The sequence below is a fragment of the Oryctolagus cuniculus genome, chromosome 17 (assembly GCF_964237555.1).
Source record: "Oryctolagus cuniculus chromosome 17, mOryCun1.1, whole genome shotgun sequence".
In the NCBI taxonomy this organism is placed as follows: domain Eukaryota; kingdom Metazoa; phylum Chordata; class Mammalia; order Lagomorpha; family Leporidae; genus Oryctolagus; species Oryctolagus cuniculus.
This window is the reverse complement of record NC_091448.1, coordinates 62,890,427-62,999,493: the sequence shown is the minus strand read 5'-3', so window position 1 is coordinate 62,999,493 and position 109,067 is coordinate 62,890,427. Positions and strand designations below refer to the sequence as shown.

Below are 109,067 nucleotides of genomic sequence, written 5' to 3'. Positions count from 1 at the left end.
CTCTCACTGTCCTACTCTGTCTGCCAAAACACACACATACACACACACACAGTCAACATAAGGTGGGGACTTGAGGAGGGCTCAGAAGATCTTGGGTAAAAGCTGCTGAGACAGGCAGGCTGTAGGGAACCATGAGGAAGGGAGATTCTTACAATATGCTGAAGGTGCCATTGTAGCTGTTGGGCTCTGGTACAGGAACTCTGTGAAGCTTCTGCACTGGGCTGAGGCCAGTGCACGAAAGTGTCTCATCTTTGCAGGTGCAGAGCTCACAGACATTTATGGTGGCAGCCGCATTCAGGGGTTGATCTGTGACTTCAGTTAGGGTTGAGTGCTGAGTCTGAACCTGGCCTGGATGTAGATCTGTAGTCTTCTTCAGGGATGGAGAATGGCCAGCTTTTGCAGTGGGTACCAGAGTTATGGTTAGCTCCATCTTGGAAGGCTGAGCTATGACACTGGGTGATGTTGGGTGCTGAGCTTGATGCTGACCTGCTGTTGGAACTGTCATCTCATTGTCCCCTGGGGACTGAGTTATGAGCTCCTTTAGTGGCTCTGTAGACTGAGTTAGGGTCATTTGCATGGTAGTAGAAGGTGTAGCCTCTGTAGTACGTTGTGGAGTTTGGGTAATTTCCAGGTCCAGAGGCTTGACTGTGACTTGAGGCAGGTTTGTATACTGAGTCTGAATCTGGACTGGAGGTGAAAATGTCACCTCAGGGTACATTGGATAAGGAGGAGGAGATATAGACTTGAAGGCTGTAGAATGTTCATCCTGTGTAGTGGGTACCTGAGTTATGGTTGACTCTAACTTCGAAGGTTCAGCTGTGCCACTGGGTGACATTGGATGCGGAGTTTGATCTTGACTTGGTTTTGGAACTACCATCTCATAATAAACTGGAGGCTGATAGACCACTTCATTATGTGGCCCTGGAGGCTGCCCTGAAGTCTCCTGCATGGTTGGGAGTGGTTCACCCTCCACAATGGATTCTGGAGTTAGGGTAAGTTCTACATCAAAAGGTTGAACTGTGACTTCTGTCAGGGTTGGATGCTGAGCCTGAACCTGGTCTGGTTGTGAAAGTACCTCCTCATGGAGCACGGGAGGTACTTTAGTCTTCTTCAGGGCTGTAGAATGTTCAGCCTTCCTGGTACGCTTTGCATTTATGGTAAGCACTGTGTCCAAAGGCTGAACTGTGATGTGAGGCAATGTTGGATATTGAGCTTGATTATGACCCAGTGTTGGAACTGTCACCTCTTGATGTATTGGAGATTGGGTTACACCCTCCATGGGAGGTTGACTGGAGGTCTCCTGCATGTCTGTAGAGGGTTCAGTCACCATACTGCTGGTTTCTGGAGTTATGGTAAGTCCCAGGTCCAGATGTTGAGTTGTGACTGGAGTCAGGTTTGGAGATGGAGCTGTAGTCTTGCTCAGGTCTGCAGGATGCTCAGCCTCTGTAGTAGGTTCTGTAGTAATGGTAAGTGCCAGGTCTAAAGGTTGATTTGTGACACTGGGTGATAGTGGAGGTTGATTTTGACCCTCATGATGCACTGGTGGCTGAGCTACAGTTTCTTTAGGTGGAGTCTCCTGCACATTTGTGGCAAGTTCAGCCTCTGTAATGGGCTGTGGAGTTATTGTAAGTGCCAGATCAAAAGGTTGAAATGTGATGCGGGGTGATTTTGGAAACGGAGCTTGATCCTGAGCTGGTGTTGGAACTGTCACCCCCTGATATCCTGGGGGTTGAGCTATACCTTCCTTAGATGGCCCTGGAAGCTGAACTGGGGCCTCCTGCATGATTGGAGAAAGTCCGCCTTCCATTCCAGGTTGTGTAGTTATGGTGAGTTCCACATCCAAAGGTTGACCTGTGACTTTGGTCAGGTTTGGTTGCTGAGTTTGAAGCTCCTGCTGGGTTACAGATGATTGAGTGTCAGGGAAGTCTTGTGGCTTGGCTGGGGCTACATTTTGCACTGGAGCTTGTTCTGCATTCTTGAGGGGCTCTAGAGGCTCAGCTGGAGAAAGTTCCATCTTTTCAGGCAGTGCTGGAGGCTTGGCAAGAGGAGGCCCAAGCTGGGTTGGAGAAAATTCAACTTGCTTGGTGGGAACTGTAGGCTGGGCAGGTCCTTCCTGCTGACTCCAGTAAGGATAAACTTCTGGAGTGGGCTTTAGGGTTCTGGTAAGGTCAATATCCACATGTTTTGGTTTGGTTTTAGACATCCTTAAATGCTGAGTTCTGAGTATTTCTTCTGGAATATGAGGTGAAAATGTCATATTCATTGGAATAGCATCACTCATCTCTGGGAAGATATCTGAAGGCTGGTTTGTGTTTCCCTGTTGGAGTGGTAATTGGTAAGCACTCACGGGGCGCTCTAGAGGTGGAACGGAAATCCCCTGCTGGCTTGGTGAAGGTTCCTTCAGTTGTTCAGGCTGAGCTGGGACCCCTGGAAGTGGGGAGTGCTCATCCTCTTCTGGGGGCTTTGGCTGCTGAGCTGTGTCTGCCTCCTGGTCTTTCAAAGGCTCATGCTCCGTAGGGAACACTGAGGCGTGAGCTTGGGCTTCCTGATGGATTGGAGAAGGTGCAGCCTCTTCGGGGGCCTGTAAAATTTCAGCTGTTTCCTCCTGCTGGGTCATAGAGGGTTTCTCATCCTGCATAACTTCTGGAGATTGAATTGGCAGTGGTTCAACCTCTTCAAGAGGCGTTGGAGGCAGAGCTGGGACTGAGGCCTGAGTTGTTGTGACCTCGTGGCTGACTGGAAATGTTTCCACTTCTGCAGGGTTTTTTTTTTTTTTTGACAGGCAGAGTGGACAGTGAGAGAGAGAGACAGAGAGAAAGGTCTTCCTTTGCCGTTGGTTCACCCTCCAATGGCCGCCGCGGCCGGCGCGCTGCGGCCGGCACACCACACTGATCCGATGGCAGGAGCCAGGAGCCAGGTGCTTTTCCTGGTCTCCCATGGGGTGCAGGGCCCAAGCACCTGGGCCATCCTCCACTGCACTCCCTGGCCACAGCAGAGAGCTGGCCTGGAAGAGGGGCAACCGGGACAGAATCCGGTGCCCCAACCGGGACTAGAACCCGGTGTGCCGGTGCTGCAAGGCGGAGGATTAGCCTAGTGAGCCGCGGTGCCGGCCGTGCTGCAGGTTTTGGTGTTAGGGTCAGCTGCAGGTCTGGAGGTTTAGTAGTCACATTGGGCAAGTCGTACTGCTGAACTTGATGGTGACCTGGAGGTAAAATGGTCACTGTGTGAGGACTTGGAAGCTGGGCTGGGACTTCTGTCTTCTTTCCAGAAGATTCAACCCCCTCAGAAGACTCAGAGGGCCGCATTGGTTGCTCCTGCTCACTGATATAGGGTTCTGTCTCCACAGGAGGGCCCGGAGTCTGAGCAGAGCCCTCCTGCTGCGCTGGAGAAGAGTCCCGCTCCATGGTAGGCTCCGGAGTTATGGTCAGCGCCACATCTGCAGGCTTGATGGTCACGTTGGGCAGGTTATAACGGTGAACTTGATTCTGATCTGGAGACCAGTCCGTCCCCTTCTGAATCTGTGGAGTCTGAGCTATGATAGTCTCTTCAGGAGATTCTAGCGCTTGAGCTCAGGGATCTTGCTGTACTGGAGATTTGACTTCCACAGGGAGTGCCGAAGGCTTCTCCGGGGCTTCCAGTTGGCTTCTAGAAGGTTCGATCTCAGGAGACTCAGAAGGCTGAGCAGGCTGCTCCTGATTGCTGGAGGAATATTCAGTGTTCACAGGCAGGCCTGGAGGCTGAGCTGGGGCCCCCTGCTGGGCTACAGATGGGCTGACTTCCTCAGCATACTCTGAGGGCTGAGCTGTGGCATCGTTTTGGGTAGAGAAAGGTCCAGTCTCCTCAGGGAGATCTGAGGTCTGAGCTAGACCCTCTTGAGTCCAAGATTCCACCCTCCCAGGGAAGTCCGGAGTCTGCACTGGGGCCTCTTGTTGGGCTGAGGGGAGTCCCGCTCCCTCAGCATGCCCCAGAGGCTGAGCTGGAGCCTGCTCCGTGCTTGGAGTAGACTGAACTTCCTCACCTGCCCCTGAGGCTTCTGTCAGCTCCGTGTCTGCAGGTTTCAGTGTGACGCTGGGGAAGTTTGCTTGGAGAGCTACAATCTGAGGTGAGGATGGAGTGTTAGGATCATGATACACTGATGCCTGACCTACTACTTCTGCAGTAGCAAATGGATTCTGAGCGGGGGCCTCCTGCTGCAACGGAGATGCTTCTTCCTCGGGCTGCTGCAGGTCTGCACCTGGGCCCTCTTGCTGGGGTGAAGAAAGTTCATCTGGTTCAACGGGCTGTGGAGGCGGAGCTTGTTCTTCTTGCTGTGCAGAGGAGGATTGGATGGGCTCCTGAGTCTCTGGATTTTGAGTCTGGCCTTCCATCAGGAATTGAGATGGTTCAGCCTGCTCAGAGGGCTGTGCAGGTTCTCCTGGGTTCTCCTGGGATTCTGTAGGAAAACCACCAGGATAGACCCCATAGTCAGCCAGCAAAACTTGATTTTGACCCTGAAGCTTGGCCGCTTTGTCTGGAGTTCCAACAACAACCTTAGGAAGCCGTTGACGCCGAGCTAGATCTTTCTTGGGGGTCAGGGGTGAAACAATCAACTTGTTTCCTTGTGAAGACTGTCTAGAGGCGGAACGAGTGCTTCCAATGACTGGTGAGCATTTCCTTCCAGTCGAGGAGGCAGAGCCGGAGGCTGATCCTGATCCCCGTCTAGCACGGGAATCGCCTCTGGTAGCCTCTGTTGTCGAGTCAGCCTATTGAAATACTGCTTTGGAACAGCAAGCTGTTCTGGCTCTGGGGGCAGTTCCAGAAAAAGGAAGCAAACTCACAGTGGACTCTTGAGGCGAGGTCAGCACCCGGGAGGGAGCAGAAGACCCCAGGTCATCAAAGCCGCCAGGGTCTGCCATGGGTGTGAGCGAGTCAGGCGATTCAGGTGGGACATTCAAGGAGTGGGAAGACCAGGGCTCAGAGAGCCAAGGGATCTGGACTGGGAGCCCCTGGTCTTCCCGCGTGGGGTCTCCTAAGTGATGGGAAAGTGCAGGTCTCCTGTCCTCACCTTACTCGACTCCTGCTCTTTCTGTCCACTCGGGGCTTCTGTACTCTCATTGATATAGGTCTCGGTCCTCCACTGCTCTGCGTCCCATTCTTCCTTGGCTATCTTTTCTTCCTGCTGCTCACTGAGGAGCTTCATCAGGATGCCTGTTTTGGAGGTGAGCTTGGCACAGGGCAGTTGCACCTGGGCCTCAGAGCAGTCCATTTTCAGAGTGCGGATGACGTGAGAAATGAGCTTTTTCATGTCCGTGTTGGGGATGAGGGACTGTAGCTGCGGATTCAGCTGAATTTCAAACTGTTGCCCCTGGGACAGCATCACGGGGTAGGTGAAGCCTGCGGGCGTGGTGGGGGCTTCAGTGCCCTCGCTGGGGTATTCCCACTGTGTTTCCTTGGTTTGGTCCACAGTCGGCATTAGGTCGAACTCGGTCCCAGCAGAATCTGTAGCTGAAGGATCTGTGTGCATTTTGTCGCCAGGGAGCGTTTCTTCATGTGCAGTGGTGTTTTCTGGCAAAACGTTTTCTTCAAAAACACGACCTCCGGAATGGTTTTCCTCCCTAGTGTCTTCTATAGAAGGTTCTCTCAGAGGAGGACTCCCCTGAGAATGCAGGCCTCCAGGGGATGAGAAAGCCTCTCCGGAGGGGGAGTTTATGAGACTCCGCAGTGCAGGGAACGGAGGCCTCTTCCCAGCCGTCAGCCTGTTGAGGGAATTTTTCCTTCTGAACTTCCGACTCAGTTTGGCCTTGGGGGTTCGGAGGACCAGGTGAGAGCGAGTTTTGTGAAAGCGGTAATTTTGTCTGGAATGCCAGATTGGTTTCCCTGCCGCCTTATTTTTAGCTTTAGCATTGGCATCTTCTAAGACAAAAATGGTGTAGGTTAAGTCTTTTCCTTTGTTGTTGATCTCAGAGAGAGATTTTGCAGGGGAGGTAGAAGGCCTGCCCAGGATGTGTTTCTTCAGGAAAGAGGAGGCTGCAGCCTCACGTTCCTTTGTGAGCAAGGGCTCCGTGTGCAAGGAGTTTCCGGCCACCTGCCTGGGCCTCTGAGCCACTTGAAGCTCCTTCAGCTCCCTGGAGCCTGCTCTCCCAAGCCTTCTTCCCCCAATGCTCTCCGCAAAGGGCCAGGTGCCCCGTCTCCTCCCGAGGCTCTTCCTCATCTCCTGGAGGTGCCTTTCCCGTAAGCCCTTTGGCCCCTTGATGACTTTTTTCACTCTCTGCAGCCTGTACCCCACACTTGGCATGGTTGCCAGGCTGTTCTCCTGTGACGGGGCAGTTTCTGATTTCTTTTGGAGGATTTGAGGGTTAAATTGAGGACCTAACAGGATAGGCTGCATAAGCATGGCCTTTTCTTCCTTCTTAACCTCATCGATTTTTTCTTGAATTTCTTCATCTAACAAATTCTCCAGAAAATAGAGCTTTCTCAACTTATTTCTGTAAGGATGAGAGGGCCTCCTTATGTGGGTTTTCACGTAGCTCAGGGACTTATCTCTATCTTGCACATTTGAAAAAAGCAGTGTAATGAATGGTAATAATGTTGATTCTACATTTTGTAGAATTTCCTCTGAGAAATAAGGCAATATGTAATTCAGTGCACTAATAATGTCACTTTCATTGTTGAAGTCCCGCTGTTCACTCATACGGCCTGGGAAGTCCACGCTGTTTCTCTCTGATACTGGGTTCCCTGGCTCAATAGTCAGCTGCTTGCTGGTGTTGTTCTTCCGGGCTTGCAATATCTTCATGAATGCCCCCTTTGGGTTCCCTATAGATGCTTCTTCAACTGTCAAAAAAAGAAGAGACTGCTTTTTGGTACGGAAGACTGATGGGACAGCTTTATGTCAGTCCACAGCCCTACACTCTGATCAATTAAATTAGGAGTCAAATCCAATATTTGGGGTACCATTGAGACTTTAGAGAGAAAAGTAAAACCAAACTCAAACCTATGAAATGGCAACAATAAAGGAGAAAAAGATATTTTTGAGAGTGGCATTCAGAAGAGTTCGCAGTGTTAAAAAGCAGTAACTATGATCAGTATTATTTCATTGGTTTCCAATGACCAACCACTCCAGGCTTAGAATAAGGCTGGAGGACAAATGGCCCCACCCAGCTGCCCCTTCTGTGGCTCTGCCCCTGCTTCTCAGCCACATCATTCCACAGTCCTGCCTCATGCTGAGGGAGCCCAAGGCTTCCTCCCTCCCTCCCTCCCTCCCTGTGGCCCTATGTTCTTGCTGCCATCACAGGTGTCCATGGCAAAAGATAGGCATGTAAGGGGAGCGAGGGCAGAGATGGTCAAGCCAAGGGGCCTTGCTCCTCACCTCAGTGTGTTCTTTCCCACCCTTGTAAAGGGAGATTAACAATGCTTGTCCTTCTCACCTCTTGAGACAAAGGGAATAATATAATTGGTAGGAAACTGGTCTGGAAGGTGAGCAACACTGTGTAGATGGGTATACAGTTATCACTGTGCTAATGCCTCAGATCCCTGACTGAGATCCGAATTCAAGCTGTCTAAGGAAGAAAGCGGTCACATTTTGGAAGTCACGACATCAGTGGTAATAACCCTCATCTACAGAAGGATACTTAAAATTACCCGAGTGTTCTGTGGATAGAAAAGCGTGAGACTCAGAGCAGGTTCAGAGTTGGACAGTCTACAAGTGCATGGAGGAGCCTTCCGACTCCATCAGAGGAGCCAGGCAGCCATTTCTGGTTATGGAACCAGAAACTCCCCGGCTCCAAATAAAACAGCATCACTTGTACTCTTTTATACAAGTGCAAAAACAAACAACCGCGGTGAGCAGTGTAGACCTGTTCTATAAGACAGAGGGCCCTTGAGGCCCAACACGTAGAAAACCAGTTTATAGACTGTGTGCAAATGAGTTATCATTGAAAAGCAAAGCACCCAAGAGCACAGAACACCACGTGTGTGGTTCCCAACATTGCTTCCTTCCCCTTCCACCTCTTTTCCATGATCCTTTGTGCATATGTAAATTACATAGCGGTAACTATGTTATTAAATTACATAGCGGTGATTGCGAACCTGACTTTCAGCAAGGGAGCAGTGTAGCAATTTAGGGAGTTTAAATCTGAATGAATGAATAAAAATTCAGCAATTAATTACATTGTTACTTTAAACTTGACCCTAAAATTTTAAAATAAGAAATTTAAAACAAATAAATATTAAAAAAAGATCCTCAGGAAGTTCCGACTCACGGCAATGTGTCGTATTTGGCAGGCATTCATTGTCACAGTGAAGCTTGACGGTGTTGCAGACAACCTCGATAGTATGTTTAAATTGGCAGAGGCAGCAGGCCATATGGCTGGGTAAGATCCTATGAATAGAGACAGAGAATTAAGTTACCTGTAAAGGGGTTCCTTGGGTGGGTCAAACAGGTGAGCCAAGGTGCCAGCAAAGGCGTTCTTGAGGTATGTGTGTGGCCAGGGCATTTGGGTAGGAGCCTGGTGCCCAATTGTTGGTCTTGAATATGAGAATAAAGGAAGGAGGGAGAGGTGGCCCAAGGAGGCATAGGCATGGAAGTGGGTGTGGTGTATCCAAAATAAAGTCAACAGGGTGAGCATTGGGCACCATGGATCTGTCGTTTGACTCAGGGGTGTCTCCTTCCAGTTCACAAGTCTCATTGTGGGTTGGGAGTGCACAGGAGGACTTCCCCCAACCTCTGGAGTACTCTTCTCCATCCCTGTTGGAAGTGTTCACTATTAGAAACTACTCTGGTCCCAGAAAAATGACTGACTGCAGTAATTGTTGGAAAAGATGTGGAGAAAAAGGAACACTTGCTCACTGATGGGTGAGTGAAAGTAATTTGACCAGGCAGGTGTTTAGCCCAGCCATGAAGATGCTGCTTGGGACAAGCACATCCCCTTCTGGAGTGCCTGGCTCCATTTCTGATCCCTGTTTCCTGCCAGGGAGTGCCCTGGGATGTGTCAGGTGGTGCTTCCCTAAATACCCAGAAATGGAAAGGCTGCAACTTATGGTAGGTGTGTGTTTTTAAGAAACTGTCAGTCTATTTTCATTATATTTTTTTTTCAAATTTATCATTTCGAAAGTTTCTGTGGAAGGAAGAGAGAGAAACACACACAAACACATCTTTTCTTTTTTTTTTCTTTTTGACAGGCAGAGTGGACAGTGAGAGACAGAAACAGAGAGAAAGGTCTTCCTTTTGCCATTGGTTCACCCTCCAATGGCCGCCGTGGCCGGCGCATCGCGCTGATCCAAAGCCAGAAGCCAGGTGCTTTTCCTGGTCTCCCATGCGGGTGCAGGGCCCAAGGACTTGGGCCATCCTCCACTGCACTCCCGGGCCATACCAGAGAGCTGGCCTGGAAGAGGGGCAACCGGGACAGAATCTGGCGCCCCGACCGGGACTAGAACCCAGTGTGCCAGCGCCGCAAGGCGGAAGATTAGCCTATTGAGCCACGGTGCCGACCACATGTTTTCATTAGGTAGTTTACTCCCCAAATGTCTGCGACATGCAGGGCTGGGCCAGGCCAAAGCCAGGAGCTCAGAAACTAGTTTGGTTTTCCATGTGAGGAGCAAGAACTCAAGTCCTTGGGGCATCACCCACTGCCTTCCAGGGTACATGTTAGCAGGAAGCTAGGGTGGAGCAGAGCCGGGACTTGGATCCAGGCATTCTGATGTGGGATTGGAGTATCCCAGGTAGTGGCTTAACGGCTGCACCAAATGCCTGCCATCGTAAACAGTTTAATTTTTATTTGTTTTATTTTTTAAAGCTTTTATGTAATGAATGCCAATTTCATAGGTACAACTTTAGGAATATAGTGTTTTTTCCTCCATACCTGCCCTCCCACCCCCACTCCCGTCCTACCTCCTACTCCCTCTCCCATCCCATTCTTCATTAAGATTCACTTTTGATTGACTTTATATACAAAAGAGCAACTCTATACTAAGTAAAGATTTCAACACTTTGCACCAACCCCCCACCCCACAACATAAAAAGTACTGTTTGAGAACAAGTTTTGCAGTTAATTCTCATAGTACAGCTCATTAAGGACAGAGTTCCTACAGGGGGGGTAAGTGCAAACAGCTTCATTTCTAATACCCCCAAATTGGAACAACCTAAGTGTTCACAAATAGGTGAATAGATAAACTATGGTAGGTTACACGTAGTGGGCCAGGCTCTTTCTAACCAATAGAATAACCAATGGTTGAGTTGTTACAGATGACTAATGTTACTTCTTTGGGTCCAGGGAAAGCTTCATATAGAAAGAAAAAAAAAGAAATTATCAACTCCCAACTTGACTCTCACTGGGATTAAACATGACAATAGGTCTGATCTGATTTCATCATCATTTAAAAAAATCATCTATTATTTTTCACTTTATGTTTCTGTGTGGGAGCAAACTGCTGAAATCCTTACTTAATGTATACTAAGCTGATCTTCTGTATATTAAGATATTCGAAAATGAATCTTGATGTGAATGGAAGGGGAGAGGGAGTGGGAAAGGGGAGGGTTGTGGGTGGGAGGGACGGTATGGGGGGGAAGCCATTGTAATCCATAAATCGTACTTTGGAAATTTATATTCATTACATAAAAGTTAAAAACAAAACAAAACAAAAAAAAAAGAAAGAATGCACTCAGAATGCTAAGCTAGTGTTTTACTAGACTTCAATTCTAACAGGAAATTTTCGTTAAGTCCTTTCTACCCCTAACTTCGTATTTTGAAAATTTTCAAGCCTACAAAAATATCCGAAAGATTGGTGTCATGAGTTTACATGTTCTCTCACTTAGATTCAACTGTTGCTAACATTTTGCCACATTCACTTTCCACGTGTGTGTCTCTATGCACTTCTTGGACAAACCATTTGAGAATGAGCTGTAGATATGATGACCTTTTCTTGCTAAACCTGAAGTCTGCGTCTCCTAAGAACAAAGGCATTCTCCTGCATATCCACAACACTATTATCACCCAGTCAGCTTTAACATTAACATCACCGTCTATTGTGGTCCACATGCAGGTGCTCTCAGTTGTCCCAAACATGTCTTGGCTACTTTTAAATCAGGCATTGCATTTTATTTTCATGGCTCTTTAATTTTCTTCAGTTTAGAACTGTTCCTTTTTTGCAGTGTTTCATGGCATTGGGATTTTTGAGGCATTCAAATCAGTTGTTTTACAGCATGCACCTCAATTTATCCTTCTAAGACCAATACTGAATATAATCACCAGGGAACATTTATTTTTTTGAGTGGCTAAGATTTTTTTTAAAAAGTTTTATTTATTTGAAAGGCAGAGTGATGGTTGGGTGCAGGAGAGAGAGAGAATGAGTGGAGGGAGAGGGAGAGGGAGGGAGAGAGAGAGAAAGAATGAACGTGAATAAGTCTTCCAGCCACTGGTTCATGCCCCAAATGGCCACCGCAGCTGGGGTTGGGCTGGGTTGAAGTCAGGAGCCAGGAGCCAGGAGCCAGGAACTATATTCAGGTCTCTCCTGGGTGGCAGGGGGTCAAGCACTTTGGTCATCCTGTGCTGCTTTCCCAGGTTCATTAGCAAGGAGCTGGATGGGAAGTGGAGCAGCTGGGACTTGAACTGGCACTCCCATATGGGATGCCAGCATCACAGACAACTTCACCTTATGCCACAACACCAGCCCCACTAGGGACCATTTCTGGCAGGAACACTGCATCTTGCATAGAGAATGTTGTAGTTTTGCTGCTTACTAAAATGGATGCACTAGGGATGATGTCAGTGATAAAATATTTATTTTTTAGAAGATTTTTATTTATTTGAGAGGTAGAGTTACAAACACAGAAAGGGAGAGACAGAGACAAAGATCTTCCATCTTAAGCTGGTTCACGTCCCAAATGGCCTCAATGGCCAGAGCTGGGCCAATCTGAAGCCAGGAGCCAGGAGCTTCTTCCGGGTCTCCCATGCAGGTGCAGAAGCTCAAGCACTTAGGTCATCTACTGCTTTCCCAGGCCATAGCAGAGAGATGGATCAGAAAAGGAGAAGCCAGGACTGGATCTGGTGCCCATATGGGATGCTGGCACCGCAGGTGGAGACAGCCCACTATACCACAGCGCTGGGCCCCAAATCATTATTTTCAAAAATATTGGCAAATCTGGGGCCGGCACCATGGTGCAGTAGGTTAATCCTTCACCTGCAGCACCGGCATCTCATATGGGCGCTGGTTCTAGTGCCAGCTGCTCTGCTTTTGATCCAGCTCTCTGCTATGGCCTGGGAAAGCAGTGGAAGATGGCCCAAGTCCTTGGGCCCTGCACCCGCATGGGAGACTGGAAAGAAGCACCTGGCTCCTGGCTTCGATCAGTGCAGCTCCAGCCATTTGGGGAGTGAACCATCGGAAGGCTTTTTTCTCTGTGTCTCTCTCTCACTGTCTATAACTCTTATCTGTCAAATAAATAAATAAAATTTTAAAAAATATTGGAAAATCTTTTGAAATTGCTAATGACCTGAGGTATAACTTATTCTTACTAGATAATATTTAAGTATTAAAGACCATTGCACATTAATATGCAATAAAGGGGCCAGCGCTGTGCTGTAGCAGGTTAAGCCTTCACCTGCAGTGTCAGCATCCCTTATAGGCACTGGTTCAAGTCCCAGCTGCTCCGCTTCTGGTCCAGCTCCCTGCTAATGCACTTGGGAAAGCAGCAGAGGATGGTCCAAGTGCTTGGGCTCCTGCTCCCACATGATTCAGAATAAGCTCCGACTCCTGACTTTGGCCTGGCCAAGCCCTGGCTGTTGTGGTCTTTTGAGCTAGGAACCAGCAGATGGAAGATCTTTCTCTCTCTCTGTATTTCTGCATTTCTTTTTTCTTCTTTTTTTTAACTTTTATTTAATGAATATAAATTTCCAAAGTACAGCTTATGGATTACAATGGCTCCCCCCCCCATAACTTCCCTCCCACCCGCAACCCTCCCCTTTCCCTCTCCCTCCCCCTTCCATTCACATCAAGATTCATTTTCAATTCTCTTTATATACAGAAGATCAGTTTAGCATATATTAAGTAAAGATTTCAACAGTTTGCACCCACATAGAAACATACCAGGGGATTCCAATTCAATCCCATCAAGGTGGCATGTACCAATGCCATCTCACTAGTTCCGGTGATCAATTTCTGTTCAAATTGATCATAATGATAGGACTAAGAGCCAAAGGGAGCACATAAACAAGACTAGTGTCTGCAAATACTAGCTGATAGAATAAAAAAGGGAGAGAACGATCCAGCATGGGAAGTGAGATACACAGCAGACCCATAGAATGGCAGATGTCCTAAACAGCACTCTGGCCTCAGAATCAGCCCTTAAGGCACACGGATCTAGCTGAAAAGCCCATGAGAGTATTACAGGCATGGAAAGCCAAAACACTCTGGCAAAAAAAAAAAAAAAAAAAAAAAAACCCTACATGTATTTCTGCCTTTCGAATAAATAAGTAAGTCTTTAAGAATGCATTAAGGACCATCGCTTATGAGTCACGACACAAGTGAGCTGGCCTGCTTTGTCTAAACTCCTGAGGACTTCCAATAATGAACTCCAGTGTAACAATTGCTTTCAGGTTTTTATAGCCTTGGTTGCACATGGCTCCAGAAAATGCTAGCACTTTTCCTGTCCACTGATGGTCAAGTATGAAAAAAAGCAGCTAGAACACCACAGCCTTGGCTAACTGAGAAAGCTTGTTGATGATGAGAGCTTTGACTCTTTGGAGAGGAAGGCCTCTCACTGACCTGGGAGGATCCACTGTGGCAGATGCTGCCCAAGGTTGAGGAAGAGGAGGCTAGAGCAGAAACCAGTGGACTTGATGATGTGGGAACGTTAGTCAAGGAGGTGATCTGACAGAAGTGATTAGGGCAGGGTATGCTGTGAGAGGCCTTTCCCCATTCTTATCTTGTGGAGTCCGCTCAACTAGCCTTATCATAGTTTCTGTTTAGCTTGTCCAATTGGCAGGGGGGAGGTCACAATGGAAGTTGCAGTGAGTTTATGGTAAAATGTCAGAATAGGGCTCTAAGGAAATCCTTTTTAAAACTTCAAAACTTGAGATACTTCAAACTCTGCATGAAAATTAACTAGAAAGGATCATGGACCTAAATGTAACTCTACAGTTCAAGAAAACAGGAGAAAATCTCTGTAACTTTAGATTAGACAATGGGTTATTTGAAAGATTTTTTTCAGGAAAGGCACAATAAAAGGACAAACCATACAAGATAAAAGTTGCTATAGGCTCATCAACATTAAAAAAAAATTAACTTCTACTCTTCAGAAGGTACACTTAGTAGAGTGAAATGATAACTCACAACCAGAGAGAAGATATTTACTAAACATACATCTGAGAGAAAGTACTCATACCCAGAGCATATAAAACACTCTTAAAACTCCCTAAGATTACCATCAAATTACTACATGGGAACAGATTTGAATAGACACTTGGTAAAGATATTTGCACAACAGTATCGTCAGTTATTAGAGAAGTCTAAGTTTAAACTGCAGTGAGTGTACCCAAGGTGCCAGCGTTAGGATGACTGAGTCCCGCATTTGAGCACTTGCATTTGATTCTTCTCTCTGGTTCCTGATTCCAGCTTCCTGCTAATATAGTTCTTCTGCCTTTCTTTGGTTGAGTAACTGGGGTTCCTGCCACCTACATGGGAGATCTGGGTTGAATTCCCAGCTGTCAATTCCAGCTTCAGCCCAATGCTGGTCTTGGTGGCATTTGGTGAGAGAACTGATTGACTCTCTAGTAACTATTTTTAAATACTAAAAAAACATATAGAGATTCCACTATTTATCTACTGGCAGAAGAGCTACATTAAAAAAAGTTTTATTTTTTAACTTATTTGAAAGAACGAGAGAGAGAGAGAGAGAGAGAGAGAGAAAGAAAGAGATTGATTGATTGACCTTCCATCTGCTGGTTCACTTCCCCAAATGCTGATAACAGCCAGGGTTGGGCCAGGACTATGCCAAGGACATAGGTCTCAATGTGTGGGTCTCCTACATGGGTGGCAGAGACCAGAATACTCGAGTTACCATCGGCTACCTCCCAGGGTGCACATTAGCTGGAAGCAGAGTAGCTGGGACTCAAACTTGGCACTCTGATACGGGATGTAGGCATCCCAAGTGGTATCTTATTTATTTATTTATTTATTTATTTATTTATTTGACATGTAGAGTTAGACAGTGAGAGGGAGAGACATAGAGAAAGGTCTTCCTTCCATTGGTTCACCTCCCAATCACCCCCCAAATGGCCGCTACCGCCGGAGCTGCGCCGAACTGAAGCCAGGAGCCAGGTGCTTCCTCCTGGTCTCCCATGCGGGTGCAGGGTCCAAGCACTTGGGCCATCCTCCACTGCCTTCCCGGGCCACAGCAGAGAGCTAGATTGGAAGAGCAGCAGCTGGGACTAGAACCTGGTGCCCATATGGGATGCCGGTGCCACAGGTGGAGGATTAGCCAAGTAAGCCATGGTGCTGGCCCCCCAAGTGGTATCTTAATGCTGTGCCACAATGTCCAGTTTCTAAATGTTTGTTAAAAAAGTTGAAATCTGAGGACTGGGACAACACATGTTGCAACTGCCACTCTCGAACATTGTTGGTGAGAGTGCAGACTGCAGCAGCTACTTGGCAAACAGTTTAGCTGTGTGTTAAACAGTTCAATATACACTTAGTAGGTAATGAACTGTCCTACCCCTAGATCTTTACACCAAAGAAATGAAGACACATATCCACTCACAGACCTCCATGTGAGTGCTGTTAGTGGCTTTATTTATAATTGCAAAAAGTTGGAAAACACAGTTCTATAAGCTGATGAAATGGATAAACTGGTGTAACTACACAATTGGAATATTACTTAGCAATAGGTAGAGGCAGCAACATGAATAGTAGTTTAATCTCTAAAGGATTATGCTGAGTAAAGGAGCCAGACACAAGAGGCTACACTTACTACATGATTTTGCTTATAAGACACTGTGGAAGGAAAAACTACAAGAATAGAAACAGGATGAGTGGTTTGCAGGGCCTGGGTCTGGGGATGGGAGGAGACGATTGATTGGAAAGGACCATGAGGGATCTTTTTGGGTTGATAGAAATGTTCTACATCAGGAATTTGGTGGTGGTTACATAACCACGTGTTTGCCAAAACTCAGCAAACTTTACAGTGTGAATTGAAATACATAAAAATTATACCTCCATAAGCCTGACTTAAGAAAACAAGTCTACAGACTTACATGGAAATAAACCTAAGAAAAAGATAACTTACAGGTTTTCCAATTGAAGAGTCATCATGAGGATGTTCTCAACTGTGGTAAGTGGTACTTGTGTTGTTCCCAAGTCTCTGAAGGAGAAAGCCCAAACATTCATGGTATGGACCTCAATAAAAAGATCTGTCTTTAAAAAGGTTGTTTCAGGAAGATGTGGTTACATCAGTTTTGGCTTCTCTATAAAGCAAGACAGCTCAAGAGTTTGTCATGGAGACAGTTCCAGAAAGCCCTGGTTGAAATGACTTTACTATTTGCATCATCAGATTAATGACCTTGGCATTGAAGAGTGGAACCTACACCTTTTTCTGCCATTGTCTTATTTTTCATTTTATACTACATTGACCTCTTTTAATTCTTATTTTTTTCTTTAAAAAATTTACATCTATACCTCTTTGCTTGGGATAGATGGTATTCCTAACATGTATTTGCATGTAACACTGTCTCCCTCTGCCAGCTGTCTTTCCCATGATAAATTCTTTCTCAGTTCTTGCCTCAGTCAATAACTTTTTTTCAGTAACCTATTTTTTTTTTCAGTAACCTAATTTAAAATCATGACTTTTTAGCCTCAATCTCAAATATTTAATGTTTGATGAAAATAAAAAAGGATTAGTTTAATACTTACAGATATTTTAATGCTGGCAGTTTAAAAAGATACGAATCTTCAACGTTTTTCAGAGGATTACGATTGAGATTTCTGAAAAATGCAATGGAATTAAAGTTATTGGCCTTTCAATAAGCACAAGATTGTATGAGAAATTATATTCTTTTTTGTGTAGACATTTTAGGCTTAAAATTACTTTCTGTGTACTTATAAATCACCCTTAGAATTCAAAAAGCACTTGTTCTTTGGGAACTACCTATGTCTCTTAGAGGATGAATGGAGAAGAGAAAGAGAAAAGATACAAAAAAATGCATAATAAACAAAAAGTATGCAAAAGAACTTTTTAGGTGAAAAGCCCTAATTAGAAGTGGAGCCAGTGTTTTGCCTAGCAATTAACACCCAGATTGGGATACCTACGTCTCAAATCAGATGCCTGGGTTTGATTCCCAGTTCCAGCTTCTAATTGCAACTTCCTGTTAATGCAGACCCTGGGAGGCAGTGGTGATGGCTCAATTGGTTGATTCTTTGCTGCCTACTTGGAGACGTGGACTGGTTTCTGGTTTCCAGCTTCAGCCTGGGCCTGGCCTAGCCTCGCCCGAGCCATTGCAGGTATTTGGGAAGTGAACTAGTGGACGGGAGCTGTCTGTGTCTTAAAAAAGAAAGATGTATAGAAGTGACCACACTGATAGGGAAGCCCTTTTTTGTGTAGGAAACACTAATCCTGTGTTCTCCATAATTCAAGGTGCTTGCCTTTCATCTTTAGAAATTTTAAACAAGCCATGACTTAATTCATTTAGTTGATGGAAAAAGAACCCACGTCAAAGCCATACTCTTGTCACGTTCTTCCACTGGTGTTCTCATTTCGCATCACACATCATCACATCACATCACATCACACCACATCATCACGTCACATCACATCACATCACATCACATCACATCACATCATCACGTCACATCACATCACACTGATCATCACATCACATCACGTCACATTGCATCACATCACATCACAGTCTTTGTTACGTTGCTTGTTGGCCTGTCAGTCTCCTGGCCTGTTAGCCCCTTGAGGGCAGGGAACATATGTTATTGTCTTTGTTATGCCTGTGTGTGGCATAGTGCCTGAAATTTACTGCATGGTTAATAAATATTTGTTGAGTAAAGAAATCACATTTTGTTTCCATACCAATACAATGAATAAATTCGTGTTGTGGGAAATTTCATTCCTAAATGCTGTAATAGATTTTTAAAGTTTTTAAAGCAAGCAAACAAAAACAAAAACAGGTAAAAAAAACTGCCTTTAGTTTAACTCTACTCAAAAACGTACTGTACTGTTACAGACTGTGAAAATAATAATTCTTACAGATGATATTGATTGGGCTGCCAAGCATCTGTGTTCAGCATTCAACACTGGATGTTCCCAGTAACCTCTGTGATAGGTATTGTACCCCAGTAGCCTATTGTGATATATATTGTGCTGAGTCACAGAGGCTGTGTAACTTGTTGTAGGTCACTGCACTTGTAAGAAGCAAAGCTGGAGCTGGAGCTCAGTCCTGCCCCAGACTGTGTCTAATATGTGTGCAGAAAAGGGTCCAAATATTTGTCACTTTAATCTGAAGCTTGAGATGACTAAATATAGAAGTACTTTGAAAATTTCATCAACCTTCTCAGGATAGCGCTCATGAAAATTAGTTTCTCTTTTTATTCCTTTTCCCTAATCTTATCCCACGATTAGATATTTAGCTCAGAGTCATTGAGACTAGAGATTTAAAAGCATGTTGTAGGTGACATCAGTGGAAACCTATGTAAACAGTGGAGTGAGAACATTTGAAAATGTATCCCTTCATAAAGGGAACAACAAAATGGTAAAAGTGGTCAGAATCAAGTTTTTGATAATTCTGGAAATTTAACCAAAGGCTTGCAGCCACCTGTGGGGCATTTACTCAAGAAAATTGGCTGACTTTCTCTAAGAATAGTGAGATTTGTGTGGGTTTTGTGTATTTAACTTGCCCTAGACAGTTCCTCCCTGGCAAGCTCAGTGGTAGCCTTAAAAATAGGCTTGGCAGCTTATGACAAGAGCCTCGGGTGATAACTGACGTCATAAATAAGAGTGTCAATTGTTAAATCAACAACAGGAGTCACTGTGCACTTACTCCCCATGTAGGATCTCTGTCCTTAATGTGTGGTACTATGTGAATTAATGGTATAACTAGTACTCAAACAATACTTTATACTTTGTGTTTCTGTGTGGGTGCGAACTGCTGAAATCTTTACTTAGTATATACTAAGTTGATCTTCTGTATATAAAGAGAATTGAGAATGAATCTTGATGAAGAATGGGATGAGAAAGGGAATGGGAGATGGGATGACTGCAGGTGGGAGGGAGGTTATGGGGGGAAAAAGCCACTATAATCCAGAAGTTGTACATTGGAAATGTATATTTATTAAATAAAAGTTAAAAAAAAGAAACATCTGCTTTAGGAATAGACTGATGTCTTAGCAACATTTGGGTTTAGGTTTTTGGATTGTGGATTAATTTTATTTTTGATTTGTTGCTTCTCAAAATTTTTTAAAATTATGAGATGTATTACTTGCATACTCAAAGTCATATGTAACCATGTGAATGTTGGATAATGTTTGAACTTTGTCTAAGTTATTTTGTCTACATTTGAACCAAATCAGGAATTATAATAAGAAAAGAGAAGTATGTGTAAAATGAGCAACAACAACAAAAAAACCTCAAACTCTCCAAAAAAAAAAATAGCCTGTATGCCCAGTATCAGAGAGAGTGAGGGAGAGGGATAGAGGGATAGAGGGACAGAGGGACAGAGGGAGGGAAGGAGGGAGGGAGGGGGAGAGAGAGAGAGAGAGAGAGAGAGAGAGAGAGAATGAAAATGAATGGAGATGAGGGCCGGCGCCGTGGCTCACTAGGCTAATCCTCCGCCTAGCGGCGCCGGCACACCGGGTTCTAGTCCCGGTCGGGGCGCCAGATTCTGTCCAGGTTGCCCCTCTTCCAGGCCAGCTCTCTGCTGTGGCCAGGGAGTGCAGTGGAGGATGGCCCAGGTGCTTGGGCCCTGCACCCCATGAGAGACCAGGAAAAGCACCTGGCTCCTGGCTCCTGCCACCGGATCAGCGCGGTGCGCCGGCCGCAGTGCGCTGGCCGCGGCGGCCATTGGAGGGTGAACCAACGGCAAAGGAAGACCTTTCTCTCTGTCTCTCTCTCTCACTGTCCACTCTGCCTGCAAAAAAAAAAAGAAAGAAAAAAAAAGAAAATGAATGGAGATGAGCATGCAGAATGAAGCTGAGCCTCTCCAAAGTGCATCCCAGTGAGCTGTCAGAATCTTGGGCCATCTTCCACTGCTTTCCCAGGCCATAGCAGAGAGCTGGATTGGAAGTGGAGCATCCAGGTCTCAAACCGGCACCTATATGGGATGCTGGCGCTTCAGGCCAGGGCTTTAATCTGCTGTGCCACAGCACCAGCCGTGTCTCTGACTTTCAAATAAATGAATAAATCTTAAAGAAAAAAGTAAAAGAACAAAAAAACCCTAAAGCCAATGAAGAGAATACTTTAAGAGAAGCATACGGTGCAGAGGAAGAATTACCTTAAGAGAAAAGAAGACCTCTTGCCACACAGATGAGAATATGGTGCAGATGAAAAGATTATGAGAAGAAAAGTGTAATAGTTGCAGGAAGTGACAATGTGAAAACTTGTGAACCCTTACAAAACACCCCCAAAGGGCAGACCTGAGTTGTTCTCTTCATCTGTAAGGTTTATGCCTCTCTCTGAGTTTGGGGAGATGCTGTTTGGATTCCAGGACACACCACAGAGGGAGGACTGTGCCAGCAGTGTGCAAATGCAGGTGTATCCACAGCTTGCCTGAAGGAGGCTATGCCCATGGCTGACCTTCAGTGTACGACCACACCCAGCTCACCTACAGTGTCAACAGTGGGGCGAATATCTGAGGAGGGAGAAAGCCTGGACTCTCCTCCTAGTCACCCACAGTGCTTGTGAGTAACAGACGAGTGAGCATGTGGATGTGCTCTGTCTGGATAAGGGAGCCCCTCTCTACACTCTAGAGTCCTTCCACTACTAAACTATGAAACTTGTTTTGTGAGGACCAATGAAGTGACTAAAACAATTTTTAGAAAGAAGCCAATGAGTTAAGACTTAATGTACATGTGTGGGGAGCAACTCGGACTAGACTAAGTTACTGGAATTAAGACTTATTCTATGCATCTGCTCTCCCACAATATGGCGCTGGGAGAGGAGCAAACAGCTTCTACCCAGCTGCCTTTCACCAACTTGACAAGCTGCAGGAGCTGCTCCTGATTGGAGGAGAGCAGCGTACTCGGCGTGTGGGTAGCAGAGTTGGGATTGGTGGAAGAGGACTATAAAGGAGGAGAGAGACAACATGCACCAGGAACATCTATCTGAAGGAACACCTGTGCAGCCCCCGAGAGAGCCGGCCGGCGGTGTGCCGCTCCCCCGCAGAAGTGGGGAAAGCGGCAGGGGGAACCGCCCTTCCACGGAGGTGGAAGGGACGGTAGCCAACCCGGGAAGAACCAGCAGCAAACCTGGGGAGGGCCGAGCAGACGAAAGAACAATGCAGGGTCCTGTGTCGTTCCTCCACGAAGAGGGGGAGCGACATAATGGTGCCGTGACTCGGATAGGAAACCTAGGAGGGAAGAAGAGGGAAGAAACGGGAAGAAGTGGGAAAATACCGGAGAGAGAGACTAGCAAAGAACCTAGGGAAAAGCCGGATGGAAAAGGTGCCGGAAGAAGCTATTGAAAGCCTAGGCATAGACTCGGATACGGACTGTGGGAAAGAAGTTAGGATTTAAAGTGAAAGCAAGAAGAAACTTAGACTCAGATACGGACTGCAGGTTGAAAGCGAAAGTGAAACCTGGAAGAAACTTAGACTCGGATACGGACTGTGGGGAAAAGCCAGGAGAAATGAGAGGGGATTGTTGTTGGAAGAAAAGTTAGGAAACATACCGGGTAGAGAAAAATGTTAGGGAGGATGAAGCCGCGGGGGGGCAGGCTGAAGCGGAGACGTAAGCTAGCTTGGAATTCTTCAAGTCAGCCCGGGGAGCAAAAGGCGAAAATCTGGAACCAGAGGCAGAGACGTGGGCCGCCAGGTTGGAATCCGTCAGATTAGCCCGGGGAGCAAAAGACGGGAAGCCAAACTGGGGGGCGCAGACGTGAGCTAGGTTGAATTCACCAGGTTAGCCCGGGGAACTTGGACTGAATGCCGGTGGCGGAAACGTGAGCTGGGCTGTGTGACTCGCGGAAGCCGCCACGCGCAGAGAGAGCGCGCGGGGCACAAACGGGGAGAGCGCACGGGGTGCGAATAGAAGCCGGTAAGCTGCGCAGAGCCGGGAAGCCACCGCAGGGCGGGCCCCGGGAAGCCGCGCAGAGCCGGGAAGCCGCCGCGGGGGAGGCGCCGAGAAGCAGCCTCGGGGCGGGCGCCGGGAAACCGCGGGGATAAGAGAAACAAGTTTAGAAGTAAAATGAGAGAAATAGGAATGCTGGCAGATAGAAGTAAAATAGGAGAAATAGGAATGCCCGGAGGTAGAGAAATAGAGAAAAATAAGGCCTCCCCACAACACGGCAATGAGAGAGCTTGGATTCGGTCTGCCTGATTAGTAAGACGATAAGCACCTGCAGGCAGCTAGCAGCTTATGCGCTGCAGGTCACCGAAGACAGGCACGAATTAACATCAATAAGTCTCCCCACAATACGGCAATGAGAAGGCTTGGATTCGGTTTGCCTGATTGGTAGGGCTTGTAAGCACCTGCAGGCAGTTCTAGCAGAGCAGAGCATGCGCTGCAGGGCACCGAACACAGGCACGCATCAGCGCCTAAAAACCTCCTCACAACATGGCGAAGAGAGGACCCGGATTCAGTTTGCCTGATTGGTAGGGCTTGTAAGCACCTGTGGGCAACTCTAGCAAGCAGAGCAGTGTGTGTGCTGCGGGGCACCAAAGACAGGCGCGTATCAACGCCAAAAATAAAAAGAAAGGGGGATCTGTGGGGAGCAACTGGGAGCAACTCGGACTAGACTAAGTTACTGGAATTAAGACTTATTCTATGCATCTGCTCTCCCACAATATGGCGCTGGGAGAGGAGCAAACAGCTTCTACCCAGCTGCCTTTCACCAACTTGACAAGCTGCAGGAGCTGCTCCTGATTGGAGGAGAGCAGCGTACTCGGCGTGTGGGTAGCAGAGTTGGGATTGGTGGAAGAGGACTATAAAGGAGGAGAGAGACAACATGCACCAGGAACATCTATCTGAAGGAACACCTGTGCAGCCCCCGAGAGAGCCGGCCGGCGGTGTGCCGCTCCCCCGCAGAAGTGGGGAAAGCGGCAGGGGGAACCGCCCTTCCACGGAGGTGGAAGGGACGGTAGCCAACCCGGGAAGAACCAGCAGCAAACCTGGGGAGGGCCGAGCAGACGAAAGAACAATGCAGGGTCCTGTGTCGTTCCTCCACGAAGAGGGGGAGCGACATAATGGTGCCGTGACTCGGATAGGAAACCTAGGAGGGAAGAAGAGGGAAGAAACGGGAAGAAGTGGGAAAATACCGGAGAGAGAGACTAGCAAAGAACCTAGGGAAAAGCCGGATGGAAAAGGTGCCGGAAGAAGCTATTGAAAGCCTAGGCATAGACTCGGATACGGACTGTGGGAAAGAAGTTAGGATTTAAAGTGAAAGCAAGAAGAAACTTAGACTCAGATACGGACTGCAGGTTGAAAGCGAAAGTGAAACCTAGAAGAAACTTAGACTCGGATACGGACTGTGGGGAAAAGCCAGGAGAAATGAGAGGGGATTGTTGTTGGAAGAAAAGTTAGGAAACATACCGGGTAGAGAAAAATGTTAGGGAGGATGAAGCCGCGGGGGGGCAGGCTGAAGCGGAGACGTAAGCTAGCTTGGAATTCTTCAAGTCAGCCCGGGGAGCAAAAGGCGAAAATCTGGAACCAGAGGCAGAGACGTGGGCCGCCAGGTTGGAATCCGTCAGATTAGCCCGGGGAGCAAAAGACGGGAAGCCAAACTGGGGGGCGCAGACGTGAGCTAGGTTGAATTCACCAGGTTAGCCCGGGGAACTTGGACTGAATGCCGGTGGCGGAAACGTGAGCTGGGCTGTGTGACTCGCGGAAGCCGCCACGCGCAGAGAGAGCGCGCGGGGCACAAACGGGGAGAGCGCACGGGGTGCGAATAGAAGCCGGTAAGCTGCGCAGAGCCGGGAAGCCACCGCAGGGCGGGCCCCGGGAAGCCGCGCAGAGCCGGGAAGCCGCCGCGGGGGAGGCGCCAAGAAGCAGCCTCGGGGCGGGCGCCGGGAAACCGCGGGGATAAGAGAAACAAGTTTAGAAGTAAAATGAGAGAAATAGGAATGCTGGCAGATAGAAGTAAAATAGGAGAAATAGGAATGCCCGGAGGTAGAGAAATAGAGAAAAATAAGGCCTCCCCACAACACGGCAATGAGAGAGCTTGGATTCGGTCTGCCTGATTAGTAAGACGATAAGCACCTGCAGGCAGCTAGCAGCTTATGCGCTGCAGGTCACCGAAGACAGGCACGAATTAACATCAATAAGTCTCCCCACAATACGGCAATGAGAAGGCTTGGATTCGGTTTGCCTGATTGGTAGGGCTTGTAAGCACCTGCAGGCAGTTCTAGCAGAGCAGAGCATGCGCTGCAGGGCACCGAACACAGGCACGCATCAGCGCCTAAAAACCTCCTCACAACATGGCGAAGAGAGGACCCGGATTCAGTTTGCCTGATTGGTAGGGCTTGTAAGCACCTGTGGGCAACTCTAGCAAGCAGAGCAGTGTGTGTGCTGCGGGGCACCAAAGACAGGCGCGTATCAACGCCAAAAATAAAAAGAAAGGGGGATCTGTGGGGAGCAACTGGGAGCAACTCGGACTAGACTAAGTTACTGGAATTAAGACTTATTCTATGCATCTGCTCTCCCACAATATGGCGCTGGGAGAGGAGCAAACAGCTTCTACCCAGCTGCCTTTCACCAACTTGACAAGCTGCAGGAGCTGCTCCTGATTGGAGGAGAGCAGCGTACTCGGCGTGTGGGTAGCAGAGTTGGGATTGGTGGAAGAGGACTATAAAGGAGGAGAGAGACAACATGCACCAGGAACATCTATCTGAAGGAACACCTGTGCAGCCCCCGAGAGAGCCAGCCGGCGGTGTGCCGCTCCCCCGCAGAAGTGGGGAAAGCGGCAGGGGGAACCGCCCTTCCACGGAGGTGGAAGGGACGGTAGCCAACCTGGGAAGAACCAGCAGCAAACCTGGGGAGGGCCGAGCAGACGAAAGAACAACGCAGGGTCCTGTGTCGTTCCTCCACGAAGAGGGGGAGCGACATAAATGAATGAAGCAGAAGAAATAAAGTATACTTAATGTTTAGAATTATCAATTACTGCTGATTTTCCATAATATATTTCATTTCTGATTTCACTGAAAGATTTGATGAGTATTACTATTCAAAGAATGTTATGTCACTGGTAAGCTCTTGGCATGTCTTTGAGGTAGATTTCATATTCACAATAGATTGATCCTACCACACTGCTGTTTTACACAGAGACTTCATTCAGAAGAATGTTTACTGGGCTGCATGTAGTACATGCAAAGTAAGGGTGAATGCAGATTTTGCTGAGCATGAGCCTAACCTAATTTGGGGAATCCCTTATAATGAAACATGCAGAATTATGAATATAAAAATTGCTCCAGCCCCTCCCAGGACCTTGGAAGGGGCACGTGCAAGCGTAAAGCCTTGAAGCTTAGGCTCCAGTTCATGATGAATCCAGCTCAGCTGGCACTCTTTTCTGGACTCTGTAATGCAGTGAACAGCATTGTTTTCACTTTAAAAACCCTCATCTTTGGTCATAAGATCACTGGTGTCTTCCTGGGGCAACGGGGATAGCAAAAGTTTCCTTGAAGCAGATTTGTCTAATAAAAGAATATGTCCCCAAATAAAGGAGACCCGCTCCCAACACACACTTGGTGTATTACAGCCATTGTGCCAATTTTTGAAGCAACCATGAGTTAGATATGTTCAGATCGCATGATAAGAGGATTAGTTTCCAATACCAGCTAGCTCTGGTTTTTGCATCACCATGAAGCAAATGCTTTTTTTCTTTGGCTTAAGATGGACACAGAAACTTGAGATAAATGAACTGGTGCCTCATGCACTGTACGCCATCCCTAGCTCTGCTCCTACTTTTTCAGCTCAACTCTCTGGCCTTGCTGCACAGATGCTAGCATGGCTGTCACTCATTTTCCCATCAATGTCCAACTTCCCCCTGCTGGCATGAAAGTCTCTGGAGACAAAGCTTCTGTCCTGTTCCAGTTTGTACCCCCAGCACTTAATACAGCACCTGGCACTCGGTGGGCCTGGCACTCAGTGAATGTTCTTAAATGAATTCATTACTTTTCATCCACTGTGATTCCACAGATTTTCTCCCTGTGTTGTCTACAGAAAGCTGTACTGGAACTCGGCCCCTTAGGAGGGAATCTAATGGAATGATATATGTTGAGGCCATTTTTACTGATGCTACCAAAACCACTTGGTGTTGGGGCTCCAGGAACCAGCTCCCGGTGTGTGGGTGAAGTAAAAACAGACTCTCAGTGTTCTTCCTCAAGATCTGCAGGCACTGTTGGTCCATCCCCAACACATCCTAAAACCTTCCCTCATAACCAGAATGAATTGTGTTTGGCTGGGATTCTGAACCACAGAACAGGTGGATAGTCTTTCAACATCAGGTTTAGTGGAGAATCTGTATCTTGAATCTAATATTCCCTTGGGCCATTGAACATCACAGAATTGTTGAGTTGAAAGTGAATAAAACTCACTTTCTGTTGCAGTTTAGTCAGGACAAAATATGTGGGATTAGGCTAGAGCAGTGTATTTTCTTATTTTTTTAACACTACAGTTTAACATATATGCCACTTCTTCCTATTTCAAAAGTTATTAGTATCCACAGATAATTTATAAATTGAGAGCTAAATACATTTTGGAAAAAGCTTATGATCTGGGTGGGTGATGGGGAGAGATGTGCCCTTTGGCTGGGTCCCAGGAATTATTTTTGCATTAGGATTTAAAAGCAGGTAACCCTGAGAAAGCACCAGAACCTTTTTCTCCCAGAGTACTTTGTGTTAGATTTTTGGAAAAAAAAAATGGAAATGAAGACCTTCTTTGCAGAGTTTATATACAGGGCTTAATACCCAGATAAGCATAACTATATACCATTTTTATACACAAATGGTTTTTAAATATGTATTCATCATCTATTGCACTTACACATTGTGCAAAAACTGCATTCCATGCCACGCCTGAAATGTCCCAAAGCTCAGTTCTGTCAGTAAATTGCAACCAAGATTTCTACAAAAAAAGACACGAGTGAAAGAGAATGAAGAAGAAAAAAAGAAATATTTTCAGAATACTCTTCTTTCAGGAGTGATTCTAATTTTTATAGATGAAACAATACTTCCACATTTTATCTACACACTAAAGAATTTACTGGTACTGGAAGATTTGGTTTCTGAATTATACTTGCACATTTACATTAAATTTCATCATATTATTTTCATATTACATGACATACTTGTACTGTGTGATCTTTACTTCTCTGGAACAGAGTTTCACAACTTGAATGCTATTGACATTTTGGACTCGATAATGCTTTTCTTGTGGAGGTTTGTCCTGTACATAGTAAGTGGCTTAACAGCAGGCTGGGCTTAGCTCACGCAGTGTCAGCAGCACGTGCAGGGCTGCAAGCTGTTACCTGAATGCAAAATCATGTTGGCTGAGAAGCCCTGCTCTGTGGGATTCACTCTGACTTTTGTACCTGATAGTATTTTTGCTAGAGAGGAAAAGGACCTGTTACAGAATTTTAGCAACCTTCTACTACAAATGTAAAGTAGAATCTTAACCCTATTTCAAGGTGAACAGTGAAGATTTATTAAAATTCCAAATGTGATGAAATTGTAACTTACATAGACTGCAAAAAAGGGAGTGACTCAAATGCACGTCTTTCGATAAACTCTATTTTATTGCAGGATAAATCTCTAGGAAAAGGAAAACATTGCCTTGGTTAGCTATTACCTATATAGTCAGTGGGGATAATAAAATTTGCATTTGATAATGTTGGATATGCAGTTTTTACCTAAACTGTAAAGCTTTGGACTTGTATTTGACCCTCTGGAGATACTACCCCTTCTTACAACCTCTCCTAATAGTCTCACTGTTAGAACCTTCATCAATGACATACACAACTATAGATCTTGATAGATTGTGGTGGTAAACTTTCCTGAGTGCAGAATTGATTAGATGAACTTTCATAGTCTTCATCCATTTGAAACAAGGAGCAAAGCTGTCATCTCCATTTTTAATGTCTAATATTCCAAAGAATTCTCACATTTTCACATCTTTCCTGGTTTAGTCCTAGTTTTCTAACTTCATTCAATACCAGAAAAAAAGATGCCCTTTTGAATCATTTGAAATGAAATTGGTTCTCTAATTAATTCATTATTTTGAACTGATTCAGAATTACACTTTCTGTCATACTAAAGGAAATTTATTTGTTGCTTGTTGCTTGATAGTCCATGAAAGCCATGATAGAACCGTCAGAAAACAGCATGACACTGGATTCCCACTTGAAAACACTCTTGGTGGTAGAGGACTCTTACTTCCACTGATTACAATTTGACCCTCACTTTTCACCTGCAACTCATCTGTTGGTGGCTCCATCTCTAGAATCTCCTTCTCTCACCTGTCCCACGCGCAGTCACCAGTGGGACTTGCCCTAAGTGACTCTCCGAGGCCAATATCACTAGCTGCTTACAGAAGAGGCAGATTCTCAGCCCTGTTCTAGACCGACTCAGGCAGTTACTGTGGGGGTAGGGTTCAGAGCCCCAGGTAACTGTGGTGCAAGCTCAAGTCTGTTTTAGAGCACTGCTGTGACAGCATGGTTCCCCGTGGTGACTCTTGCTCAGCATTCAAAGGCCTGGAAGACCTGGCTTCACCCTCCAGCTTTCCCTGCATCTCTGTGCCTCAGAAGCTTCCATGTTTTCCCTTTCTCCCACGATATTCTCTCCAAGACGTCTGATGATGCCCACTGCCCCCTTGGAAGTCCTGTTCAACTGGCATTGCTCCCTGGTTCCATCGTCCCTGACCCAGCCCAAAGTCTTCTCCCTCGTCTGGACTCTATATCCATTTCTTTTGATATCGTTACTTGTGCCTTCCATTTCCCCAGAGCATAAACTTCTTGAAAGCATGGATTCGGCCTTGCTCATCTACATTGCCCACTATGTTTAAAACTGACTCATGGAAATAGACTCAGGTGTTTATTAAATGAAGGAATGGTTGAGTAGGTAGAAGAAGGAAAAGTGAATTTTTAAAAAGCAGTGTGGTTTTATTATTCCCTGGTCCCTCTGCAGCACTCTGTCAGCTACATAGTGCTTATTGGGTATTGGTTTGAGCTTGTGTATTTGTTTCCCCTGCAAGATTGTGAGCTCTTGGGAAGGTGGGATCCTGTCTTACTCATTTATGTGTCTCCAGTACTAGGCAAAGTGTTTGGCTTTCTCTTTCAGCTTTAGACAATTGATTGGCATTTTGAAAATGAAGTGAATACATATGCTAGCATAAACTAATTAGGCTACAAAGGATTTTCCAGCAGAAACAATGAAGGGCCTATTCTACCAGCAGTAGTCTCATTTGTTTTTCTCCAAACCATGTTTGCAAGGTTCCGGAGCCCAGATGGGAAAGGTGCTCAAGAGGAACCATGCAGATGTGGTTGTCCCCGTATGGCCTAGAAGTTCTGATCATCATTCAAAGGAGTGTTGTATCACATGCTATGTTCCTTAAGCCTTGTACTTTTGAGACAAGAATCTATTTGCTGAAGAGGCCCAGTAATTAGCCTAATAAGGATTAATGATGTACACTTCCCAATACTATGTAGCTATTGTTTTAATTATCTATTTCCAACATGGGTATAATAGTTCCTTAATGGAAATCATTAATGCCAAATCTGTTCTCTTGGTAGCTTAGTATTCTTGATAATATTGTTTATATAATTTACCTGTTTAGCAAGTCACTTAATGGCTAAAGGTTAACTTATTCAAGATTAGATCATCTAACAACTTTCAGTTGATGGCATTCAAATTAATGTTGTTGGTTTATGTTTTCTTCCCTTTGTTGTATTAAACCAACTTGTTCAAACCTTGTTTGTAAAGGCCAGATGATAAATGTTTGAGACTTGGTCGGCCACATATTGTCTCTGTTGTATTTTCTTGTTTCTTTGTTTCTCTTTACAGTCCTTTATAAATATAAAACTCATTCTTAACTTAGGACCTGTATGAAGACAGACCTTGGATCCAATTTCATCCATTGCTTGTAAATTAAATACAAATATAATCCGCGGCTCACTAGGCTAATCCTCCGCCTTGCGGCGCCGGCACACCAGGTTCTAGTCCTGGCCTGGGCGCCGGATTCTGTCCTGGTTGCCCCTCCTCCAGGCCATCTCTGCTGTGGCCAGGGAGTGCAGTGGAGGATGGCCCAGGTACTTGAGCCCTGCACCCCATGGGAGACCAGGAGAAGCACCTGGCTCCTGCCATCGGATCAGCGCGGTGCTCCGGCCGCAGCGCACTGGCTGCGGCGGCCATTGGAGGGTGAACCAATGGCAAAGGAAGACCTTGCTCTCTGTCTCTCTCTCTCTCTCTCACTGTCCACTCTGCCTGTCAAAAAAAAAAAAAAAACCACAAAGCACATAGTAGGTATTCCATGTTAGAGATATGAGACCCTACAGTGTAGACTTCCAGAAGAAACCTTGGAGATTATCCAGCTGGGACCCATATTTGTTTTCTAGATAATGTAACTAAAATCTCATAAATAAGTATGATTAACTGACTTACAAGTGTTGGAGGGACAGCAGGCCTTCAAATGAGTCCTTATGTAATTCAGTCAAGTCATTTTCACTGAGGATTCTGGAAAATGAAAGAGGTACTTCTGAATCAAAATGACAACTGCAGCTGTTTGCTTCATAGGACTAACTCTGTATGTAGAGGAAACTTTGGTAATGGTGCTGTTTAAATACCCAGATTCTAATTTACTTCTAGGGTGGCAATGTCTGTTGTATTTTAATTTAAACCATTTTTCCCACTCTCCCTTTTTTGTCCATCTCTATACACCTATCCGTCCTTCCCACCAAATCATAAATGTAATGTCTGCTCTGTAGGTCACAATGTCCCTGTTAGAACCTAACACTGGGAGGCACCAAGATTGGCAGAACTGCCATTTCCTTCTGTTTTTTCCCCAAGCCCTACTACCGAAGCCCCATGTTTGAGGCATGCCGGGGCTACAAGTTAAGGTTGACCAGGGAGGCAGTAATGATGGCTGAGTATTTAAATCCCTGCCATCTATGTAGGAGAACAAGACTGAGTTTGAGGTTCCTGAGTTTGACTGACCCAGTCTCACCACTACAGGCATCTGGGGAGTGAACAGTGTATGATAGCATGCTGCCTTTGCCTCTCAAATAAGAAAAAATTAAATTTTCTTCCCCTTCCCTTTATCCCTTAGCCTTTCCAACTCCCGTCTTCACTCTTCAGAGGAAACTAGTGTTATTTACTTTTGTGTCAGATGACTCTGATTTTTCCTTTTTCCAAAGATTTATTTATTTATTTGAAAGTCAGAGTTACACACAGAGAGAAGGAGAGGGGAGAAGGGAGAGGGGAGAGGGGAGAGGAAGGTCTTCCATCTGCTGGTTCACTCCCCAATTGGCCACAAAGGCTGGAGCTGTGCTAATGAGGAGCCAGGAGCTTCCTCCAGGTCTTCCCATGTGGGTGCAGGGGCCCAAGGACTTGGGCCATCTTCCACTGCTTTCCCAGGCCATAGCAAAGAGCTGGATCGGAAGTGGAGCAGCTGAGACTCGAACCGGCACCCATATGGGATGCTGGCACTGTGGGTGGTGGCTTTACCTGCTATGCCACAGTGCCAGCCCTGACTTTGATTTTTCTTACAAGTTTGGGACATCTTTAAATGAAGCATAACCAAAATATATACAAACTGTGTGTATTGCATTTAAGAAACATCATAAATTAAAAGTCACAACTGCCTGATTCTAGCATTTTCCCATCAGAAATGAGATAGTAGGCTAAGGGGAAACTTTTATCTTTTTTAAAAAAGATTTTATTTATTTGTTTCAGAGTTATAATTACAGATGGAGAGAAGGAGAGACAGAAAGGTCTTCTCTCCACTGGTTCACTCCCCAAATGGCTGCAATGGCTGTAGCTGGGCCAATTGGAAGCCAGGAGCCAGGATCCATGAGCCTCTTTGGGGTCTCCTACATGGGTGCACAGACCTAAGTGCTTGGGCCATCCTCTACTGCATTCTCAGGCCATAGCAGAGAGTTGGATTTAAAGTGGAGCAGCTGGGACTAGAACTGGTGCCCGTACAGGATACCAGCGCCGCAAGTAGCAGCTTAGCCCACTGCACTACTGCAGCACTGCACAGGCCCTGGGAAAATTTATCTTAAAGTGATCATAACCCTTCTCCTTTGTCTGTTATATGTCTTTTTGTATTCAGAAATAATTTATGATGTCTGTACAAGTTGTCCCAGTGATATAACACGCAAACTGTCGTGAAAAATGTCAATTAATTCCTTTTTTTTATTATGTTACACTCAGCACTTCAAAATTTCTAGTTCACTGGCCTAGGTGACATGATAGATTTTTATTTTTAGTTAATTACTTTGAATGTTAAGTATTTTCCCCCAAAATTGGGAGTCTAAACTGATTCCTTTCAAAAATCAGTAAGGAAAAGATAATTCAACAAATGGACAGTGGACAAAACCTCAACGAAACATAGATGTTCAATAAGTATATAAAGACATTTAAATTTATGAGTAATCAGAGAAATCCAGATTCAGCTGGGAACCCTTTTATTTGCCAGTCACATTAGCAAAAAGACAAAGAGCATCCCGAGGTGAAAAGGTGAAGGGAAGAGTCAGTGTTGGGGCATAGCAGGCTAAGCCGTCACTTGAGAAGCGTAAATTCCATATTGGAGAGCCTGGTTAAAGTCTTGGGCCCTCTGCTTCTGAGCCAGATGCCTGCTAGTGCACCTAGGAGGCAGCAGATGATGGCCCAAGTGCTTGATTCCTCGTCATCCCTGTGGGAGACCCAGAATCAAGTATTAGATCTTAGCTTTGGCCTGGCCCAGCCATGGCTGTTTTGGGCATTTGGGGAATAAAGCAGTGGATGGAAGATTCTCTCTTTCTCTCACTCTCTCATTTGCTCTCGCTCCATCTCCCCCTCCCCCCACTCCCATAGTTCAAGTAAACAAATACATCTTTTTAAAAAGGATGAAGGGAAATGAATGTTCTTATATTCTGTTAGCTGGAGTGTAAGTAAGTGTGCACAGCTTTTCTGAGGGCAATTAAAATTTCCTATTTCCGTAGTCTTCATCCATTTTCATTCTTTTTTTTTTTTTGAGATTTATTTATTTATTTGAAAGTCAAGTTACACACAGAGAGAAGGAGAGGCAGAGAGAGAGAGAGAGAGGCAGAGAGAGAGAGAGAGGTCTTCAATCCACTGGCTCACTCCCCAGTTGGCCACAATGGCCAGAGCTGTGCTGATCCGAAGCCAGGAGCCAGGAGCCAGGAGCTTCTTCAAGGTCTCCCACATGGGTGCGGGGTCCCAAGCACTTGGGCCATCTTCCACTGCTTTCCCAGGCCATATCAGAGATCTGGATCAGAAGTGGAGCAGCCAGGACTCAAACCAGCGCCCATATGGGATGCTGGCATGGCTGGTGGAGGCTTTTCCCACTATGCCACAATGCTAGCTGCCCCATTTTCTTTCTAGACTTCTATTTTGCAAAATGCTTGTCCATGTTCACAAGTGTGCACAAGGATTTTCCTTGCAGCAATACATGAGAAGTGGACATAATCGAAAATCCATCAATAGAGGGATTATTAAGTAAACTGTGAAATGGCCATCCATACTATAGAATATCATGCAGGAGTTAAATGAATAGGGTAACTGACTGAGTACTAGGAGGGAAAGAAATCCAGAAGAAACCATGAAGTGAAAGAACCAAGTTGCAGGATGTTACTATTTAGGTTAAAAAAAGAAAGAAACCACACAACACAACTATTATGCTCTATGTAAATATGTTTGTAGGTAATTTTTTGGAAGGATATATGCCAAACTCAGAGCAGTAATTATTACCTCATAGGTAGGGAGTTAGGACACAATGAAGGTCTTCACTATCCCTATCACTTTTTATCTACTAAGAATGTAATGGTATTACTGATAAAATGCAAATAAATAGAAGTAGTTTCTTATTTCAAATTCTGTGCCTTGTTAAAACAACCATAGAATTATAATCAACAGATGTTGATTGTGACATGGAGAGGGAATACTTTTTCTGACATACTGACCTCAAAATAGTAGAACAAGAAAGCTCTTACAATGCAGTTAGTTTTGTGTATTCATGTTTGGGAGCGTGTACTCACAGTGTCTCAGCCCAGCGGTATGCTTTCCATACATTTTCATCAATGAAAGAAATCGAGTTTCCTTGGAAATTTCTGTAAAGGAACACAGTTCACATCCTTGAATGGGTTGGAAAAGAATGAACAGAATGAGGAAAAAAATCATGGCACCCTCATGGGGGAGTATTGAAATACAGAAATATTATCAGCTTTCTAATAAATACCAGTGCTTTTATGTTCCGTAGCTCTCTGCTTCCCAGTTTGCTCACTCAATAAATAATGAGGGGCCACTGACATAAACAATGAAGCATCCTCTCAGAAGCTTAACTTCGTCTCTGTCCAGTCTCTTTGACAGTAAAGACAGTCAATCACTTTGAATATTAAGTATTTTCACCAAAATAACTCAGGTGTCTACACTGACTTCTATAAATCAGTGAGAAAAGGATAAATTATTCAAGAAAAAATGGGCAAAATGTATTGTCACCAATAAGAATAATGAAAACCTATGCAGGTATACTAGTGCTTTGGCCAAGCGCCCTCTGCTGAAATCTTTCCAAGTACTGAATGGATACAGACAATTTAAAATCAGAGGGACTAATGTGCTGATGTGGAAAGCCTTTTGGAATACAGCATAGGGTAAAAGTGCCGATCACTGAGCCAGGAGCCAAGCATTACCTCCATAGGAAAAAAAAAAAAAGAGAGGAGGTTGGAAGGAAAGACGCACACCTGGGTTACAGGTAATAGAGTGAGGACCAGGGGATGATGAGGGTGTGTGGGGGTTCATACTTTCACATTTTATCCTACATTCTGTGCACTTTTTAAAAAGTGGAAAGGTGCTCATAATCGATACTTGTTTACAAGAAGCTGTTAAATGACTTATATTTAGCTTCAACTTTGAATTGCTGTGAGTGCTTAGCTTTAACTCTGTCCTCACTCCTCAGCAACAATGAACCTATTTGTTTTAGGTACACATTTTCCTGGAAGCAGGAGCAGCAATAAAACAGATACCTGTATGCTCACCTGCCTGGTGGATATGTCCTCTCGGGTTACTTTATGCTCATCAATAAAAAGTGCCTAACACTGAACACATCTCCCACTAACGGGCTCTTCTTTCTGACTGCTGTGCTTCTGCCTTATAGACCACCATCATTCTCGCTGTCATCCAGGGAAAGACTGTGGAGTCACGCATTTTTATTTTCTGTTACAATCCATCACACAATTCTTTAAGCCAGCTTTACAGATGAGGATATTGAATCCAAGCTAAATAACTTGTCCAAAGTCACAAAGCTAATCACTGGGAGACCTGTGTTCAAAGCCAGGCAACCTGGCTCCAGAATCTATCCTTAAATCTGTTGTATCATCTCTAATAAGTCGGGATGAGGGCTGTGTTGAAGAGTGGGATTAAAGCAATGAGGTAATAACATGGTGAATGTCAATAAATAATGAATCAGGAAAAGCAGTAAGGGCAATCACATGAGACTGTAGAAGAGACAGAAGAGAATAAGAGAAGGAGGATCAGGAAAGCTCACAAGCAAAGTGGCCACTTGGGGGTGAACCAACGGAAAAAGGAAGACCTTTCTCTCTGTCTCTCACTGTCCTACTCTGTCTGCCAAAACACACACATACACACACACACAGTCAACATAAGGTGGGGACTTGAGGAGGGCTCAGAAGATCTTGGGTAAAAGCTGCTGAGACAGGCAGGCTGTAGGGAACCATGAGGAAGGGAGATTCTTACAATATGCTGAAGGTGCCATTGTAGCTGTTGGGCTCTGGTACAGGAACTCTGTGAAGCTTCTGCACTGGGCTGAGGCCAGTGCATGAAAGTGTCTCATCTTTGCAGGTGCAGAGCTCACAGACATTTATGGTGGCAGCCGCATTCAGGGGTTGATCTGTGACTTCAGTTAGGGTTGAGTGCTGAGTCTGAACCTGGCCTGGATGTAGATCTGTAGTCTTCTTCAGGGATGGAGAATGGCCAGCTTTTGCAGTGGGTACCAGAGTTATGGTTAGCTCCATCTTGGAAGGCTGAGCTATGACACTGGGTGATGTTGGGTGCTGAGCTTGATGCTGACCTGCTGTTGGAACTGTCATCTCATTGTCCCCTGGGGACTGAGTTATGAGCTCCTTTAGTGGCTCTGTAGACTGAGTTAGGGTCATTTGCATGGTAGTAGAAGGTGTAGCCTCTGTAGTACGTTGTGGAGTTTGGGTAATTTCCAGGTCCAGAGGCTTGACTGTGACTTGAGGCAGGTTTGTATACTGAGTCTGAATCTGGACTGGAGGTGAAAATGTCACCTCAGGGTACATTGGATAAGGAGGAGGAGATATAGACTTGAAGGCTGTAGAATGTTCATCCTGTGTAGTGGGTACCTGAGTTATGGTTGACTCTAACTTCGAAGGTTCAGCTGTGCCACTGGGTGACATTGGATGCGGAGTTTGATCTTGACTTGGTTTTGGAACTACCATCTCATAATAAACTGGAGGCTGATAGACCACTTCATTATGTGGCCCTGGAGGCTGCCCTGAAGTCTCCTGCATGGTTGGGAGTGGTTCACCCTCCACAATGGATTCTGGAGTTAGGGTAAGTTCTACATCAAAAGGTTGAACTGTGACTTCTGTCAGGGTTGGATGCTGAGCCTGAACCTGGTCTGGTTGTGAAAGTACCTCCTCATGGAGCACGGGAGGTACTTTAGTCTTCTTCAGGGCTGTAGAATGTTCAGCCTTCCTGGTACGCTTTGCATTTATGGTAAGCACTGTGTCCAAAGGCTGAACTGTGATGTGAGGCAATGTTGGATATTGAGCTTGATTATGACCCAGTGTTGGAACTGTCACCTCTTGATGTATTGGAGATTGGGTTACACCCTCCATGGGAGGTTGACTGGAGGTCTCCTGCATGTCTGTAGAGGGTTCAGTCACCATACTGCTGGTTTCTGGAGTTATGGTAAGTCCCAGGTCCAGATGTTGAGTTGTGACTGGAGTCAGGTTTGGAGATGGAGCTGTAGTCTTGCTCAGGTCTGCAGGATGCTCAGCCTCTGTAGTAGGTTCTGTAGTAATGGTAAGTGCCAGGTCTAAAGGTTGATTTGTGACACTGGGTGATAGTGGAGGTTGATTTTGACCCTCATGATGCACTGGTGGCTGAGCTACAGTTTCTTTAGGTGGAGTCTCCTGCACATTTGTGGCAAGTTCAGCCTCTGTAATGGGCTGTGGAGTTATTGTAAGTGCCAGATCAAAAGGTTGAAATGTGATGCGGGGTGATTTTGGAAACGGAGCTTGATCCTGAGCTGGTGTTGGAACTGTCACCCCCTGATATCCTGGGGGTTGAGCTATACCTTCCTTAGATGGCCCTGGAAGCTGAACTGGGGCCTCCTGCATGATTGGAGAAAGTCCGCCTTCCATTCCAGGTTGTGTAGTTATGGTGAGTTCCACATCCAAAGGTTGACCTGTGACTTTGGTCAGGTTTGGTTGCTGAGTTTGAAGCTCCTGCTGGGTTACAGATGATTGAGTGTCAGGGAAGTCTTGTGGCTTGGCTGGGGCTACATTTTGCACTGGAGCTTGTTCTGCATTCTTGAGGGGCTCTAGAGGCTCAGCTGGAGAAAGTTCCATCTTTTCAGGCAGTGCTGGAGGCTTGGCAAGAGGAGGCCCAAGCTGGGTTGGAGAAAATTCAACTTGCTTGGTGGGAACTGTAGGCTGGGCAGGTCCTTCCTGCTGACTCCAGTAAGGATAAACTTCTGGAGTGGGCTTTAGGGTTCTGGTAAGGTCAATATCCACATGTTTTGGTTTGGTTTTAGACATCCTTAAATGCTGAGTTCTGAGTATTTCTTCTGGAATATGAGGTGAAAATGTCATATTCATTGGAATAGCATCACTCATCTCTGGGAAGATATCTGAAGGCTGGTTTGTGTTTCCCTGTTGGAGTGGTAATTGGTAAGCACTCACGGGGCGCTCTAGAGGTGGAACGGAAATCCCCTGCTGGCTTGGTGAAGGTTCCTTCAGTTGTTCAGGCTGAGCTGGGACCCCTGGAAGTGGGGAGTGCTCATCCTCTTCTGGGGGCTTTGGCTGCTGAGCTGTGTCTGCCTCCTGGTCTTTCAAAGGCTCATGCTCCGTAGGGAACACTGAGGCGTGAGCTTGGGCTTCCTGATGGATTGGAGAAGGTGCAGCCTCTTCGGGGGCCTGTAAAATTTCAGCTGTTTCCTCCTGCTGGGTCATAGAGGGTTTCTCATCCTGCATAACTTCTGGAGATTGAATTGGCAGTGGTTCAACCTCTTCAAGAGGCGTTGGAGGCAGAGCTGGGACTGAGGCCTGAGTTGTTGTGACCTCGTGGCTGACTGGAAATGTTTCCACTTCTGCAGGGTTTTTTTTTTTTTTTTTTGACAGGCAGAGTGGACAGTGAGAGCGAGAGACAGAGAGAAAGGTCTTCCTTTGCCGTTGGTTCACCCTCCAATGGCCGCCACGGCCGGCGCGCTGCGGCCGGCGCACCACACTGATCCGATGGCAGGAGCCAGGAGCCAGGTGCTTTTCCTGGTCTCCCATGGGGTGCAGGGCCCAAGCACCTGGGCCATCCTCCACTGCACTCCCTGGCCACAGCAGAGAGCTGGCCTGGAAGAGGGGCAACCGGGACAGAATCCGGTGCCCCAACCGGGACTAGAACCCGGTGTGCCGGTGCTGCAAGGCGGAGGATTAGCCTAGTGAGCCGCGGTGCCGGCCGTGCTGCAGGTTTTGGTGTTAGGGTCAGCTGCAGGTCTGGAGGTTTAGTAGTCACATTGGGCAAGTCGTACTGCTGAACTTGATGGTGACCTGGAGGTAAAATGGTCACTGTGTGAGAACTTGGAAGCTGGGCTGGGACTTCTGTCTTCTTTCCAGAAGATTCAACCCCCTCAGAAGACTCAGAGGGCCGCATTGGTTGCTCCTGCTCACTGATATAGGGTTCTGTCTCCACAGGAGGGCCCGGAGTCTGAGCAGAGCCCTCCTGCTGCGCTGGAGAAGAGTCCCGCTCCATGGTAGGCTCCGGAGTTATGGTCAGCGCCACATCTGCAGGCTTGATGGTCACGTTGGGCAGGTTATAACGGTGAACTTGATTCTGATCTGGAGACCAGTCCATCCCCTTCTGAATCTGTGGAGTCTGAGCTATGATATTCTCTTCAGGAGATTCTAGCGCTTGAGCTCGGGGATCTTGCTGTACTGGAGATTTGACTTCCACAGGGAGTGCCGAAGGCTTCTCCGGGGCTTCCAGTTGGCTTCTAGAAGGTTCGATCTCAGGAGACTCAGAAGGCTGAGCAGGCTGCTCCTGATTGCTGGAGGAATATTCAGTGTTCACAGGCAGGCCTGGAGGCTGAGCTGGGGCCCCCTGCTGGGCTACAGATGGGCTGACTTCCTCAGCATACTCTGAGGGCTGAGCTGTGGCATCGTTTTGGGTAGAGAAAGGTCCAGTCTCCTCAGGGAGATCTGAGGTCTGAGCTAGACCCTCTTGAGTCCAAGATTCCACCCTCCCAGGGAAGTCCGGAGTCTGCACTGGGGCCTCTTGTTGGGCTGAGGGGAGTCCCACTCCCTCAGGATGCCCCAGAGGCTGAGCTGGAGCCTGCTCCGTGCTTGGAGTAGACTGAACTTCCTCACCTGCCCCTGAGGCTTCTGTCAGCTCCGTGTCTGCAGGTTTCAGTGTGACGCTGGGGAAGTTTGCTTGGAGAGCTACAATCTGAGGTGAGGATGGAGTGTTAGGATCATGATACACTGATGCCTGACCTACTACTTCTGCAGTAGCAAATGGATTCTGAGCGGGGGCCTCCTGCTGCAACGGAGATGCTTCTTCCTCGGGCTGCTGCAGGTCTGCACCTGGGCCCTCTTGCTGGGGTGAAGAAAGTTCATCTGGTTCAACGGGCTGTGGAGGCGGAGCTTGTTCTTCTTGCTGTGCAGAGGAGGATTGGATGGGCTCCTGAGTCTCTGGATTTTGAGTCTGGCCTTCCATCAGGAATTGAGATGGTTCAGCCTGCTCAGAGGGCTGTGCAGGTTCTCCTGGGTTCTCCTGGGATTCTGTAGGAAAACCACCAGGATAGACCCCATAGTCAGCCAGCAAAACTTGATTTTGACCCTGAAGCTTGGCCGCTTTGTCTGGAGTTCCAACAACAACCTTAGGAAGCCGTTGACGCCGAGCTAGATCTTTCTTGGGGGTCAGGGGTGAAACAATCAACTTGTTTCCTTGTGAAGACTGTCTAGAGGCGGAACGAGTGCTTCCAATGACTGGTGAGCATTTCCTTCCAGTTGAGGAGGCAGAGCCGGAGGCTGATCCTGATCCCCGTCTAGCACGGGAATCGCCTCTGGTAGCCTCTGTTGTCGAGTCAGCCTATTGAAATACTGCTTTGGAACAGCAAGCTGTTCTGGCTCTGGGGGCAGTTCCAGAAAAAGGAAGCAAACTCACAGTGGACTCTTGAGGCGAGGTCAGCACCCGGGAGGGAGCAGAAGACCCCAGGTCATCAAAGCCGCCAGGGTCTGCCATGGGTGTGAGCGAGTCAGGCGATTCAGGTGGGACATTCAAGGAGTGGGAAGACCAGGGCTCAGAGAGCCAAGGGATCTGGACTGGGAGCCCCTGGTCTTCCCGCGTGGGGTCTCCTAAGTGATGGGAAAGTGCAGGTCTCCTGTCCTCACCTTACTCGACTCCTGCTCTTTCTGTCCACTCGGGGCTTCTGTACTCTCATTGATATAGGTCTCGGTCCTCCACTGCTCTGCGTCCCATTCTTCCTTGGCTATCTTTTCTTCCTGCTGCTCACTGAGGAGCTTCATCAGGATGCCTGTTTTGGAGGTGAGCTTGGCACAGGGCAGTTGCACCTGGGCCTCAGAGCAGTCCATTTTCAGAGTGCGGATGACGTGAGAAATGAGCTTTTTCATGTCCGTGTTGGGGATGAGGGACTGTAGCTGCGGATTCAGCTGAATTTCAAACTGTTGCCCCTGGGACAGCATCACGGGGTAGGTGAAGCCTGCGGGCGTGGTGGGGGCTTCAGTGCCCTCGCTGGGGTATTCCCACTGTGTTTCCTTGGTTTGGTCCACAGTCGGCATTAGGTCGAACTCGGTCCCAGCAGAATCTGTAGCTGAAGGATCTGTGTGCATTTTGTCGCCAGGGAGCGTTTCTTCATGTGCAGTGGTGTTTTCTGGCAAAACGTTTTCTTCAAAAACACGACCTCCGGAATGGTTTTCCTCCCTAGTGTCTTCTATAGAAGGTTCTCTCAGAGGAGGACTCCCCTGAGAATGCAGGCCTCCAGGGGATGAGAAAGCCTCTCCGGAGGGGGAGTTTATGAGACTCCGCAGTGCAGGGAACGGAGGCCTCTTCCCAGCCGTCAGCCTGTTGAGGGAATTTTTCCTTCTGAACTTCCGACTCAGTTTGGCCTTGGGGGTTCGGAGGACCAGGTGAGAGCGAGTTTTGTGAAAGCGGTAATTTTGTCTGGAATGCCAGATTGGTTTCCCTGCCGCCTTATTTTTAGCTCTAGCATTGGCATCTTCTAAGACAAAAATGGTGTAGGTTAAGTCTTTTCCTTTGTTGTTGATCTCAGAGAGAGATTTTGCAGGGGAGGTAGAAGGCCTGCCCAGGATGTGTTTCTTCAGGAAAGAGGAGGCTGCAGCCTCACGTTCCTTTGTGAGCAAGGGCTCCGTGTGCAAGGAGTTTCCGGCCACCTGCCTGGGCCTCTGAGCCACTTGAAGCTCCTTCAGCTCCCTGGAGCCTGCTCTCCCAAGCCTTCTTCCCCCAATGCTCTCCGCAAAGGGCCAGGTGCCCCGTCTCCTCCCGAGGCTCTTCCTCATCTCCTGGAGGTGCCTTTCCCGTAAGCCCTTTGGCCCCTTGATGACTTTTTTCACTCTCTGCAGCCTGTACCCCACACTTGGCATGGTTGCCAGGCTGTTCTCCTGTGACGGGGCAGTTTCTGATTTCTTTTGGAGGATTTGAGGGTTAAATTGAGGACCTAACAGGATAGGCTGCATAAGCATGGCCTTTTCTTCCTTCTTAACCTCATCGATTTTTTCTTGAATTTCTTCATCTAACAAATTCTGTAGAAAATAGAGCTTTCTCAACTTATTTCTGTAAGGATGAGAGGGCCTCCTTATGTGGGTTTTCACGTAGCTCAGGGACTTATCTCTATCTTGCACATTTGAAAAAAGCAGTGTAATGAATGGTAATAATGTTGATTCTACATTTTGTAGAATTTCCTCTGAGAAATAAGGCAATATGTAATTCAGTGCACTAATAATGTCACTTTCATTGTTGAAGTCCCGCTGTTCACTCATATGGCCTGGGAAGTCCACACTGTTTCTCTCTGATACTGGGTTCCCTGGCTCAATAGTCAGCTGCTTGCTGGTGTTGTTCTTCCGGGCTTGCAATATCTTCATGAATGCCCCCTTTGGGTTCCCTATAGATGCTTCTTCAACTGTCAAAAAAAGAAGAGACTGCTTTTTGGTACGGAAGACTGATGGGACAGCTTTATGTCAGTCCACAGCCCTACACTCTGATCAATTAAATTAGGAGTCAAATCCAATATTTGGGGTACCATTGAGACTTTAGAGAGAAAAGTAAAACCAAACTCAAACCTATGAAATGGCAACAATAAAGGAGAAAAAGATATTTTTGAGAGTGGCATTCAGAAGAGTTCGCAGTGTTAAAAAGCAGTAACTATGATCAGTATTATTTCATTGGTTTCCAATGACCAACCACTCCAGGCTTAGAATAAGGCTGGAGGACAAATGGCCCCACCCAGCTGCCCCTTCTGTGGCTCTGCCCCTGCTTCTCAGCCACATCATTCCACAGTCCTGCCTCATGCTGAGGGAGCCCAAGGCTTCCTCCCTCCCTCCCTCCCTCCCTGTGGCCCTATGTTCTTGCTGCCATCACAGGTGTCCATGGCAAAAGATAGGCATGTAAGGGGAGCGAGGGCAGAGATGGTCAAGCCAAGGGGCCTTGCTCCTCACCTCAGTGTGTTCTTTCCCACCCTTGTAAAGGGAGATTAACAATGCTTGTCCTTCTCACCTCTTGAGACGAAGGGAATAATATAATTGGTAGGAAACTGGTCTGGAAGGTGAGCAACACTGTGTAGATGGGTATACAGTTATCACTGTGCTAATGCCTCAGATCCCTGACTGAGATCCGAATTCAAGCTGTCTAAGGAAGAAAGCGGTCACATTTTGGAAGTCACGACATCAGTGGTAATAACCCTCATCTACAGAAGGATACTTAAAATTACCCGAGTGTTCTGTGGATAGAAAAGCGTGAGACTCAGAGCAGGTTCAGAGTTGGACAGTCTACAAGTGCATGGAGGAGCCTTCCGACTCCATCAGAGGAGCCAGGCAGCCATTTCTGGTTATGGAACCAGAAACTCCCCGGCTCCAAATAAAACAGCATCACTTGTACTCTTTTATACAAGTGCAAAAACAAACAACCGCGGTGAGCAGTGTAGACCTGTTCTATAAGACAGAGGGCCCTTGAGGCCCAACACGTAGAAAACCAGTTTATAGACTGTGTGCAAATGAGTTATCATTGAAAAGCAAAGCACCCAAGAGCACAGAACACCACGTGTGTGGTTCCCAACATTGCTTCCTTCCCCTTCCACCTCTTTTCCATGATCCTTTGTGCATATGTAAATTACATAGCGGTAACTATGTTATTAAATTACATAGCGGTGATTGCAAACCTGACTTTCAGCAAGGGAGCAGTGTAGCAATTTAGGGAGTTTAAATCTGAATGAATGAATAAAAATTCAGCAATTAATTACATTGTTACTTTAAACTTGACCCTAAAATTTTAAAATAAGAAATTTAAAACAAATAAATATTAAAAAAAGATCCTCAGGAAGTTCCGACTCACGGCAATGTGTCGTATTTGGCAGGCATTCATTGTCACAGTGAAGCTTGACGGTGTTGCAGACAACCTCGATAGTATGTTTAAATTGGCAGAGGCAGCAGGCCATATGGCTGGGTAAGATCCTATGAATAGAGACAGAGAATTAAGTTACCTGTAAAGGGGTTCCTTGGGTGGGTCAAACAGGTGAGCCAAGGTGCCAGCAAAGGCGTTCTTGAGGTATGTGTGTGGCCAGGGCATTTGGGTAGGAGCCTGGTGGCCAATTGTTGGTCTTGAATATGAGAATAAAGGAAGGAGGGAGAGGTGGCCCAAGGAGGCATAGGCATGGAAGTGGGTGTGGTGTATCCAAAATAAAGTCAACAGGGTGAGCATTGGGCACCATGGATCTGTCGTTTGACTCAGGGGTGTCTCCTTCCAGTTCACAAGTCTCATTGTGGGTTGGGAGTGCACAGGAGGACTTCCCCCAACCTCTGGAGTACTCTTCTCCATCCCTGTTGGAAGTGTTCACTATTAGAAACTACTCTGGTCCCAGAAAAATGACTGACTGCAGTAATTGTTGGAAAAGATGTGGAGAAAAAGGAACACTTGCTCACTGATGGGTGAGTGAAAGTAATTTGACCAGGCAGGTGTTTAGCCCAGCCATGAAGATGCTGCTTGGGACAAGCACATCCCCTTCTGGAGTGCCTGGCTCCATTTCTGATCCCTGTTTCCTGCCAGGGAGTGCCCTGGGATGTGTCAGGTGGTGCTTCCCTAAATACCCAGAAATGGAAAGGCTGCAACTTATGGTAGGTGTGTGTTTTTAAGAAACTGTCAGTCTATTTTCATTATATTTTTTTTTTCAAATTTATCATTTCGAAAGTTTCTGTGGAAGGAAGAGAGAGAAACACACACAAACACATCTTTTCTTTTTTTTTTCTTTTTGACAGGCAGAGTGGACAGTGAGAGACAGAAACAGAGAGAAAGGTCTTCCTTTTGCCATTGGTTCACCCTCCAATGGCCGCCGTGGCCGGCGCATCGCGCTGATCCAAAGCCAGAAGCCAGGTGCTTTTCCTGGTCTCCCATGCGGGTGCAGGGCCCAAGGACTTGGGCCATCCTCCACTGCACTCCCGGGCCATACCAGAGAGCTGGCCTGGAAGAGGGGCAACCGGGACAGAATCTGGCGCCCCGACCGGGACTAGAACCCAGTGTGCCAGCGCCGCAAGGCGGAAGATTAGCCTATTGAGCCACGGTGCCGACCACATGTTTTCATTAGGTAGTTTACTCCCCAAATGTCTGCGACATGCAGGGCTGGGCCAGGCCAAAGCCAGGAGCTCAGAAACTAGTTTGGTTTTCCATGTGAGGAGCAAGAACTCAAGTCCTTGGGGCATCACCCACTGCCTTCCAGGGTACATGTTAGCAGGAAGCTAGGGTGGAGCAGAGCCGGGACTTGGATCCAGGCATTCTGATGTGGGATTGGAGTATCCCAGGTAGTGGCTTAACGGCTGCACCAAATGCCTGCCATCGTAAACAGTTTAATTTTTATTTGTTTTATTTTTTAAAGCTTTTATGTAATGAATGCCAATTTCATAGGTACAACTTTAGGAATATAGTGTTTTTTCCTCCATACCTGCCCTCCCACCCCCACTCCCGTCCTACCTCCTACTCCCTCTCCCATCCCATTCTTCATTAAGATTCACTTTTGATTGACTTTATATACAAAAGAGCAACTCTATACTAAGTAAAGATTTCAACACTTTGCACCAACCCCCCACCCCACAACATAAAAAGTACTGTTTGAGAACAAGTTTTGCAGTTAATTCTCATAGTACAGCTCATTAAGGACAGAGTTCCTACAGGGGGGGTAAGTGCAAACAGCTTCATTTCTAATACCCCCAAATTGGAACAACCTAAGTGTTCACAAATAGGTGAATAGATAAACTATGGTAGGTTACACGTAGTGGGCCAGGCTCTTTCTAACCAATAGAATAACCAATGGTTGAGTTGTTACAGATGACTAATGTTACTTCTTTGGGTCCAGGGAAAGCTTCATATAGAAAGAAAAAAAAAAGAAATTATCAACTCCCAACTTGACTCTCACTGGGATTAAACATGACAATAGGTCTGATCTGATTTCATCATCATTTAAAAAAATCATCTATTATTTTTCACTTTATGTTTCTGTGTGGGAGCAAACTGCTGAAATCCTTACTTAATGTATACTAAGCTGATCTTCTGTATATTAAGATATTCGAAAATGAATCTTGATGTGAATGGAAGGGGAGAGGGAGTGGGAAAGGGGAGGGTTGTGGGTGGGAGGGACGGTATGGGGGGGAAGCCATTGTAATCCATAAATCGTACTTTGGAAATTTATATTCATTACATAAAAGTTAAAAACAAAACAAAACAAAAAAAAAAGAAAGAATGCACTCAGAATGCTAAGCTAGTGTTTTACTAGACTTCAATTCTAACAGGAAATTTTCGTTAAGTCCTTTCTACCCCTAACTTCGTATTTTGAAAATTTTCAAGCCTACAAAAATATCCGAAAGATTGGTGTCATGAGTTTACATGTTCTCTCACTTAGATTCAACTGTTGCTAACATTTTGCCACATTCACTTTCCACGTGTGTGTCTCTATGCACTTCTTGGACAAACCATTTGAGAATGAGCTGTAGATATGATGACCTTTTCTTGCTAAACCTGAAGTCTGCGTCTCCTAAGAACAAAGGCATTCTCCTGCATATCCACAACACTATTATCACCCAGTCAGCTTTAACATTAACATCACCGTCTATTGTGGTCCACATGCAGGTGCTCTCAGTTGTCCCAAACATGTCTTGGCTACTTTTAAATCAGGCATTGCATTTTATTTTCATGGCTCTTTAATTTTCTTCAGTTTAGAACTGTTCCTTTTTTGCAGTGTTTCATGGCATTGGGATTTTTGAGGCATTCAAATCAGTTGTTTTACAGCATGCACCTCAATTTATCCTTCTAAGACCAATACTGAATATAATCACCAGGGAACATTTATTTTTTTGAGTGGCTAAGATTTTTTTTAAAAAGTTTTATTTATTTGAAAGGCAGAGTGATGGTTGGGTGCAGGAGAGAGAGAGAATGAGTGGAGGGAGAGGGAGAGGGAGGGAGAGAGAGAGAAAGAATGAACGTGAATAAATCTTCCAGCCACTGGTTCATGCCCCAAATGGCCACCGCAGCTGGGGTTGGGCTGGGTTGAAGTCAGGAGCCAGGAGCCAGGAGCCAGGAACTATATTCAGGTCTCTCCTGGGTGGCAGGGGGTCAAGCACTTTGGTCATCCTGTGCTGCTTTCCCAGGTTCATTAGCAAGGAGCTGGATGGGAAGTGGAGCAGCTGGGACTTGAACTGGCACTCCCATATGGGATGCCAGCATCACAGACAACTTCACCTTATGCCACAACACCAGCCCCACTAGGGACCATTTCTGGCAGGAACACTGCATCTTGCATAGAGAATGTTGTAGTTTTGCTGCTTACTAAAATGGATGCACTAGGGATGATGTCAGTGATAAAATATTTATTTTTTAGAAGATTTTTATTTATTTGAGAGGTAGAGTTACAAACACAGAAAGGGAGAGACAGAGACAAAGATCTTCCATCTTAAGCTGGTTCACGTCCCAAATGGCCTCAATGGCCAGAGCTGGGCCAATCTGAAGCCAGGAGCCAGGAGCTTCTTCCGGGTCTCCCATGCAGGTGCAGAAGCTCAAGCACTTAGGTCATCTACTGCTTTCCCAGGCCATAGCAGAGAGATGGATCAGAAAAGGAGAAGCCAGGACTGGATCTGGTGCCCATATGGGATGCTGGCACCGCAGGTGGAGACAGCCCACTATACCACAGCGCTGGGCCCCAAATCATTATTTTCAAAAATATTGGCAAATCTGGGGCCGGCACCATGGTGCAGTAGGTTAATCCTTCACCTGCAGCACCGGCATCTCATATGGGCGCTGGTTCTAGTGCCAGCTGCTCTGCTTTTGATCCAGCTCTCTGCTATGGCCTGGGAAAGCAGTGGAAGATGGCCCAAGTCCTTGGGCCCTGCACCCGCATGGGAGACTGGAAAGAAGCACCTGGCTCCTGGCTTCGATCAGTGCAGCTCCAGCCATTGTGGCCATTTGGGGAGTGAACCATCGGAAGGCTTTTTTCTCTGTGTCTCTCTCTCACTGTCTATAACTCTTATCTGTCAAATAAATAAATAAAATTTTAAAAAATATTGGAAAATCTTTTGAAATTGCTAATGACCTGAGGTATAACTTATTCTTACTAGATAATATTTAAGTATTAAAGACCATTGCACATTAATATGCAATAAAGGGGCCAGCGCTGTGCTGTAGCAGGTTAAGCCTTCACCTGCAGTGTCAGCATCCCTTATAGGCACTGGTTCAAGTCCCAGCTGCTCCGCTTCTGGTCCAGCTCCCTGCTAATGCACTTGGGAAAGCAGCAGAGGATGGTCCAAGTGCTTGGGCTCCTGCTCCCACATGATTCAGAATAAGCTCCGACTCCTGACTTTGGCCTGGCCAAGCCCTGGCTGTTGTGGTCTTTTGAGCTAGGAACCAGCAGATGGAAGATCTTTCTCTCTCTCTGTATTTCTGCATTTCTTTTTTCTTCTTTTTTTTAACTTTTATTTAATGAATATAAATTTCCAAAGTACAGCTTATGGATTACAATGGCTCCCCCCCCCCATAACTTCCCTCCCACCCGCAACCCTCCCCTTTCCCTCTCCCTCCCCCTTCCATTCACATCAAGATTCATTTTCAATTCTCTTTATATACAGAAGATCAGTTTAGCATATATTAAGTAAAGATTTCAACAGTTTGCACCCACATAGAAACATACCAGGGGATTCCAATTCAATCCCATCAAGGTGGCATGTACCAATGCCATCTCACTAGTTCCGGTGATCAATTTCTGTTCAAATTGATCATAATGATAGGACTAAGAGCCAAAGGGAGCACATAAACAAGACTAGTGTCTGCAAATACTAGCTGATAGAATAAAAAAGGGAGAGAACGATCCAGCATGGGAAGTGAGATACACAGCAGACCCATAGAATGGCAGATGTCCTAAACAGCACTCTGGCCTCAGAATCAGCCCTTAAGGCACACGGATCTAGCTGAAAAGCCCATGAGAGTATTACAGGCATGGAAAGCCAAAACACTCTGGCAAAAAAAAAAAAAAAAAAAAAAAAAAACCCTACATGTATTTCTGCCTTTCGAATAAATAAGTAAGTCTTTAAGAATGCATTAAGGACCATCGCTTATGAGTCACGACACAAGTGAGCTGGCCTGCTTTGTCTAAACTCCTGAGGACTTCCAATAATGAACTCCAGTGTAACAATTGCTTTCAGGTTTTTATAGCCTTGGTTGCACATGGCTCCAGAAAATGCTAGCACTTTTCCTGTCCACTGATGGTCAAGTATGAAAAAAAGCAGCTAGAACACCACAGCCTTGGCTAACTGAGAAAGCTTGTTGATGATGAGAGCTTTGACTCTTTGGAGAGGAAGGCCTCTCACTGACCTGGGAGGATCCACTGTGGCAGATGCTGCCCAAGGTTGAGGAAGAGGAGGCTAGAGCAGAAACCAGTGGACTTGATGATGTGGGAACGTTAGTCAAGGAGGTGATCTGACAGAAGTGATTAGGGCAGGGTATGCTGTGAGAGGCCTTTCCCCATTCTTATCTTGTGGAGTCCGCTCAACTAGCCTTATCATAGTTTCTGTTTAGCTTGTCCAATTGGCAGGGGGGAGGTCACAATGGAAGTTGCAGTGAGTTTATGGTAAAATGTCAGAATAGGGCTCTAAGGAAATCCTTTTTAAAACTTCAAAACTTGAGATACTTCAAACTCTGCATGAAAATTAACTAGAAAGGATCATGGACCTAAATGTAACTCTACAGTTTCTACAAGAAAACAGGAGAAAATCTCTGTAACTTTAGATTAGACAATGGGTTATTTGAAAGATTTTTTTCAGGAAAGGCACAATAAAAGGACAAACCATACAAGATAAAAGTTGCTATAGGCTCATCAACATTAAAAAAAAATTAACTTCTACTCTTCAGAAGGTACACTTAGTAGAGTGAAATGATAACTCACAACCAGAGAGAAGATATTTACTAAACATACATCTGAGAGAAAGTACTCATACCCAGAGCATATAAAACACTCTTAAAACTCCCTAAGATTACCATCAAATTACTACATGGGAACAGATTTGAATAGACACTTGGTAAAGATATTTGCACAACAGTATCGTCAGTTATTAGAGAAGTCTAAGTTTAAACTGCAGTGAGTGTACCCAAGGTGCCAGCGTTAGGATGACTGAGTCCCGCATTTGAGCACTTGCATTTGATTCTTCTCTCTGGTTCCTGATTCCAGCTTCCTGCTAATATAGTTCTTCTGCCTTTCTTTGGTTGAGTAACTGGGGTTCCTGCCACCTACATGGGAGATCTGGGTTGAATTCCCAGCTGTCAATTCCAGCTTCAGCCCAATGCTGGTCTTGGTGGCATTTGGTGAGAGAACTGATTGACTCTCTAGTAACTATTTTTAAATACTAAAAAAACATATAGAGATTCCACTATTTATCTACTGGCAGAAGAGCTACATTAAAAAAAGTTTTATTTTTTAACTTATTTGAAAGAACGAGAGAGAGAGAGAGAGAGAGAGAGAGAGAGAGAGAGAGAGAGAGAAAGAAAGAGATTGATTGATTGACCTTCCATCTGCTGGTTCACTTCCCCAAATGCTGATAACAGCCAGGGTTGGGCCAGGACTATGCCAAGGACATAGGTCTCAATGTGTGGGTCTCCTACATGGGTGGCAGAGACCAGAATACTTGAGTTACCATCGGCTACCTCCCAGGGTGCACATTAGCTGGAAGCAGAGTAGCTGGGACTCAAACTTGGCACTCTGATACGGGATGTAGGCATCCCAAGTGGTATCTTATTTATCTATTTATTTATTTATTTATTTATTTGACATGTAGAGTTAGACAGTGAGAGGGAGAGACATAGAGAAAGGTCTTCCTTCCATTGGTTCACCTCCCAATCACCCCCCAAATGGCCGCTACCGCCGGAGCTGCGCCGAACTGAAGCCAGGAGCCAGGTGCTTCCTCCTGGTCTCCCATGCGGGTGCAGGGTCCAAGCACTTGGGCCATCCTCCACTGCCTTCCCGGGCCACAGCAGAGAGCTAGATTGGAAGAGCAGCAGCTGGGACTAGAACCTGGTGCCCATATGGGATGCCGGTGCCACAGGTGGAGGATTAGCCAAGTAAGCCATGGTGCTGGCCCCCCAAGTGGTATCTTAATGCTGTGCCACAATGTCCAGTTTCTAAATGTTTGTTAAAAAAGTTGAAATCTGAGGACTGGGACAACACATGTTGCAAGTGCCACTCTCGAACATTGTTGGTGAGAGTGCAGACTGCAGCAGCTACTTGGCAAACAGTTTAGCTGTGTGTTAAACAGTTCAATATACACTTAGTAGGTAATGAACTGTCCTACCCCTAGATCTTTACACCAAAGAAATGAAGACACATATCCACTCACAGACCTCCATGTGAGTGCTGTTAGTGGCTTTATTTATAATTGCAAAAAGTTGGAAAACACAGTTCTATAAGCTGATGAAATGGATAAACTGGTGTAACTACACAATTGGAATATTACTTAGCAATAGGTAGAGGCAGCAACATGAATAGTAGTTTAATCTCTAAAGGATTATGCTGAGTAAAGGAGCCAGACACAAGAGGCTACACTTACTACATGATTTTGCTTATAAGACACTGTGGAAGGAAAAACTACAAGAATAGAAACAGGATGAGTGGTTTGCAGGGCCTGGGTCTGGGGATGGGAGGAGACGATTGATTGGAAAGGACCATGAGGGACCTTTTTGGGTTGATAGAAATGTTCTACATCAGGAATTTGGTGGTGGTTACATAACCACGTGTTTGCCAAAACTCAGCAAACTTTACAGTGTGAATTGAAATACATAAAAATTATACCTCCATAAGCCTGACTTAAGAAAACAAGTCTACAGACTTACATGGAAATAAACCTAAGAAAAAGATAACTTACAGGTTTTCCAATTGAAGAGTCATCATGAGGATGTTCTCAACTGTGGTAAGTGGTACTTGTGTTGTTCCCAAGTCTCTGAAGGAGAAAGCCCAAACATTCATGGTATGGACCTCAATAAAAAGATCTGTCTTTAAAAAGGTTGTTTCAGGAAGATGTGGTTACATCAGTTTTGGCTTCTCTATAAAGCAAGACAGCTCAAGAGTTTGTCATGGAGACAGTTCCAGAAAGCCCTGGTTGAAATGACTTTACTATTTGCATCATCAGATTAATGACCTTGGCATTGAAGAGTGGAACCTACACCTTTTTCTGCCATTGTCTTATTTTTCATTTTATACTACATTGACCTCTTTTAATTCTTATTTTTTTCTTTAAAAAATTTACATCTATACCTCTTTGCTTGGGATAGATGGTATTCCTAACATGTATTTGCATGTAACACTGTCTCCCTCTGCCAGCTGTCTTTCCCATGATAAATTCTTTCTCAGTTCTTGCCTCAGTCAATAACTTTTTTTCAGTAACCTATTTTTTTTTCAGTAACCTAATTTAAAATCATGACTTTTTAGCCTCAATCTCAAATATTTAATGTTTGATGAAAATAAAAAAGGATTAGTTTAATACTTACAGATATTTTAATGCTGGCAGTTTAAAAAGATACGAATCTTCAACGTTTTTCAGAGGATTACGATTGAGATTTCTGAAAAATGCAATGGAATTAAAGTTATTGGCCTTTCAATAAGCACAAGATTGTATGAGAAATTATATTCTTTTTTGTGTAGACATTTTAGGCTTAAAATTACTTTCTGTGTACTTATAAATCACCCTTAGAATTCAAAAAGCACTTGTTCTTTGGGAACTACCTATGTCTCTTAGAGGATGAATGGAGAAGAGAAAGAGAAAAGATACAAAAAAATGCATAATAAACAAAAAGTATGCAAAAGAACTTTTTAGGTGAAAAGCCCTAATTAGAAGTGGAGCCAGTGTTTTGCCTAGCAATTAACACCCAGATTGGGATACCTACGTCTCAAATCAGATGCCTGGGTTTGATTCCCAGTTCCAGCTTCTAATTGCAACTTCCTGTTAATGCAGACCCTGGGAGGCAGTGGTGATGGCTCAATTGGTTGATTCTTTGCTGCCTACTTGGAGACGTGGACTGGTTTCTGGTTTCCAGCTTCAGCCTGGGCCTGGCCTAGCCTCGCCCGAGCCATTGCAGGTATTTGGGAAGTGAACTAGTGGACGGGAGCTGTCTGTGTCTTAAAAAAGAAAGATGTATAGAAGTGACCACACTGATAGGGAAGCCCTTTTTTGTGTAGGAAACACTAATCCTGTGTTCTCCATAATTCAAGGTGCTTGCCTTTCATCTTTAGAAATTTTAAACAAGCCATGACTTAATTCATTTAGTTGATGGAAAAAGAACCCACGTCAAAGCCATACTCTTGTCACGTTCTTCCACTGGTGTTCTCATTTCGCATCACACATCATCACATCACATCACATCACACCACATCATCACGTCACATCACATCACATCACATCACATCACATCACATCATCACGTCACATCACATCACACTGATCATCACATCACATCACGTCACATTGCATCACATCACATCACAGTCTTTGTTACGTTGCGTGTTGGCCTGTCAGTCTCCTGGCCTGTTAGCCCCTTGAGGGCAGGGAACATATGTTATTGTCTTTGTTATGCCTGTGTGTGGCATAGTGCCTGAAATTTACTGCATGGTTAATAAATATTTGTTGAGTAAAGAAATCACATTTTGTTTCCATACCAATACAATGAATAAATTCGTGTTGTGGGAAATTTCATTCCTAAATGCTGTAATAGATTTTTAAAGTTTTTAAAGCAAGCAAACAAAAACAAAAACAGGTAAAAAAAACTGCCTTTAGTTTAACTCTACTCAAAAACGTACTGTACTGTTACAGACTGTGAAAATAATAATTCTTACAGATGATATTGATTGGGCTGCCAAGCATCTGTGTTCAGCATTCAACACTGGATGTTCCCAGTAACCTCTGTGATAGGTATTGTACCCCAGTAGCCTATTGTGATATATATTGTGCTGAGTCACAGAGGCTGTGTAACTTGTTGTAGGTCACTGCACTTGTAAGAAGCAAAGCTGGAGCTGGAGCTCAGTCCTGCCCCAGACTGTGTCTAATATGTGTGCAGAAAAGGGTCCAAATATTTGTCACTTTAATCTGAAGCTTGAGATGACTAAATATAGAAGTACTTTGAAAATTTCATCAACCTTCTCAGGATAGCGCTCATGAAAATTAGTTTCTCTTTTTATTCCTTTTCCCTAATCTTATCCCACGATTAGATATTTAGCTCAGAGTCATTGAGACTAGAGATTTAAAAGCATGTTGTAGGTGACATCAGTGGAAACCTATGTAAACAGTGGAGTGAGAACATTTGAAAATGTATCCCTTCATAAAGGGAACAACAAAATGGTAAAAGTGGTCAGAATCAAGTTTTTGATAATTCTGGAAATTTAACCAAAGGCTTGCAGCCACCTGTGGGGCATTTACTCAAGAAAATTGGCTGACTTTCTCTAAGAATAGTGAGATTTGTGTGGGTTTTGTGTATTTAACTTGCCCTAGACAGTTCCTCCCTGGCAAGCTCAGTGGTAGCCTTAAAAATAGGCTTGGCAGCTTATGACAAGAGCCTCGGGTGATAACTGACGTCATAAATAAGAGTGTCAATTGTTAAATCAACAACAGGAGTCACTGTGCACTTACTCCCCATGTAGGATCTCTGTCCTTAATGTGTGGTACTATGTGAATTAATGGTATAACTAGTACTCAAACAATACTTTATACTTTGTGTTTCTGTGTGGGTGCGAACTGCTGAAATCTTTACTTAGTATATACTAAGTTGATCTTCTGTATATAAAGAGAATTGAGAATGAATCTTGATGAAGAATGGGATGAGAAAGGGAATGGGAGATGGGATGACTGCAGGTGGGAGGGAGGTTATGGGGGGAAAAAGCCACTATAATCCAGAAGTTGTACATTGGAAATGTATATTTATTAAATAAAAGTTAAAAAAAAGAAACATCTGCTTTAGGAATAGACTGATGTCTTAGCAACATTTGGGTTTAGGTTTTTGGATTGTGGATTAATTTTATTTTTGATTTGTTGCTTCTCAAAATTTTTTAAAATTATGAGATGTATTACTTGCATACTCAAAGTCATATGTAACCATGTGAATGTTGGATAATGTTTGAACTTTGTCTAAGTTATTTTGTCTACATTTGAACCAAATCAGGAATTATAATAAGAAAAGAGAAGTATGTGTAAAATGAGCAACAACAACAAAAAAACCTCAAACTCTCCAAAAAAAAATAGCCTGTATGCCCAGTATCAGAGAGAGTGAGGGAGAGGGATAGAGGGATAGAGGGACAGAGGGACAGAGGGAGGGAAGGAGGGAGGGAGGGGGAGAGAGAGAGAGAGAGAGAGAGAGAGAGAGAGAGAGAGAGAGAGAATGAAAATGAATGGAGATGAGGGCCGGCGCCGTGGCTCACTAGGCTAATCCTCCGCCTAGCGGCGCCGGCACACCGGGTTCTAGTCCCGGTCGGGGCGCCAGATTCTGTCCAGGTTGCCCCTCTTCCAGGCCAGCTCTCTGCTGTGGCCAGGGAGTGCAGTGGAGGATGGCCCAGGTGCTTGGGCCCTGCACCCCATGAGAGACCAGGAAAAGCACCTGGCTCCTGGCTCCTGCCACCGGATCAGCGCGGTGCGCCGGCCGCAGTGCGCTGGCCGCGGCGGCCATTGGAGGGTGAACCAACGGCAAAGGAAGACCTTTCTCTCTGTCTCTCTCTCTCACTGTCCACTCTGCCTGTAAAAAAAAAAAGAAAGAAAAAAAAAGAAAATGAATGGAGATGAGCATGCAGAATGAAGCTGAGCCTCTCCAAAGTGCATCCCAGTGAGCTGTCAGAATCTTGGGCCATCTTCCACTGCTTTCCCAGGCCATAGCAGAGAGCTGGATTGGAAGTGGAGCATCCAGGTCTCAAACCGGCACCTATATGGGATGCTGGCGCTTCAGGCCAGGGCTTTAATCTGCTGTGCCACAGCACCAGCCGTGTCTCTGACTTTCAAATAAATGAATAAATCTTAAAGAAAAAAGTAAAAGAACAAAAAAACCCTAAAGCCAATGAAGAGAATACTTTAAGAGAAGCATACGGTGCAGAGGAAGAATTACCTTAAGAGAAAAGAAGACCTCTTGCCACACAGATGAGAATATGGTGCAGATGAAAAGATTATGAGAAGAAAAGTGTAATAGTTGCAGGAAGTGACAATGTGAAAACTTGTGAACCCTTACAAAACACCCCCAAAGGGCAGACCTGAGTTGTTCTCTTCATCTGTAAGGTTTATGCCTCTCTCTGAGTTTGGGGAGATGCTGTTTGGATTCCAGGACACACCACAGAGGGAGGACTGTGCCAGCAGTGTGCAAATGCAGGTGTATCCACAGCTTGCCTGAAGGAGGCTATGCCCATGGCTGACCTTCAGTGTACGACCACACCCAGCTCACCTACAGTGTCAACAGTGGGGCAAATATCTGAGGAGGGAGAAAGCCTGGACTCTCCTCCTAGTCACCCACAGTGCTTGTGAGTAACAGACGAGTGAGCATGTGGATGTGCTCTGTCTGGATAAGGGAGCCCCTCTCTACACTCTAGAGTCCTTCCACTACTAAACTATGAAACTTGTTTTGTGAGGACCAATGAAGTGACTAAAACAATTTTTAGAAAGAAGCCAATGAGTTAAGACTTAATGTACATGTGTGGGGAGCAACTCGGACTAGACTAAGTTACTGGAATTAAGACTTATTCTATGCATCTGCTCTCCCACAATATGGCGCTGGGAGAGGAGCAAACAGCTTCTACCCAGCTGCCTTTCACCAACTTGACAAGCTGCAGGAGCTGCTCCTGATTGGAGGAGAGCAGCGTACTCGGCGTGTGGGTAGCAGAGTTGGGATTGGTGGAAGAGGACTATAAAGGAGGAGAGAGACAACATGCACCAGGAACATCTATCTGAAGGAACACCTGTGCAGCCCCCGAGAGAGCCGGCCGGTGGTGTGCCGCTCCCCCGCAGAAGTGGGGAAAGCGGCAGGGGGAACCGCCCTTCCACGGAGGTGGAAGGGACGGTAGCCAACCCGGGAAGAACCAGCAGCAAACCTGGGGAGGGCCGAGCAGACGAAAGAACAATGCAGGGTCCTGTGTCGTTCCTCCACGAAGAGGGGGAGCGACATAATGGTGCCGTGACTCGGATAGGAAACCTAGGAGGGAAGAAGAGGGAAGAAACGGGAAGAAGTGGGAAAATACCGGAGAGAGAGACTAGCAAAGAACCTAGGGAAAAGCCGGATGGAAAAGGTGCCGGAAGAAGCTATTGAAAGCCTAGGCATAGACTCGGATACGGACTGTGGGAAAGAAGTTAGGATTTAAAGTGAAAGCAAGAAGAAACTTAGACTCAGATACGGACTGCAGGTTGAAAGCGAAAGTGAAACCTAGAAGAAACTTAGACTCGGATACGGACTGTGGGGAAAAGCCAGGAGAAATGAGAGGGGATTGTTGTTGGAAGAAAAGTTAGGAAACATACCGGGTAGAGAAAAATGTTAGGGAGGATGAAGCCGCGGGGGGGCAGGCTGAAGCGGAGACGTAAGCTAGCTTGGAATTCTTCAAGTCAGCCCGGGGAGCAAAAGGCGAAAATCTGGAACCAGAGGCAGAGACGTGGGCCGCCAGGTTGGAATCCGTCAGATTAGCCCGGGGAGCAAAAGACGGGAAGCCAAACTGGGGGGCGCAGACGTGAGCTAGGTTGAATTCACCAGGTTAGCCCGGGGAACTTGGACTGAATGCCAGTGGCGGAAACGTGAGCTGGGCTGTGTGACTCGCGGAAGCCGCCACGCGCAGAGAGAGCGCGCGGGGCACAAACGGGGAGAGCGCACGGGGTGCGAATAGAAGCCGGTAAGCTGCGCAGAGCCGGGAAGCCACCGCAGGGCGGGCCCCGGGAAGCCGCGCAGAGCCGGGAAGCCGCCGCGGGGGAGGCGCCAAGAAGCAGCCTCGGGGCGGGCGCCGGGAAACCGCGGGGATAAGAGAAACAAGTTTAGAAGTAAAATGAGAGAAATAGGAATGCTGGCAGATAGAAGTAAAATAGGAGAAATAGGAATGCCCGGAGGTAGAGAAATAGAGAAAAATAAGGCCTCCCCACAACACGGCAATGAGAGAGCTTGGATTCGGTCTGCCTGATTAGTAAGACGATAAGCACCTGCAGGCAGCTAGCAGCTTATGCGCTGCAGGTCACCGAAGACAGGCACGAATTAACATCAATAAGTCTCCCCACAATACGGCAATGAGAAGGCTTGGATTCGGTTTGCCTGATTGGTAGGGCTTGTAAGCACCTGCAGGCAGTTCTAGCAGAGCAGAGCATGCGCTGCAGGGCACCGAACACAGGCACGCATCAGCGCCTAAAAACCTCCTCACAACATGGCGAAGAGAGGACCCAGATTCAGTTTGCCTGATTGGTAGGGCTTGTAAGCACCTGTGGGCAACTCTAGCAAGCAGAGCAGTGTGTGTGCTGCGGGGCACCAAAGACAGGCGCGTATCAACGCCAAAAATAAAAAGAAAGGGGGATCTGTGGGGAGCAACTGGGAGCAACTCGGACTAGACTAAGTTACTGGAATTAAGACTTATTCTATGCATCTGCTCTCCCACAATATGGTGCTGGGAGAGGAGCAAACAGCTTCTACCCAGCTGCCTTTCACCAACTTGACAAGCTGCAGGAGCTGCTCCTGATTGGAGGAGAGCAGCGTACTCGGCGTGTGGGTAGCAGAGTTGGGATTGGTGGAAGAGGACTATAAAGGAGGAGAGAGACAACATGCACCAGGAACATCTATCTGAAGGAACACCTGTGCAGCCCCCGAGAGAGCCAGCCGGCGGTGTGCCGCTCCCCCGCAGAAGTGGGGAAAGCGGCAGGGGGAACCGCCCTTCCACGGAGGTGGAAGGGACGGTAGCCAACCTGGGAAGAACCAGCAGCAAACCTGGGGAGGGCCGAGCAGACGAAAGAACAGCGCAGGGTCCTGTGTCGTTCCTCCACGAAGAGGGGGAGCGACATAAATGAATGAAGCAGAAGAAATAAAGTATACTTAATGTTTAGAATTATCAATTACTGCTGATTTTCCATAATATATTTCATTTCTGATTTCACTGAAAGATTTGATGAGTATTACTATTCAAAGAATGTTATGTCACTGGTAAGCTCTTGGCATGTCTTTGAGGTAGATTTCATATTCACAATAGATTGATCCTACCACACTGCTGTTTTACACAGAGACTTCATTCAGAAGAATGTTTACTGGGCTGCATGTAGTACATGCAAAGTAAGGGTGAATGCAGATTTTGCTGAGCATGAGCCTAACCTAATTTGGGGAATCCCTTATAATGAAACATGCAGAATTATGAATATAAAAATTGCTCCAGCCCCTCCCAGGACCTTGGAAGGGGCACGTGCAAGCGTAAAGCCTTGAAGCTTAGGCTCCAGTTCATGATGAATCCAGCTCAGCTGGCACTCTTTTCTGGACTCTGTAATGCAGTGAACAGCATTGTTTTCACTTTAAAAACCCTCATCTTTGGTCATAAGATCACTGGTGTCTTCCTGGGGCAACGGGGATAGCAAAAGTTTCCTTGAAGCAGATTTGTCTAATAAAAGAATATGTCCCCAAATAAAGGAGACCCGCTCCCAACACACACTTGGTGTATTACAGCCATTGTGCCAATTTTTGAAGCAACCATGAGTTAGATATGTTCAGATCGCATGATAAGAGGATTAGTTTCCAATACCAGCTAGCTCTGGTTTTTGCATCACCATGAAGCAAATGCTTTTTTTCTTTGGCTTAAGATGGACACAGAAACTTGAGATAAATGAACTGGTGCCTCATGCACTGTACGCCATCCCTAGCTCTGCTCCTACTTTTTCAGCTCAACTCTCTGGCCTTGCTGCACAGATGCTAGCATGGCTGTCACTCATTTTCCCATCAATGTCCAACTTCCCCCTGCTGGCATGAAAGTCTCTGGAGACAAAGCTTCTGTCCTGTTCCAGTTTGTACCCCCAGCACTTAATACAGCACCTGGCACTCGGTGGGCCTGGCACTCAGTGAATGTTCTTAAATGAATTCATTACTTTTCATCCACTGTGATTCCACAGATTTTCTCCCTGTGTTGTCTACAGAAAGCTGTACTGGAACTCGGCCCCTTAGGAGGGAATCTAATGGAATGATATATGTTGAGGCCATTTTTACTGATGCTACCAAAACCACTTGGTGTTGGGGCTCCAGGAACCAGCTCCCGGTGTGTGGGTGAAGTAAAAACAGACTCTCAGTGTTCTTCCTCAAGATCTGCAGGCACTGTTGGTCCATCCCCAACACATCCTAAAACCTTCCCTCATAACCAGAATGAATTGTGTTTGGCTGGGATTCTGAACCACAGAACAGGTGGATAGTCTTTCAACATCAGGTTTAGTGGAGAATCTGTATCTTGAATCTAAAATTCCCTTGGGCCATTGAACATCACAGAATTGTTGAGTTGAAAGTGAATAAAACTCACTTTCTGTTGCAGTTTAGTCAGGACAAAATATGTGGGATTAGGCTAGAGCAGTGTATTTTCTTATTTTTTTAACACTACAGTTTAACATATATGCCACTTCTTCCTATTTCAAAAGTTATTAGTATCCACAGATAATTTATAAATTGAGAGCTAAATACATTTTGGAAAAAGCTTATGATCTGGGTGGGTGATGGGGAGAGATGTGACCTTTGGCTGGGTCCCAGGAATTATTTTTGCATTAGGATTTAAAAGCAGGTAACCCTGAGAAAGCACCAGAACCTTTTTCTCCCAGAGTACTTTGTGTTAGATTTTTGGAAAAAAAATGGAAATGAAGACCTTCTTTGCAGAGTTTATATACAGGGCTTAATACCTAGATAAGCATAACTATATACCATTTTTATACACAAATGGTTTTTAAATATGTATTCATCATCTATTGCACTTACACATTGTGCAAAAACTGCATTCCATGCCACGCCTGAAATGTCCCAAAGCTCAGTTCTGTCAGTAAATTGCAACCAAGATTTCTACAAAAAAAGACACGAGTGAAAGAGAATGAAGAAGAAAAAAAGAAATATTTTCAGAATACTCTTCTTTCAGGAGTGATTCTAATTTTTATAGATGAAACAATACTTCCACATTTTATCTACACACTAAAGAATTTACTGGTACTGGAAGATTTGGTTTCTGAATTATACTTGCACATTTACATTAAATTTCATCATATTATTTTCATATTACATGACATACTTGTACTGTGTGATCTTTACTTCTCTGGAACAGAGTTTCACAACTTGAATGCTATTGACATTTTGGACTCGATAATGCTTTTCTTGTGGAGGTTTGTCCTGTACATAGTAAGTGGCTTAACAGCAGGCTGGGCTTAGCTCACACAGTGTCAGCAGCACGTGCAGGGCTGCAAGCTGTTACCTGAATGCAAAATCATGTTGGCTGAGAAGCCCTGCTCTGTGGGATTCACTCTGACTTTTGTACCTGATAGTATTTTTGCTAGAGAGGAAAAGGACCTGTTACAGAATTTTAGCAACCTTCTACTACAAATGTAAAGTAGAATCTTAACCCTATTTCAAGGTGAACAGTGAAGATTTATTAAAATTCCAAATGTGATGAAATTGTAACTTACATAGACTGCAAAAAAGGGAGTGACTCAAATGCACGTCTTTCGATAAACTCTATTTTATTGCAGGATAAATCTCTAGGAAAAGGAAAACATTGCCTTGGTTAGCTATTACCTATATAGTCAGTGGGGATAATAAAATTTGCATTTGATAATGTTGGATATGCAGTTTTTACCTAAACTGTAAAGCTTTGGACTTGTATTTGACCCTCTGGAGATACTACCCCTTCTTACAACCTCTCCTAATAGTCTCACTGTTAGAACCTTCATCAATGACATACACAACTATAGATCTTGATAGATTGTGGTGGTAAACTTTCCTGAGTGCAGAATTGATTAGATGAACTTTCATAGTCTTCATCCATTTGAAACAAGGAGCAAAGCTGTCATCTCCATTTTTAATGTCTAATATTCCAAAGAATTCTCACATTTTCACATCTTTCCTGGTTTAGTCCTAGTTTTCTAACTTCATTCAATACCAGAAAAAAAGATGCCCTTTTGAATCATTTGAAATGAAATTGGTTCTCTAATTAATTCATTATTTTGAACTGATTCAGAATTACACTTTCTGTCATACTAAAGGAAATTTATTTGTTGCTTGTTGCTTGATAGTCCATGAAAGCCATGATAGAACCGTCAGAAAACAGCATGACACTGGATTCCCACTTGAAAACACTCTTGGTGGTAGAGGACTCTTACTTCCACTGATTACAATTTGACCCTCACTTTTCACCTGCAACTCATCTGTTGGTGGCTCCATCTCTAGAATCTCCTTCTCTCACCTGTCCCACGCGCAGTCACCAGTGGGACTTGCCCTAAGTGACTCTCCGAGGCCAATATCACTAGCTGCTTACAGAAGAGGCAGATTCTCAGCCCTGTTCTAGACCGACTCAGGCAGTTACTGTGGGGGTAGGGTTCAGAGCCCCAGGTAACTGTGGTGCAAGCTCAAGTCTGTTTTAGAGCACTGCTGTGACAGCATGGTTCCCCGTGGTGACTCTTGCTCAGCATTCAAAGGCCTGGAAGACCTGGCTTCACCCTCCAGCTTTCCCTGCATCTCTGTGCCTCAGAAGCTTCCATGTTTTCCCTTTCTCCCACGATATTCTCTCCAAGACGTCTGATGATGCCCACTGCCCCCTTGGAAGTCCTGTTCAACTGGCATTGCTCCCTGGTTCCATCGTCCCTGACCCAGCCCAAAGTCTTCTCCCTCGTCTGGACTCTATATCCATTTCTTTTGATATCGTTACTTGTGCCTTCCATTTCCCCAGAGCATAAACTTCTTGAAAGCATGGATTCGGCCTTGCTCATCTACATTGCCCACTATGTTTAAAACTGACTCATGGAAATAGACTCAGGTGTTTATTAAATGAAGGAATGGTTGAGTAGGTAGAAGAAGGAAAAGTGAATTTTTAAAAAGCAGTGTGGTTTTATTATTCCCTGGTCCCTCTGCAGCACTCTGTCAGCTACATAGTGCTTATTGGGTATTGGTTTGAGCTTGTGTATTTGTTTCCCCTGCAAGATTGTGAGCTCTTGGGAAGGTGGGATCCTGTCTTACTCATTTATGTGTCTCCAGTACTAGGCAAAGTGTTTGGCTTTCTCTTTCAGCTTTAGACAATTGATTGGCATTTTGAAAATGAAGTGAATACATATGCTAGCATAAACTAATTAGGCTACAAAGGATTTTCCAGCAGAAACAATGAAGGGCCTATTCTACCAGCAGTAGTCTCATTTGTTTTTCTCCAAACCATGTTTGCAAGGTTCCGGAGCCCAGATGGGAAAGGTGCTCAAGAGGAACCATGCAGATGTGGTTGTCCCCGTATGGCCTAGAAGTTCTGATCATCATTCAAAGGAGTGTTGTGAGTATCACATGCTATGTTCCTTAAGCCTTGTACTTTTGAGACAAGAATCTATTTGCTGAAGAGGCCCAGTAATTAGCCTAATAAGGATTAATGATGTACACTTCCCAATACTATGTAGCTATTGTTTTAATTATCTATTTCCAACATGGGTATAATAGTTCCTTAATGGAAATCATTAATGCCAAATCTGTTCTCTTGGTAGCTTAGTATTCTTGATAATATTGTTTATATAATTTACCTGTTTAGCAAGTCACTTAATGGCTAAAGGTTAACTTATTCAAGATTAGATCATCTAACAACTTTCAGTTGATGGCATTCAAATTAATGTTGTTGGTTTATGTTTTCTTCCCTTTGTTGTATTAAACCAACTTGTTCAAACCTTGTTTGTAAAGGCCAGATGATAAATGTTTGAGACTTGGTCGGCCACATATTGTCTCTGTTGTATTTTCTTGTTTCTTTGTTTCTCTTTACAGTCCTTTATAAATATAAAACTCATTCTTAACTTAGGACCTGTATGAAGACAGACCTTGGATCCAATTTCATCCATTGCTTGTAAATTAAATACAAATATAATCCGCGGCTCACTAGGCTAATCCTCCGCCTTGCGGCGCCGGCACACCGGGTTCTAGTCCTGGCCTGGGCGCCGGATTCTGTCCTGGTTGCCCCTCCTCCAGGCCATCTCTGCTGTGGCCAGGGAGTGCAGTGGAGGATGGCCCAGGTACTTGAGCCCTGCACCCCATGGGAGACCAGGAGAAGCACCTGGCTCCTGCCATCGGATCAGCGCGGTGCTCCGGCCGCAGCGCACTGGCCGCGGCGGCCATTGGAGGGTGAACCAATGGCAAAGGAAGACCTTGCTCTCTGTCTCTCTCTCTCTCTCTCACTGTCCACTCTGCCTGTCAAAAAAAAAAAAAAAACCACAAAGCACATAGTAGGTATTCCATGTTAGAGATATGAGACCCTACAGTGTAGACTTCCAGAAGAAACCTTGGAGATTATCCAGCTGGGACCCATATTTGTTTTCTAGATAATGTAACTAAAATCTCATAAATAAGTATGATTAACTGACTTACAAGTGTTGGAGGGACAGCAGGCCTTCAAATGAGTCCTTATGTAATTCAGTCAAGTCATTTTCACTGAGGATTCTGGAAAATGAAAGAGGTACTTCTGAATCAAAATGACAACTGCAGCTGTTTGCTTCATAGGACTAACTCTGTATGTAGAGGAAACTTTGGTAATGGTGCTGTTTAAATACCCAGATTCTAATTTACTTCTAGGGTGGCAATGTCTGTTGTATTTTAATTTAAACCATTTTTCCCACTCTCCCTTTTTTGTCCATCTCTATACACCTATCCGTCCTTCCCACCAAATCATAAATGTAATGTCTGCTCTGTAGGTCACAATGTCCCTGTTAGAACCTAACACTGGGAGGCACCAAGATTGGCAGAACTGCCATTTCCTTCTGTTTTTTCCCCAAGCCCTACTACCGAAGCCCCATGTTTGAGGCATGCCGGGGCTACAAGTTAAGGTTGACCAGGGAGGCAGTAATGATGGCTGAGTATTTAAATCCCTGCCATCTATGTAGGAGAACAAGACTGAGTTTGAGGTTCCTGAGTTTGACTGACCCAGTCTCACCACTACAGGCATCTGGGGAGTGAACAGTGTATGATAGCATGCTGCCTTTGCCTCTCAAATAAGAAAAAATTAAATTTTCTTCCCCTTCCCTTTATCCCTTAGCCTTTCCAACTCCCGTCTTCACTCTTCAGAGGAAACTAGTGTTATTTACTTTTGTGTCAGATGACTCTGATTTTTCCTTTTTCCAAAGATTTATTTATTTATTTGAAAGTCAGAGTTACACACAGAGAGAAGGAGAGGGGAGAAGGGAGAGGGGAGAGGGGAGAGGAAGGTCTTCCATCCGCTGGTTCACTCCCCAATTGGCCACAAAGGCTGGAGCTGTGCTAATGAGGAGCCAGGAGCTTCCTCCAGGTCTTCCCATGTGGGTGCAGGGGCCCAAGGACTTGGGCCATCTTCCACTGCTTTCCCAGGCCATAGCAAAGAGCTGGATCGGAAGTGGAGCAGCTGAGACTCGAACCGGCACCCATATGGGATGCTGGCACTGTGGGTGGTGGCTTTACCTGCTATGCCACAGTGCCAGCCCTGACTTTGATTTTTCTTACAAGTTTGGGACATCTTTAAATGAAGCATAACCAAAATATATACAAACTGTGTGTATTGCATTTAAGAAACATCATAAATTAAAAGTCACAACTGCCTGATTCTAGCATTTTCCCATCAGAAATGAGATAGTAGGCTAAGGGGAAACTTTTATCTTTTTTAAAAAAGATTTTATTTATTTGTTTCAGAGTTATAATTACAGATGGAGAGAAGGAGAGACAGAAAGGTCTTCTCTCCACTGGTTCACTCCCCAAATGGCTGCAATGGCTGTAGCTGGGCCAATTGGAAGCCAGGAGCCAGGATCCATGAGCCTCTTTGGGGTCTCCTACATGGGTGCACAGACCTAAGTGCTTGGGCCATCCTCTACTGCATTCTCAGGCCATAGCAGAGAGTTGGATTTAAAGTGGAGCAGCTGGGACTAGAACTGGTGCCCGTACAGGATACCAGCGCCGCAAGTAGCAGCTTAGCCCACTGCACTACTGCAGCACTGCACAGGCCCTGGGAAAATTTATCTTAAAGTGATCATAACCCTTCTCCTTTGTCTGTTATATGTCTTGTTTGTATTCAGAAATAATTTATGATGTCTGTACAAGTTGTCCCAGTGATATAACACGCAAACTGTCGTGAAAAATGTCAATTAATTCCTTTTTTTTATTATGTTACACTCAGCACTTCAAAATTTCTAGTTCACTGGCCTAGGTGACATGATAGATTTTTATTTTTAGTTAATTACTTTGAATGTTAAGTATTTTCCCCCAAAATTGGGAGTCTAAACTGATTCCTTTCAAAAATCAGTAAGGAAAAGATAATTCAACAAATGGACAGTGGACAAAACCTCAACGAAACATAGATGTTCAATAAGTATATAAAGACATTTAAATTTATGAGTAATCAGAGAAATCCAGATTCAGCTGGGAACCCTTTTATTTGCCAGTCACATTAGCAAAAAGACAAAGAGCATCCCGAGGTGAAAAGGTGAAGGGAAGAGTCAGTGTTGGGGCATAGCAGGCTAAGCCGTCACTTGAGAAGCGTAAATTCCATATTGGAGAGCCTGGTTAAAGTCTTGGGCCCTCTGCTTCTGAGCCAGATGCCTGCTAGTGCACCTAGGAGGCAGCAGATGATGGCCCAAGTGCTTGATTCCTCGTCATCCCTGTGGGAGACCCAGAATCAAGTATTAGATCTTAGCTTTGGCCTGGCCCAGCCATGGCTGTTTTGGGCATTTGGGGAATAAAGCAGTGGATGGAAGATTCTCTCTTTCTCTCACTCTCTCATTTGCTCTCGCTCCATCTCCCCCTCCCCCCACTCCCATAGTTCAAGTAAACAAATACATCTTTTTAAAAAGGATGAAGGGAAATGAATGTTCTTATATTCTGTTAGCTGGAGTGTAAGTAAGTGTGCACAGCTTTTCTGAGGGCAATTAAAATTTCCTATTTCCGTAGTCTTCATCCATTTTCATTCTTTTTTTTTTTTTGAGATTTATTTATTTATTTGAAAGTCAAGTTACACACAGAGAGAAGGAGAGGCAGAGAGAGAGAGAGGCAGAGAGAGAGAGAGAGGTCTTCAATCCACTGGCTCACTCCCCAGTTGGCCACAATGGCCAGAGCTGTGCTGATCCGAAGCCAGGAGCCAGGAGCCAGGAGCTTCTTCAAGGTCTCCCACATGGGTGCGGGGTCCCAAGCACTTGGGCCATCTTCCACTGCTTTCCCAGGCCATATCAGAGATCTGGATCAGAAGTGGAGCAGCCAGGACTCAAACCAGCGCCCATATGGGATGCTGGCATGGCTGGTGGAGGCTTTTCCCACTATGCCACAATGCTAGCTGCCCCATTTTCTTTCTAGACTTCTATTTTGCAAAATGCTTGTCCATGTTCACAAGTGTGCACAAGGATTTTCCTTGCAGCAATACATGAGAAGTGGACATAATCGAAAATCCATCAATAGAGGGATTATTAAGTAAACTGTGAAATGGCCATCCATACTATAGAATATCATGCAGGAGTTAAATGAATAGGGTAACTGACTGAGTACTAGGAGGGAAAGAAATCCAGAAGAAACCATGAAGTGAAAGAACCAAGTTGCAGGATGTTACTATTTAGGTTAAAAAAAGAAAGAAACCACACAACACAACTATTATGCTCTATGTAAATATGTTTGTAGGTAATTTTTTGGAAGGATATATGCCAAACTCAGAGCAGTAATTATTACCTCATAGGTAGGGAGTTAGGACACAATGAAGGTCTTCACTATCCCTATCACTTTTTATCTACTAAGAATGTAATGGTATTACTGATAAAATGCAAATAAATAGAAGTAGTTTCTTATTTCAAATTCTGTGCCTTGTTAAAACAACCATAGAATTATAATCAACAGATGTTGATTGTGACATGGAGAGGGAATACTTTTTCTGACATACTGACCTCAAAATAGTAGAACAAGAAAGCTCTTACAATGCAGTTAGTTTTGTGTATTCATGTTTGGGAGCGTGTACTCACAGTGTCTCAGCCCAGCGGTATGCTTTCCATACATTTTCATCAATGAAAGAAATCGAGTTTCCTTGGAAATTTCTGTAAAGGAACACAGTTCACATCCTTGAATGGGTTGGAAAAGAATGAACAGAATGAGGAAAAAAATCATGGCACCCTCATGGGGGAGTATTGAAATACAGAAATATTATCAGCTTTCTAATAAATACCAGTGCTTTTATGTTCCGTAGCTCTCTGCTTCCCAGTTTGCTCACTCAATAAATAATGAGGGGCCACTGACATAAACAATGAAGCATCCTCTCAGAAGCTTAACTTCGTCTCTGTCCAGTCTCTTTGACAGTAAAGACAGTCAATCACTTTGAATATTAAGTATTTTCACCAAAATAACTCAGGTGTCTACACTGACTTCTATAAATCAGTGAGAAAAGGATAAATTATTCAAGAAAAAATGGGCAAAATGTATTGTCACCAATAAGAATAATGAAAACCTATGCAGGTATACTAGTGCTTTGGCCAAGCGCCCTCTGCTGAAATCTTTCCAAGTACTGAATGGATACAGACAATTTAAAATCAGAGGGACTAATGTGCTGATGTGGAAAGCCTTTTGGAATACAGCATAGGGTAAAAGTGCCGATCACTGAGCCAGGAGCCAAGCATTACCTCCATAGGAAAAAAAAAAAAGAGAGGAGGTTGGAAGGAAAGACGCACACCTGGGTTACAGGTAATAGAGTGAGGACCAGGGGATGATGAGGGTGTGTGGGGGTTCATACTTTCACATTTTATCCTACATTCTGTGCACTTTTTAAAAAGTGGAAAGGTGCTCATAATCGATACTTGTTTACAAGAAGCTGTTAAATGACTTATATTTAGCTTCAACTTTGAATTGCTGTGAGTGCTTAGCTTTAACTCTGTCCTCACTCCTCAGCAACAATGAACCTATTTGTTTTAGGTACACATTTTCCTGGAAGCAGGAGCAGCAATAAAACAGATACCTGTATGCTCACCTGCCTGGTGGATATGTCCTCTCGGGTTACTTTATGCTCATCAATAAAAAGTGCCTAACACTGAACACATCTCCCACTAACGGGCTCTTCTTTCTGACTGCTGTGCTTCTGCCTTATAGACCACCATCATTCTCGCTGTCATCCAGGGAAAGACTGTGGAGTCACGCATTTTTATTTTCTGTTACAATCCATCACACAATTCTTTAAGCCAGCTTTACAGATGAGGATATTGAATCCAAGCTAAATAACTTGTCCAAAGTCACAAAGCTAATCACTGGGAGACCTGTGTTCAAAGCCAGGCAACCTGGCTCCAGAATCTATCCTTAAATCTGTTGTATCATCTCTAATAAGTCGGGATGAGGGCTGTGTTGAAGAGTGGGATTAAAGCAATGAGGTAATAACATGGTGAATGTCAATAAATAATGAATCAGGAAAAGCAGTAAGGGCAATCACATGAGACTGTAGAAGAGACAGAAGAGAATAAGAGAAGGAGGATCAGGAAAGCTCACAAGCAAAGTGGCCACTTGGGGGTGAACCAACGGAAAAAGGAAGACCTTTCTCTCTGTCTCTCACTGTCCTACTCTGTCTGCCAAAACACACACATACACACACACACAGTCAACATAAGGTGGGGACTTGAGGAGGGCTCAGAAGATCTTGGGTAAAAGCTGCTGAGACAGGCAGGCTGTAGGGAACCATGAGGAAGGGAGATTCTTACAATATGCTGAAGGTGCCATTGTAGCTGTTGGGCTCTGGTACAGGAACTCTGTGAAGCTTCTGCACTGGGCTGAGGCCAGTGCATGAAAGTGTCTCATCTTTGCAGGTGCAGAGCTCACAGACATTTATGGTGGCAGCCGCATTCAGGGGTTGATCTGTGACTTCAGTTAGGGTTGAGTGCTGAGTCTGAACCTGGCCTGGATGTAGATCTGTAGTCTTCTTCAGGGATGGAGAATGGCCAGCTTTTGCAGTGGGTACCAGAGTTATGGTTAGCTCCATCTTGGAAGGCTGAGCTATGACACTGGTGATGTTGGGTGCTGAGCTTGATGCTGACCTGCTGTTGGAACTGTCATCTCATTGTCCCCTGGGGACTGAGTTATGAGCTCCTTTAGTGGCTCTGTAGACTGAGTTAGGGTCATTTGCATGGTAGTAGAAGGTGTAGCCTCTGTAGTACGTTGTGGAGTTTGGGTAATTTCCAGGTCCAGAGGCTTGACTGTGACTTGAGGCAGGTTTGTATACTGAGTCTGAATCTGGACTGGAGGTGAAAATGTCACCTCAGGGTACATTGGATAAGGAGGAGGAGATATAGACTTGAAGGCTGTAGAATGTTCATCCTGTGTAGTGGGTACCTGAGTTATGGTTGACTCTAACTTCGAAGGTTCAGCTGTGCCACTGGGTGACATTGGATGCGGAGTTTGATCTTGACTTGGTTTTGGAACTACCATCTCATAATAAACTGGAGGCTGATAGACCACTTCATTATGTGGCCCTGGAGGCTGCCCTGAAGTCTCCTGCATGGTTGGGAGTGGTTCACCCTCCACAATGGATTCTGGAGTTAGGGTAAGTTCTACATCAAAAGGTTGAACTGTGACTTCTGTCAGGGTTGGATGCTGAGCCTGAACCTGGTCTGGTTGTGAAAGTACCTCCTCATGGAGCACGGGAGGTACTTTAGTCTTCTTCAGGGCTGTAGAATGTTCAGCCTTCCTGGTACGCTTTGCATTTATGGTAAGCACTGTGTCCAAAGGCTGAACTGTGATGTGAGGCAATGTTGGATATTGAGCTTGATTATGACCCAGTGTTGGAACTGTCACCTCTTGATGTATTGGAGATTGGGTTACACCCTCCATGGGAGGTTGACTGGAGGTCTCCTGCATGTCTGTAGAGGGTTCAGTCACCATACTGCTGGTTTCTGGAGTTATGGTAAGTCCCAGGTCCAGATGTTGAGTTGTGACTGGAGTCAGGTTTGGAGATGGAGCTGTAGTCTTGCTCAGGTCTGCAGGATGCTCAGCCTCTGTAGTAGGTTCTGTAGTAATGGTAAGTGCCAGGTCTAAAGGTTGATTTGTGACACTGGGTGATAGTGGAGGTTGATTTTGACCCTCATGATGCACTGGTGGCTGAGCTACAGATTCTTTAGGTGGAGTCTCCTGCACATTTGTGGCAAGTTCAGCCTCTGTAATGGGCTGTGGAGTTATTGTAAGTGCCAGATCAAAAGGTTGAAATGTGATGCGGGGTGATTTTGGAAACGGAGCTTGATCCTGAGCTGGTGTTGGAACTGTCACCCCCTGATATCCTGGGGGTTGAGCTATACCTTCCTTAGATGGCCCTGGAAGCTGAACTGGGGCCTCCTGCATGATTGGAGAAAGTCCGCCTTCCATTCCAGGTTGTGTAGTTATGGTGAGTTCCACATCCAAAGGTTGACCTGTGACTTTGGTCAGGTTTGGTTGCTGAGTTTGAAGCTCCTGCTGGGTTACAGATGATTGAGTGTCAGGGAAGTCTTGTGGCTTGGCTGGGGCTACATTTTGCACTGGAGCTTGTTCTGCATTCTTGAGGGGCTCTAGAGGCTCAGCTGGAGAAAGTTCCATCTTTTCAGGCAGTGCTGGAGGCTTGGCAAGAGGAGGCCCAAGCTGGGTTGGAGAAAATTCAACTTGCTTGGTGGGAACTGTAGGCTGGGCAGGTCCTTCCTGCTGACTCCAGTAAGGATAAACTTCTGGAGTGGGCTTTAGGGTTCTGGTAAGGTCAATATCCACATGTTTTGGTTTGGTTTTAGACATCCTTAAATGCTGAGTTCTGAGTATTTCTTCTGGAATATGAGGTGAAAATGTCATATTCATTGGAATAGCATCACTCATCTCTGGGAAGATATCTGAAGGCTGGTTTGTGTTTCCCTGTTGGAGTGGTAATTGGTAAGCACTCACGGGGCGCTCTAGAGGTGGAACGGAAATCCCCTGCTGGCTTGGTGAAGGTTCCTTCAGTTGTTCAGGCTGAGCTGGGACCCCTGGAAGTGGGGAGTGCTCATCCTCTTCTGGGGGCTTTGGCTGCTGAGCTGTGTCTGCCTCCTGGTCTTTCAAAGGCTCATGCTCCGTAGGGAACACTGAGGCGTGAGCTTGGGCTTCCTGATGGATTGGAGAAGGTGCAGCCTCTTCGGGGGCCTGTAAAATTTCAGCTGTTTCCTCCTGCTGGGTCATAGAGGGTTTCTCATCCTGCATAACTTCTGGAGATTGAATTGGCAGTGGTTCAACCTCTTCAAGAGGCGTTGGAGGCAGAGCTGGGACTGAGGCCTGAGTTGTTGTGACCTCATGGCTGACTGGAAATGTTTCCACTTCTGCAGGGTTTTTTTTTTTTTTTGACAGGCAGAGTGGACAGTGAGAGAGAGAGACAGAGAGAAAGGTCTTCCTTTGCCGTTGGTTCACCCTCCAATGGCCGCCGCGGCCGGCGCGCTGCGGCCGGCGCACCACACTGATCCGATGGCAGGAGCCAGGAGCCAGGTGCTTTTCCTGGTCTCCCATGGGGTGCAGGGCCCAAGCACCTGGGCCATCCTCCACTGCACTCCCTGGCCACAGCAGAGAGCTGGCCTGGAAGAGGGGCAACCGGGACAGAATCCGGTGCCCCAACCGGGACTAGAACCCGGTGTGCCGGTGCTGCAAGGCGGAGGATTAGCCTAGTGAGCCGCGGTGCCGGCCGTGCTGCAGGTTTTGGTGTTAGGGTCAGCTGCAGGTCTGGAGGTTTAGTAGTCACATTGGGCAAGTCGTACTGCTGAACTTGATGGTGACCTGGAGGTAAAATGGTCACTGTGTGAGAACTTGGAAGCTGGGCTGGGACTTCTGTCTTCTTTCCAGAAGATTCAACCCCCTCAGAAGACTCAGAGGGCCGCATTGGTTGCTGCTGCTCACTGATATAGGGTTCTGTCTCCACAGGAGGGCCCGGAGTCTGAGCAGAGCCCTCCTGCTGCGCTGGAGAAGAGTCCCGCTCCATGGTAGGCTCCGGAGTTATGGTCAGCGCCACATCTGCAGGCTTGATGGTCACGTTGGGCAGGTTATAACGGTGAACTTGATTCTGATCTGGAGACCAGTCCATCCCCTTCTGAATCTGTGGAGTCTGAGCTATGATAGTCTCTTCAGGAGATTCTAGCGCTTGAGCTCGGGGATCTTGCTGTACTGGAGATTTGACTTCCACAGGGAGTGCCGAAGGCTTCTCCGGGGCTTCCAGTTGGCTTCTAGAAGGTTCGATCTCAGGAGACTCAGAAGGCTGAGCAGGCTGCTCCTGATTGCTGGAGGAATATTCAGTGTTCACAGGCAGGCCTGGAGGCTGAGCTGGGGCCCCCTGCTGGGCTACAGATGGGCTGACTTCCTCAGCATACTCTGAGGGCTGAGCTGTGGCATCGTTTTGGGTAGAGAAAGGTCCAGTCTCCTCAGGGAGATCTGAGGTCTGAGCTAGACCCTCTTGAGTCCAAGATTCCACCCTCCCAGGGAAGTCCGGAGTCTGCACTGGGGCCTCTTGTTGGGCTGAGGGGAGTCCCACTCCCTCAGGATGCCCCAGAGGCTGAGCTGGAGCCTGCTCCGTGCTTGGAGTAGACTGAACTTCCTCACCTGCCCCTGAGGCTTCTGTCAGCTCCGTGTCTGCAGGTTTCAGTGTGACGCTGGGGAAGTTTGCTTGGAGAGCTACAATCTGAGGTGAGGATGGAGTGTTAGGATCATGATACACTGATGCCTGACCTACTACTTCTGCAGTAGCAAATGGATTCTGAGCGGGGGCCTCCTGCTGCAACGGAGATGCTTCTTCCTCGGGCTGCTGCAGGTCTGCACCTGGGCCCTCTTGCTGGGGTGAAGAAAGTTCATCTGGTTCAACGGGCTGTGGAGGTGGAGCTTGTTCTTCTTGCTGTGCAGAGGAGGATTGGATGGGCTCCTGAGTCTCTGGATTTTGAGTCTGGCCTTCCATCAGGAATTGAGATGGTTCAGCCTGCTCAGAGGGCTGTGCAGGTTCTCCTGGGTTCTCCTGGGATTCTGTAGGAAAACCACCAGGATAGACCCCATAGTCAGCCAGCAAAACTTGATTTTGACCCTGAAGCTTGGCCGCTTTGTCTGGAGTTCCAACAACAACCTTAGGAAGCCGTTGACGCCGAGCTAGATCTTTCTTGGGGGTCAGGGGTGAAACAATCAACTTGTTTCCTTGTGAAGACTGTCTAGAGGCGGAACGAGTGCTTCCAATGACTGGTGAGCATTTCCTTCCAGTCGAGGAGGCAGAGCCGGAGGCTGATCCTGATCCCCGTCTAGCATGGGAATCGCCTCTGGTAGCCTCTGTTGTCGAGTCAGCCTATTGAAATACTGCTTTGGAACAGCAAGCTGTTCTGGCTCTGGGGGCAGTTCCAGAAAAAGGAAGCAAACTCACAGTGGACTCTTGAGGCGAGGTCAGCACCCGGGAGGGAGCAGAAGACCCCAGGTCATCAAAGCCGCCAGGGTCTGCCATGGGTGTGAGCGAGTCAGGCGATTCAGGTGGGACATTCAAGGAGTGGGAAGACCAGGGCTCAGAGAGCCAAGGGATCTGGACTGGGAGCCCCTGGTCTTCCCGCGTGGGGTCTCCTAAGTGATGGGAAAGTGCAGGTCTCCTGTCCTCACCTTACTCGACTCCTGCTCTTTCTGTCCACTCGGGGCTTCTGTACTCTCATTGATATAGGTCTCGGTCCTCCACTGCTCTGCGTCCCATTCTTCCTTGGCTATCTTTTCTTCCTGCTGCTCACTGAGGAGCTTCATCAGGATGCCTGTTTTGGAGGTGAGCTTGGCACAGGGCAGTTGCACCTGGGCCTCAGAGCAGTCCATTTTCAGAGTGCGGATGACGTGAGAAATGAGCTTTTTCATGTCCGTGTTGGGGATGAGGGACTGTAGCTGCTGATTCAGCTGAATTTCAAACTGTTGCCCCTGGGACAGCATCACGGGGTAGGTGAAGCCTGCGGGCGTGGTGGGGGCTTCAGTGCCCTCGCTGGGGTATTCCCACTGTGTTTCCTTGGTTTGGTCCACAGTCGGCATTAGGTCGAACTCGGTCCCAGCAGAATCTGTAGCTGAAGGATCTGTGTGCATTTTGTCGCCAGGGAGCGTTTCTTCATGTGCAGTGGTGTTTTCTGGCAAAACGTTTTCTTCAAAAACACGACCTCCGGAATGGTTTTCCTCCCTAGTGTCTTCTATAGAAGGTTCTCTCAGAGGAGGACTCCCCTGAGAATGCAGGCCTCCAGGGGATGAGAAAGCCTCTCCGGAGGGGGAGTTTATGAGACTCCGCAGTGCAGGGAACGGAGGCCTCTTCCCAGCCGTCAGCCTGTTGAGGGAATTTTTCCTTCTGAACTTCCGACTCAGTTTGGCCTTGGGGGTTCGGAGGACCAGGTGAGAGCGAGTTTTGTGAAAGCGGTAATTTTGTCTGGAATGCCAGATTGGTTTCCCTGCCGCCTTATTTTTAACTCTAGCATTGGCATCTTCTAAGACAAAAATGGTGTAGGTTAAGTCTTTTCCTTTGTTGTTGATCTCAGAGAGAGATTTTGCAGGGGAGGTAGAAGGCCTGCCCAGGATGTGTTTCTTCAGGAAAGAGGAGGCTGCAGCCTCACGTTCCTTTGTGAGCAAGGGCTCCGTGTGCAAGGAGTTTCCGGCCACCTGCCTGGGCCTCTGAGCCACTTGAAGCTCCTTCAGCTCCCTGGAGCCTGCTCTCCCAAGCCTTCTTCCCCCAATGCTCTCCGCAAAGGGCCAGGTGCCCCGTCTCCTCCCGAGGCTCTTCCTCATCTCCTGGAGGTGCCTTTCCCGTAAGCCCTTTGGCCCCTTGATGACTTTTTTCACTCTCTGCAGCCTGTACCCCACACTTGGCATGGTTGCCAGGCTGTTCTCCTGTGACGGGGCAGTTTCTGATTTCTTTTGGAGGATTTGAGGGTTAAATTGAGGACCTAACAGGATAGGCTGCATAAGCATGGCCTTTTCTTCCTTCTTAACCTCATCGATTTTTTCTTGAATTTCTTCATCTAACAAATTCTCCAGAAAATAGAGCTTTCTCAACTTATTTCTGTAAGGATGAGAGGGCCTCCTTATGTGGGTTTTCACGTAGCTCAGGGACTTATCTCTATCTTGCACATTTGAAAAAAGCAGTGTAATGAATGGTAATAATGTTGATTCTACATTTTGTAGAATTTCCTCTGAGAAATAAGGCAATATGTAATTCAGTGCACTAATAATGTCACTTTCATTGTTGAAGTCCCGCTGTTCACTCATATGGCCTGGGAAGTCCACACTGTTTCTCTCTGATACTGGGTTCCCTGGCTCAATAGTCAGCTGCTTGCTGGTGTTGTTCTTCCGGGCTTGCAATATCTTCATGAATGCCCCCTTTGGGTTCCCTATAGATGCTTCTTCAACTGTCAAAAAAAGAAGAGACTGCTTTTTGGTACGGAAGACTGATGGGACAGCTTTATGTCAGTCCACAGCCCTACACTCTGATCAATTAAATTAGGAGTCAAATCCAATATTTGGGGTACCATTGAGACTTTAGAGAGAAAAGTAAAACCAAACTCAAACCTATGAAATGGCAACAATAAAGGAGAAAAAGATATTTTTGAGAGTGGCATTCAGAAGAGTTCGCAGTGTTAAAAAGCAGTAACTATGATCAGTATTATTTCATTGGTTTCCAATGACCAACCACTCCAGGCTTAGAATAAGGCTGGAGGACAAATGGCCCCACCCAGCTGCCCCTTCTGTGGCTCTGCCCCTGCTTCTCAGCCACATCATTCCACAGTCCTGCCTCATGCTGAGGGAGCCCAAGGCTTCCTCCCTCCCTCCCTCCCTCCCTGTGGCCCTATGTTCTTGCTGCCATCACAGGTGTCCATGGCAAAAGATAGGCATGTAAGGGGAGCGAGGGCAGAGATGGTCAAGCCAAGGGGCCTTGCTCCTCACCTCAGTGTGTTCTTTCCCACCCTTGTAAAGGGAGATTAACAATGCTTGTCCTTCTCACCTCTTGAGACAAAGGGAATAATATAATTGGTAGGAAACTGGTCTGGAAGGTGAGCAACACTGTGTAGATGGGTATACAGTTATCACTGTGCTAATGCCTCAGATCCCTGACTGAGATCCGAATTCAAGCTGTCTAAGGAAGAAAGCGGTCACATTTTGGAAGTCACGACATCAGTGGTAATAACCCTCATCTACAGAAGGATACTTAAAATTACCCGAGTGTTCTGTGGATAGAAAAGCGTGAGACTCAGAGCAGGTTCAGAGTTGGACAGTCTACAAGTGCATGGAGGAGCCTTCCGACTCCATCAGAGGAGCCAGGCAGCCATTTCTGGTTATGGAACCAGAAACTCCCCGGCTCCAAATAAAACAGCATCACTTGTACTCTTTTATACAAGTGCAAAAACAAACAACCGCGGTGAGCAGTGTAGACCTGTTCTATAAGACAGAGGGCCCTTGAGGCCCAACACGTAGAAAACCAGTTTATAGACTGTGTGCAAATGAGTTATCATTGAAAAGCAAAGCACCCAAGAGCACAGAACACCACGTGTGTGGTTCCCAACATTGCTTCCTTCCCCTTCCACCTCTTTTCCATGATCCTTTGTGCATATGTAAATTACATAGCGGTAACTATGTTATTAAATTACATAGCGGTGATTGCGAACCTGACTTTCAGCAAGGGAGCAGTGTAGCAATTTAGGGAGTTTAAATCTGAATGAATGAATAAAAATTCAGCAATTAATTACATTGTTACTTTAAACTTGACCCTAAAATTTTAAAATAAGAAATTTAAAACAAATAAATATTAAAAAAAGATCCTCAGGAAGTTCCGACTCACGGCAATGTGTCGTATTTGGCAGGCATTCATTGTCACAGTGAAGCTTGACGGTGTTGCAGACAACCTCGATAGTATGTTTAAATTGGCAGAGGCAGCAGGCCATATGGCTGGGTAAGATCCTATGAATAGAGACAGAGAATTAAGTTACCTGTAAAGGGGTTCCTTGGGTGGGTCAAACAGGTGAGCCAAGGTGCCAGCAAAGGCGTTCTTGAGGTATGTGTGTGGCCAGGGCATTTGGGTAGGAGCCTGGTGGCCAATTGTTGGTCTTGAATATGAGAATAAAGGAAGGAGGGAGAGGTGGCCCAAGGAGGCATAGGCATGGAAGTGGGTGTGGTGTATCCAAAATAAAGTCAACAGGGTGAGCATTGGGCACCATGGATCTGTCGTTTGACTCAGGGGTGTCTCCTTCCAGTTCACAAGTCTCATTGTGGGTTGGGAGTGCACAGGAGGACTTCCCCCAACCTCTGGAGTACTCTTCTCCATCCCTGTTGGAAGTGTTCACTATTAGAAACTACTCTGGTCCCAGAAAAATGACTGACTGCAGTAATTGTTGGAAAAGATGTGGAGAAAAAGGAACACTCGCTCACTGATGGGTGAGTGAAAGTAATTTGACCAGGCAGGTGTTTAGCCCAGCCATGAAGATGCTGCTTGGGACAAGCACATCCCCTTCTGGAGTGCCTGGCTCCATTTCTGATCCCTGTTTCCTGCCAGGGAGTGCCCTGGGATGTGTCAGGTGGTGCTTCCCTAAATACCCAGAAATGGAAAGGCTGCAACTTATGGTAGGTGTGTGTTTTTAAGAAACTGTCAGTCTATTTTCATTATATTTTTTTTTTCAAATTTATCATTTCGAAAGTTTCTGTGGAAGGAAGAGAGAGAAACACACACAAACACATCTTTTCTTTTTTTTTTCTTTTTGACAGGCAGAGTGGACAGTGAGAGACAGAAACAGAGAGAAAGGTCTTCCTTTTGCCATTGGTTCACCCTCCAATGGCCGCCGTGGCCGGCGCATCGCGCTGATCCAAAGCCAGAAGCCAGGTGCTTTTCCTGGTCTCCCATGCGGGTGCAGGGCCCAAGGACTTGGGCCATCCTCCACTGCACTCCCGGGCCATACCAGAGAGCTGGCCTGGAAGAGGGGCAACCGGGACAGAATCTGGCGCCCCGACCGGGACTAGAACCCAGTGTGCCAGCGCCGCAAGGCGGAAGATTAGCCTATTGAGCCACGGTGCCGACCACATGTTTTCATTAGGTAGTTTACTCCCCAAATGTCTGCGACATGCAGGGCTGGGCCAGGCCAAAGCCAGGAGCTCAGAAACTAGTTTGGTTTTCCATGTGAGGAGCAAGAACTCAAGTCCTTGGGGCATCACCCACTGCCTTCCAGGGTACATGTTAGCAGGAAGCTAGGGTGGAGCAGAGCCGGGACTTGGATCCAGGCATTCTGATGTGGGATTGGAGTATCCCAGGTAGTGGCTTAACGGCTGCACCAAATGCCTGCCATCGTAAACAGTTTAATTTTTATTTGTTTTATTTTTTAAAGCTTTTATGTAATGAATGCCAATTTCATAGGTACAACTTTAGGAATATAGTGTTTTTTCCTCCATACCTGCCCTCCCACCCCCACTCCCGTCCTACCTCCTACTCCCTCTCCCATCCCATTCTTCATTAAGATTCACTTTTGATTGACTTTATATACAAAAGAGCAACTCTATACTAAGTAAAGATTTCAACACTTTGCACCAACCCCCCACCCCACAACATAAAAAGTACTGTTTGAGAACAAGTTTTGCAGTTAATTCTCATAGTACAGCTCATTAAGGACAGAGTTCCTACAGGGGGGGTAAGTGCAAACAGCTTCATTTCTAATACCCCCAAATTGGAACAACCTAAGTGTTCACAAATAGGTGAATAGATAAACTATGGTAGGTTACACGTAGTGGGCCAGGCTCTTTCTAACCAATAGAATAACCAATGGTTGAGTTGTTACAGATGACTAATGTTACTTCTTTGGGTCCAGGGAAAGCTTCATATAGAAAGAAAAAAAAAAGAAATTATCAACTCCCAACTTGACTCTCACTGGGATTAAACATGACAATAGGTCTGATCTGATTTCATCATCATTTAAAAAAATCATCTATTATTTTTCACTTTATGTTTCTGTGTGGGAGCAAACTGCTGAAATCCTTACTTAATGTATACTCTGCTACTACTGCTTTCCCAGGCCATAGCAGAGAGCTGGATCAGAAGTGGAGCAGCTGGGACTTGAACCAGCTCCCATATGGGAGGCTGGCACTGCAGGTGCCAGCTTGACCCACTACGCCACAGCGCTGGCCTCTGCTCATTGTTATTAGTACCATTTCATCTTATATTTTAGACTCAGGAATACTGGTAGCTTGCTGAAGTGCTTCTCACTCCCAGTGACAAACTTTGGACAGTGACTTGGGAGGTATTAAGATCCAAATATTCTGACCACCCCAAGGCCCTCCGAGACCGACCAGAGGAAGCGGGTCCTCTGTGAGCTGGAGGTCTAATCCCCCTCTGTTGATTGGTTCTCAGTGATCCAGGGGAAAGAAAGCACCAGAACACCCGGTATTTGATTTAAAAGTCTACACCTTGGGGATGTGTTTTCGGGTTCTTGGAGACTGACTTAATGGAAGAAGAGAGGTGAGAGTTCTTGCTGGTGCTGTGCCCCTGGGGAGGGCTTGACTCCCTCGGAGGCTTCTAGAAGCAGTCCTGCTTTTCTTGCCTGTGGCCCCTGTTACTGCATACAATAAATATTTGACAACATTTTAATTTCTCGCCACCTGGCTAGAATTGCTTACGAATATCACACCCATGAATGTAAGCAATTAAGTATTTTATAAGCACCGCTGAGATGCCAATATCAGAAAACAGGACTTGCAGGTGACAGAGGCGGGACGGTCACTCCGTGTTTTCCTCGGGGGCTTCGCTCTCTTCACCTTCTGCCGAGGACTCTGGAGGGGGCGTTTTCTTGGCGGGGGCCTCGCTGAGCTCCCTGTGGGAAGAGAGCAGAGCAAGGCTTCCACTCCTGCCACTCTCCCCGCCTCCCCAAACTCAGTACGGTGAAGTGGCCCTGTCAAGGACCCTGCGTCCTTGTCAGGAAACTCTTCCTTTACGGAAGGCTCCTTGTCTGGGGGCAAGTCCTTGGCTTTCTTGCGTGTGCCACCGAAAGGGCTGAGCAGACGCCTCAGCCAGAGTGGCCACCTCAGCCGGAAGAAGCCCTAGGAAAGACAAAAAGACATGTGAATTGAGCATTTTCCCTGCTGTCTCCAGCCACACGCTGCAGCCTCCTCCCATTTACCTGAGTCTCATCTTCCGAACACTTTCTAGGCACTGATTGGTGAAAGCTCCTTGGGGAAAAACACACACAAGACCATTAGAGACGAGTGCCATTGTTCACTTCTCACAGTGTGCATCTCCGGTCTTCCTGGGACGACACATGCACCTCAGCCATCACTGCAGTGAGTGCTCACTACAAGCCTGGGGTCTCAGATGCAGTACCCAGGGCGCTGGGCTTCCAGGAGCCCTCTGTCCCTACAGACCTGCAGTGTCTCTGGGGAGACTTTTGTCTGTTGTCAGTCCCAGTGCCTTTCTCAGCCAAGTGTGCTTGCGCAGTGGGACACACTGCACCACCACACGGGGCAGAAGTATTTTCTCTCTCCAGAGGCATTTGACACCTGCCCCTTTAGGATTTAGCCTCACAAGCATCATTCACTGGGGTGTAGGGAGAAAATGCTTGTGTTTCCATAGCTGCTCTAGTCCCCTATAAATTGAATCCTATGAAGCAATGTCCGAGTCCAATAGCAACGTTACCCAGCTCAAAGATTTTTCTCACTGCAGGGTGTCTGTCACTGATGGAAGATTGAGTTGTGAAACCAGTTTAAAGGGCAAAACCAGTGTGGAAATACAAGGTACCCTTTTTGAATATGATTAAAACAGAAAAAGAGTGCATTGTTTCAGCAACTGCTTGTGTCTACAGAGCGTGTGGGTATTGATTTGCAATAGAAATTGTAGCACACAGCCCAAGCTCACTATGACCAAGGGAGAAGTCCCTGGCTGGGGAGGAACCTTCCTCTCTGTAATACTCACTGGCAGTGTGACTATGGGACCAGTATTGTCCCTTTCTCCTTGTATCCTTACCATAACAGGGAGAGACAAACGGTCTGAGAAGGTGTGAATAAAAGGCATAGGCAGCGGGGGTCTGGAAACCAGTAAGTTTTCCAGCCACCTCATACGTTTTACTCTCCAGCAGCCTTGAGGGCGACTGTCCCCCTTCCCCCAGTGTCATGTGTCTTTCCATAGCCCTTCTCCGAGCCTCTGGAAAGGCCTCTGAACTGGCCAGATGCCACCAGCAGCAGGAACAGCACAAACAAAGCCCCTCCCTAGCTGCTGTGTCTCGGAAGGACCACTGACAGCACATGTGTCCGTGCTGGTGCCGTCTCCCCAGCCATGGCTGGGGACCAGATTTGCTGGAATCAGGCAAAACACTCAGATGGATAGTCTTCTGCCTCTGGCAATGTCCTCATTCTAAAATGAGCAGGTTTAAATAGATGAGTTCTCAGTACTCCTCTACTTCTAAAATTCTAATGTAACAATTGTCAGACTGATACTTACGTTGAAGATTTTTCTAACAATTGTCAGACTGATACTTACGTTGAAGATTTTTCTATGTCTTCTCTTCCTCTTCCTCTATGAGAGTAAATCTTTTTTGTAAGGAAAAGCAATCATTATTCACCATAATGATTCTATCTCCAAATCATTTACCTTCCCTTTCTTTCTCTAAAAGCCTTGCCTGCCCAATAAGATAACTTTTTTGAGGACAGGAATTCTGTCTTGTTAATAGTTCTCACTCTTCCACAGTCCTTGGTCTTGAATGCCTCTGGGACTTAATACATTCTATTGACAGCCAGTCATCAGTGAGTCCTCTTAAAAGTGGAATGGGAGTGCAGCGTCATGCATTTAATCTATACTAATTTGGGAACATGGAAGTTGTAGTCCTTAAACAAAATTTAAAAAATCTGGAAGAAAAAAAAGTGGAGTAGTAGGAAACACCCTTAACCTGCTGAAAGTATGGACCAGAAACCTAAACAATGGTGTTTTAAAGGCAAGAACAGGAGTAGGATACTTATTAGACTGCTACTAGTCATCATTGTTGAAAAGGCTGAAATTAGTGCAATAAGAAAAATAAATGGGGTATAATTACTGCAAAGGAAGAGACAAAACTGTCATCATTTGCATAGGAGATGGTGGACAACCTAAAAAAAAAAGCCCAAGATAATCAGCTGACATTTTGTTGGACGTAACGTGTGGGTCCGGGGAGGTGACTAGGTGCTGAGTCAGGAGAGTAGTACAGTGAATCTCCTGTTTGTTGTGCAACACCAGTGACTAGAGGGAAAATGGAGTACAGAGCCCTTCTTTAATAGCAATAGAAAGGAATAAACTATCTTGGAATAAACTCAACGAAAGTTGTGTAAGATTTATGTGATTAGGATGCTCTTCTGAAGTCCATAAAATGTCATGTTTCTAGGGTATCATAAAGACGTCAGTTCTCAAATTAATCTACAAATTCAAGGCAACTTAACTCAAACCCCAAGAAAACTTTTTACAAAATCTGACCAGCTGCCATCTTTTAGGAAAAAATAGATGATAAAAACTACTAAATTTATGAAGCAGGAGCTGCCCTACACTGAAACTGTGTAGTGTTAGGGTGGGCACTGCCCATGCTGGTCTCTTTCTCATCTCTATGCTGTGATCACTTACTTCTTGTGGCTAGACATGTCTTTTAAAAAACTTTCATTGAAGATAGACAGATTTCATGTATACAGATTCAGGAACATAGTGATACTTTCCACCTTACCCTCCCTCCTGCCCACACTCCCATCCCTTATTCTTCCCCCCTCTCCTATTTCCATTCTTATTTTTTATGAAGATCTATTTTCAGTTAACATTATACTCATAAGATTAACCCTACACTAAGTAAAATGTTCAACAACTAGTATGAAGAAAAAAATTCACTGTTCTTCAACAGTTCACACAAGGGCTATTTAAAATCATCACATCTCAGGGATTTTTCAAGATGGTGGCATAGGGAGGCAGCTTGCTGCTCTAGTCTGGGGGTGGATAGTTTAAAAAAAGTGGAAGGAGTGCAATCTCAGGGAAGGTTTAGGGAGAAAATGGTAGAGGAAACTCCATGCAAATTGGATGGACGCTGTGGACCTATGTGGAGGGTGTGGACTTGCACAGTTTGAGACCCCAGCAGCTGAGAGCCTCAGCACCAGCTTTGGAATGAGGCAAGACCATACTGCAACAGCTCAAGCCACTGGCAATAAAGCTGTGGGAAAAGCCTGGCATGGGTCTGGCTTGGAGCTCTGTGGGGGATGATGTACCTGCCAACCTAGAGCAAAAAAAAGTGGGGGAGTTCACGTTTCTCTCTGCCCGACCTCAGGCACTGGCATGCTGTAACTAGCCAAGAGAGGGCAGGCACCATTTTGGAGATATGTAACAGCTGCTCCAGCTAGTGACCGTGAACCCAGAAACCAACCTAGAGGAGATGCCAGACTCTGGGAGAATTGACAGGGGGCTGGGTGCTTGTGGCTGTGGGAGCCTTGTGTGGTGGGACTGTGAAAACACTGGGCTGTGTGGGAGGGTGCAGGCAAGCTCCAGGGAGGGAACACATCTTAGAGCAGCTTGATGCAGGAATCAGCTGCAGTGCATCAGCTGAACTCATTTAGACAAAGTCTTAGACATTGGAGCAGTGGGATGCTACGTAGATCTAATGACTCTGTAAGACAATACTTTTGTCTTTCGGCTGCATCCTTTCTCCCAAGGGCAGAGACAGTTCCTCGAGGGTGGAGAGTATATAATCTCATCGTTTCAGCAATGAGGAAAGAAATCAGTGGTAGAAGAGAGTACATCAAATCCCTGACACAATTTTGGAGAACTTCTGCCACTTTACTCTGGCCTTCTTACACTTAACCTCTCCAAATGTCCAGTCCCTTGTTATCTCGGTTCCAGTTGCACAGAGATTTCCCACAAGTGGGGTTCCTTTAAAAATCTGTGGAATGTGCTTTTCAAGGGAAAGAGTAAAGCGCATCTCGGTCTTGGTGACTAAAGAGGAAGGTCAGCTCATGGTACGTGGAAAGTGGCATTGATGTACAGTCTGTGGATTCCGAATCTATTACAAAGGAAGGATGCACTCTGGCAACCTGAATGAGTCGTCCCTACCTCAATGAGACAGAAGATGATAACCAGCATTGTGACCACTGCCGTCACAGATATTGCCACGATGAGCTTGTGATGGCCGTGTTCTTGAGCTCCTTTTGCGAGCTAAGAAAGAGCACAGTTTAAAAAGACAGAATAAAGAGCTGGAAAATATGGATGCTAAATATTCAGAACCCCGTTCTTCAGGTGAGTGGCGTAAAAGATCTTAAAAGACCATACAAAATCTGCTGTATTATATATAATCTTGGTATTACTCATTTTCTCTACAGTGTGTTAGGTCTGCCTCCTAACAAAGTGTCACCGTCTTGGCAAAAGTTACATTACTGAGACAAGATCTGGACTGGGAGCCCCTGGTCTTCCCGCGTGGGGTCTCCTAAGTGATGGGAAAGTGCAGATCTCCTGTCCTCACCTTACTCGACTCCTGCTCTTTCTGTCCACTCGGGGCTTCTGTACTCTCATTGATATAGGTCTCAGTCCTCCACTGCTCTGCGTCCCATTCTTTCTTGGCTATCTTTTCTTCCTGCTGCTCACTGAGGAGCTTCATCAGGATGCCTGTTTTGGAGGTGAGCTTGGCACAGGGCAGTTGCACCTGGGCCTCAGAGCAGTCCATTTTCAGAGTGCGGATGACGTGAGAAATGAGCCTTCTCACGTCCGTGTTGGGGATGAGGGACTGTAGCTGCTGGTTCAGCTGAATTTCAAACTGTTGCCCCTGGGACAGCATCACGGGGTAGGTGAAGCCTGCGGGCGTGGTGGGGGCTTCAGTGCCCTCGCTGGTGTATTCCCACTGTGTTTCCTTGGTTTGGTCCACAGTCGGCATTAGGTCGAACTCGGTCCCAGCAGAATCTGTAGCTGAAGGATCTGTGTGCATTTTGTCGCCAGGGAGCGTTTCTTCATGTGCAGTGGTGTTTTCTGGCAAAACATTTTCTTCGAAAACACGCCCTCCGGAATGGTTTTCCTCCCTAGTGTCTTCTATAGAAGGTTCTCTCAGAGGAGGACTCCCCTGAGAATGCAGGCCTCCAGGGGATGAGAAAGCCTCTCCGGAGGGGGAGTTTATGAGACTCCGCAGTGCAGGGAATGGAGGCCTCTTCCCAGCCGTCAGCCTGTTGAGGGAATTTTTCCTTCTGAACTTCCGACTCAGTTTGGCCTTGGGGGTTCGGAGGACCAGGTGAGAGCGAGTTTTGTGAAAGCGGTAATTTTGTCTGGAATGCCAGATTGGTTTCCCTGCCGCCTTATTTTTAGCTCTAGCATTGGCATCTTCTAAGACAAAAATGGTGTAGGTTAAGTCTTTTCCTTTGTTGTTGATCTCAGAGAGAGATTTTGCAGGGGAGGTAGAAGGCCTGCCCAGGATGTGTTTCTTCAGGAAAGAGGAGGCTGCAGCCTCACGTTCCTTTGTGAGCAAGGGCTCCATGTGCAAGGAGTTTCCGGCCACCTGCCTGGGCCTCTGAGCCACTTGAAGCTCCTTCAGCTCCCTGGAGCCTGCTCTCCCAAGCCTTCTTCCCCCAATGCTCTCCGCAAAGGGCCAGGTGCCCCGTCTCCTCCCGAGGCTCTTCCTCATCTCCTGGAGGTGCCTTTTCCGTAAGCCCTTTGGCCCCTTGATGACTTTTTTCACTCTCTGCAGCCTGTACCCCACACTTGGCATGGTTGCCAGGCTGTTCTCCTGTGACGGGGCAGTTTCTGATTTCTTTTGGAGGATTTGAGGGTTAAATTGAGGACCTAACAGGATAGGCTGCGTAAGCATGGCCTTTTCTTCCTTCTTAACCTCATCGATTTTTTCTTGAATTTCTTCATCTAACAAATTCTCCAGAAAATAGAGCTTTCTCAACTTATTTCTGTAAGGATGAGAGGGCCTCCTTATGTGGGTTTTCACGTAGCTCAGGGACTTATCTCTATCTTGCACATTTGAAAAAAGCAGTGTAATGAATGGTAATAATGTTGATTCTACATTTTGTAGATTTTCCTCTGAGAAATAAGGCAATATGTAATTCAGTGCACTAATAATGTCACTTTCATTGTTGAAGTCCCGCTGTTCACTCATACGGCCTGGGAAGTCCACGCTGTTTCTCTCTGATACTGGGTTCCCTGGCTCAATAGTCAGCTGCTTGCTGGTGTTGTTCTTCCGGGCTTGCAATATCTTCATGAATGCCCCCTTTGGGTTCCCTATAGATGCTTCTTCAACTGTCAAAAAAAGAAGAGACTGCTTTTTGGTACGGAAGACTGATGGGACAGCTTTATGTCAGTCCACAGCCCTACACTCTGATCAATTAAATTAGGAGTCAAATCCAATATTTGGGGTACCATTGAGACTTTAGAGAGAAAAGTAAAACCAAACTCAAACCTATGAAATGGCAACAATAAAGGAGAAAAAGATATTTTTGAGAGTGGCATTCAGAAGAGTTCGCAGTGTTAAAAAGCAGTAACTATGATCAGTATTATTTCATTGGTTTCCAATGACCAACCACTCCAGGCTTAGAATAAGGCTGGAGGACAAATGGCCCCACCCAGCTGCCCCTTCTGTGGCTCTGCCCCTGCTTCTCAGCCACATCATTCCACAGTCCTGCCTCATGCTGAGGGAGCCCAAGGCTTCCTCCCTCCCTCCCTCCCTCCCTGTGGCCCTATGTTCTTGCTGCCATCACAGGTGTCCATGGCAAAAGATAGGCATGTAAGGGGAGCGAGGGCAGAGATGGTCAAGCCAAGGGGCCTTGCTCCTCACCTCAGTGTGTTCTTTCCCACCCTTGTAAAGGGAGATTAACAATGCTTGTCCTTCTCACCTCTTGAGATGAAGGGAATAATATAATTGGTAGGAAACTGGTCTGGAAGGTGAGCAACACTGTGTAGATGGGTATACAGTTATCACTGTGCTAATGCCTCAGATCCCTGACTGAGATCCGAATTCAAGCTGTCTAAGGAAGAAAGCGGTCACATTTTGGAAGTCACGACATCAGTGGTAATAACCCTCATCTACAGAAGGATACTTAAAATTACCCGAGTGTTCTGTGGATAGAAAAGCGTGAGACTCAGAGCAGGTTCAGAGTTGGACAGTCTACAAGTGCATGGAGGAGCCTTCCGACTCCATCAGAGGAGCCAGGCAGCCATTTCTGGTTATGGAACCAGAAACTCCCCGGCTCCAAATAAAACAGCATCACTTGTACTCTTTTATACAAGTGCAAAAACAAACAACCGCGGTGAGCAGTGTAGACCTGTTCTATAAGACAGAGGGCCCTTGAGGCCCAACACGTAGAAAACCAGTTTATAGACTGTGTGCAAATGAGTTATCATTGAAAAGCAAAGCACCCAAGAGCACAGAACACCACGTGTGTGGTTCCCAACATTGCTTCCTTCCCCTTCCACCTCTTTTCCATGATCCTTTGTGCATATGTAAATTACATAGCGGTAACTATGTTATTAAATTACATAGCGGTGATTGCAAACCTGACTTTCAGCAAGGGAGCAGTGTAGCAATTTAGGGAGTTTAAATCTGAATGAATGAATAAAAATTCAGCAATTAATTACATTGTTACTTTAAACTTGACCCTAAAATTTTAAAATAAGAAATTTAAAACAAATAAATATTAAAAAAAGATCCTCAGGAAGTTCCGACTCACGGCAATGTGTCGTATTTGGCAGGCATTCATTGTCACAGTGAAGCTTGACGGTGTTGCAGACAACCTCGATAGTATGTTTAAATTGGCAGAGGCAGCAGGCCATATGGCTGGGTAAGATCCTATGAATAGAGACAGAGAATTAAGTTACCTGTAAAGGGGTTCCTTGGGTGGGTCAAACAGGTGAGCCAAGGTGCCAGCAAAGGCGTTCTTGAGGTATGTGTGTGGCCAGGGCATTTGGGTAGGAGCCTGGTGGCCAATTGTTGGTCTTGAATATGAGAATAAAGGAAGGAGGGAGAGGTGGCCCAAGGAGGCATAGGCATGGAAGTGGGTGTGGTGTATCCAAAATAAAGTCAACAGGGTGAGCATTGGGCACCATGGATCTGTCGTTTGACTCAGGGGTGTCTCCTTCCAGTTCACAAGTCTCATTGTGGGTTGGGAGTGCACAGGAGGACTTCCCCCAACCTCTGGAGTACTCTTCTCCATCCCTGTTGGAAGTGTTCACTATTAGAAACTACTCTGGTCCCAGAAAAATGACTGACTGCAGTAATTGTTGGAAAAGATGTGGAGAAAAAGGAACACTTGCTCACTGATGGGTGAGTGAAAGTAATTTGACCAGGCAGGTGTTTAGCCCAGCCATGAAGATGCTGCTTGGGACAAGCACATCCCCTTCTGGAGTGCCTGGCTCCATTTCTGATCCCTGTTTCCTGCCAGGGAGTGCCCTGGGATGTGTCAGGTGGTGCTTCCCTAAATACCCAGAAATGGAAAGGCTGCAACTTATGGTAGGTGTGTGTTTTTAAGAAACTGTCAGTCTATTTTCATTACATTTTTTTTTCAAATTTATCATTTCGAAAGTTTCTGTGGAAGGAAGAGAGAGAAACACACACAAACACATCTTTTCTTTTTTTTTTCTTTTTGACAGGCAGAGTGGACAGTGAGAGACAGAAACAGAGAGAAAGGTCTTCCTTTTGCCATTGGTTCACCCTCCAATGGCCGCCGTGGCCGGCGCATCGCGCTGATCCAAAGCCAGAAGCCAGGTGCTTTTCCTGGTCTCCCATGCGGGTGCAGGGCCCAAGGACTTGGGCCATCCTCCACTGCACTCCCGGGCCATACCAGAGAGCTGGCCTGGAAGAGGGGCAACCGGGACAGAATCTGGCGCCCCGACCGGGACTAGAACCCAGTGTGCCAGCGCCGCAAGGCGGAAGATTAGCCTATTGAGCCACGGTGCCGACCACATGTTTTCATTAGGTAGTTTACTCCCCAAATGTCTGCGACATGCAGGGCTGGGCCAGGCCAAAGCCAGGAGCTCAGAAACTAGTTTGGTTTTCCATGTGAGGAGCAAGAACTCAAGTCCTTGGGGCATCACCCACTGCCTTCCAGGGTACATGTTAGCAGGAAGCTAGGGTGGAGCAGAGCCGGGACTTGGATCCAGGCATTCTGATGTGGGATTGGAGTATCCCAGGTAGTGGCTTAACGGCTGCACCAAATGCCTGCCATCGTAAACAGTTTAATTTTTATTTGTTTTATTTTTTAAAGCTTTTATGTAATGAATGCCAATTTCATAGGTACAACTTTAGGAATATAGTGTTTTTTCCTCCATACCTGCCCTCCCACCCCCACTCCCGTCCTACCTCCTACTCCCTCTCCCATCCCATTCTTCATTAAGATTCACTTTTGATTGACTTTATATACAAAAGAGCAACTCTATACTAAGTAAAGATTTCAACACTTTGCACCAACCCCCCACCCCACAACATAAAAAGTACTGTTTGAGAACAAGTTTTGCAGTTAATTCTCATAGTACAGCTCATTAAGGACAGAGTTCCTACAGGGGGGGTAAGTGCAAACAGCTTCATTTCTAATACCCCCAAATTGGAACAACCTAAGTGTTCACAAATAGGTGAATAGATAAACTATGGTAGGTTACACGTAGTGGGCCAGGCTCTTTCTAACCAATAGAATAACCAATGGTTGAGTTGTTACAGATGACTAATGTTACTTCTTTGGGTCCAGGGAAAGCTTCATATAGAAAGAAAAAAAAAAGAAATTATCAACTCCCAACTTGACTCTCACTGGGATTAAACATGACAATAGGTCTGATCTGATTTCATCATCATTTAAAAAAATCATCTATTATTTTTCACTTTATGTTTCTGTGTGGGAGCAAACTGCTGAAATCCTTACTTAATGTATACTAAGCTGATCTTCTGTATATTAAGATATTCGAAAATGAATCTTGATGTGAATGGAAGGGGAGAGGGAGTGGGAAAGGGGAGGGTTGTGGGTGGGAGGGACGGTATGGGGGGGAAGCCATTGTAATCCATAAATCGTACTTTGGAAATTTATATTCATTAAATAAAAGTTAAAAACAAAACAAAACAAAAAAAAAAGAAAGAATGCACTCAGAATGCTAAGCTAGTGTTTTACTAGACTTCAATTCTAACAGGAAATTTTCGTTAAGTCCTTTCTACCCCTAACTTCGTATTTTGAAAATTTTCAAGCCTACAAAAATATCCGAAAGATTGGTGTCATGAGTTTACATGTTCTCTCACTTAGATTCAACTGTTGCTAACATTTTGCCACATTCACTTTCCACGTGTGTGTCTCTATGCACTTCTTGGACAAACCATTTGAGAATGAGCTGTAGATATGATGACCTTTTCTTGCTAAACCTGAAGTCTGCGTCTCCTAAGAACAAAGGCATTCTCCTGCATATCCACAACACTATTATCACCCAGTCAGCTTTAACATTAACATCACCGTCTATTGTGGTCCACATGCAGGTGCTCTCAGTTGTCCCAAACATGTCTTGGCTACTTTTAAATCAGGCATTGCATTTTATTTTCATGGCTCTTTAATTTTCTTCAGTTTAGAACTGTTCCTTTTTTGCAGTGTTTCATGGCATTGGGATTTTTGAGGCATTCAAATCAGTTGTTTTACAGCATGCACCTCAATTTATCCTTCTAAGACCAATACTGAATATAATCACCAGGGAACATTTATTTTTTTGAGTGGCTAAGATTTTTTTTAAAAAGTTTTATTTATTTGAAAGGCAGAGTGATGGTTGGGTGCAGGAGAGAGAGAGAATGAGTGGAGGGAGAGGGAGAGGGAGGGAGAGAGAGAGAAAGAATGAACGTGAATAAGTCTTCCAGCCACTGGTTCATGCCCCAAATGGCCACCGCAGCTGGGGTTGGGCTGGGTTGAAGTCAGGAGCCAGGAGCCAGGAGCCAGGAACTATATTCAGGTCTCTCCTGGGTGGCAGGGGGTCAAGCACTTTGGTCATCCTGTGCTGCTTTCCCAGGTTCATTAGCAAGGAGCTGGATGGGAAGTGGAGCAGCTGGGACTTGAACTGGCACTCCCATATGGGATGCCAGCATCACAGACAACTTCACCTTATGCCACAACACCAGCCCCACTAGGGACCATTTCTGGCAGGAACACTGCATCTTGCATAGAGAATGTTGTAGTTTTGCTGCTTACTAAAATGGATGCACTAGGGATGATGTCAGTGATAAAATATTTATTTTTTAGAAGATTTTTATTTATTTGAGAGGTAGAGTTACAAACACAGAAAGGGAGAGACAGAGACAAAGATCTTCCATCTTAAGCTGGTTCACGTCCCAAATGGCCTCAATGGCCAGAGCTGGGCCAATCTGAAGCCAGGAGCCAGGAGCTTCTTCCGGGTCTCCCATGCAGGTGCAGAAGCTCAAGCACTTAGGTCATCTACTGCTTTCCCAGGCCATAGCAGAGAGATGGATCAGAAAAGGAGAAGCCAGGACTGGATCTGGTGCCCATATGGGATGCTGGCACCGCAGGTGGAGACAGCCCACTATACCACAGCGCTGGGCCCCAAATCATTATTTTCAAAAATATTGGCAAATCTGGGGCCGGCACCATGGTGCAGTAGGTTAATCCTTCACCTGCAGCACCGGCATCTCATATGGGCGCTGGTTCTAGTGCCAGCTGCTCTGCTTTTGATCCAGCTCTCTGCTATGGCCTGGGAAAGCAGTGGAAGATGGCCCAAGTCCTTGGGCCCTGCACCCGCATGGGAGACTGGAAAGAAGCACCTGGCTCCTGGCTTCGATCAGTGCAGCTCCAGCCATTGTGGCCATTTGGGGAGTGAACCATCGGAAGGCTTTTTTCTCTGTGTCTCTCTCTCACTGTCTATAACTCTTATCTGTCAAATAAATAAATAAAATTTTAAAAAATATTGGAAAATCTTTTGAAATTGCTAATGACCTGAGGTATAACTTATTCTTACTAGATAATATTTAAGTATTAAAGACCATTGCACATTAATATGCAATAAAGGGGCCAGCGCTGTGCTGTAGCAGGTTAAGCCTTCACCTGCAGTGTCAGCATCCCTTATAGGCACTGGTTCAAGTCCCAGCTGCTCCGCTTCTGGTCCAGCTCCCTGCTAACGCACTTGGGAAAGCAGCAGAGGATGGTCCAAGTGCTTGGGCTCCTGCTCCCACATGATTCAGAATAAGCTCCGACTCCTGACTTTGGCCTGGCCAAGCCCTGGCTGTTGTGGTCTTTTGAGCTAGGAACCAGCAGATGGAAGATCTTTCTCTCTCTCTGTATTTCTGCATTTCTTTTTTCTTCTTTTTTTTAACTTTTATTTAATGAATATAAATTTCCAAAGTACAGCTTATGGATTACAATGGCTCCCCCCCCCATAACTTCCCTCCCACCCGCAACCCTCCCCTTTCCCTCTCCCTCCCCCTTCCATTCACATCAAGATTCATTTTCAATTCTCTTTATATACAGAAGATCAGTTTAGCATATATTAAGTAAAGATTTCAACAGTTTGCACCCACATAGAAACATACCAGGGGATTCCAATTCAATCCCATCAAGGTGGCATGTACCAATGCCATCTCACTAGTTCCGGTGATCAATTTCTGTTCAAATTGATCATAATGATAGGACTAAGAGCCAAAGGGAGCACATAAACAAGACTAGTGTCTGCAAATACTAGCTGATAGAATAAAAAAGGGAGAGAACGATCCAGCATGGGAAGTGAGATACACAGCAGACCCATAGAATGGCAGATGTCCTAAACAGCACTCTGGCCTCAGAATCAGCCCTTAAGGCACACGGATCTAGCTGAAAAGCCCATGAGAGTATTACAGGCATGGAAAGCCAAAACACTCTGGCAAAAAAAAAAAAAAACCCTACATGTATTTCTGCCTTTCGAATAAATAAGTAAGTCTTTAAGAATGCATTAAGGACCATCGCTTATGAGTCACGACACAAGTGAGCTGGCCTGCTTTGTCTAAACTCCTGAGGACTTCCAATAATGAACTCCAGTGTAACAATTGCTTTCAGGTTTTTATAGCCTTGGTTGCACATGGCTCCAGAAAATGCTAGCACTTTTCCTGTCCACTGATGGTCAAGTATGAAAAAAAGCAGCTAGAACACCACAGCCTTGGCTAACTGAGAAAGCTTGTTGATGATGAGAGCTTTGACTCTTTGGAGAGGAAGGCCTCTCACTGACCTGGGAGGATCCACTGTGGCAGATGCTGCCCAAGGTTGAGGAAGAGGAGGCTAGAGCAGAAACCAGTGGACTTGATGATGTGGGAACGTTAGTCAAGGAGGTGATCTGACAGAAGTGATTAGGGCAGGGTATGCTGTGAGAGGCCTTTCCCCATTCTTATCTTGTGGAGTCCGCTCAACTAGCCTTATCATAGTTTCTGTTTAGCTTGTCCAATTGGCAGGGGGGAGGTCACAATGGAAGTTGCAGTGAGTTTATGGTAAAATGTCAGAATAGGGCTCTAAGGAAATCCTTTTTAAAACTTCAAAACTTGAGATACTTCAAACTCTGCATGAAAATTAACTAGAAAGGATCATGGACCTAAATGTAACTCTACAGTTTCTACAAGAAAACAGGAGAAAATCTCTGTAACTTTAGATTAGACAATGGGTTATTTGAAAGATTTTTTTCAGGAAAGGCACAATAAAAGGACAAACCATACAAGATAAAAGTTGCTATAGGCTCATCAACATTAAAAAAAAATTAACTTCTACTCTTCAGAAGGTACACTTAGTAGAGTGAAATGATAACTCACAACCAGAGAGAAGATATTTACTAAACATACATCTGAGAGAAAGTACTCATACCCAGAGCATATAAAACACTCTTAAAACTCCCTAAGATTACCATCAAATTACTACATGGGAACAGATTTGAATAGACACTTGGTAAAGATATTTGCACAACAGTATCGTCAGTTATTAGAGAAGTCTAAGTTTAAACTGCAGTGAGTGTACCCAAGGTGCCAGCGTTAGGATGACTGAGTCCCGCATTTGAGCACTTGCATTTGATTCTTCTCTCTGGTTCCTGATTCCAGCTTCCTGCTAATATAGTTCTTCTGCCTTTCTTTGGTTGAGTAACTGGGGTTCCTGCCACCTACATGGGAGATCTGGGTTGAATTCCCAGCTGTCAATTCCAGCTTCAGCCCAATGCTGGTCTTGGTGGCATTTGGTGAGAGAACTGATTGACTCTCTAGTAACTATTTTTAAATACTAAAAAAACATATAGAGATTCCACTATTTATCTACTGGCAGAAGAGCTACATTAAAAAAAGTTTTATTTTTTAACTTATTTGAAAGAACGAGAGAGAGAGAGAGAGAGAGAGAGAAAGAAAGAGATTGATTGATTGACCTTCCATCTGCTGGTTCACTTCCCCAAATGCTGATAACAGCCAGGGTTGGGCCAGGACTATGCCAAGGACATAGGTCTCAATGTGTGGGTCTCCTACATGGGTGGCAGAGACCAGAATACTTGAGTTACCATCGGCTACCTCCCAGGGTGCACATTAGCTGGAAGCAGAGTAGCTGGGACTCAAACTTGGCACTCTGATACGGGATGTAGGCATCCCAAGTGGTATCTTATTTATCTATTTATTTATTTATTTATTTATTTATTTGACATGTAGAGTTAGACAGTGAGAGGGAGAGACATAGAGAAAGGTCTTCCTTCCATTGGTTCACCTCCCAATCACCCCCCAAATGGCCGCTACCGCCGGAGCTGCGCCGAACTGAAGCCAGGAGCCAGGTGCTTCCTCCTGGTCTCCCATGCGGGTGCAGGGTCCAAGCACTTGGGCCATCCTCCACTGCCTTCCCGGGCCACAGCAGAGAGCTAGATTGGAAGAGCAGCAGCTGGGACTAGAACCTGGTGCCCATATGGGATGCCGGTGCCACAGGTGGAGGATTAGCCAAGTAAGCCATGGTGCTGGCCCCCCAAGTGGTATCTTAATGCTGTGCCACAATGTCCAGTTTCTAAATGTTTGTTAAAAAAGTTGAAATCTGAGGACTGGGACAACACATGTTGCAAGTGCCACTCTCGAACATTGTTGGTGAGAGTGCAGACTGCAGCAGCTACTTGGCAAACAGTTTAGCTGTGTGTTAAACAGTTCAATATACACTTAGTAGGTAATGAACTGTCCTACCCCTAGATCTTTACACCAAAGAAATGAAGACACATATCCACTCACAGACCTCCATGTGAGTGCTGTTAGTGGCTTTATTTATAATTGCAAAAAGTTGGAAAACACAGTTCTATAAGCTGATGAAATGGATAAACTGGTGTAACTACACAATTGGAATATTACTTAGCAATAGGTAGAGGCAGCAACATGAATAGTAGTTTAATCTCTAAAGGATTATGCTGAGTAAAGGAGCCAGACACAAGAGGCTACACTTACTACATGATTTTGCTTATAAGACACTGTGGAAGGAAAAACTACAAGAATAGAAACAGGATGAGTGGTTTGCAGGGCCTGGGTCTGGGGATGGGAGGAGACGATTGATTGGAAAGGACCATGAGGGACCTTTTTGGGTTGATAGAAATGTTCTACATCAGGAATTTGGTGGTGGTTACATAACCACGTGTTTGCCAAAACTCAGCAAACTTTACAGTGTGAATTGAAATACATAAAAATTATACCTCCATAAGCCTGACTTAAGAAAACAAGTCTACAGACTTACATGGAAATAAACCTAAGAAAAAGATAACTTACAGGTTTTCCAATTGAAGAGTCATCATGAGGATGTTCTCAACTGTGGTAAGTGGTACTTGTGTTGTTCCCAAGTCTCTGAAGGAGAAAGCCCAAACATTCATGGTATGGACCTCAATAAAAAGATCTGTCTTTAAAAAGGTTGTTTCAGGAAGATGTGGTTACATCAGTTTTGGCTTCTCTATAAAGCAAGACAGCTCAAGAGTTTGTCATGGAGACAGTTCCAGAAAGCCCTGGTTGAAATGACTTTACTATTTGCATCATCAGATTAATGACCTTGGCATTGAAGAGTGGAACCTACACCTTTTTCTGCCATTGTCTTATTTTTCATTTTATACTACATTGACCTCTTTTAATTCTTATTTTTTTCTTTAAAAAATTTACATCTATACCTCTTTGCTTGGGATAGATGGTATTCCTAACATGTATTTGCATGTAACACTGTCTCCCTCTGCCAGCTGTCTTTCCCATGATAAATTCTTTCTCAGTTCTTGCCTCAGTCAATAACTTTTTTTCAGTAACCTATTTTTTTTTCAGTAACCTAATTTAAAATCATGACTTTTTAGCCTCAATCTCAAATATTTAATGTTTGATGAAAATAAAAAAGGATTAGTTTAATACTTACAGATATTTTAATGCTGGCAGTTTAAAAAGATACGAATCTTCAACGTTTTTCAGAGGATTACGATTGAGATTTCTGAAAAATGCAATGGAATTAAAGTTATTGGCCTTTCAATAAGCACAAGATTGTATGAGAAATTATATTCTTTTTTGTGTAGACATTTTAGGCTTAAAATTACTTTCTGTGTACTTATAAATCACCCTTAGAATTCAAAAAGCACTTGTTCTTTGGGAACTACCTATGTCTCTTAGAGGATGAATGGAGAAGAGAAAGAGAAAAGATACAAAAAAATGCATAATAAACAAAAAGTATGCAAAAGAACTTTTTAGGTGAAAAGCCTTAGAAGTGGAGCCAGTGTTTTGCCTAGCAATTAACACCCAGATTGGGATACCTACGTCTCAAATCAGATGCCTGGGTTTGATTCCCAGTTCCAGCTTCTAATTGCAACTTCCTGTTAATGCAGACCCTGGGAGGCAGTGGTGATGGCTCAATTGGTTGATTCTTTGCTGCCTACTTGGAGACGTGGACTGGTTTCTGGTTTCCAGCTTCAGCCTGGGCCTGGCCTAGCCTCGCCCGAGCCATTGCAGGTATTTGGGAAGTGAACTAGTGGACGGGAGCTGTCTGTGTCTTAAAAAAGAAAGATGTATAGAAGTGACCACACTGATAGGGAAGCCCTTTTTTGTGTAGGAAACACTAATCCTGTGTTCTCCATAATTCAAGGTGCTTGCCTTTCATCTTTAGAAATTTTAAACAAGCCATGACTTAATTCATTTAGTTGATGGAAAAAGAACCCACGTCAAAGCCATACTCTTGTCACATTCTTCCACTGGTGTTCTCATTTCGCATCACACATCATCACATCACATCACATCACACCACATCATCACGTCACATCACATCACATCACATCACATCACATCACATCACATCATCACGTCACATCACATCACACTGATCATCACATCACATCACGTCACATTGCATCACATCACATCACAGTCTTTGTTACGTTGCTTGTTGGCCTGTCAGTCTCCTGGCCTGTTAGCCCCTTGAGGGCAGGGAACATATGTTATTGTCTTTGTTATGCCTGTGTGTGGCATAGTGCCTGAAATTTACTGCATGGTTAATAAATATTTGTTGAGTAAAGAAATCACATTTTGTTTCCATACCAATACAATGAATAAATTCGTGTTGTGGGAAATTTCATTCCTAAATGCTGTAATAGATTTTTAAAGTTTTTAAAGCAAGCAAACAAAAACAAAAACAGGTAAAAAAAACTGCCTTTAGTTTAACTCTACTCAAAAACGTACTGTACTGTTACAGACTGTGAAAATAATAATTCTTACAGATGATATTGATTGGGCTGCCAAGCATCTGTGTTCAGCATTCAACACTGGATGTTCCCAGTAACCTCTGTGATAGGTATTGTACCCCAGTAGCCTATTGTGATATATATTGTGCTGAGTCACAGAGGCTGTGTAACTTGTTGTAGGTCACTGCACTTGTAAGAAGCAAAGCTGGAGCTGGAGCTCAGTCCTGCCCCAGACTGTGTCTAATATGTGTGCAGAAAAGGGTCCAAATATTTGTCACTTTAATCTGAAGCTTGAGATGACTAAATATAGAAGTACTTTGAAAATTTCATCAACCTTCTCAGGATAGCGCTCATGAAAATTAGTTTCTCTTTTTATTCCTTTTCCCTAATCTTATCCCACGATTAGATATTTAGCTCAGAGTCATTGAGACTAGAGATTTAAAAGCATGTTGTAGGTGACATCAGTGGAAACCTATGTAAACAGTGGAGTGAGAACATTTGAAAATGTATCCCTTCATAAAGGGAACAACAAAATGGTAAAAGTGGTCAGAATCAAGTTTTTGATAATTCTGGAAATTTAACCAAAGGCTTGCAGCCACCTGTGGGGCATTTACTCAAGAAAATTGGCTGACTTTCTCTAAGAATAGTGAGATTTGTGTGGGTTTTGTGTATTTAACTTGCCCTAGACAGTTCCTCCCTGGCAAGCTCAGTGGTAGCCTTAAAAATAGGCTTGGCAGCTTATGACAAGAGCCTCGGGTGATAACTGACGTCATAAATAAGAGTGTCAATTGTTAAATCAACAACAGGAGTCACTGTGCACTTACTCCCCATGTAGGATCTCTGTCCTTAATGTGTGGTACTATGTGAATTAATGGTATAACTAGTACTCAAACAATACTTTATACTTTGTGTTTCTGTGTGGGTGCGAACTGCTGAAATCTTTACTTAGTATATACTAAGTTGATCTTCTGTATATAAAGAGAATTGAGAATGAATCTTGATGAAGAATGGGATGAGAAAGGGAATGGGAGATGGGATGACTGCAGGTGGGAGGGAGGTTATGGGGGGAAAAAGCCACTATAATCCAGAAGTTGTACATTGGAAATGTATATTTATTAAATAAAAGTTAAAAAAAAGAAACATCTGCTTTAGGAATAGACTGATGTCTTAGCAATATTTGGGTTTAGGTTTTTGGATTGTGGATTAATTTTATTTTTGATTTGTTGCTTCTCAAAATTTTTTAAAATTATGAGATGTATTACTTGCATACTCAAAGTCATATGTAACCATGTGAATGTTGGATAATGTTTGAACTTTGTCTAAGTTATTTTGTCTACATTTGAACCAAATCAGGAATTATAATAAGAAAAGAGAAGTATGTGTAAAATGAGCAACAACAACAAAAAAACCTCAAACTCTCCCAAAAAAATAGCCTGTATGCCCAGTATCAGAGAGAGTGAGGGAGAGGGATAGAGGGATAGAGGGACAGAGGGACAGAGGGAGGGAAGGAGGGAGGGAGGGGGAGAGAGAGAGAGAGAGAGAGAGAGAGAGAGAGAATGAAAATGAATGGAGATGAGGGCCGGCGCCGTGGCTCACTAGGCTAATCCTCCGCCTAGCGGCGCCGGCACACCGGGTTCTAGTCCCGGTCGGGGCGCCAGATTCTGTCCAGGTTGCCCCTCTTCCAGGCCAGCTCTCTGCTGTGGCCAGGGAGTGCAGTGGAGGATGGCCCAGGTGCTTGGGCCCTGCACCCCATGAGAGACCAGGAAAAGCACCTGGCTCCTGGCTCCTGCCACCGGATCAGCGCGGTGCGCCGGCCGCAGTGCGCTGGCCGCGGCGGCCATTGGAGGGTGAACCAACGGCAAAGGAAGACCTTTCTCTCTGTCTCTCTCTCTCACTGTCCACTCTGCCTGTAAAAAAAAAAAGAAAGAAAAAAAAAGAAAATGAATGGAGATGAGCATGCAGAATGAAGCTGAGCCTCTCCAAAGTGCATCCCAGTGAGCTGTCAGAATCTTGGGCCATCTTCCACTGCTTTCCCAGGCCATAGCAGAGAGCTGGATTGGAAGTGGAGCATCCAGGTCTCAAACCGGCACCTATATGGGATGCTGGCGCTTCAGGCCAGGGCTTTAATCTGCTGTGCCACAGCACCAGCCGTGTCTCTGACTTTCAAATAAATGAATAAATCTTAAAGAAAAAAGTAAAAGAACAAAAAAACCCTAAAGCCAATGAAGAGAATACTTTAAGAGAAGCATACGGTGCAGAGGAAGAATTACCTTAAGAGAAAAGAAGACCTCTTGCCACACAGATGAGAATATGGTGCAGATGAAAAGATTATGAGAAGAAAAGTGTAATAGTTGCAGGAAGTGACAATGTGAAAACTTGTGAACCCTTACAAAACACCCCCAAAGGGCAGACCTGAGTTGTTCTCTTCATCTGTAAGGTTTATGCCTCTCTCTGAGTTTGGGGAGATGCTGTTTGGATTCCAGGACACACCACAGAGGGAGGACTGTGCCAGCAGTGTGCAAATGCAGGTGTATCCACAGCTTGCCTGAAGGAGGCTATGCCCATGGCTGACCTTCAGTGTACGACCACACCCAGCTCACCTACAGTGTCAACAGTGGGGCGAATATCTGAGGAGGGAGAAAGCCTGGACTCTCCTCCTAGTCACCCACAGTGCTTGTGAGTAACAGACAAGTGAGCATGTGGATGTGCTCTGTCTGGATAAGGGAGCCCCTCTCTACACTCTAGAGTCCTTCCACTACTAAACTATGAAACTTGTTTTGTGAGGACCAATGAAGTGACTAAAACAATTTTTAGAAAGAAGCCAATGAGTTAAGACTTAATGTACATGTGTGGGGAGCAACTCGGACTAGACTAAGTTACTGGAATTAAGACTTATTCTATGCATCTGCTCTCCCACAATATGGCGCTGGGAGAGGAGCAAACAGCTTCTACCCAGCTGCCTTTCACCAACTTGACAAGCTGCAGGAGCTGCTCCTGATTGGAGGAGAGCAGCGTACTCGGCGTGTGGGTAGCAGAGTTGGGATTGGTGGAAGAGGACTATAAAGGAGGAGAGAGACAACATGCACCAGGAACATCTATCTGAAGGAACACCTGTGCAGCCCCCGAGAGAGCCGGCCGGCGGTGTGCCGCTCCCCCGCAGAAGTGGGGAAAGCGGCAGGGGGAACCGCCCTTCCACGGAGGTGGAAGGGACGGTAGCCAACCCGGGAAGAACCAGCAGCAAACCTGGGGAGGGCCGAGCAGACGAAAGAACAATGCAGGGTCCTGTGTCGTTCCTCCACGAAGAGGGGGAGCGACATAATGGTGCCGTGACTCGGATAGGAAACCTAGGAGGGAAGAAGAGGGAAGAAACGGGAAGAAGTGGGAAAATACCGGAGAGAGAGACTAGCAAAGAACCTAGGGAAAAGCCGGATGGAAAAGGTGCCGGAAGAAGCTATTGAAAGCCTAGGCATAGACTCGGATACGGACTGTGGGAAAGAAGTTAGGATTTAAAGTGAAAGCAAGAAGAAACTTAGACTCAGATACGGACTGCAGGTTGAAAGCGAAAGTGAAACCTAGAAGAAACTTAGACTCGGATACGGACTGTGGGGAAAAGCCAGGAGAAATGAGAGGGGATTGTTGTTGGAAGAAAAGTTAGGAAACATACCGGGTAGAGAAAAATGTTAGGGAGGATGAAGCCGCGGGGGGGCAGGCTGAAGCGGAGACGTAAGCTAGCTTGGAATTCTTCAAGTCAGCCCGGGGAGCAAAAGGCGAAAATCTGGAACCAGAGGCAGAGACGTGGGCCGCCAGGTTGGAATCCGTCAGATTAGCCCGGGGAGCAAAAGACGGGAAGCCAAACTGGGGGGCGCAGACGTGAGCTAGGTTGAATTCACCAGGTTAGCCCGGGGAACTTGGACTGAATGCCGGTGGCGGAAACGTGAGCTGGGCTGTGTGACTCGCGGAAGCCGCCACGCGCAGAGAGAGCGCGCGGGGCACAAACGGGGAGAGCGCACGGGGTGCGAATAGAAGCCGGTAAGCTGCGCAGAGCCGGGAAGCCACCGCAGGGCGGGCCCCGGGAAGCCGCGCAGAGCCGGGAAGCCGCCGCGGGGGAGGCGCCGAGAAGCAGCCTCGGGGCGGGCGCCGGGAAACCGCGGGGATAAGAGAAACAAGTTTAGAAGTAAAATGAGAGAAATAGGAATGCTGGCAGATAGAAGTAAAATAGGAGAAATAGGAATGCCCGGAGGTAGAGAAATAGAGAAAAATAAGGCCTCCCCACAACACGGCAATGAGAGAGCTTGGATTCGGTCTGCCTGATTAGTAAGACGATAAGCACCTGCAGGCAGCTAGCAGCTTATGCGCTGCAGGTCACCGAAGACAGGCACGAATTAACATCAATAAGTCTCCCCACAATACGGCAATGAGAAGGCTTGGATTCGGTTTGCCTGATTGGTAGGGCTTGTAAGCACCTGCAGGCAGTTCTAGCAGAGCAGAGCATGCGCTGCAGGGCACCGAACACAGGCACGCATCAGCGCCTAAAAACCTCCTCACAACATGGCGAAGAGAGGACCCGGATTCAGTTTGCCTGATTGGTAGGGCTTGTAAGCACCTGTGGGCAACTCTAGCAAGCAGAGCAGTGTGTGTGCTGCGGGGCACCAAAGACAGGCGCGTATCAACGCCAAAAATAAAAAGAAAGGGGGATCTGTGGGGAGCAACTGGGAGCAACTCGGACTAGACTAAGTTACTGGAATTAAGACTTATTCTATGCATCTGCTCTCCCACAATATGGCGCTGGGAGAGGAGCAAACAGCTTCTACCCAGCTGCCTTTCACCAACTTGACAAGCTGCAGGAGCTGCTCCTGATTGGAGGAGAGCAGCGTACTCGGCGTGTGGGTAGCAGAGTTGGGATTGGTGGAAGAGGACTATAAAGGAGGAGAGAGACAACATGCACCAGGAACATCTATCTGAAGGAACACCTGTGCAGCCCCCGAGAGAGCCAGCCGGCGGTGTGCCGCTCCCCCGCAGAAGTGGGGAAAGCGGCAGGGGGAACCGCCCTTCCACGGAGGTGGAAGGGACGGTAGCCAACCTGGGAAGAACCAGCAGCAAACCTGGGGAGGGCCGAGCAGACGAAAGAACAACGCAGGGTCCTGTGTCGTTCCTCCACGAAGAGGGGGAGCGACATAAATGAATGAAGCAGAAGAAATAAAGTATACTTAATGTTTAGAATTATCAATTACTGCTGATTTTCCATAATATATTTCATTTCTGATTTCACTGAAAGATTTGATGAGTATTACTATTCAAAGAATGTTATGTCACTGGTAAGCTCTTGGCATGTCTTTGAGGTAGATTTCATATTCACAATAGATTGATCCTACCACACTGCTGTTTTACACAGAGACTTCATTCAGAAGAATGTTTACTGGGCTGCATGTAGTACATGCAAAGTAAGGGTGAATGCAGATTTTGCTGAGCATGAGCCTAACCTAATTTGGGGAATCCCTTATAATGAAACATGCAGAATTATGAATATAAAAATTGCTCCAGCCCCTCCCAGGACCTTGGAAGGGGCACGTGCAAGCGTAAAGCCTTGAAGCTTAGGCTCCAGTTCATGATGAATCCAGCTCAGCTGGCACTCTTTTCTGGACTCTGTAATGCAGTGAACAGCATTGTTTTCACTTTAAAAACCCTCATCTTTGGTCATAAGATCACTGGTGTCTTCCTGGGGCAACGGGGATAGCAAAAGTTTCCTTGAAGCAGATTTGTCTAATAAAAGAATATGTCCCCAAATAAAGGAGACCCGCTCCCAACACACACTTGGTGTATTACAGCCATTGTGCCAATTTTTGAAGCAACCATGAGTTAGATATGTTCAGATCGCATGATAAGAGGATTAGTTTCCAATACCAGCTAGCTCTGGTTTTTGCATCACCATGAAGCAAATGCTTTTTTTCTTTGGCTTAAGATGGACACAGAAACTTGAGATAAATGAACTGGTGCCTCATGCACTGTACGCCATCCCTAGCTCTGCTCCTACTTTTTCAGCTCAACTCTCTGGCCTTGCTGCACAGATGCTAGCATGGCTGTCACTCATTTTCCCATCAATGTCCAACTTCCCCCTGCTGGCATGAAAGTCTCTGGAGACAAAGCTTCTGTCCTGTTCCAGTTTGTACCCCCAGCACTTAATACAGCACCTGGCACTCGGTGGGCCTGGCACTCAGTGAATGTTCTTAAATGAATTCATTACTTTTCATCCACTGTGATTCCACAGATTTTCTCCCTGTGTTGTCTACAGAAAGCTGTACTGGAACTCGGCCCCTTAGGAGGGAATCTAATGGAATGATATATGTTGAGGCCATTTTTGCTGATGCTACCAAAACCACTTGGTGTTGGGGCTCCAGGAACCAGCTCCCGGTGTGTGGGTGAAGTAAAAACAGACTCTCAGTGTTCTTCCTCAAGATCTGCAGGCACTGTTGGTCCATCCCCAACACATCCTAAAACCTTCCCTCATAACCAGAATGAATTGTGTTTGGCTGGGATTCTGAACCACAGAACAGGTGGATAGTCTTTCAACATCAGGTTTAGTGGAGAATCTGTATCTTGAATCTAATATTCCCTTGGGCCATTGAACATCACAGAATTGTTGAGTTGAAAGTGAATAAAACTCACTTTCTGTTGCAGTTTAGTCAGGACAAAATATGTGGGATTAGGCTAGAGCAGTGTATTTTCTTATTTTTTTAACACTACAGTTTAACATATATGCCACTTCTTCCTATTTCAAAAGTTATTAGTATCCACAGATAATTTATAAATTGAGAGCTAAATACATTTTGGAAAAAGCTTATGATCTGGGTGGGTGATGGGGAGAGATGTGCCCTTTGGCTGGGTCCCAGGAATTATTTTTGCATTAGGATTTAAAAGCAGGTAACCCTGAGAAAGCACCAGAACCTTTTTCTCCCAGAGTACTTTGTGTTAGATTTTTGGAAAAAAAAAATGGAAATGAAGACCTTCTTTGCAGAGTTTATATACAGGGCTTAATACCCAGATAAGCATAACTATATACCATTTTTATACACAAATGGTTTTTAAATATGTATTCATCATCTATTGCACTTACACATTGTGCAAAAACTGCATTCCATGCCACGCCTGAAATGTCCCAAAGCTCAGTTCTGTCAGTAAATTGCAACCAAGATTTCTACAAAAAAAGACACGAGTGAAAGAGAATGAAGAAGAAAAAAAGAAATATTTTCAGAATACTCTTCTTTCAGGAGTGATTCTAATTTTTATAGATGAAACAATACTTCCACATTTTATCTACACACTAAAGAATTTACTGGTACTGGAAGATTTGGTTTCTGAATTATACTTGCACATTTACATTAAATTTCATCATATTATTTTCATATTACATGACATACTTGTACTGTGTGATCTTTACTTCTCTGGAACAGAGTTTCACAACTTGAATGCTATTGACATTTTGGACTCGATAATGCTTTTCTTGTGGAGGTTTGTCCTGTACATAGTAAGTGGCTTAACAGCAGGCTGGGCTTAGCTCACGCAGTGTCAGCAGCACGTGCAGGGCTGCAAGCTGTTACCTGAATGCAAAATCATGTTGGCTGAGAAGCCCTGCTCTGTGGGATTCACTCTGACTTTTGTACCTGATAGTATTTTTGCTAGAGAGGAAAAGGACCTGTTACAGAATTTTAGCAACCTTCTACTACAAATGTAAAGTAGAATCTTAACCCTATTTCAAGGTGAACAGTGAAGATTTATTAAAATTCCAAATGTGATGAAATTGTAACTTACATAGACTGCAAAAAAGGGAGTGACTCAAATGCACGTCTTTCGATAAACTCTATTTTATTGCAGGATAAATCTCTAGGAAAAGGAAAACATTGCCTTGGTTAGCTATTACCTATATAGTCAGTGGGGATAATAAAATTTGCATTTGATAATGTTGGATATGCAGTTTTTACCTAAACTGTAAAGCTTTGGACTTGTATTTGACCCTCTGGAGATACTACCCCTTCTTACAACCTCTCCTAATAGTCTCACTGTTAGAACCTTCATCAATGACATACACAACTATAGATCTTGATAGATTGTGGTGGTAAACTTTCCTGAGTGCAGAATTGATTAGATGAACTTTCATAGTCTTCATCCATTTGAAACAAGGAGCAAAGCTGTCATCTCCATTTTTAATGTCTAATATTCCAAAGAATTCTCACATTTTCACATCTTTCCTGGTTTAGTCCTAGTTTTCTAACTTCATTCAATACCAGAAAAAAAGATGCCCTTTTGAATCATTTGAAATGAAATTGGTTCTCTAATTAATTCATTATTTTGAACTGATTCAGAATTACACTTTCTGTCATACTAAAGGAAATTTATTTGTTGCTTGTTGCTTGATAGTCCATGAAAGCCATGATAGAACCGTCAGAAAACAGCATGACACTGGATTCCCACTTGAAAACACTCTTGGTGGTAGAGGACTCTTACTTCCACTGATTACAATTTGACCCTCACTTTTCACCTGCAACTCATCTGTTGGTGGCTCCATCTCTAGAATCTCCTTCTCTCACCTGTCCCACGCGCAGTCACCAGTGGGACTTGCCCTAAGTGACTCTCCGAGGCCAATATCACTAGCTGCTTACAGAAGAGGCAGATTCTCAGCCCTGTTCTAGACCGACTCAGGCAGTTACTGTGGGGGTAGGGTTCAGAGCCCCAGGTAACTGTGGTGCAAGCTCAAGTCTGTTTTAGAGCACTGCTGTGACAGCATGGTTCCCCGTGGTGACTCTTGCTCAGCATTCAAAGGCCTGGAAGACCTGGCTTCACCCTCCAGCTTTCCCTGCATCTCTGTGCCTCAGAAGCTTCCATGTTTTCCCTTTCTCCCACGATATTCTCTCCAAGACGTCTGATGATGCCCACTGCCCCCTTGGAAGTCCTGTTCAACTGGCATTGCTCCCTGGTTCCATCGTCCCTGACCCAGCCCAAAGTCTTCTCCCTCGTCTGGACTCTATATCCATTTCTTTTGATATCGTTACTTGTGCCTTCCATTTCCCCAGAGCATAAACTTCTTGAAAGCATGGATTCGGCCTTGCTCATCTACATTGCCCACTATGTTTAAAACTGACTCATGGAAATAGACTCAGGTGTTTATTAAATGAAGGAATGGTTGAGTAGGTAGAAGAAGGAAAAGTGAATTTTTAAAAAGCAGTGTGGTTTTATTATTCCCTGGTCCCTCTGCAGCACTCTGTCAGCTACATAGTGCTTATTGGGTATTGGTTTGAGCTTGTGTATTTGTTTCCCCTGCAAGATTGTGAGCTCTTGGGAAGGTGGGATCCTGTCTTACTCATTTATGTGTCTCCAGTACTAGGCAAAGTGTTTGGCTTTCTCTTTCAGCTTTAGACAATTGATTGGCATTTTGAAAATGAAGTGAATACATATGCTAGCATAAACTAATTAGGCTACAAAGGATTTTCCAGCAGAAACAATGAAGGGCCTATTCTACCAGCAGTAGTCTCATTTGTTTTTCTCCAAACCATGTTTGCAAGGTTCCGGAGCCCAGATGGGAAAGGTGCTCAAGAGGAACCATGCAGATGTGGTTGTCCCCGTATGGCCTAGAAGTTCTGATCATCATTCAAAGGAGTGTTGTGAGTATCACATGCTATGTTCCTTAAGCCTTGTACTTTTGAGACAAGAATCTATTTGCTGAAGAGGCCCAGTAATTAGCCTAATAAGGATTAATGATGTACACTTCCCAATACTATGTAGCTATTGTTTTAATTATCTATTTCCAACATGGGTATAATAGTTCCTTAATGGAAATCATTAATGCCAAATCTGTTCTCTTGGTAGCTTAGTATTCTTGATAATATTGTTTATATAATTTACCTGTTTAGCAAGTCACTTAATGGCTAAAGGTTAACTTATTCAAGATTAGATCATCTAACAACTTTCAGTTGATGGCATTCAAATTAATGTTGTTGGTTTATGTTTTCTTC

The 109,067-nt window shown here is 45.5% G+C and overlaps 5 protein-coding genes across 5 annotated transcripts; all 5 read right to left on the bottom strand.

Annotated features, from left to right (window-relative positions):
• Positions 1-3,725: 3,725 nt before the first annotated feature.
• LOC138846276 (leucine-rich repeat-containing protein 37A2-like) lies at positions 3,726-27,946 on the bottom strand. The gene is made up of 6 exons (XM_070061614.1): positions 27,852-27,946; positions 27,157-27,237; positions 16,876-16,947; positions 16,253-16,327; positions 8,238-8,356; positions 3,726-6,810 (listed from the first exon to the last, which is right to left on the bottom strand). Exons 2-6 carry the CDS (start codon positions 27,174-27,176, stop codon positions 5,009-5,011), a joined length of 2,088 nt encoding a protein of 695 aa, XP_069917715.1. The 5' UTR covers positions 27,177-27,237; positions 27,852-27,946; the 3' UTR covers positions 3,726-5,008.
• A 2,802-nt stretch (positions 27,947-30,748) lies between these two features.
• LOC138846269 (leucine-rich repeat-containing protein 37A3-like) lies at positions 30,749-39,161 on the bottom strand. The gene is made up of 3 exons (XM_070061603.1): positions 36,078-39,161; positions 34,364-34,435; positions 30,749-30,839 (listed from the first exon to the last, which is right to left on the bottom strand). Exons 1-3 carry the CDS (start codon positions 38,864-38,866, stop codon positions 30,764-30,766), a joined length of 2,937 nt encoding a protein of 978 aa, XP_069917704.1. The 5' UTR covers positions 38,867-39,161; the 3' UTR covers positions 30,749-30,763.
• A 1,432-nt stretch (positions 39,162-40,593) lies between these two features.
• Positions 40,594-62,058, bottom strand: LOC138846274 (leucine-rich repeat-containing protein 37A2-like). The gene is made up of 6 exons (XM_070061612.1): positions 61,964-62,058; positions 61,269-61,349; positions 52,839-52,910; positions 52,217-52,291; positions 44,166-44,284; positions 40,594-42,738 (listed from the first exon to the last, which is right to left on the bottom strand). The coding sequence occupies exons 2-6, from the start codon at positions 61,286-61,288 to the stop codon at positions 40,937-40,939; spliced, it is 2,088 nt and encodes a 695-aa protein (XP_069917713.1). The 5' UTR covers positions 61,289-61,349; positions 61,964-62,058; the 3' UTR covers positions 40,594-40,936.
• A 12,259-nt stretch (positions 62,059-74,317) lies between these two features.
• Positions 74,318-81,308, bottom strand: LOC138846277 (leucine-rich repeat-containing protein 37A3-like). Its single transcript, XM_070061615.1, has 3 exons — positions 81,170-81,308; positions 78,274-78,392; positions 74,318-76,846 (listed from the first exon to the last, which is right to left on the bottom strand). Exons 2-3 carry the CDS (start codon positions 78,374-78,376, stop codon positions 75,045-75,047), a joined length of 1,905 nt encoding a protein of 634 aa, XP_069917716.1. The 5' UTR covers positions 78,377-78,392; positions 81,170-81,308; the 3' UTR covers positions 74,318-75,044.
• LOC138843160 (leucine-rich repeat-containing protein 37A2-like) lies at positions 81,043-106,964 on the bottom strand. The gene is made up of 7 exons (XM_070061608.1): positions 106,870-106,964; positions 106,175-106,255; positions 97,755-97,826; positions 97,133-97,207; positions 89,112-89,230; positions 85,919-87,684; positions 81,043-85,614 (listed from the first exon to the last, which is right to left on the bottom strand). Exons 2-7 carry the CDS (start codon positions 106,192-106,194, stop codon positions 85,414-85,416), a joined length of 2,253 nt encoding a protein of 750 aa, XP_069917709.1. The 5' UTR covers positions 106,195-106,255; positions 106,870-106,964; the 3' UTR covers positions 81,043-85,413.
• Positions 106,965-109,067: the final 2,103 nt, after the last annotated feature.

Bases quoted from the DNA above. Each gene is read 5' to 3' on its own strand.
- LOC138843160 (XM_070061608.1), bottom strand. From the start codon at position 106,194: ATGCAGTTTTTGCACAATGT. The intron at 97,827-106,174 runs GTAAGTGCAATA...TGCATTTTTCAG, and splicing joins ATGCAGTTTTTGCACAATGT to AAATCTCAATCGTAATCCTC. The intron at 87,685-89,111 runs GTGAGTCGGAAC...TTTTTTTGACAG, and splicing joins GCCAAATACGACACATTGCC to TTGAAGAAGCATCTATAGGG.
- LOC138846277 (XM_070061615.1), bottom strand. From the start codon at position 78,376: ATGGCCTGCTGCCTCTGCCAATTTAAACATACTATCGAGGTTGTCTGC. The intron at 76,847-78,273 runs GTGAGTCGGAAC...TTTTTTTGACAG, and splicing joins GCCAAATACGACACATTGCC to TTGAAGAAGCATCTATAGGG.
- LOC138846274 (XM_070061612.1), bottom strand. From the start codon at position 61,288: ATGCAGTTTTTGCACAATGT. The intron at 52,911-61,268 runs GTAAGTGCAATA...TGCATTTTTCAG, and splicing joins ATGCAGTTTTTGCACAATGT to AAATCTCAATCGTAATCCTC. The intron at 52,292-52,838 runs GTAAGTATTAAA...TTTCTCCTTCAG, and splicing joins CTGCCAGCATTAAAATATCT to AGACTTGGGAACAACACAAG.
- LOC138846276 (XM_070061614.1), bottom strand. From the start codon at position 27,176: ATGCAGTTTTTGCACAATGT. The intron at 8,357-16,252 runs GTAAGTTATCTT...CTCTATTCATAG, and splicing joins ACTCTTCAATTGGAAAACCT to GATCTTACCCAGCCATATGG. The intron at 6,811-8,237 runs GTGAGTCGGAAC...TTTTTTTGACAG, and splicing joins GCCAAATACGACACATTGCC to TTGAAGAAGCATCTATAGGG.
- LOC138846269 (XM_070061603.1), bottom strand. From the start codon at position 38,866: ATGGGAGACCAGGAAAAGCACCTGGCTCCTGGCTCCTGCCATCGGATC. The intron at 34,436-36,077 runs GTAAGAATCTCC...GTTCCTTTACAG, and splicing joins AATGGCACCTTCAGCATATT to AAATTTCCAAGGAAACTCGA. The intron at 30,840-34,363 runs GTGAGTACACGC...TTCATTTTCCAG, and splicing joins TACCGCTGGGCTGAGACACT to AATCCTCAGTGAAAATGACT.